General features: G+C 35.1%; 8 protein-coding genes and 1 long non-coding RNA gene across 10 annotated transcripts; 5 read left to right on the top strand and 4 right to left on the bottom strand.

Annotated features, from left to right (window-relative positions):
* Positions 1-11,771: 11,771 nt before the first annotated feature.
* Positions 11,772-19,929, bottom strand: LOC136797964 (DNA topoisomerase 1-like). Its single transcript, XM_067054541.1, has 15 exons — positions 19,868-19,929; positions 19,281-19,358; positions 18,871-18,980; positions 18,473-18,617; positions 18,280-18,369; positions 17,807-17,867; positions 17,424-17,626; positions 17,074-17,303; positions 16,698-16,761; positions 14,379-14,688; positions 14,112-14,212; positions 13,507-13,575; positions 13,034-13,276; positions 12,665-12,841; positions 11,772-12,468 (listed from the first exon to the last, which is right to left on the bottom strand). Exons 1-15 carry the CDS (start codon positions 19,895-19,897, stop codon positions 12,295-12,297), a joined length of 2,085 nt encoding a protein of 694 aa, XP_066910642.1. The 5' UTR covers positions 19,898-19,929; the 3' UTR covers positions 11,772-12,294.
* A 9,937-nt stretch (positions 19,930-29,866) lies between these two features.
* LOC136797962 (radial spoke head 10 homolog B-like) lies at positions 29,867-53,541 on the bottom strand. The gene is made up of 13 exons (XM_067054539.1): positions 53,355-53,541; positions 53,043-53,232; positions 52,181-52,282; positions 51,680-51,802; positions 51,002-51,104; positions 50,413-50,556; positions 48,259-48,449; positions 34,316-34,959; positions 32,152-32,380; positions 31,502-31,735; positions 30,919-31,209; positions 30,572-30,712; positions 29,867-30,244 (listed from the first exon to the last, which is right to left on the bottom strand). Exons 1-13 carry the CDS (start codon positions 53,508-53,510, stop codon positions 29,937-29,939), a joined length of 2,856 nt encoding a protein of 951 aa, XP_066910640.1. The 5' UTR covers positions 53,511-53,541; the 3' UTR covers positions 29,867-29,936.
* LOC136797961 (myb-like protein X) lies at positions 35,465-44,405 on the top strand. Its single transcript, XM_067054538.1, has 6 exons — positions 35,465-35,752; positions 39,225-39,282; positions 39,667-42,191; positions 42,551-42,889; positions 43,273-43,429; positions 44,294-44,405. The coding sequence occupies exons 1-6, from the start codon at positions 35,669-35,671 to the stop codon at positions 44,350-44,352; spliced, it is 3,222 nt and encodes a 1,073-aa protein (XP_066910639.1). The 5' UTR covers positions 35,465-35,668; the 3' UTR covers positions 44,353-44,405.
* LOC136797963 (ryncolin-1-like) lies at positions 45,587-47,791 on the top strand. Its single transcript, XM_067054540.1, has 2 exons — positions 45,587-46,135; positions 46,614-47,791. Exons 1-2 carry the CDS (start codon positions 45,785-45,787, stop codon positions 47,187-47,189), a joined length of 927 nt encoding a protein of 308 aa, XP_066910641.1. The 5' UTR covers positions 45,587-45,784; the 3' UTR covers positions 47,190-47,791.
* A 2,872-nt stretch (positions 53,542-56,413) lies between the features above and the next one.
* LOC136797950 (uncharacterized) lies at positions 56,414-59,167 on the top strand. The gene is made up of 4 exons (XM_067054530.1): positions 56,414-56,606; positions 57,078-57,327; positions 57,557-57,660; positions 58,326-59,167. The coding sequence occupies exons 1-4, from the start codon at positions 56,516-56,518 to the stop codon at positions 58,484-58,486; spliced, it is 606 nt and encodes a 201-aa protein (XP_066910631.1). The 5' UTR covers positions 56,414-56,515; the 3' UTR covers positions 58,487-59,167.
* A 14,721-nt stretch (positions 59,168-73,888) lies between these two features.
* On the bottom strand, positions 73,889-85,420 carry LOC136797960 (transmembrane protein 232-like). Of its 2 annotated transcripts, XM_067054535.1 has the most exons (16): positions 85,114-85,420; positions 82,824-82,854; positions 82,003-82,077; positions 81,743-81,848; positions 80,621-80,684; positions 79,156-79,255; positions 78,926-78,985; positions 78,642-78,687; positions 78,445-78,518; positions 77,804-77,914; positions 77,522-77,688; positions 76,731-76,843; positions 76,186-76,341; positions 74,803-74,978; positions 74,418-74,590; positions 73,889-74,275 (listed from the first exon to the last, which is right to left on the bottom strand). In XM_067054535.1, the coding sequence occupies exons 1-16, from the start codon at positions 85,278-85,280 to the stop codon at positions 74,011-74,013; spliced, it is 1,884 nt and encodes a 627-aa protein (XP_066910636.1). In that variant the 5' UTR covers positions 85,281-85,420; the 3' UTR covers positions 73,889-74,010. The 2 variants fall into 2 exon arrangements, with proteins under 2 accessions (XP_066910636.1, XP_066910637.1); XM_067054536.1 differs by lacking the exon at positions 82,824-82,854 and having other exon boundaries at positions 85,114-85,200.
* A 189-nt stretch (positions 85,421-85,609) lies between these two features.
* LOC136797949 (uncharacterized protein KIAA1143 homolog) lies at positions 85,610-95,119 on the top strand. The gene is made up of 3 exons (XM_067054529.1): positions 85,610-85,787; positions 93,228-93,500; positions 94,578-95,119. Exons 1-3 carry the CDS (start codon positions 85,769-85,771, stop codon positions 94,742-94,744), a joined length of 459 nt encoding a protein of 152 aa, XP_066910630.1. The 5' UTR covers positions 85,610-85,768; the 3' UTR covers positions 94,745-95,119.
* Positions 95,120-95,728: 609 nt separating this feature from the next.
* LOC136797959 (uncharacterized) lies at positions 95,729-108,214 on the top strand. The gene is made up of 4 exons (XR_010845327.1): positions 95,729-95,857; positions 100,292-100,372; positions 102,510-102,611; positions 107,330-108,214. It is a non-coding gene; the product is annotated as an uncharacterized lncRNA (long non-coding RNA).
* Positions 95,871-98,760, bottom strand: LOC136797957 (uncharacterized). Its single transcript, XM_067054534.1, has 3 exons — positions 98,291-98,760; positions 97,691-97,868; positions 95,871-96,465 (listed from the first exon to the last, which is right to left on the bottom strand). Exons 1-3 carry the CDS (start codon positions 98,697-98,699, stop codon positions 95,976-95,978), a joined length of 1,077 nt encoding a protein of 358 aa, XP_066910635.1. The 5' UTR covers positions 98,700-98,760; the 3' UTR covers positions 95,871-95,975.
* Positions 108,215-119,887: the final 11,673 nt, after the last annotated feature.

The following is a 119,887-nucleotide window of genomic DNA, read 5'->3' as shown; positions in this document are numbered from 1 at the left end:
TGCGTGGGTTGCGTGAGTGCGTGGGTCAATATTTTTGCGTGGGTCAATATTCTTGCGTGGGTCATTTTTTTGCATGGGTGCGTGGGTCAAAATATTTTTTGCATGGGTCAAAAATTTTGCGTGGGTCAAATTTTTTGCGTGGGTCATATTTTTTGCGTGGGTCATATTTTTTGCGTGGGTCATTATTTTTTGGCGTGGGTCATATTTTTTGCGTGGGTCATTATTTTTTGCGTGGGTCACTATTTTTTTGGTGATTTTTTAGCTAACTCGATTTTTTTACCAAATTAAAACTTTCAAGTTGTCTTATACAAAAATGTGTTGTGTCTCTACGGAAACTAAACAAAAGCACACTGTTTTTATGTAACGCGTTGTGGTTTATTTTGCATAGCTGCACTTATTTACTATAATATTATACAGAATCAACACACACCCGTCTAATTTTTGTAGACACACTTCAGGATCACACTTTTGAATTTTAGCATGCTATATTTCAGGATTCCAGTGTCATGGAAATAAACCCTATAATTCTAAGCAAAAAAAAATAGATATAATAGAATAATATAAAGTACAGCGTCTTTATTTCGTACAATTTTTTAAATTGGCCTTTAATGTACTTAAATCAAAGAAATTACAAGTGGGGTCGACGAAATAATTGACAACAATTAAATTGTTTAGTAATCGGTTGCCTAATGAATTGTATAACTTTTGTAGAAAAATTTTCAGATTTTGTCGCCATTTGCTTTGTTCTTTAACACTCAAAGGAAACCCAAAAGATTAAAGTGTGCTATAAGAAGCTATAAAAGCTGACATGTTCAGTCAGCGGAATTAAAAAATATAAAGCCACTTGATTGTGTACATTTTTTTGGCCATATTCTTAGGTATATACAAAACGTAACTACAGTATTAATTTTGGACGAAATCTCCCAAAAGGGAAAATTCCACTTATAAAAAGACACTGCCCTGTTGGAAACATTCTTTCCGACCTCGTTTATTGGAACAAATTCACCATATTCAGAAAGTACGGAACTGTACAGCTATGCAAGCAAAATAAACAAAATAAACCAAAACGTGTTATGTAAAACACATCCAACATTTTGGATGTGACCAGTTCGAATTTCAAAATAAGGGAAGGCTTTTTTTCGAATTACAGATAGAATTTTGACCCACGCAAAAATTTTGACTCATGCAAAAAATAATGACCCAAGCAAAAAATAATGACCCACGCAAAAAATAATGACCCACGCAAAAAATATGACCCACGCAAAAAATATTTTGACCCACGCACCCATGCAAAAAAATGACTCACGCAAAAATATTGACCCACGCACCCACGCACCCACGCAATTTAGCAGACTCTTATCAAACTAATCAGTGAACATTGAAACAATGAAACACATAAGACGATAACTGGTCAAAATACAAAAAAAGAAAAGAAAAATGAAAGCATATCTATTGAGAGAAACTATTGAGTACTATTGAAAAAGATTTTTGAAAAAGAAATAAAAAAGCTATTAAACGCTTTTCTTTATAAAAACAACCCACTATCAGAAAAATGCACAGCTCAATAAATAAAGTTTCCAGAAAACTCAAACCATCGCGCTCTAAAGTGACATTTTCTTTGTTTAGAAAAAATAATATTAAAATAATGATTTTGCTAGAACATTGATCTATGCTTATAAATAGTGATTCTTATAGATAAACATGCGTTTTTTGAGGCAACAAAATTTTTTTGCAAAAATCTGCTTGAGCCATCTTTTACCTATGATGTTACCCTACTTTCATACAAAAAATCAGAAAAAATTAATGAACCAATTTTTCACTAAGTCTAAAAACCCTGTTTTTTAGCTGTTTTTTGGCCAAAATTTGCCCCAAAATATTTTTTTTCGAAAATAGGGCTCCGTCACATTTTGGCCACTATTATTTTGCACCTTTGTACCAAAAATCAAAAAATTCCTATGATTCAATCCTCAGAAAAGTTAGTAACAGACGAACGGACGGACGAACACAGGTTAATTTATAGGACCTCCACCCCACCGGGGTAGGTCCAAAAATTGAGTTTTAAATAAGTTGATTAAATTTTAATTCTTTCTTTTTTTCTCCTTTTATTCATTTGAATGTGTAATCTTGAAAATCTAAAATCGGAACTTACAAAGTTCTTAGGCCATCATAGAAGCTTTAAAATTTGTTTTTTGTGTTGATAAATAGGAACATCTTTTGATTGATTTATAGTAAAATGTTTTGATAAGACAAGATCAAACAATTGAATTGGTTATTGCTAATTTAGCAAACTGCTTGATACATCAAAGAAAGGTTAATAGTGAAGAAAAGTATTGTTGGTTGCAACTAAACTTTTAATCCTATTTCAAATCTACCTTCTTCCACAGTACGAACATGAGATAGTTTAGTTTATAAAATAAAAGTCTTGCTTAAGATTCTTAAGATAAGGATTGACACCAACATTTGCATTACCTCCAAAACATTTCAAATAAAAATTTTCTAAAATTTGAGCTCATTCTTTGAGTTGAGTTGATATAGAGAGTATTTGACGTGTAAATACTGAAGTTTTTTAGCAAGCAGTTTTACTGTTTTCAACTTTTATCTTTATTTATTTTTTAGACCTGATGATGATACAAAAGTATCGAAATATATAGTCAAATAAAATAAAAATAAAATGAAGTTACATCGTTGATATTTCACTTCTGATTTCAAATAAAGGTTGCTTTTCATAAATAAGTTTTGGCATCTAAGATGCTTGAATAAAAATGCCTACTTTAATCGGACTAAATTTTGACGTAAAAAATTCGCGAAATTGCTTAGATTTAATTTCGCGAATGAACAGTTCAGAAACTTTTGCATGGATTTAATTTCTCAGAAAGCCTTGAAAATTGTCTTTTTTGCCAAGAACAGATAGCTTGGGACATATATTATTTGCTGGAAATGCGATTTAAAAAAAATGGCATGCATTTAATTTTGCCAATGAGCGTTTCCAAACAATTTCACTAGTTTTAATTTCGCGAAAATGGTGATAATTTGCGAAAATGCAAAATTTTATCTCAAGAAATATAATCAGATTAAAGTATTATAGGACGTTAACTAAACCGTTCTGTAAATAGAGGGCAAAAATTTTCTTTGTTGCTTACAGAACGAATTTATATTTTCTAAAACTCTCCTTTGTAGAGGCTAAAACTGTGTAAACCTCTTTTGAAGATTATATATAAGAAAAACAGCAACAACAATATATATTTGCTGAAAATAAAATAAAACTTGCTGTTTTTCTTATAACTTTATGGAATGGCTGATTTAAACTTAACTCTTTTGAAGAGTTTCTAAGTAAACATTCCAATCAGGGATTTCCCCAGAGACATGATGTTTTAAAGTTTACTTTTTGAATTCAAACAAAAGAGAAAACATTTGAATCAAAACAACAAATGTTTTCCCTCAGCATAATATGAATAATAAGAAGATGCAACAGATCAGAAAGATTTATAGTCTACACAAGACAGCTCCAGGCTTTTAGGTCTTACTCTTGGTCTATAGGCACTGCTATTCACTTTTTAATGGGATTTAACATAATAGAAACTTTATAAACAAAAGAAATTTATAAATAGAGATTTAAAATAAAAGAATGCATAGTTTGCACCCCCCCCTCTTTTTAATAGGGGGGATGCCAACTCTCTGGAGGGCCTTTGTAGGGGGGGTACCGAGATCTGCCGAAAAAACTAGGGGGGATGGGAATATAGGGGGGGATCAAATAAAAAAAGGGGGGGTTTGGAAATTTTGGTCAATTTTCTAATCAAATACAAATTGTCACAGTTTGTGTTTTAAAGTTGGCTCGTGACTATAATACTTCATACTCTTTCTTGTTGATAATTTTGCTGGTAGGTGGGAAAGGGAGTTTCCTTCAAAACGGATTTTCTGTAAAAAAAAAGGGGGGATAAGATTTCATTACAAAAGGGGGGGATGGGTATATAGGGGGGGATGAAATAAACCTAGGGGGGTTCATACCCCTCTGCAAACTATGGAATGTTTAAAACACAGCTGATTGGCTTAGCTTTCAAAACTCTCTATTGTTTCATCAAAACCTCAGTGCGCATGCGATGTATTCAGAGAAATTCAATGTTCAAAACAAAAGCAGTGCTCATATCCCAAAGAGTAGGAGTTTTACGCTCGAAACGAAGGAAGATATGACGTAGCCTAAAAGATTTCCCCTCTTCTTCTATCTCAAAAAAGGTAAACACGTGGAACATTCGAATGTAAAAAGATTCAAAGTCTATTTTCTTTCCTCTAGATTTGGCATGAAGCTCTATATTGGCTTAATTGAACAAAAAGCATCCCAATTGGTCAATGGTTTGTGAAAGGGAAACCCCATGGAACTTTTCAGTTAGGCAAACCATCCAGGATCCTGCCATTCTATCAGACAGCAAAAACTAAATGACACTTGTAAACTTAAGTTTATTACCATTTTCCATCGAAAACAACGAAAAACATTGCTACTTCCCAAAAGCAAAACAAATTATTTTCCAAGATGATGGCGCCCTTTTGGATCTATTGTTAAGGCCATCTAAAATCGTGGACAGAGTTGCAGAAAGACAAAGGTACCCGCTGCTCTTTGAGGGTGGTAATGCCAAAAAACGCCTGAAATGATCTTCCAGCAGACAGAAGGCGAGTTAGCACATCATGCACTCCACTATGCAGCGCTCAACGAAACGGTGTTTCAGTGAATATCAATAGCTAATCATAAGAATATCTTTTATATGTGCTTAACTTCAGTAAACTATGAGTGCTTCATTAAAGATGAAGAAAGAGAGAGATAGAAAATGCGCTAGTTAGGTTTGTTCTATCATTGTTGAAAGTTTGACAGGCTAGCTCTAAAGCTCTAAAACAGCATTTAATAACATGAAAACCAGAATATGATTCTTCAATGGGAACCAAAACAATAAAGTGCACTTACATTCCAACAACTTCCATCAAAATGATCTATCGCAGCTAAGTCTACATTTTTAGCGCGGTTCGAGGATTGAGCCGAGAATGCTTGCAGAACGCCTGCAGAACGCCTGCGAGCTCCCGCGCCGGTGAATAACTTCAAACTGTCAATCATTTTCTCAAGCAAAGAGCAGAGTACGTGAAGCGATTCCATAGTATACAATAGACCTTTTCGCCTTTCATCCATCCGCCATATTGAATTGTATGCAAAAATTAGGGTGGCCAAATTGCCGTGGTGAAATTCCCTTAGAAAGTATGCAAAACATATGCAAAAAGAAAGTATTAATATAAAACTTACATGCATAATTGGCATTATATCAAAGTGTAATTTTGTAGAAGAAAGATTAAATTTGCTTCTTTTGAAAACTAGAAATGATTTAAATTCAATAATCTCTTAGAACAAGCACTTCAAAAAACCATAACATTAGACATAAACTCAAGCTGAAAAATCACCCGCGAAGGTACAAAAATAATCCTTATTCGGCTGACGGTAAATTATTCTCCTGGGAATAGAACCGTCAGACGATCAAATCAAAACATTGATCTGGACCCGCTGAATGTGTGACGTCATAATTACTGCTTTCAATTTGCGTGTTTTGAAAGTTTGATGTGTGTCTCCGTCTTGGTGGAATTTTTTAATGGCAGGAAAACAGAATATGCAATGTCTTTAAGAACAAATTTCTAAAAGGCTATTTTTGTTCTGTAAATATTTCTTTTTGGATTAAGAAATTCCATCTTTTATTGTTCTAATGATTATAATATTTCTTTATAAGATGCTTTGTTGTCTTTTTAATCTTTGTGTAAACTTGCATAGGTTTTGCATATTTTCCAACTAAATCCAACCACGGCTTTTTCGTTCCTCTATTTTTGCATACAATTCAAGATGGCGGATGGAAAGGCGAAAAGGTCTATTATCATTATGCTATACCTTTATTTTCATTCTTAAAAATTTTGCGAAAAAAAGGAAAAATAGAAAAGTTGTATTTTTTACTGCTCTATTCACATTACTGGATTTGAAAGATCTTCTATTATGTGGCATTTTTTTGCAAACTTCAAAAAACTGATTTTTGTTCCGCTTTTGCTGGACTTTAGCTTAAGTGCTTACGTGCAGCATAGCATAGGGTACAAAGTTCAAACTTGCGTTTCCTGTAATTTTTGTATGAAGAGTTAAGTCTATACTGTTTGAGAAAATTCTACCGATGCAAAAATCCAGTCCAGTCAGGGAAATCCCTCAATTGCCAGATTGCAGTATACTGCAATTGCAGTAGTTTTCATTCGTGGTTAGCCTACAAAGGCTTTTAACGGCTACATATAGTGCTGGTCGACAAAGATAAACAAACATCCACTGTAAAAATCGTACGAGAAGAAAGCTTTTCTTTGCTAAAAGAATCTGAATCCAACTGTTAGTAGGTAATAAATATCTATAAAAGCAAGGTCAATTCTAAATTAAAAAACACCATAAACTATGCGTAAAAAGTTATAAAGCTAAAAGTCAGAAAGTGTTCACACCAAGAAATTGTCAGCAGCTTTGTATTAAACAGGGATAGAGGTTTTCTGGGAAAAGATTAGGTTAAAAAAATATGTTACAAAGAAAAGAAATTGATCCAAAGAGAATCTCAGAAAACAAAGCCAATACTAGCAAACAAAACAAAACTCACAAACCTTATCAGGAACCTTACAGTTTATATTAAGTGAATCGACTTGATAATGCAATGGCCACCAACAACCAAAGTTAACTGGTCAGATGCACTCAACATTCAAGAACAGCAAATCACGTCCTTTCGTTTTCTATACTCCAGTGCGGAAGTTCCATACCTTCCGTACCTCTATGGTGGGCAGTTCTTCACTCAAACCCGACCCGCGAATGCGGGGCATCGATGCGTTAATTTCGATTATTGTCACTAATTATTTCATGGATGAGAATCACACGCAGGGCATTCCAAAATGTAATCTCTAACTGTATAAAAAAACAAATATTGCCAAATATTGATTGAAATAATTTTACTTTCAAAATCTCTAAATGATGAAAAGGTCAAGGTCCGTAAATTGAGAGACGTCCCTCAAAGGATATACGCGCATATAAAAGTGTCTTACTGTCCTTTGACCATTGCCATTTTGCTGATCTTGATTTGTTTTGTTTATGAGGTGCCCAATTTAAAAGCTCGTAAATTTTAAAAGATACATAAAGCTAAAAAGCTGCCTGATTACAAATGGGCACATGTGTAGAAAAGTCATGGATACCATTTCAAATACTAAAATGCACTCTTTACGGCTAATTTGCAATCAATAGGACTCTTCAAAATTTTCCGCTAGCCGTTCCCTATAGGGAGTAGAACCTTCCGTCAACTTTGTCAACTCATAGAGTCTGTTGTGTTTGCGTTTAAGGTGTTTTATACGATGGCCCCTAAGGCTCACCACGCACTTCCTGTTCTTATAAAATTTGTGAACTAGAACTGTCTAGGGTCATGGCCCAGAAGGCTCACAAGACACTGCGCACTTCCGAGTTTTTTTGTGACGACACTACGCACTTCTAAAAATATTTTAGAGACGCAAAAGTCCCCTCGAAAGATAGCCGTTCTGGTCAGCAAAATAGATACCGAGTTGTAATAAATGAGTTAATGATAATAGCAAAGAGGCTCGGAAATCCGGAGTTATTTTTCTCGAGTTAAAAAAACCGAGTTACGAAAAAACCAAGTTATGACGTCATTTTTCGGAAATTTTGACGTCATTTTGTACCTTCTATATGACGTCATTCTCAATTTTGTAGGTCGTTTTTTTCCCGTGACTTTAAAATCTCGAGTTATCTCTGATGGTATCTTAACTCATTTAAATTTTCGAATATTTCTCGTTTTTTAACTCGGTTACGTTTCTTTTAATTTCAAGTTTTTCCTTCCTGTAGATTCTCAGATTCTCGAGTTATTTTGGCGTTCACAGCAGAAAACTCAAAACACACCCACACACTTTCTAGTTTTCATGCACTGAGGGTGGTCCAATGCGGAAAATGCTAGCGGCGTGGAGGCAAAAAAAAAAGTGATATTTGTTCACTTTTTAAGCTTCCCCGATTTTGCCACGGGAGGGATTTTGCTGACCAGACTTAAACTCAGAAATTTAACTGTGTAACTCTTGATATGAACACTCGGAAATGTTAACATCATTTTGCGTAACTCGACATTCATTTTAAAGACCGAAAAAAATTTCATCTCGCGGGCCGCTCGCTTGGAAATTTTCCGCCCTGACAAAAAGTCAGAAGTGCGCAGCGTCACTTGAGCCTTCTGGGCCATTGACCCTAGGCAGTTCTAGTTCACAAATTTTATAAGAACTGGAAGTGCGTAAAAACTAGAAGTGCGTGTTTTGACCCCTCTGGGCCATCGTAGTTTTACGACAACAGCTACCCGTCCGAAAAAAATCCCGTCTTCACGTTTGCTCCTTATCTTAGATGAAACTCGTCTTAGACTTATAGCATAATAGTCTAGGAGGGGGTACCCGATTCCGCAATTCCGCCAATTTTTTTCCAAAGTCCAATTTCTGTCAAACCGTCTAAAAATGAATCGAAATTCCGCCATCGAAAATTCCTTAGAAATTCGAGATTTTTGTCAAAAATTCCGCGAATTTTGAATATTTTTTGCCAATTCCGAAATTCCGCAAAACTTTCTGCTAAATTCCGTTTTTCTGCACTAAAATCGTCTAATTTTCCGTCTCCGTCGGAAAACCCAATTTCCGTAATTCCGTCTAAATTTTCGCCTAGTAGGGATGTTTTAGACTTAGGATCAAATTATGTTTATCACATGCTTATTTTTCCGAAAAATCCAGTCTCCAATTTTTCCAAAATCTGTCGTTGCTAAGATGATAGGGAAATAAGAAATGACACAAAGAATTTTCAGGAAGGTTGTGAACAATGGCCGCGCTTGCAGCGACTGCTTTTCTGACACAAAAAACAACAATTGCATAACAACAATTTCTTTTCCATCTATTACAAAAAATTATAATTTTCCACCTACACCTGCCTACACATCTAGCAAGCTCAGTAATAATTAATATGCTAATTTTATTTGTGCCTTTCACCGTCAAACTAGACTATGTTATAGTCTAAGACGAATCACTATCAAAGAAAAAAGCCCAAAGCCGAAGAAAATTCGCAAACGCGGGTTTTTTTTGCCGAAAAGAGTTTACAGTCGGTAGAGTTGCTAGTCTAGTTTCTTCGAAACTCTCCCGCCGATTTTTTTTCCGTATACCGCCATAACGCCATACTGCTATTTTTCCCGCCTTTACTATCACTGTATGTAACGGACGATAACATCGTCTACCGTCAAACATGAGTGGTATCGTCTAATTTAGACAGAGTCTATTTTCCGGCCACTTTTAAAAGAGTCAAAAATGAGGAAAACTACTGGCGCTTTTAAGAAAATCTTTTTCTCATGATGTTGATGTCAAGGAGTCATTGATGATTCTTTTGCATATTGACGGAGCAAAAATCGCAGTCGCGATAAATTAAGAACAGTGCCAAATGCCAAATTGACCAAAATCTTTACACTAGAAAGGGAATAAATTTCTTTTGTAAAGAAGTTTTGGCAAATTCGACGAATTAAATGGGAAATATTTATAGTATTATCAATCTAGTATATATTTTAATATTATAGGTCAATGCACGCTTTTTTTATAAGAATAGTGCACTTTGGATGAGGGTCAAGTATTCTTAAGAAAGTGCCAAAATTGAGGGTGAAATATTCTTACTTTTTTAGACTTGACTTTTTTACAAAACATGAGAAATGATCAATTTGAGAGTGAACATTTGGATTAAAATAACATTTCTTCCTCAAAGCTTCAAGTTATCTCTAACAAAAGGAAGCAGTTTTTTTCTGTTAACCAAATACAAAATGACTGTATTCTTATCAAATTCTGTGAACCCTCCCTAGAGGGTATTCTTACGATTTGTGACCAATTTTCACCCTGATATTCCTATAGAAGATATTCTTATAAAAACCGCCTGATTGCATTGAAATTTCTAGAAGGTACAGTATATGGCCCCCGAAACGGAGACGGCCCCCAAAACGGAGGTCGTCATTAAAATAAAGATTCTGACTTGTAGATTTATCAGAATTAAACGATTTTTGTTTATTTTGAATTTTGAAAGAATGATGGTTATACATAAAAATGAGCATGTTTTTGCTGGTTTGAGACGGATTCAAAATAGTATATTTGCGTCTGAGGGAAATATTTTAACACCAAAATTGGATGAAAATTGCATATAACTCACTCTAGCTCCTTGGATATTGAAAATAAGTTATGAAAATAGGGTATAGGAAAATCTTGAAATATTTCATAAAAATCATAAATTTTACATCTATCGGGTCGTAAATTTAAGGGAAAACAAAAATATGTTCATAGTTTTTCCCCCTATTACCACAAATTATTAAGCCCAGTCACTGGGCTTAATAATTTGACTTTAACTACACCTACGTTTTGGAGGCCACAAACCTCCGTTTTGACAACCAGGGGTATACTGTAAAAATTTTATCAAATAAATTTATGCCCAAAACCCGTCAAACTATTGCTAATAGCTCCTGAAATAATAGAGCTTTTGCCGTGAAATTTTCTGTAAATTCCTAACTTTTATTTAGCTTCAAAATAAAAAAAAATTTGACACCTAAATATTTTCACACCTTGAGCATGATGACATTTCTGACAGTAAGGTGTCACAAAAATTGACACTTTTCCAATACAAAGTTATTTTCATTGTCAAATATATCGTTTAAACCGTAATTTATTGAATATTTAGGATAAAATAAGCATTTTAAACTCAGGCAACTTTTTTCTAAAGCCTTTGTTAGAATACAATAGCTATTTATAAGAACAAAGGAAATTTTCGGTTTTTGCTCACTTTGGGCATGATGAGTGACGTCATCAAAAAATTTTTTTGTCAAAAGTTACCTTACGTCACAAGGATCTTGTGTGCCAAATTTCATCCAAAAAGACCCACTAGATCAAAAGTTAAGGGGTGGTACAGGAAAACCCCCCCCCCCTAGTTCTGAACCGCCCCTAAAAGCCTAGTATGAATCATTGAGTTTCAAGCCGAAGGCTAGAGGTCAATCTCCTTGGTAGGATTTGAAGCCAACAAATCCTACCAAAGTTGCGCGGCCTTGAGCGACCCGCCTGGTTTTTACACAAATAACAGATTGAAACTAAAATTTACCGCTTAATTTCGAAAAATATATCACTCGAGAACAAAGGAATTGCTAGATTCAATCCGTCATCAAAAATACGGCGCATATTTTAAGGCTTCAATTTTTCTTGCCTGAGAAAGGTTAGAGATTGACCTCTAGCCCTTCGGGCTTGAAACTCAATGGTATGAATAGGGTTAAAGATATCTCGAGGAATCGCTAAAATTGCAAACCTCCGTTTCGGGGGCCATTAGAAAAAAGCTACCTATCTTTAAGCGATTGAAAAATATTGTTGAAATTGAAAATTTTGAAAAAGAACTTCTTCTGGGAAATAAAGTAGAGATGTTAAAGTTTTTCATGCAGCAAAAATCTTTGTAAAACCTCTTTTCCTCTAGATTTGAGAGAAATTTTGAATTTGATAGACGTTTTGGGGGCCACATACTGTAATTAATGTTCAAAACATCAACAGTATGTTACTTTATAGAAATTTTACATCGAATGCTTGTTGTGCTGAGAACTGTTCAAGGTGTAAAGAGCATTGAAAATCGTGATTTGGACCAAATATACATTTTAGTATGCATACCGAAAAGAAAATTCAAAATGGAATTCAAGGAAAAGGGACCAGAACAATTTCAACTTTTCATTCATTTTTCTCATTCATTTCTTCATTTTCATAAATTGAGCCTCAAAAAATTCAAAACAAACATTGCAAAACAGGACAATGGATACGGAGTGTAAAATTTATACATAAGGTATTTAAAAAATGTTTTAAAAAATTGTCATTGAAATAAAGCTAATCGTCGAAGCTTTTGTCCAACGAGGTTATTCGAACCAGAACAGAAAAGTCACACTGTTTTTTCGCAAAATGTGGACGGGAAAGCATTTCAAGATTGTCAAGAAGAAGTGACAGAAAGGTTCACATTGCAAATCGATCGCGTAAACGAAGTTCTCGCATGTTTGGAATTACAATAAATGACAAATCGAATCTGCTCACGATAAAATCACAATATACAGCTCATTAAACGAGGACAATATAATAATCCATAGAAAAAGACAAGAAATTTTTGAAAAAATTGAAATAAATTCTTTTAAAATGCTAAAAAGTTAAGTCGTGTTAGGGTTAGAGGAAAGTTTGTAGGAGAAGGGTGTTCATCTAAAATACAAAAGTTTCGTCAGTCATGTCGATGGCCCATTGAAACTTCTCGCGTTGAGTTTTATTGTAAATCTTTTCGATGGGTACGTCATTTTTCTTACACCATGCGATAGAAATTCGAGGATCGAGATAATTCAGTTTAGATGTTCCGAGAGCAATCTCTTTGTTTTCCTCCTGAAATGGGCGAAGAGTTTTATTTAGTTTAACCTTGCTAAAATCTTTTAATATGACTCAGATTATTTTGCATTGGACAAAGATGGAATTACGTTGGTATTAAATCAAATTGGAAAGATAGAAACCTTGATGATGGAAAAGAAGGAACCAACCACGTTGAAAGGTCATGATAATGAATGTTAAACTTAGATCATACCTTATCGGTCATGTTCACTTCAAGTTTAAAATACTGTTCTTCAAGTCGTTCGGCTTGTTTCTTCTTTTTCTCGATCATATTTTTGACTTTTTCGCTTTTGCCTTGGTTATGGTACTCTTTCTTTAGCTCTTTGATCTCCTTTTTCACAGTCTTCATTTGTTTCTTCTTGTCCTTCAGCTGTATAAAGTTATGCAAAGAATATATCAGAAATACCTCAAAGAAAGACGATGGGGTCATTAGGTTTTAGAGTTCCTTTTCAGTCGAAAAATATATCCAAAGTGCATTGTTTTAGAATGTTTTATGAGTTACTTGTATGTATGGAACCAGAATTTTCTTTCATAGTGTCTTACGTTGTATGGTTTCCTTTACCTTAGTAATAAGATTTTCCATTTGTTTATCGAAAGTTTTTGGGGGAGCACGTTGATGGTTACATAAGATAGCCACAGCACGATTGGCACGGTTGTATTGTAAGAACTTGGCCGTCACATTCGCATCAGGTTCAGTAAGTGTATCCAGTTGTTGTTGTAGTGTGTTACTGGCGTTGTATGTCCTGAAAACTTTTGCTGTTAAACCAGGCATCTGCTCACCCAAAAATTTGTTCAAACTACCAGTCTGAAAAGGAAAGAAAAGATTTTTAAGTCGTAAAAGAGTGAAAAGACATGTCCTGATTTTTCATCATTGCAAAATCAAAGACATATACTGAATAAATTATTTTGAACCAGTGTGAACATGGTGCTTCGCATTCGAAAAGTCTTTGGACAAATCTGTAATAAAATAGGAATTGTATTTCCCCTGTAAGATGTACACGTAAAAAAATAAAACATCTTTAGGATTTCACTTACATTAAGTCTGTCGAATAAGTCATCGCCTGGTTGTTTGTTCTGCTTGAAAAGCTCCAGATTTTTGTAGACCTGAAAAAACAAAGATAAACCAAGGTTCTAATCACATTAGATTTTAAGCTTGTACATTTTGATGTTACTTTAATGGGATAAATTTTCGAGGGGATTAAATTTCGCGGATTTGAGTGTCATCTGCGAAATCAAGTCCCGATGGAAATTCGGAAACCTTATCCGCAAAATATTTTGAGAAAAACTCGAAAAATGTCAAATAACTACTTTTAAAATGTTTACTGGCATCAAGGAAGCGCTTATAATGCATATTTTGACAACCAACAAATCCTGTTGATATAATCTCCCTATAGTGCCATCCGCAAAATTTTAAGTCCCTGCAAAAATTTACGACGAGGTCATTTGCAAAATTTAATCCCTGCAAAAAAATTTTCCATTAGAGTACATGGAGTTGATAAGATAGTTTTGTAAACTGCTGTTGTTATAACAGCACTTTACAATGGCAACCATTCCCGCTTATTCCCGCTTATAAATAAGCGGGAATGGTTGCCATTAGAAAAAAGCTAATAACATATATTGAAAACTTATCATCATTTTACCCTCTTTTCAACAGGAACGCTATTAGTATATCTTATGGAATCTTTTCCAAGAAAGTCAAATTCAACCACGTATTCTTCTCCATCTTTTTCCGAATAAAGTTCTGTAAGAAACAAAAAAGATAACTATTATCAGGACAATTTTGTTAACAGTCATGTTTTTCAAACAGACTGGACATAAAAAAACTGGATAAAACAGAGAGATCAAAGTTTTTTTTAAATGTATTGTTCACTATAAGTTGGTAAGAATTTCAAACAACATAGCCTTACTGATATGTTCGACTCTAAGAGAACAACAACCAACGGTATCTGCACTCTCTCCTTCTTCTTTCTCATGACCCGCTCTCAACGCAAGTTTGTCAATGAAGTACATCGCCACGGCTCTTTGTCGTATCCTCATCTCCTTTGATTTCCAGTCTGCTTTGTAATTCTCACGAATCTTGTGGACACATCCCTTCAATTTTCGAGCAGTTTCATACTTTTGCCAATCTTTTTCACCTTTGATACGCGTTGCAGCGTTCAACATTACATATTTGTTACTTCCAGTGATATTTTCAGTCCAGCAAGCCAACCATGTTACCTGAAGCACAATAAATGAAAATGCAAATGATGGAAGAAACATTAAATGATGCCCTTTCAAATTACAAACATTTTCAGGGTGTCTACGAAATATCTTTCACCATTTTCAAAGTTTCCAAGGTTTTTTTGGCAATTTTTTTATATCACCATTCTTGACGAGGTGGGTGAGAAACTATCACTACAATCATGGTCGTAATAATCTAATATTTGAGAAAAAAGGGAAATCCACCGGGAAGTTTTGAAACCACAATCGATTTGTAAGTGCTCTAAAGTAGGTTTGAAGGGTAGAGTTTTAACTCTGAGTTTTAACACTAGACTTAAGACTTAGTACCTTAGGATCTCAGGATCCAAAAGTTCAAAAATAGTCTAATAAGGCTCAGAATATAGCCTGGAAGTCTGCCAACCCCTCCTAAATTGAAATATTCGATTAAGTTAAAGAGATAGCCCAAAATCGACTTTCTCGCCAGAACTTTAAATCTTGAAAAACGTTAAAATAACCGGAATTCTCATTCTATTTCGACCATGATTGTAGCATTTGGTCCATAAAAAATGATTGCGAGCGATGGGAGCAAGAAATTTTTTGGAGCTTTAGCATCAACCAAAACTTCAGTGAGGACCTAACCCAAAAAAAGATAACATACTGTGAAAATCATGCTTTTTTCAAGGTTTCAAGGAATTCAAGGTCACTTAGACACCCTGATTTTTCTTTTTGAAAAGAATGAAAAATATATTTAATGTATCTATAAGAATATTTTTCATATCAAATTTAATGAACACCATGTACAGATAATTATAAGATAAAATAAGATAAGATTATAAAAAAATATTGAGTGTGATTATTTACGTGGGTCCCGTGCCCTCGGGGGTCCCGTGCCCCCCGTGGGTCCAAAAAAAAAACCTGTGGGTAAAAAAAAAACAAACCCGTGGGTCCAAAAAAAAACCCATGGGTTCGAAAAAAAACCCGTGGGTCCAAAAAAGACTCTATGTGTATAGAACCGCGCCGAACAAAAACCTTATGAGTTCTTTAAGTACTTTAGAGTTGTGAGACTTTTCAAGAGAGGCTGTTTTCCTACAAAAGTGTGCACAATCGTAACGTATATCTTTTATTACAAGAGATGTAAATTTCATTAAGGTAAGAAAATATTATTGATTGAATAATTGACTTTATGTAAAAATAGACTATGACAAGCCCACACATTCAATTATTTTTGAGCTTTTTCTTTTTTAAGAGTCTATAGTAGACTCCCGGTTATTCCAGAGGGGGGTAAGAATTTACTTCGAATAACCGGAATAACTGAAAAATTCGTTCTCTGGATCGAAGGAGAATATTGAACTTTTGAAGAAATTGCTTGAAGAGTGCAAATAACCATGAATATTTAAACCTGATTTTTTGAAGAAAAAAAATTTTTCGGACTGTAAAAAAAAAAGCTTGTCACACTCACAGTAGTCAGCAAAAAGGTAAAAATATCTTACACTACAGCATTTCATAAAAAAACCTAATGCAAATGTGCACAGGACTTTATAGAGCCCGGTTTCAATGAAAAGTGGAAACTCTTTGTTTTGTTCATTTCAGTTATCAAGGGGCGCGGAGAAACCAGACAAAGATTCGAATTTCGAACGTTTTTTTTTTTTCGAATTCGATCAGCTCGTCTTGTTGCACTTTAGTGTGTTGGTTTTACTTTTTTGATATTTTTGCAATTACTGTGTGGATTGCCAAACATGGAAAATCGTGAGAGGTAAGATTTTTCGAACACTCAGTCTCCCGCAGACAATATCTAAAACCAACCCGCAGTTTAAAACACACAAGCAAACAATAGAATGTTTCGATACATTTATTTTTCCGGAACCAAACCAACGTTGGATTTTTTTTCGGGGTTTTTTTTGGACCCACAGGATTTCTTTTTTGGACCCACGGGGTTTTTTTTTTTGGACCCACGGGGGCACGAACCCATGAGGGCACGGGACCCACGTAAATAATCACACTCAAAAATATTAAAAATCTGAACTTACAGAGGCATCATGTTGAACTGCTTTCCATTTTTGACCTTCTGGTGGCTGAGGTACTGGGGCAGCTCTGAAATCCAAAGAAGAATGGCAATGATAAATCCATAAAGAACAAAAAAGAAGATGGTTGCCATAGGGATAAGACTTTTCTCCAGTTATCTGACGTACATAGCAGATACCTATTTTATTTACAACCTTACATTCCTTTCAAAGTGCATTTCATTTATTAATTCTATTATCAATATCTTTACTTATGCAGGATTTAAAGTCCTAATGTGTACCAAAAAATCATTTAAGTATAAGATATAACCAGGTTGGGTTGGGTTTAGTTCAGTGAAAACAATCATAGTATAACATAGCCAAAACAGGAAATCATACTTACTTTCCGATATTGATGGAAACTTCTTTTGCTTTGACCCTTTTCTTCAACTTCCCTTGTTTTGGATGATCACCACGTCCACGGAAAAGACCTGGGGGTTCAATGCGGAAGTTACCAACTTTTTGTTTATGCCCGTCCATAATGCACATTCCATATTGTTCAGCAATGGCTGCATTTTCTTCTTTCAAGGCTAACTTTTCTTCCTTTGTTTTGTTCTTTCTGATTTCAGATTGCTGTTGAGAAAATAAATAAATTTAGATAAAGCCAAGCTAATTACAGATGATAATAAAAGTTTACAAGGAACATAAATTTTAGTAGTCTCAAGTCCTTCATTAATAAAATTGTTTACTTACCTCTTTAAAGTAATCACACATTTCTTGGAAATTGCATTTTTCTAATTTCTTGATCTTTTTGCGTTCTTGGTCTGTCATTTCTTTACGCCAATCTTCAAAGAAGTTGTTGTTGAAAATATCTTTTTTTGTGTAGTCATGCTCCAACATTTTGGAATAAAAAGTTGCAACTTCTTCAGCTCCTTCACTGAGTTCCATTAACTCTCCTAAAGGAAAATAATAAATTTTAAAAATTATGAAATGGCAATTTTTCCAAGAAAATTAGCTCTGACCATTAATCTAGTAAGTTTTCAAAGTGGCATTTTAATTTAAGATGCCATTAAGAGGACTTGGCTAAGACAGGAATCTGAATACTGGGAAGACAAACTGCATTTTAAAGTACATACCATCATAGTAAAATTTAACATTCTTTGGTAGCCTTTCATATGCAGGTGGAAAGTATGGTCCCTATAATAGAAACAAACTCAGTGATGTTTTGCTGTTGAAAATTTATTTTGCGGGACAATATTGGAAGATAATTTTTTGTCTCTCTGCAATACTGTTGTAATTCAAAATGCTTCTTTGATGTCAAAGCAGTTTAAAGCAATATGGGAATTTTTTGGATGTTTTTTCAAATTATCTAATGTGAAATTTTAATTGGTTTTAATTTCCCAAATAATCTGCCAAGTCTGATTCCTAAGAGATTTTATTCCCAAGGTGTAGAAAATCTGTTTATAATTCTGGAATAGCTGAATTTTGAGCACATAAAAAACAAACTGATGACAATTTTTACCTCCCTTTATGTCAGGGTACACAGAAGGCCACCATTTATCAGTATAACTTAGAAAGAGGATATGCATAACAAAACACGAAGACTTACATTGTGTTCAAGTGTTTTCCATTTAATTCCTTCAGGATGAGGAGTTTCTTCCCACCAACGCCAAACTTCTTCTTTGACTTCTTCCTTTTTCTGAATAAAGACCAAATTATAAATCAATAATTGAGAAGTTCTTGACATTCCCAGGTATTTAAATGAACAGCCCCATTGAAGCCCCTTAATTAAATGAACTTACCACACGTTTCTTGGGACTTTCTTTTTTGACTTCTTTAGCTTCTTTTTTGACTTTCTTTTTATCCTTCTTTTTCTTCTTTTTTTTTGAGTCTTCAAAATCTTCATCTTCTTCTTTCACTTTTCTTTTTCGAGATTCTTTCTTCACACTAAATTCAAATAACTTTATGTAAGCGACAATAAAGGAGAAAAAGAACCCCTGTGAACCCTTAACCCATCATTAAAGCTTTGAAATATTTATACTATCAGGTAATTAAGGGGGGGTTGGAATAAAAGAGGGAACTTTCAAAAACATTTTCCAAAAAATTAATTAGGGGGGGGGTGAGAGTACTAATAGACAATTTTGTTTTTAATTTGTTAAACTCAGTTTACATTCAAAAATGAAATTGAGATCAATTGTACCTTTGAAGAGGCATATCTTCGTCATCAGACATTTCTTCTTTTTTAACTTCTTTCTTTGCTGATCCATTAGAATGTCCATTTGTTGTAGGAGATTTGGTTGGAGATTTAACCTGGTTTCAAAACATTGTGTACAACATTAAACATTCAGGTGGCTTCTCTTTTATAATATATATCAAATAATATAGAGGAAGCTTCAATATTAAATGCGTACAAAAAAACAAAATTGGAGTTTCAAGTGTAAATTTCATCTTTATCGAATAATTAGCTGTCAAAGCTTTGTTTTTAAATGTTGAAAAAAATAGAATAAATTGTAAAAAAATGGATTATTTGATTTCCCAGGGTCATTTAGAATAGAAACTTAAATATAAAACATATTTGATGACAAAAGAGCAAGTTTTTAAACCACTTACTGGACTTTGTGGTTCTTCTTTCACCTTTTTTGGAATTTTTGGCAAAGTCTTTCCTGGAGACTTCAGTGGACTTTTCGACTGAAAAAATAAATTCATGATTTTCATCTGAAATTTTCACTTTAAATGTTTCATAGAAGGCATTTGTAGAAACAGCATTGTGTAGATTGCAATGTTGTTCAAATAGCTACTCTTCATTCAAATAACATAAATTTTAAATCACCCCTTCTGGGAGAAGGTTTAAGTTTTTTTCAAGTTTCAGATTACCTTAAGGGAACAAATTTTTGCCGGAACTAATATTCACGGAACTAATATTCGCAGCTAACACCAACTTTTTGCTGAAATTCTTTCATTTTCCTTAGGGGTTTTTGTGGTTTTTAGCTAAAACTACATTTTGCGGAACCAATCTTTTTCACGGTAGAGACCCAAAAACACGAAATTAGTTCCCTTAAGGTACCTAAGATGACATCCTCTTAGGTATTTTACAATTAGGGAGTTTCCCTCTAGGCAGAGTTGAATTTTTTTCCAAAGGGGAGAAGTTTGCTACCTAAGAAAGAAGCTATGATAAAAATTATGGTTTAACAACTTACATTGCCTAATAAATCAAGGTCTGCCATCATTTTGAGTTTCTTTTTGTTTGTTTTATTTATTTTTAGCTGGAAATTTTGAGGAAAAGAAACACAATGTAGTAATTTAAGAGAAAGTGTGCTTACTTAAAAAAATCAAGACTTCAAACAATAACATAATACAAAATTATCTTGAGATTTAAGTTGACATTCTAAAAAAGGTCTATCTATCATAATGGACAAAACAGCTTTCAGAGTGATTGTCTCATTATTTCCTGTGCTGCAATTCAAATTTCAGACACTAAGAACTTGACTTTAAAATCACATGCTTTTCTTTTTAAAGGGTAGAGTAATAATAGCTTGTAATAGCATCTTTTTGCATAAACAGTCGCCATGACAACCTTACAATTACTCTTTCTTTTTGTTGGCTTTTGTGATGAAGGATTTTATTGTTAACTGTTATCTCTCTCTATTTTAGAAATTGAATTCAAAATCAAAAGTGGAAAACCCTAAAATGGAGTTTCCCCTCAGAACTCATATGATAATAATAGTATAAAAGGATTATAACGACATGGAGTGGAAAATTACATTTCTTTTATTAGAGACACAAGACACAATTATAGTTGCAACTTCACTTGGGATAACTTTATGAATATAAAGATATATGATATATATATATACCAAGATAATTCAGGAGGCTGGGTTGGGTTACCAGGCCTCCCACTGAAAAATCCTTGACGCGATCTTGCAAAATTTTGTAATCTAAACTTTCCAGATGTTGAACATTTTCCCAACCTTTAGAGCTTTAACGCATTGGATGAAAATTTCTGCATATGAGTGCCAAGCCCACTGCCCCTCAAATCAACCACATTCCTTGTCTAATACAAAGATATAATTTCATGTGGTATTAAACAATTCGCTACTTTAATTCAAAAGGGGCCTAAGTCCAGGTACCCCCCAATTCAAAAGGGGCCTAAGTCCATTTTTATGAAATTTGAGATTTTTAGTTTTTCTCAATCTCTGGCTCATTTGCTCTTTTTTGATGTATATAACAAGTAGTTTTTGAAGTTAAAACGGTTCATAACTTCATACTGAAGCTCTGATAAAAGTGATGTTTAATTCAAAAGAGGCCTAAGTCCATCATCTTTTTACAATTAAGGGCCTAAGTCCATCATCTCTTTACAATAAAGGGCCTAAGTCCACCAAAATAAGTTTGTTATGTTTTAAAGAGGCCTAAGTCCAATTAAATTGCAAATGGGCCTAAGTCCATGCATCCTAAAAAGTTTAATTGAGTTTTTCTTTATCTTACTGAGATTGTCTTTCCTCTTTATCTTAAATCTAGGTGTAAGTGGCTTTATTTTGGTGTGTCGTATGTGCAGGTTTTGAACTTTTAAAGACAGAAATTAACCCTCACACATTTTTCAAAATTCATGTTTAATTCAAAAAAGGCCTAAGTCCACTCTGTAAGATTTACTAAGTTGCACCTAGTACGTACAAAAATATCTACTTTCCAAAAGAATGCCTTTTTATTGAAAAAACAAGTTCAAGCTATGGCTTTCAGAAAACATTTACTTCAAAGCTTTACCATCAAAAATGGTTTCAGAATAAAGGAAAAACTTTAATCGAAATTTGCTCAAAATGACCAAAATGGACTTAGGCCCCTTTTGAATTAAGGCTCACAGGACTTAGGCCCCTTTTGAATTAAGGTAGCGATACAGTATAGCGAAGATATGTTATATCTGTCCTTGTAGGAAAGAAAAGAGTACAGTACTTAATTAAAAAACGTTAGTTACTTATCAGAGCAAGCTAAGAGTATCTGAAATTTGGCAAACTTCTTGGAAAGTCAAGAGAAAAACTTTAAAATAGAGGAGTGTTTAATTCAGCAGTTTATTATGCTGAAAACATTTCATGGACCACACTACATTGCACCTGTGCTATAATTTAATTTCAAGAGCTGACATTTTTCATATGGATATAACTTAATTGGTATTATATTTTGCGGGAAACCTGTTTCGCGTGTATTCGATTTCGTGATTGTCAGTTTTTGAAAATGTTTGCGTGTATTAAAAATTTCACGATTCACTAAATTGGGCATTTTCAAAAAGTGGGAATAAAGCAAGAAAATGACTGATTTTGCTTGAAACAAAACGTATAGGGTGTAAACATACCGAAAATTGTAACAAAACTAATGACAAAAATAGTAAGTAAGTGTAACAAATAAGTGTTTTTGATTCTCGGCCTATTTGGAGATTTTTTTGCGTGTATTTAATTTTGCGATTTTGTATTTTTGAAAAATTTAAACGATACTAAATTTGGCAAAATTTGACCTAAAAATTGCAAAATTAAGTACCAGCAAAAAATAATACCAAGGTATACAAAGTAAGAAATTGTTTTTAACTACCTCTCAACTCTTCAACTTTATTTGGGCAGTATTAGACTAATGCACCTCAACTCCCCTATATTGGGCAGTAGACCCCTTGATGCATCTCAACATTTCTCCAAAACAAAAATTTAATTTCCAACATAAAAAGTTACCTCAGAATTTTCTGCTCATTTTACAGTAGTTCTCTTAGACACAAGACAGGGTAAAAGTTTTCACCAAAATTTGAAATTTCTAAGGCAATTTAATTAAAAACGGCAAAAAAGAGTGGAATTTCCAACACATCTGCAAAAGTATATATGGTGAAGATCAGAGATCTGACCTCAAGGAGAGAAAGTGTTGAAAATACGAAATAAAATAAAGATGAAACATAAAAAGGCACTAATATTTTTATAATTATACGTTTTTTTTCCATTTTTTTGAATTTTTCTAAATATATAAATCAAACCAATCAAACATCCTGTCAAGAAATGAGAATTTTATGCGAAAAAGAACCAACAAACCAATAGACATAAAGTTTAAAAAGCCAAGCAGAAAAACACAAACACCAAAACCCACTCAAAAACCCAACCAATGCAATCTGGAGTCCCTGACTTGCGACAGGTGCAGCGGCTTTAAACATGTTTTATGGACGTCCAACACTCAGCCTCCCCCAGATTGCATAACCCTGAACCGACCCGCAGTCCAAACGGACACTGTCATTTAAATGGTACAAATCATGCACCATGCCAAAAATGGCTTAAAATAAGGTTTTTGTAATAACTTGCCCAAATTACATCAAAAATTAGGGAAAATCTCAGAAAACCTCTATATTAACATTAGAAAGGGTGAAGGATGGTTAAAATCACTCCAGGGGGTTAAATGGCCCAAATATGGCTAATTTGTTGTCCAGACAAAAGGATTGTCCTAAAAAGGGCCATTTAAGCTTAGTCTATACCAAACCTAGTTTAAACTAAAGCTGAATGGTTGTTTTAACTCCTAATAGTAAAAAGGCCCACTTTTTACGTTCTTGGGTCCCAAAATAGGACAATAAAGTTGTCCTTAATTTTACATTAGTTTTAGTATCTAAATTATGAAAGTGGTCAAAACTGAAACTATCAAGTGATCTTTAACACAAAAACACTATGGTTAAACATAAAACCTGTAATGTGAAAAGTAAAATGGGCAGATAAAAGGTCCATTTTTGGACAAATTGTTGTCTTTTAGCTCTTCAAAGAGGAATTTTTTCTTTTATCTTTAGAAGAAAAAGGTAGAGCTATATAAAAAAGAGTGGAACAACTCTCCTAATTTATTACTGTAAGAATATAAACTAAGAAATACTAAATTAGTTTGAATGTAAAAGGGTCCAAAGTTAGACAAAAAATTGTCCTGCAAATGATATCTAAAAGCTCCATAGTCTATCTATTTTTACCGCAACTACAAGACAACATTTTGTCCATTTAATGGCCCGTTTTGACTTATCCCTCATGTTTTTATCATGATTTGAGGTATAATAGTACCAGCTGTAGCTGTTTTAGAGTCAGATATAGGTTAAATGGTCCATATTTAGGACAATTAATTGTCCATACTTTAACTGTTATATTTTACAAAAATGACAATTTATTGTCCTTTTTGGGACCGAATAACCAAAATTTGTTATCTGGACACTAATTGTAAACCATTCATACAGTTTTGTGCAAAATTTTAGCTTTTATATAAGCTAATAGTTTTGGCACTATTTTGGAAAAGATAAAAATGGTTGAATCCCTAGCGTTAGAGCACAAAAAGTGGTTAATTTAAATACATTTGCCTTTAGGACAACAGATTGTCCATCAGAGGGGCCGTTCAACGATTTTCATTTTAATCATCTTATGTTTGAGATATTTAGAGCCTGATCTGAGAGGATCTTGAATGAATTTTTGTTTTAAAGTTGATTTTGATGACAATTAATTGCCCATACTTAGAACATCTAGGACAATTTATTGTCCATTTTTGGACCTTTTTACAAGTTTTTAATTGGAATCTTGTTGTAGGATAAGGTTCTTCATGTGTACCAAATTTCGACTTGATCGGAGCACCCTATCAAGACTTATTGATCTTGGATAACTCATTATCCTTTCAGTTAGGACAATTCATTGTCCTTTTTAGGACCGCAGTTCAAAAGCTTATATCTCTTTAAGTATACCTTTTAAAGTTACGGGACCAGCATGGGTCCGAAAACGGACCTTTTAACTTAACCACAGGTATCAGTGTAGGGCCTAAGTAGACATTTACGAGTCTTTAATTTTCAAAACTAGTCGGGGGTGTAAAGATGGTGCAAAAACAGCTATTTTTTGTACCATTTAAATGACAGTGTCCAAACAAACTAACAAACATAGAAAAATAAACAAAAAATATACATGGATTTAAATCCAAATTTCCAACAACCAAGTGCTGGAAAAAAAATTATTTCAAAGGCTAGAAAAATTTGAAAATGTACGTCCTCCGACGGGGGTAGCACGAAATTCTCTTGAATTGTCCTTTCTCCCAAAATTTAAAAAATTTAAAAACTGCAGATAAAATCACAACGGAGGAAAAGTTTCTTGATTTCCTGGTTTCGCAAAATTTCCCTGGTAAAAATCAGTTTAGATAGGAAAATCTCCTACTGTATTTTCTGGTTTCATAAAAATCAGTTTTACACTGAAAAATATTTTTCTGGTCAGGAAAATTTGGCACTTACCAAGCCCCCCAGCAAAATTTCAATTCACGCAATCATGCAATTTTATTTTACCAAAATCACGCATTCACAAATTTTTTTTTGAAATTTACACAATTTCTATTCACGCATTCAAAATATATATCTTTTAATTTTCACGCATTCACAGAAGTGAGAACGCCCATTCAATCAGGCATTCATGGAAACTGCTTGGCCCCTTAGCAAAAATATTTTTGACTCACAGCATTTTGGTGAGGGAGAGTTGACAGCATGCATTATGATGGTTTGACAGAAATCAGATAATTAATGGAATGGCGAAATTGGGGATCAGCTTGAACCATCCCCCAAAGAGGTCCCATGCTTTCACAAGGAAAAGTTTCTCACACACATGGCAACTTTTTATCACCAGTCACGAGTCAAAAAACAAAAAAGTTCCATAATTCTGACTGTTTTGAATGAAGAAATCAATGATAAACTGGAAATTAGTTGATATAATGTAATAGAATAGATGAAAAAATATAACATATAAAAATAACTATTTGAAGAAAAATTACCACATGTACGGCTTTCAAAGTCAAACTCTAACGAAATTCCAAAATTTGATGAAAATTTTCTAAGTGTTGAAACGCGTTCAAAAACTAAGTCTTTCGTCGTGGAGAAATGACTGTGAAAAGAAAAATGCGTGGAGACTAAGTCCACCTTGAACCTAATACGCATGCTCGTTCCTTTGTTCTTGATAAGTCTACCCCGGGTAGAAAATACCATGGGAAATTTAAAACCGCCCGCGCTGTTTATCTGATATTCCGATGGCGTAATGGCGGCCGCCCACGCTAAGACCTTCCAGAGAGCTTTGATATCAGAGAGGGCAGTAGCCTGGAGATCCATGCTATATGATTTCTTATTCTATATACTGATGGCGAAATATATAGCATGGTATGGGCTGACAGTTTGAATTTTCCATATCCTAATAACGGTTGAAAACACAGCCAATCAAATTCTGTTATTGTTTCACTGGTCACACTTTCTTAGAGAAAGCGCAACTTCCGAAATTTGTTTTTTATTTTAGTAAGTGAGGACAGCGCTAAATTCGAATTTCCCACTGTAATTTTTTTGAGTCCAAAATCGGACTCACAGCTCTGACCCGTCAAGTATTCATCAGATTTAAAAAAATACGCAGACGGGTTCCTGTCTAAGAGGGCAGGGGGTCAGGGTCAGAATTCCTAGTTCCTCGGTCGGCTGAATAGTCATCTTGCTGGCGGAAATAGCGAGTTTATGTACTTGCTCTTTTGAGGACGGTAGAGAGTGACTGAAAGCGATTTGGAAAAACCCGCACTTTTCTGACACCCGCAAAATCGAGGGCGGTAAAAGTGCTGATTTACCGTCGTCCTCAGCTGGTCAGGATCTAGTCAAGTTAGAGCCTTACCGTCTCCGTCACAGAAAAACACACATACATAAACTAGCGGAAAATTGGCCAGTGGAATAGTCATTCGAGTTCATTTTTCTGAGAAGAGCTAAGATTGACATATATTATTAGACTTGAGTGTCTTGGCCTCCCTTTGGTACGACTTGAAACGTCACAACGACACTTAATTAGCAATTATTTTGATGCGCTTGCATCTCTAAGGAACACTTTAACTCTCATTTGTGAATTGAAAGACCGTTATTTGATGGAAAAAAAGATTAAAATGCTACGAAACATTTTTTATAATGAAGGAAGGAAAGTAAACAAGACGACTTGAAGTCGAAAATTTCGCCTAGAATTTAAACTACATAGGAAAAACAAGAAGTAGAGATTGAAGCTAATTTGAAATCTACTTTACATCGAGCCTTGATGAAACAATTTTATAAGAACAACGAGGCTCAAAATCGCTAAAAAAATAAGACCAATTTAAGAACAATTGTTGTTTAATTTTTAAGAACTAATAAAAAAAGGTAATATCACCGTCTATCAAAAGTTATTGATTTGATTCTTATAAAGTATATGCTTATAAGAAAAACGAATATGCTCATATTGTGCGCAATCCCTTGTTTACTTTGTAAGAACTAATTACCGAAAGGTATATTACCGTCTATAAAGAGTTATTGATTTGATTCTTATAAAGTATATGCTTATAAGAAAAATAAATGTGCTCATATTGTGTGCCATCACTTGTTTACTTTGTAAGAACTAATTACCGAAAGGTATATCACCATCTATCAAGAGTTATTGATTTGATTCTTATAAAGAATATGCTTATAGGAAAAATGAACATGCTCATATTGTGCGCCATCTCTTGTTTACTCTGTAAGAACTAATTACCAAAAGGTATATCGCCGTCTATCAAGAGTTATTGATTTGATTCTTATAAAGTATATGCTTATAAGAAATATAAATATGCTCATATTGTGTGCCATCGCTTGTTTACTTAGTAAAAACTAATTACCGAAAGGGATATCACCGTCTATCAAGAGGTGTCGATTTGATTCTTATAAAGTATATGCTTATAAGAAAAATAAATATGCTCATATTGTGTGCCATCCTTTGTTTACTTTGTAAGAACTAATTACCGAAAGGTATATCACCGTCTATCAAGAGTTATTGATTTGATTCTTATAAAGTATATGCTTATAAGAAAAATAAATATGCTCATATTGTGTGCCATTGCTTGTTTACTTAGTAAGAACTAATTACCGAAAGGTATATCACCTTCTAATCAAGAGTTATTGATTTGATTCTTATAAAGTATATGCTTATAAGAAAAATAAATAAGCTCATATTGTGCGCCATCCCTTGTTTACTTTGTAAGAACTAATTACCGAAAGGTATATCACCGTCTATCAAGAGTTATTGATTTGATTCTTATAAAGTAAATGCTTATAAGAAAAATAAGTATGCTCATAGTGTGTGCCATTGCTTGTTTACTTAGTAAGAACTAATTACCGAAAGGTATATCACCGTCTATCAAGAGTTATTGATTTGATTCTTATAAAGTATATGCTTATAAGAAAAATAAATAAGCTCATATTGTGCGCCATCCCTTGTTTACTTTGTAAGAACTAATTACCGAAAGGTATATCACCGTCTATCAAGAGTTATTGATTTGATTCTTATAAAGTATATGCTTATAAGAGAAATAAATATGCTCATATTGTGTGCCATCCTTTGTTTACTTTGTAAGAACTAATTACCGAAAGGTACATTACCGTCTATCAAGAGTTATTGATTTGATTCTTATAAAGTATATGCTTATAAGAAAATAAAGAAAAAATCAAAACTGTGAAGCTAAAGACACAAAGATATATTACGTAATCCAAAGAAAACCCGCGAAAATCGTCCATGGTTATACGAGCGTGTAATTTGTAAATTAAATTTAGTGAGTTCGTCCACCGTATCAAGCACTTTCGTTTTCTAATTTTTTTTCCGACGACACCGCCGCGAAAGGCTATCGTAATACTTTCGCTAGGCGAAATTAACAATAAAGTCATTACTGTGGACACGGCTAGATCATGAGAAATCAATGAAAAGCTGGCTTTTTGTCTATCCAGTGTCTATATTAAATTATATTAAATCCATTAGTGCGCGCGTTGAATACAATCGGGATTTTTCCTCACAGCGTATATTTATATGGTGTAGTACTCATGGTTGAGAAATTCTTGTATTTAGTATAAGTTTATGACTGATTTTACTTAGAGCCTAGGTTAACAAGAGCTAGCATTGACAAGTCTTCCGGCTAACACTTCTTTTCGAGAATTGAAAACGCGTAAAGGCCGTGAGAAATAAAAATATACCAGGTGTCTTAGATATTTCAAAAAATTAAAATATATCACAAAACAATGTACAATCGGTAGGAATAAATTAACAAGGAAAACTATTATTCATACTCTATTGGTATATATTTACAATGAACTGTTGGAAACGAAAAATGAAATGAAATGGAATCTTTTCATTGGTGGGCAGGAAAATGCGCGCTTTTTTATCATAAAAATAAAGCATACCCACAACAAAACGGTGGGAAGTTTATTGCTGACAAGTGTAGCCAGGATGTGCTACTAAAGCTTATTCCAAAAAAAATTGCAGACAACACATTTTGATATATTGCTCCTGAAGGCAAAAAGTGAGAAATAAGAAGTTATACCTCGTTGTTTTTCCATTCAATTCATCATGAATATTCTTTTTAGGGGAAAATCATCCTGAAATATTCTTACGGTATTCTTAGGTTTGGATCCAATCCCAGTCAGATCCAGTCCCAAATCTAGCATGTAATACATACCCTAAGCAAAAATTTAGCATTTATGTTAAAACCTTTTAGCACTCATTGATGGGTAATAATTGGCAATTCAATGGTAAATTGCCAAATTTCATGATGATGGTATTCTTAACATATTCTTAATTTTTTGGCCAATTTCATCATAAATATTCTTATAAACTAAATTCTTATTAAGTGGATGATTTCGAGGTTTAAGTTCTTTTTTTTTAATTCGAAAATTAAGATGAAAACGAATGAGAAATAGGAAGATTTTTTCTACTGGTTCCAAATCTTGTTTCAAAAGTTATGTAAAGGCTTTTAAAGTGGATCCATTTGCCAATTTGTGGCCATTTTTAGCCTATTTTGAAGGGCGGCTTTTTAGTTCAAGAAATGTAAGAAAAATCCGAAAAGATTTGAAAATCAACGAAAGTATAAATTAAAAAATATAAATTCACGATTTTTATTCCAGTTGAAAAAATTATTTGTTTTTTCATCGATGGTTTTTTCTTCATCGACGAATGTTTGAAAAATTCTAAAGCCTTAAATTACTGAGATGATCTTTCCAAGGAATATTACTTTTGGTTATATTTTTTTCCGTTAGGAGTAATGTATCAAAATGTTCGGACCGCCCATTCTTCTGGAACAGACCTCACATATTAGTAGGAACAACTTAGTCCAAAGAGTCTAAAAATGATATACAGAAATCGGGAGCAAACAAAGAATCAGTCTTTCCTCAAGATGCATAAATTGTTGGTGTTTATCTGTTGTTAGTTTTAAAAAGAAAATGCAAAGCCAGGGTTGTTTGGTGTGTCTTTATCGAACCAAGTCGACAGTGCTTCGTACAATTGGAGTGGCATCAGTGAATTTCACCAACAACATCAAAGTTTTCGAATCTTTATCAACTCGTTCCATTTCTTCATCTTTCTTCTCCGTTGAATCCAAACTTCGTTCAAAAGCCGGTTTCAAATAACTTTCGACGAACAAATTTAACTTTGCTGACCACGTGTCGAACTGGTCCAATGAAATGACTTTTGGAATGACAGTGACGTCATTGCTTGTCACGTGACTTGTCATCCCAGCGGTTGAGGTCATGTTTGATTCCGTGGGGCGGATGGTGGCCACTGTCGAGAATAAATTTGACAAAGATAAAAACTTGTTTGTGCATTACGCAATACTAATTTAACAAAAATAGAGCGGATAGTTTCCAGGATACGGTTTCATAAATTTGAAAAATATTCTAATTTCAGATTTTCAAAGCGTTATATCTATACAAATACGTGGAAAATTGCGCAACGAAAAATCCAAGCTCATGAATTTGAACCTTTAAAGAGTCTCCCATCTACGCTTCATTTTGTACCAAATAGAGGAGACCCTGTAAATGGGACACAGCAGTGGTAAGCAAGCGTTTGAGATGTAGATATGACATGAAGAAAAGAAAGTTGATTTACGTGAGAGTTGTTCTTCCATCTTCTTTGGATCATGTTCAATTTTCATTTCTTGGATATCATGAAGAAGCCCAGGATTGGTTGGTTGTACGTGCTCTTCACCACCGTGTTGATGTTGAGCAGTTTCTTGTATGTGTTGCGATACTAAAAAGGTCAACAATATCAACAATATTCATTCATACTAATTCTAAACTAAAAAACTGTAACCTTTCGGGAGGTCTGCAAAGACTAAATGAATTATGTTGCACTGTCTGGAAACTGACAAATTGAAAAAAGAGAGTTTCTTTTTCACATTTGCATGTCAAAAGGTTGTAGAAAGCCCAAACATCAAAATTTTAATATCACCCAACCTTTACGTTTGGCCGAGGGAGAGCTTTTTAACTCAGAGCTTTTCAAGTCATCTAACACATTGGGTCGGGCGGGCACACTAATTTTCTTGTCTTCACGATTTTTCTCTTTACGGCCCAGTTGTGAATTTTCTTTCTCGAGTTTATTGGTGCGATTTTTCTTGTTTTTAGAGATCTTTGTATTAGAGGCGGCTGATTGGATGGTTTTGGAGGTCTGGTGCGAGGACTGGTCGCTGTTGGCTGTACTATGGCCGTCTCCTTTTGAAGTGTCGTGCTCCTTTGAAGCCATGGTATCTGAAAGGAAAATTGTATTGATTGGAAGTGGCTTAAATATTGAACATTACCTACAATCATGGTGCTAATGATCGAGTGCGAAAACAAACCGTTTGGGTAAAAAGGAAACCGAACAAAATATCCCGAGGGTTCTGGAAAATCCAATACATTATTAGAGGAGGAAAATTTTCTCTAAAAAGCTAAAAACCAGGGAGTCAGAATAAAATTTCCATAAAGTTTATTGTTACCAAAATAAAGAGCTATTCAAAAAAGGATTCTCCAAAGTTCTGTTCAAGAGATATTTGAGACAAACCTGTGTCATGTTCAACAATGTCAATGATTGGATTTTCATTCTTCTTTTCAACTCCACCACCAGAGCCGTCCTTTCCATCGTCTGTGGTGATTTTCTCCTTCTCTCTTCCCTCTACAACGTGCTTGTGCTCTTCACCTTTGGGTTGTTGATGTTGATGCAGCAGTTTGGTAGTCACGAAACACGTGGCAACACTCACTATCACTTCCACGAATTCCAAAGGAGAAATTTGAAGTTCTGAAACGAAATTGGTAATTAGTGTTTTTTGTCACCGTCTAGGTTGTCTTTTCTTAAACGGTAAATCGTCAATAACTTTTAACTTTACTGCGAAAAATGACGGAAAAGCCGGGAAAATGTCATTTTGAGGTCATGATAAAAAGCTAAAATAGAAACTATTCATAGAGACATCTGGAGACCAAATGCCTCTGGTATACCACACTCAGAGTAATGACCGACTGGTCAAAGGCGTCTGCGCCTTCATTTCAGTTCATAAATAGCCGAACTGGCTGACCGTGGACCCCGTGAAAACAATCGAAAGACGGTCTAAAAGTCCTAGATTACTGGGCGTAAAATGTCGACTCTATCTATGATGTTTCACAACAGCGATAAACACGTGAAAAGCGATGTTGAAACAACGCAACCATATTACCGACCTAAATTGAAGTATCCCTCTTCGTCTCGGTCCTCCTGGGAGACAATTTCTACCAATTTGGTGGTTGTCAGATCCTTTGAAAGCAATCCTAACTCGTGGAAGATAAAGAGAAGATGACGTTGTTTCAAACTGTACAATTCTTTGTAAGGATGTTTGTGGTTGCCATTGGTGACGTAAATATGGCGGTAATGCTCATACATCTTCATAAAGAAGTCCAAATGTCCCATGACCTAACAACAATGGAAAGTAAGATGTAGGTTAAATAATTAAAAGCATATCTTACTATATTGCTACTCTTGTCTCCCGACTAGACGTCCCCCCGCTAATTGTTAAGAGAAAAAAAATCCACCCCCCCCGCTCTTATTAAGACATCCCGCTAATTAAACTCGAATAATATAATATTATAATACAGTGTATTGGTTCTTAATTTACGTGTTCATTTGTCAAAGTTTCTTTTTTGTTGTTGAAATTGATATCAGTTAAAAAAATTCTGTTTTCAAATTACCCCCCCCCCCTCTTATTCCATCCCCACCGCTTATTAGAATTTAGAAAATTTTCCTACCCCCCTGCTTATTTGGACCCCCCCCGTCTATTCGGGAGACAAGAGTAATACTGAAAAATCGATTTCTTTTGTCTTTGTCAGGAATAACATTAACCCTTCGAGCATCTTGGCCCCCCCCAAAAAAAAAACTGTTTTGATAACTTTTGAAAAATTTATCCAATCAACTTGAAAATTTGCAATGAATTGGCATCTTTGGTGAAAGATTTGGCATCATTCAAGTTATCATTTTTTGAAAATAACGAAAATAGGACCCCACCAGTAACTAACCTTTTTCACTATAACTTTTTTTGCTCAAATTTTGTGAGGCAACTCCATATAACATGTATTTTTGGGGCTGAAGGTTATTTTTTTGCCATCTGCTGTGTATTTTACAGACCGGCCGAAAATTTTCCTTTTTTGCCTAAGTAGCCCTAGGATACTGTATCTAGTGATTGGAAAATGATATTGACTTGAAATTTTGATAAGTGTTAGATGATAGAAGCTTGCAGCCAAAATTTCAGCAAAATCGGACGAGTGAGAGTGGTTATGGTGAAAGTGAGTATTTGAGGTAAAAAACGGACCGGTCTGTAAAATACCAACCACATACGTGACTAAATTGAAACACTGTCCAAAATGGTCAATATCTTTCACTGGTGAAAGTTTCAAGTCAAAAGCTCCAGTAGTTCCTGAGTTCCGGCAGGTGATCAACTTGTGCTTTACAAACCGGTTTGCGAAGCACCAAATACTCATGGGAACGAATTCTTTCTGTTACTAGTCTCTTTAATTTGACAAATCAGCCTTCAGGAAGAAATTTCAGTCAAATCGAACGAGTCAATCAGTCAATACATGATTTTGGTCAAGTTTACATTCTGGTCTGTAAAATACCAACCAGACAGAGGTGGCTGAATTAAAATTTTGTAAATCATCTTCACTTATCCATATCTACTACTGGTCAAAATTTCAAAGGGTTAACAGTTTCTCTTTATGGAGGGCAAGCGAATCTTTTGATATAAGTTTACACCGTGAGAAATTAGGCTCCTCACAAACACTATTTTTGTAAAATCTCAAATCATAAAATCATTAAAAAAATCGAGCAAAATCGGGCAAAAAATATCGGGGGAAAGTGACGAAAATTTTGAGGGGTGACGAAATTTTTCCCCGACATTTTATCACCCGACCAAAACTTGTACCCGATTTTTTCATCCCCGACCAAAACATTTACCTGAAATTTTATACCGCAACCAAAATTCAAATCTAATTTTTTTACACCTTTATTTACCGAAATTAGTGCTTTAAACGTCGAATTACAAAATCCATTTTCGAGCTAGTGAAGGAAACCATTTCTTTTGGACAATTTAGTCAGGTGAAAGTGACGAATTTGAAATTTTGGTGGGGGAAAAGTGACGAAAATGCCTCTAGGCGACGAAATTTTTCCCCGACGAAAAAAAAACCTGACTAAATAAAACTCCGGCATTTTTTCCCCGATAAGGAAACAGTTTCTATTTTTAGAAATTTTGGAAGTAAGTGAATTGACGTGGGATTTTGCTTGAGTTCGCTTTGAGATATCAACAAAAACCTTCAAAACAAAGATAAACAAAGAGGCTGCTTGATAGTAAAGGTATACCTCTTGACACTTCTCCACAGAGACGAAAACAGAACCTTTGACTTCTACCGTCTCTGGAGGGACCAACAAGTTGTTCAAGAAAGCTCGAAAGCAATTTGAAAGAGTGTTGCAGTCTTCATCAAGCTGATCCTTGTATAAGATGTCCGATATGCGGATAGTCGAATGTAGAAAGTCTCGAAAGAAAATTTTCTTGCGGTAGTAGCCCGCATCATTGATCTGTTCACCGATCAACTTCTCTAGTTCGATAACGGAACAGCCCAAACGGTGGATTCCGTAATCTTTCAAAAATCGGAGATATTGCAGCTTGGACATGATGCTGGTTTTGTCAATGGGCATATATTCGCCGATGCAACTGTAAATTTTGTAGAGTTGTTTCAAGTGGCTTGCGTGGCGCAATAACAAACACAAAATATTGTTGACTTCTGTTTGCCGTTGCTCTAAGTCGTAACCGTAGTCCATCAGCATATCACCAATATCGACGTCCAAGAAAACATCCGTGGCTTGAGTGGGAATCCCCATAATAGATTGAGCACGGATGACACCCGGTGAATGGATTGGAATTCCGGAACGGGCAATATCCGGTGTTGCCATACCCGATAAGATGAGATCGGGAAAATCTTGGATGCGATCATCACTGAAAACACCTTGAAAAAAAACGAATGCATTGAATCACAATGTTTTTATATTTTGCCATTCCGCACGAGACTAAATATATTTATTTACGAAAACCTTATGGACCTTTCGAAAACACGTGAAAAGATGAGGAAGATTAGGCGAAGTTATTGTCTGTAAAGAAAAGCACGCGGGATTAAAATAGAGCGCGCAGTTTTAAGCTGTTTATGACAATAGATACAGTAGAAATGAACGCGGCGAAAGTGATGAATTATACGGAATTGAACCTTTTTTGACTTTTCACTTGCCCGCGCGGACAAAAAACAGGACGATTTCACTTTTAAACGGGAATTGTAATGGAGATATCCATTCTAGTGTTTATCTTGGAGTTCGGTGAAAAAAGACTTTTTAACAATGTTAAAAGGTTTGCTATGGCGACAGTTAGGAGTGCGCTTTATTCATTAATTCACTACTCCCTTTCTATCAAATAGCGCGCCAAACAAATAAAAATAGTATTTTGACGTCAAATTTCTTTATAGATGTATTTGACGCCAATAATTAAAAAAAAAAATCTCAAAATATTTATTTGACGTCAATCAGTTCTAAGAAAAACTCAAAACATTTTCGACCTTCAAGGAGCGTAGACGTTTTTAATATCAGCGGATATTTCACATCAATTTCAATCATTTGGAGACGAATTAAACACAACCGACTTGGGGATTGGGTGGTTATAACTTCAACATGAATTTGTGGAGCAGTTTTGCAACGTTGATCGCACTAGCGATCATCCAGAGTCTAATGGTTCATGAAACCATGGCTCTCAAGGTAAATATCTTACATACTTTTATTATCATGTATCTTTTACCGTGAACATAGCTAAGACATACATAATAGCGTTTAAGAAGCTGGGAGAGAACAGGTTAACAAAGTCTTTGTAAAAGTTTCGCTCAATTTCGGTATATCTTTGAGAAACGACTATGTGTTTGAACTTTACTTGATATATTAGTCTTAGATAGACCCTAAATATGTTTTAATATCTTAAGGGGAAAAGGAAGTAGCTTTGTGTTACTTTACAGAAAGGTCTATGGCAGTTCCGAGATACTTTAGAGATAGGTCTATGGCAGTTCCGAGATACTTTAGAGATAGGTCAAGCATACTTCCAAGATACGTTAGGTATTAGTCAGGGGTAGTTCCGAGATAATTTAGGGAAAGGTCAAGTATACTTCCAAGATACTTTGGGATAGGTCAAGGGTATCCGAGATACTTTATAGGGATACGTATAGAGTAGTTCCAAGGTACTTTGGGGATAGGTCAAGGGTAGTTCCAAGGTACTTTGGGGATAGGTCAAGGGTAGTTCCAAGGTACTTTGGGGATAGGTCAAGGGTAGTTCCAAGGTACTTTGGGGATAGGTCAAGGGTAGTTCCAAGGTACTTTGGGGATAGGTCAAGGGTAGTTCCAAGGTACTTTGGGGATAGGTCAAGGGTAGTTCCAAGATACTTTAGAGAGAGGTCAAGGGTAGTTCCAAGATACTTTAGAGATAGGTCAAGGGTAGTTCCAAGATACTTTAGAGATAAGTCTGGAGTAGTTCCAAGATAGTTTAGGTATAGGTCTGGGGTAGTTCCGAGATACTTTAGGTGTATGTCTAGGGCAGTTCCGAGATACTTTAGGTATATGTCTAGGGTAGTTCCGAGATACTTTGGAGATAGGTCAAGGGTAGTTCCGAGATACTTTGGGGATAGGTCAAGGGTAGTTCCGAGATACTTTAAGGATAGGTCAAGGGTAGTTCAGAGATACTTTGGGGATAGGTCAAGGGTAGTTCCGAGATACTTTGGGGATAGGTCTAGGGTAGTTCCATGATAGTTTAGGTATTATGTCTAGGGCAGTTTCGAGATACTTTAGAGATAGGTCAAGCATACTTCCAAGATACGTTAGGTATTAGTCAGGGGTAGTTCCGAGATAATTTAGGGAAAGGTCAAGTATACTTCCAAGATACTTTGGGATAGGTCAAGGGTATCCGAGATACTTTATAGGGATATGTATAGAGTAGTTCCAAGGTACTTTGGGGATAGGTCAAGGGTAGTTCCAAGGTACTTTGGGGATAGGTCAAGGGTAGTTCCAAGGTACTTTGGGGATAGGTCGAGGGTAGTCCCAAGGTACTTTGGGGATATGTCAAGGGTAGTTTCAAGGTACTTTGGGGATAGGTCTGGGGTGGTTCCGAGATACTTTAGGAGCAGTCAAGCATACTTCCGAGATACTTTGATGATAGGTCAGGGGTAGTTCCAAGATACTTTAGAGATAGGTCTGGGGTAGTTCCGAGATACTTTAGGTATAGGTCAAGGGTAGTTCCGAGATACTTTAGGTATAGGTCAAGGGTAGTTCAGAGATACTTTGGGGATAGGTCAAGGGCAGTTCCGAGATACTTTAGTTATAAGTCAAGGGTAGTTCCGAGATACTTTGGGGATAGGTCAAGGGTAGTTCCGAGATACTTTAAGGATAGGTCAAGGGTAGTTCCGAGATACTTTGGGGATAGGTGAAGGGTAGTTCAGAGATACTTTAGAGATAAGTCAAGCATACTTCCAAGATACGTTAGGTATTAGTCAGGGGTAGTTCCGAGATAATTTAGGGAAAGGTCAAGTATACTTCCAAGGTACTTTGGGGATAGGTCAAGGGTACTTCCAAGATACTTTAGAGATAGGTCAAGGGTAGTTCCAAGATACTTTAGAGAGAGGTCAATGGTAGTTCCAAGATACTTTCGACATGGGTCTAGGGTAGTTTCAAGATACTTTAAGAATACATCAAGAGTAGTTCCAAGACACTTTAGAGCTATGTCTTGAGCATTTCCAAGATATTTGACATATAGGTCAAAGGTACTTGCGAGACTCTTAAAAGAGGTGTCAACAATAGTTCTACGATACTTTAGGGCTTTGTTTAGGGCAGTTTCGATATACTTTAGACATAGGTATAGGGAAGTTCCGAGACACTTTAGAGGTAGGTCAAGAGTGGTTCCGAGATACTTTGGGGATATGTCAAGGGTGGTTCCGAGATACTTTAGGGAAAGGTCAAGCATATTCCAAGATACTTTGGGGTATTTCAGGGGTAGTTCATAGATACTCCAGAGATATGTCTAGGGTAGTTCCAAGAAACCTTGGAGATGAGTCTAAGGTAGTTCCAAGATGGTTTAAGTATAGGTGAGGGGTAGTTCTGAGATAGTTTAGGTATAGGTCAGGGGTAGTTCCAAGATACTTTAGGTATAGGTCAGGAGTAGTTCCAAGATACTTTAGGTATAGGTCAGGGGGGGTTCCAAGCTACTTTAGGTATAGGGCAAGGGTAGTTCCGAGATACTTTGGGGAGAGGTCAAGCATACTTCCAAGATACTTTGGTGATAGGTTAAGGGTATTTCCAAGATACTTTAGGTATATGTTTAGGGCAGTTCCGAGATATTTTAGGTATAGGTCAAGGGTAGTTCCGAGATAATTTAGGGAGAGGTCAAGGGTAATTTAGAGATACTTTAAGGATAGGTCAAGGGTAGTTCCGAGATACTTTAGGGATAGGTCAGGGGTAGTTCCAAGATACTTTAGGTATAGGTCAGGGGTAGTTCCGAGATACTTTGGGGATAGGCCTAGGGTAGTTCAAAGATACTTTGGGGATAGGTCAAGCATACTTCCAACATACTTTAGGGATAGGTCAGGGGTAGTTCCAAAATACTTTAGGTATAGGTCAAGGGTAGTTCCAAGGTACTTCGGGGATAGGTGAAGGGTTTTAGGTATATGTTTAGGACAGTTCCGAGATACTTTACGGAAAGGTCAAGCTTAGTTCCGAGATACTTTGGGGATAGGTCAAGGTTAGTTCCTTGATTTTCTAGAGCCAAGTCTAGTGTAGATTCGAGATACTTGAGGGATAGGTCTAGGGTAGCTCCGGGATACTTTCGACATAGGTCAAGCGTAGATTGAAGACACTTTAGGAATAAGTTGAAAGACATTTTAGAGCTATGTCTTGAGCATTTCCAAGATACTTTACATTTAGGTCAGGGGTACTTTCAAGATACTTAAGAGAGGTGTCAAGGGTAGGTAGGTTAGGTAGGTTCTGCAATACTTTAGGGCTTGGTTTAGGGTAGTTCCGATAGTTCCGGGTAGTTATATTTTAAAACTACAGACTTTCTTTATGAAATAGTTTTTTTTCACCCGGCCGGTTTCCCGCTACATTTTTCTATTTTCGCCTTAGGTGTAAATAACTGTGAGATACTATTTTGTTTGATTGAAGTAAAGACAGATCTAGTATTCTTATTTGTTTTTTCTAGAATACATTGGATGACAGGAACTCTTTGGATCAAATGGACCTCGATAATCTCAAAATGAGTAAGTATATTATATTCTACCACCCATTATTGTCCGGCGAAAGAAATACACCGATTTTTCTAAGAACAATATTCATAAGACTAAATAAAACTTCGACAAAGAAGAACGAGCCTTAGATTTCAATTATGATTAAGAAAACCTTAAGTCCTTAAATATGGAAAATATAAGTGTATAAGAACAACTTGATAACATTTATTAAGCATTAAAATTTAGAAATAGGAAAAGCCAATGCTAACTAAATTAAGCTACTGCTACTACTACTTACTAAACTACTTTATCTTGTTCTTGTTAAAATCCCCGCAATTGTAAACAAAGTTTTAAACAAGCCTGAAAGATAGATTGTGCAGACTTTTATTCAAGTTTTATCATTGATTTAACAAACAGGTACATCGAAAGCACCGTTGGCCAAGGATGACCTTCAAATTATTACGGATAATTTAAAAAAGAGGCTTAATCGGCGAAAAAGATTTCGCCGGGCTTCACTTAACTTTGACAAAACAGACGAAAAAAGTCAGCAACCGGACAATCGGACCATGAGTCAAAAATTGTACGACGCTTTCGAGCCAGTTCATCAAAAGTTGGATGATACCAAACAAAAGCTGATTAAGACCAGTAACATGGTCCGACAGAAACTTTTTAATGTGTATCAATATATCCGATCGCATAATAAGAAAGATACTGACGATGATTTCCCGATCGAACAGATGTTGCACGAAGGTTTCACACCTGTTCAAAAGACTATCCAAGACATCACAGAATCGCTCGTTAGCGTCGGTGGTGACTTACGCGATAAAACTTATAATATGTACATGGCATTTGAAAGTGAACTCAAGAGGAAATTAAAGAACACTGCTGGTACAACAGAAAACGGAAAGGAGAACTACCGCAAGGCTAGTCGAGATTATTCTGATTTGCATCGTGAAAAGGTGACTGGTGATGACCATCGGGAGTCTTCAAGTTTCAAAGATGCCAACCCACCTTCTAATTCTCACGAGGATTTAGGCTTCGTAGTTGTCAAAAGGAGTGATCCAAAAGATACTTCAACCCTAACCGGGGATGACGTCATAGGGAGCACAAAGAACCCTTCCACACAGACTAAAACAGCCTCACAACAACAACAAGACATACAGGACGACATTGCCAAGCTGGAAGAAGCTTTAAAGAAATTAAGAGAAAAGAAAAAACAACAAACCACTACATCATTTCAAATGGAACCGGTGCAACCCACCAACCCTACACAGATGATGGACCGAGATTATATAGGAGATATGAATAGAGATCACCAGGTAAATGATCGAATTCAATCAAACTACCATATGAATAAACAAAACCAAGATAACTATGATGGAGAAGAATACTTCGATCGCCATATGAAAAGAGAAGATAGTGACAACTACATGAACCATATGAAAGGAGAAAACTATATGAGTAGCGATGATCGAGATGATATGAACTATATGAACCGTATGAAGAGAGAAGAAGAACAAAATTATATGAATCAAATGAACAGAGATAACCAAATGAATGTCGATGACCACACGAATAGAGAGGACTATATGAATAGAGATATGAATAGAGAATATGGCCATATGGATGAACATAAACACGAAGATGAAGAAAGATACGGTTTCGAAAACGTAGATCACCCTCAACCAACTGAATCCCAAAAGGAACCTAACCTCGAAGATACTAAAAATAAAATTCGTGTTGGTGGTAAACTTACAGCTGAGGAATGGCAACAGGTCTTGGACACCCTCCACAGTAACAATAAAGAAACTATTCGGAAACGACCCGTTAGTGATTCTTCCTTAGATGCTCATGGTATGCATATCTCCGATCGCAGACGTAGTAATTTTCAAAGAAAAACCTATGGCCAAAGACGTCGTGCTGGTGCTCGAAAAGCACCGATGAAATCTAACAACCCATGGGTGGGAAGTGAAGAGAGTGTTCAAACGAACAGTGACGATGCTGAATACCAACATTTTAATTCATTAAGAGAGGAAGCCGTCAAAGACCCTAACATGCCTAAAAAATCAGTCCAAGTTCAACCTTTGTCTGAAAAACATCAACAGTTCCGATCACACGTTCAAGGTCTTGCGGATCCAGTGTCCGATAGTTTGACGTTAGATACTAACGGAAACGTCATTAGTCAAGATGATTATGAAGATTATGATGGTATGAGATACAGAGGTGGATATGGCTTAAGAGACCGAAAGGAACCTAGCCATGAGTGGAAAGAAGAATCACGTCAGGACCAGCTTGATGCCCATAGATTTGCTTTGAGAGAAAACAACATTGATACCCCTGCATCTGGAGGGCGTGCAGTGAGGGATCCTATCACTTCTAATGGAAAAAATATCAAAACTAAACCGACTTCTCACCAACAAAGATTGAATGAGCGAATTTCCAAATTCTATGACCAAGACTCGAAAGAATTTATTCCTCGAGGAACGGAAGAAAGAGGAGCTAACAAGTTCGGATCATCTCGCCCTAAAACACCAAAAACTCAAACACCCCAAGGACTCAGGAACAACAAGGAAGAACCAGGTTCTGACAACAACTTTAAAAAATCGTCGCAAGACTCATCTACGGAAGAGCGAGTAGCGATCGATCAATCCAAACTACCTAATAAAGAATCATCTTACGAGGAACTAGAAAGTTCTGAAAACCGTATCAATGACTTGTCATCATCCGACGGAGAAGTGAACCAGAAGAAGGAAGAAGAAGAAGAAGGAGAAGATCAATTGGAAGATGAGGAGCCGACTGTTAAGACTCCTGGCATCGGATTGAGACATGAACATGAATTGGAGGATGAAGATGACGATCCAAAGAAAGGAGTTGATATCTCGACCGAAGTCGGCGATCTGGAAGAAGAGATTGACGATGAACAAGAAGAAAAAGGAATGAATGTAAGTTGGCTCACTTTTTCTCTTTTTTTGTTTTTGTTTTGTTTTTCACTCATTGAATGAAGGAAGAACTCTGATTTCGATTGTAAATTTTTACGCGGCGGTAACATGCAGGATTGGTGTTCAATTAGCACTGGGATTTAAAAGGTTTGCTGTTAGGCTGTTTGTGAAGAAGAAGATCACTAGCTTTTATTTCTTGAATTTCAAACACAACTTTTGACATTCGAGCTAGAATGGGGACCGAACCCGAGTTGCACGGGAAGTCATTACATTGATGTACTTACAAACGTCATTTAACTTTAGCAAATTCGAAGCCATAACTGCTTTGTCGACATATTAAAAACCTGTTTTTTATGATTTAGGACATGAACATGGACAAATATGAACAAGCATCGGATGTTTTTGATGCTAAACAGCTTGCCGAAATTCAGGCGTTAGCCAAAGAATGGAATATGGTCCGAAAGAAGATGCGAAAGCTCGCACTGAAGAAAAAGAAGAATAAAGGAGGTAACGACAAAAAGAGTCGACCAAAGCCCAAACGAAAGTTGATTGACGGAGGAGATATCAATGAAGATATCAATGAAGAAGAAGAGCTCAAAAAAAAGCAGGAGGAGGAAATCAAAAAAACGGAGAAGAAGAAAAATGAAAAGAAGGAAAATGAAAAGAAGGAAAGTGAAAGCGATAAATCCGAAGACGAAGAGGTTTGTCTTTTTTAATCTTCAAAATGTGATACAAACAAAAAGTAGAACACTACCCTCCCTCTAAAGACCACGTGACCACCCCGTCAATAGGAAAACACCTTTCTCTATTCGAAGTCAACTTTCTCCATCTTTTTAGACCTCCATTCGCCAGTCATCTTCATTATTTTTCATTGCGGATAGGCGATGTGAAATTTGTTATATTTTCCCAACAATTTGGGTCTAAATCTTGAGAGGGAAAATGTTCTTTTTTGTGACTTTACCAGCCTTTTTTGAACCCTTAAAAAAGGTACCATTATCAGTGACTTAACCTTTGGCAGAGCTGTAGGACATCCCTTTTTCTCTTAATAGACCTCTTACGTGACATTTGATCATTATTTTCTCAGGTGTTCGATTACGCGGAGGACAACGCATTAGATTCGTTCAATGATAAAGGGGAGGAGCCACGTGATACTTACATTGATACGACGAAAAGAGATTCGTCAACTCTAGAACAACATTATGATGATTCAGCACCAGACCTCTCTACAGAGGATGAAAAAGGTAACATACTTTTTGCCCACAGTGTTATATCATTCCTTTGTTTCTTCAAGTGACACACCCCTGTGTCTAGGTCACCAGAGAGAATTGAAACTTTCTCACTTCTATGAGTGGAAGTTTCAATTGGTGTTCAGTTCATCATAGACTGCTGAGTGTAGAAAAAGAGGGGGTAATGCCTCCCTGAAGAGCTAAGAATAAGCTCCACCCAAATTTGAAATAGGCAACTGCCAATCGAGAAGAAATGGTACGTCCAACTATCTCATTTTTGACAAGACCAGACTCTTTGTCAGGAATTTTTTAAGCGAAAACAGAATTTTAGCGCTGCCCACCTATTCTTAAGATATTAAAAGTGTCTCAAGCCGCTTTCAAATCTAAGGGATAATTCATTAAGAAATCACTTAAAATGTTAGCTCCCGAGTTAGTCAACTTTGTAATCCCCTGCTGGAGTTAGGAGCTTTAGACCGCCGGGGGGGGAGTGAGGGGTTACAGTCTATAGGTTTGTTGATGATGATTGACCTGGAAAAACATTTCAAGAGTCCGTCCCCTTCAAAGTGGTTTGCTTTAGATTTCCCATAGGCTCGGTTTGTGTGAACGTAGACGAGGGCGATCCGAAGGCTTCTTTTTTCTAGCTGTTTACTCGAAGGTAGGGGGAGGCGCCACCGTTTTATTCAAAACCATGCGAACCGTAGCTGGATGATCTACCTTCATATTACGGCCACTCTTTAGAGGTGAAAGAATGGAAGATTGGCCAGTTCAAACTTTCTCTCGAATAAATGGATAGGATAGGAAGAATAATCTTTTCATTGGAAATATAATGGGGAAAGGTCTTTCGATAATTTAATCATAATTCTTTACTTTTTTCGGTAGAATTGGATTATTTGGAGCGGCTGAACAAAGCAACTCAATCTTTCCGAAGATTCAGATGATCGCCATCTTTTACCTTTTTTTTTTAATTTTTCTATAAATTTATAATATAAAATACCCTTTTTCAAATACTTATACTTTCTTTCTTTATTACTTTGAAATATATTCATAAAAATTTAATATTTAATTGTTTCTAATGCTTTTCTGATTGTTCAAAACATGACATTCATTAAACTTCACGAATAATAATACATGAGCCAACCCCGCCTAACATTTCTTAAAGATTTGAACTCAGAATATGTCTTGTATCGAAATTAATTAATTAATTAGCACTAGTTTTGCAAGAACGCCGCTTAACTCATGTACCAAACACGAATTCGCATTTTAAATGAAAATTTCGGCATCAATATCGTTTTACCTTACTAAATTACTATCTATTCGTTTTCGATTTTTGATGAAATTTGCGAGGATTTCGGGTTAATATTTTGCTTCCTTCCGACGGTATGTTTTTTTACAGACCTGACCTAAATTAATCTTTTGGCCTAGATCAATCCAAATCTTTGCTTTTAGACAACTTTGTTTAGGCTTCTAATCAGATGAGGAGCTGAAACTTTGGGATCATTTAAGTTTTGAATTACAAAAATAGTAATGTAAAGCTTTCACATTTTTTTCTCTATTTTCAACCCTGATAAAGGATAAAGAAGAACTCGTATTTTTTTTATAAGGAACACGTTTATAAGGAACTAGAGGCTGAAAATAGTCTGAGAAATAAGGAATTGTTAAGGGACCGCTCAGGCTATCAAAAAGCAAATAAGGAACTTTAAGGCTGAAGTTATCTAAAAAACTAAAGAGCTCCAGACTGGGAGCAAAGTTAAGGTTCCTTATTAAAAAAACGTGTATATGACAAAATGTAGAGAAAGATCTTGTATCTAATGAATGTCAAAGGGGTGTCATTTCCCTAAAAGAGGCCATTTCCTGAAACACCTGCAGCTTTTAATGTCGATTCGATTGAATGATCCATAGAAAATCCATAGAAAATCCATTGATTGATTCAAATCGCCATAAACCTTATGAAATTGATCATTTTGATTCAAATGTCATATTTGTTTACTTTCTTCACCGAGATGTGAGGAACCCAGAATCAATTTCAAAATACGTGTTGATTGAAACTCTTAAGGATTTTCTAGTTATCAAAAAGGGATGAAACAAACTGATTGAATGTGCAAACAACAAGAGACACATATGGATTCAATTCTCCTGTTCTATTTTTTTATTTCCCAAAACTTCAATGCTATGATATCCTTAGGGTTGAAATGTTTTGACAAGTTTTTTACACCACGCTAGCCTTTGAAGAAGAATATCATCTAAAAAAAGATGACTTAGAAAAACATGTCCCAGTATACAGCGGGGGTAAACTTATACACTTATTGATTTTTCCCTCAAAACATCGAACATAAAGAAGAAAAACAAGAAAGTTTTCACAGGGGCCATGCCATGGCACTGAAAATGGATCCGAAGATACTTGTGCTCTTCTTGGCGCTGATTCAAATCAAAGCGACAAAGACATCACCGGACTACCACCTTTTGTCAAGCAATGGAATGCCACCATCCCACCCATATCAAACAGTGAGAACGCCTTACAAACAACAGTGTATCAGCATGTGTGCAACTTCACCAACCGAATGTCGGTCATTTGCTGTTCAACAAGATGCAGGATGGTTCCGATGCTTACTCTTCGACGTCACCACAAATGTGGAAGATCTGCTCCCTTCAACAGGAATGGAGTATTTCTTGGACATTCAATCGTGTCAAGATTGGTACCGCGTTGGTGCAAGAGTTTCGGGCGTAAGTGACTGCTGTGACAGTTTTTTTTAAATGAAATCTCCATCCTATTTTAGGGAGTCGAAAAAGAAAAACACAGCTCTCGGCCTTCTTCAAGATTACAAGAAAGTGTTTGGATAGTGATCGCGTAGCTCAGTCGGTAGAACATTTGCCTTACAATCCAATGAAAGTGACACCCCCTTCTCACAGACCCACTGGAATCCCTTCCCACTGCAAAAATTGGCAAAAATAAGATCCCTGGTGGAAAACTTTTTCTTTGTCCCCACTGAAAATAATCAAATAAACCAATCCTCACTGTGAGATATTTACTATTCTTCTCATCCCCACTGACTTTAAAACAAAAGAACTGTTTATCGACAAGGAACTTTGTTGCTATCTGAGCATCATAAACCTTTACTGAGAGCAGGCTTCAGCATAGAGAATTAAGGACGGCTTACACAAGGATTAACTGACCAATCTCACACATTTCACAAATTTGTAGGTATACGAAATGAATTTGATGGGGAAGGGTAAAAGACGAGTGAGCTGTAACATGGAGGTTTCTGGAGGAGGGTGGATGGTCATCTTCAGGAAGAACAAAGCGTCGAACGAGAACTTTCAGCGTACGTGGGAGGAATACAGAGAAGGATTTGGAGACATCAACCGTGAATTTCGTATGGGGAACGAACTCATCAACCGTGTCACTAACTCAGGTGCCAAATATTACATCTTCGTTTGGGCAAAGACGTTCGATGGTAACATAACTGTCTCTAAGTATGGATCGTTTTATATCGAGGAAGAATCGAACGATTATCGAATTCATTTCGATGATAAATTACTGGAGGGATTTGCATCATTTGGGGGCGACAACGGCAACAACGATAAAAATGTCAATGGTATGGGGTTTTCGACGCTGGAAATTGATAATGATGGACGGAGTGGAAATTGTGCCGGGAAACACGGGCCGTCGTGGTATAATGATTGCTCCAGATTACACGTGTTTAAGAATAACAAATTGGTATGGCACTCTCCACACAACTACTACCAAATCATGGAATGGATGATTAAAGAAATGTAAAAAAAAAAAGAGAAAAGTATATTCTTGAGAAAGCCACTCGTGACACAATGTTGCTTGATCTGTGAACACGAACAGCCCAAACTCTAGTGTGCAAAGTTGTTATTAACTTAACTTGAAAATGCACCCTACCCACAAAAAATATGTATACATGAGAAGGATCTTACCAACAAGAAAAAAGGACCGATCTCAAAAATTTTAGTTAGTATAGGAAAAAAATCAGTTTTTCTTAGATATTAATTCTGAGGTTGAGCCTTTTGCCTCGATGGCAAGGTAATGGCAAGATACTCGTTTTGCGAAGAGGCACAAAGAGTTCACACTGAGTGTTGTCCTGTGAGAAGCAACGACTGTGTTTGTTGGATCGAGCCTCCACTCCTTGTTCTCATCTCCTCGTTCAGTTCATAGATTGCCGAAGCGGCTGACCGCGCCTCCTGCAACCATTTAATGCATCTCAGAGATCATGATGACAGTAATGAAACAGAACGACTGTCAAATATGAGTAAGATCTTTTCTTTCTACTATCTTAATTAAACATGGAATTCATGATGAAGCAGGGATTGGTGACTGATTTTCAACTTGGTCTTAAAGTCCTGGATTATTGGGTTATCCACGTGAAATGTCGACTATTTCTTGATTTCGAAAGTTGATTAATTGTTGTTAGTTGGTATTAATTAGTATACTATTTAATTATAACTATGTCAGACCAACGTTAAATAAATTGGAAAATAGAAATAAAATAAGCCCAACGAAAGAAAAGATATTCTTTTTGTTATTCGAAAAAAAATAATTTGCACAGAATGTATAAATGCACAATCACAAATGAAGCTCAAAATTTTGGAAAGGCTAAAAATATTAATCAGTATATAAAAGGGTGACGTGTCGTATTTAAAACCGTGTGAGATAGCTGACTGGAAAAATTAAATCCACGCAAAACTTCTAAAATCAGACATTGAACATAATAACACTGTAAATTTTGTAAGTTTTGGTGTTTTCAGGGCTATTTTCAACAAAATTTGGTCGATTCGCAAAATTCGATAGTCAAGAATAAATTCAAGAATAATAGAAGAGGTACCTGAGAATTCGCATCCATTCTTGAAAGTGAATTTTCCATGGCCATGTTTCAGGTTTGACATCCATTCCCCTTCGTATTTTGCACCGCTTGCGTAATGAAACACGCCGTATCCATGTCGTTCTCCGTTCAAAAAATCACCCACGTAATAATTACGTAATGGGTATTGTGTGGACTTCACACGCTTCAAATACCTGAAAAATAAGAAATCAATGTTTAGCGCAATATTTATTTACGGGGCCAGTGAGAAGAAAGCTTTTTTGATTCGAATTTGATAGGTTTATTGAATGTTTTAAATTTGTTTTTAATACGCCATTTCGGAGTTCGCGACGCCATTTTGCAGGCGGAGCAAATCTAATGGCCGTGGAGGGGCAGAGACCGGTGGAGATTCCTTTGTAAACAAAACAGAATCCCCTTTCTAAAAACTATTCTGCAGTTTCTCATTTCTTGGTGGATGGAAAATGGAAAGAGAAGGCTGTCTTTTTGTATTTGTTCACTAAATTACCAAAAAAGTGTTTAATTACTGCTTTATCATTGTCTTTTTACAGTATTATGTACTGGTTAGGCAGGTATAACCTTATTCTCTCATCTCTGTGTGTAACCTTTGCTTGATTTGATTTTTAGAAGCTTCTTATCTTGTGTTGGTTTTGGTAGCAACCTACTAGCTAGCTTTATGCTCCTCTCGGATATATTTTTTATACCTTTTGCTCTATTGGGATATACACAGGCACTGTGGTATTATAGTGGTCATTAATCTTGGTTACTGTACAGCGGCAACTGTCAGACTGTCGATCGGACTGACGAGGTTCGATCCCCACTTGACAAGTGAATGAACCTTTGTCAACCCATGTCATATTGTCATATGTGTATGGACAGTATCAGGACGGTTTCACATTTTCCTATTATTTATTTTAGAGAAAAACAAATGACAGAATGAATGAATTTAGCAGAATTAGCAAACATGGTAGAGAGAAAACAAGTTGTTATCTATTTGGCCTTGCTGATGGTTGATGTTATCTGGTTTGTATAGTAACAAAAGAGGAAGTGTTACAAAGCTTGGCCAATTTTTGAATATAAACTAAATCTTAGACTGTGTGTTGTGAACAATCATCAAGATTTCGTGAATGGGCTATCCGTTGAAAAAAACATATTTTATAGACAGTCAACGGTGAAAAATTATGGATTATGTACGGATAAATTTGCTCTCACAACAGCACAGCTGCTTTAAGACTTTATAAAACAAATGATTGTGGTTTTTTCTTACAGAAATTTACTTCTGAATAGCATTACTCAAACTTATTCTTCCTTTTAGTTGAATTTCAAATATATCATCAAATTTTTTACACCATTGTTCTCCTAATTAATAGATCTTATTTTTATATTTTTTTATTGAGCTAAAAGCAGTATTTAGCAATTCATGTTAAATATATAAAACTCTGTCCATCTAACAAAACAATAACAAACTGATGTATAATTAGCAAAAATGTTCTAATTTCATTTATCATTGCTTTGATGCAGAACAACCTACATCAGAACAATTCTTTAGGAGACTCCTTTTGTTTGATTCCTGTTTTCTTTGATATGATTATATAGAAAGACCCCAGTCACAGCATTGTTTTTTTTATTTTAGATGTGAACAATCAGGCGATGAAGAATGGAGGACTTTTGATAAGCTAAAAAAGAGAAATATTTAGGTTTTGTGTAGTAACATCCATGATAGATTTAGTTCTAAGTGGAAAATTATATTTTGACTGTTTGAGGATGAGTTTCAATCGAATTTTTAAAGGTTTGTTTACTTTTTGTGTAGACACGACGAGGGAGTGATGGAGGAATCACCCTAGGGGGCTTGTTTTGCTCCGTCTCAGTCGGGTACAACTCGATAATAGTCCGAGATCGTAGCTTACGGCTTTCCGAAATGATTCTCTAGTTGAGGCCGACTGCACCCCCGCCATTAGATATGCTCCGCTTACAAAATGGCGTCGTGAACTCCGAAAAGGCGTATGCACGTTCATTGTTCGCTTAAAAACACTTTTTAAACTTCAGTCCAAGCTTATTTTTAATTTGTTCCGAGGTTTAATAGGAATCGTTTTTATAAAAAAAACAAGCAAGAACACGGTTAAAAAACTGAAAATTTCAAGTCAGGTGATGAAGCCTCACCATGTATTTTCACCGTGTCCACACTGTAACCCGTTGAGCCAGACACCAGTGTACTCTTGTCCAAGGTCATACCAACGCATGGTACCCATTCCTTCTCTTATATTGTTCTTCCATTGACCTTGGTAGGTATTCCCATTCCGATATCTTCAAAGAGAAGCAAATAATGAATCAAATCATTTTCAGATATTTGAGCAGTTTAAAACAGTGTGAAAAATACAGATTTCTTGTTGCTCTAATACACAGATTTTGAAATAGATTTATGCGTAGCTTTTGCTTTGATCCCTTTGATCATTGCTCTGAATGAATAAAAAGAGAAATAAGAACATCTTCAACACTGTATGAGTCATTTAGGCTCGTCGCTCACTGTGTATAGTAAATCGTTATATAGTAAATATTCGAGTGTCGTTTTGGATTTAATAAGTACGTGTAACTATTTTTCATTACCAACGTAAAATAAAGAACAAATAAATAAAATAAATAAATAAATTTACTTGATAGTTTTTTTCACGTGCGTAGTTTAATTCTAAACTCGTGTATTTCAAGTTTTTAAAATTTATTTTGACCTCATAAACAACGTGTAAAAACATACCTTCGAGTACCATTGCCTTCCTTTTGGTTGTCTTTCCACTGGCCATCATAATACGATGTACCCATCGCGTCATAATATAAAATACCTTTCCCGTTTCGCTTCCCTAAAACAAAAAGAGATGTGAGTTTTTTTTAGCCTAGAAATCTAAGCGAGTTTGATTTTAAGTCACCAGGATAAATCTGATGGTAAGGTGTAAAGATAATAAATTCCAAAGGTAAATCCGTAAAACGCTATATTTATTGCCTAAGCCGTGTGTCATGTAAATACGGACTTTAGTTAACAAGGCTAAACCTTTTTGAGATTTCGTGAAAAATTGCATGATTTCTGTTTCTTACTTCAACTTTAAGTGAATGCATACTTCCTTATATGAAGCTGATCTTGCAAAAGTAATGGAAAAGACTTAATAGATCCATAAAAAATGCTAAAAATTTACAACATTCTTACGTCGAAACGTTCTAGAAAGAAGTCATCACATTGTTAAATAGAACAATCGAATGGCGTAGCGCGCGTTGTTTTGTTTAAACGATTCGTTTTAAAGGGAGATGGTTCTCCTTAAAGCAATACTTCGAAACAACCAAAAGTAAATAAAGAGCTTTTCTGATTGGTTGAAAAAAGAGAAAATATGTGAACCGCGTGCTATATACTTTTTATCAGTGGAGACTGGTAATTAGTACGCACCTTCCACCCATTGGCCTTTGTATGATTTTGCACCGTCAGCACATTTGAAAATTCCTTGACCATGACGTAATCCTTTTAACGTTTCACCTTCGTAACAACTCCCGTCTGTCCATTTGTAAACACCTAAAGAAATTGCGAAATCATGTATTCGAGATAAATCGAAGGAGATGGTATAAAGCAAAGTTGACATGTCGCCAAAATCGCCTTCCACTTTGCTGGATGACGGTAAAAACACCAAAATACCGTCGTGTATTTTTAGGTGAGCAAAGGCGATGAAGAGCCGTACATCAACTATCAACTTTGGTCTGCGTCGACTTCGCTTACCGTCGCCTTCAATATCTCCCGAAAAATAAACTCGGTGTCAAATTGACTAAAGAATGATAACCAAACCACATTTGTTGAAACATCTGGAAATAAGCTGAATAGTCATCCACTATTGTCCCTATAAATTATATATGGCGATATAATACGTTGATGAATTTTACAGAAACAATTTCTAACCTTTCCCTTTGATTTCATTACAAACAAAATCTCCAGTAAAGATGGTTCCGTTAGGCCACGTCAATGTTCCTTCACCATGCATCTTTCCGTGTTCAAACACACCTTGAAGAGTGAACAGCAAAAAATTAAACAACAAGCTACATGCTGAATGGACCTACCTGAAGATTGATGTAAAGAAAAAAATAACACAAGTCAATTTTTTCGAAAACTGACTTAAGACCATAACCCCCTATTTCACCATGCACGTTTTCCAAAAATGGCCTCAAGTCCACAGAATTCTAATGGGAAAGAGGTGTATTTTGCAATTCAAAAAAAATAAGAAATTAAAATGTTCCATAATATATCAACCATAAACAGCCTTAAGTCCTAAATTTTAGTGCAAATTTTATTTTCTATGAAGCATTGACATAAAATGTGTAGCCTTAAGTCCAACACATCTCAACATTTAAAGTCAATTATCTCAAAATGAAAAAATGGACTTAAGGCTGTCTTGAATTGACACGGTGAAGGAAGAAAATGCTGACTAAAAAACAAGTACATATCACTTTCCAATAATGAAATATTACCCAAGCAAGCTCGGTGCTCGCTTGCTTCTTACTACGATGCATTTAAGCCATCAAAGCGCGAAGCATCGAGTAAGTAAGTATTTGCGAGCGTCGAGCTTGCTTGGCTAATGAATTATCGGACATGGGTTAATTCAAAGGACATCCGAGGTAGTTCCAAAAAGATGGGTCTGCGTATCTTACATCACAAAGAAGGAAGAATTGTGTTTGGAACAATCCTTTTTTAAACATTTGCATGAATTACAAATGAAAAATGAATGCTAAATATCGAAAAAGGTAAAAGAGAACTTTTGACGAACCTTTATAAGTCAGTCCACCTTTCATGATGGCGAAACCTTGGCCGTGATAAAATCCATTCTCATCAATTTCACCTGTGTATTTGGCAACGATAAGAGGTTGAAGGATCGGTTCAGTTTTCATCAAGTCAATGGGAGGCGGAGGGGGTGGTGGTGTTGGTTCACAAATGGGCGTTGGGTCCACTGCTGGCGTCTGAAAAAGAGATCGGGAAAATTGCGCATGTTATCTGTTCATTCCGTAAGAGTTTGTGGGAACGCTATCGCTAGTTACAAAATATTCACAAATGAAACACCTAAGTAAACAAAGATCAATACCTCTTTTTCTTCGACAGCAGATGGAGGAGGGATGACAGGTGATTCCCGCCCTTGCTCCACATCTTTGTGTAAAGGTTCTTTAGCCATGTGTTTAGACTTGCTGTGTCCGATGGTCGGTGAATGACGTTTTTTGCTGTCCGAATGTTGCTTCGTCATTTTGTTTTGTTTATTTTTTTATTTTTGTGATCTTAAAGAAAGTGAAGCAGAAGTGATGAATCAGTTTATTTGGAAGTTCTCTACTAGCACAAAAAATTAAAAAGTTGATTTTTTCTTCATCTTCATTTTCAATTTTTTTCTTCTTTTTTCATTGGTATATACCTTATTACATGAATACTAGCCGGTACCCGGCGTCGCACGCCGGTTTACCTGTTTGCTGAACGCATTTAAAGTCCTTTGAGATGTTGGGAAGGTGGCTTAAACACGATGAAATCAAAATTAAAGGGAAGAATTCTCTTCAAAGTTTGACTCTATCCCTCCCGGGTGACGTATCTTTTAACCATATTTTGAAAAAGATTTTTGTGACAAAAATGATCAGAAAACAGAAAGGGCGTCATTCCCAAATTACACTATATCGGCGACCAGCGACGTCCGAGACATTTTTGTGCTAGATTTTCTTGGTTAACAGCTGTTGAGAACATTTTAATGATAATTAGGGAAAGCATAATTTCAAAGTTGGGTCTGAAAAAAATTTCAAATTGTTTTTCGTCCATTAATAACAAAAATATTTTTTTAACAATGAATTTTTTTGTGAAAAATTTTGAAAGTTCTTTAAAAAGAATTAAGATATAAGCACTTGCTACACCAAAAGTGCTAGTTTTAGTGTTTGGCACCACCCCCAAACCGCAGTTACTACATTGTGTAGTAACTGTTTTCATAACTTCTAAATACAGTACCACCACGGTAGTAAGTGTCATACTGTCTTGTAGTAACTGCGTGCCCCCCCTGCAAGATAAGCGGAGTGAAATAATAGACATGACACGCAATTCGTCAAAAAAAGGCAGCCAGGGGGGAGGGGAGTACTTAGGCAAGAGAAGGGTATGGGTATGGGTATGTGCCGGCCTTAAGGGTGCCTTTTTTGAAACATGGCAGTTTGAAAAATCGGAAAATCAAACTTCAGTCCCACTAAGAATTGGAAAAATAGGAAAATTTCAACTTTTTGCCCCCAGAAAGATAGAAATTTGGTCAAATTAGTTCCAAAAAGTGAATTAAAATTCACACAATTTCCCTTGTTTCTTCTTCTCCTCTTCATTCTGCTAAGGGTCCGAGGGGCAGGGCCGAAAGTCAGCTCGCAACCATAGTCCCCCCCCCCCCCCGGAAGGCAGCTAGGACACGCAGACAAAAAAGCGTGATAGATAGCGCAATTTTATGTTGCTTTTTATAAAATAACTTCGTCATAACTTCAATAATTTTCCAAATTCAACAACGACTTAGTAAAAAAAGTAAGTATATTCATCTGGTGGCTGTCGGCGGAGCCGGGAGTGAGGGAGTCTATCCCCTTTTCTATTTGCGCTAGACCTGGGAGATCGAATACTGAGGTGGAGCGCCACACCTACTCTCAGCTCCCAGCAACTTACCGCCTAGATCAGATTACCCAATCTAAGCTACTCATCCGCTGAGTTGGCGGTGACCGGAGATCGAACCCACAACCTTTAGATTGTAAGACGAATGCTCTACCGACTGAGCTACCCGGTCACGACTTAGATTTACAGCAAACTAATTATCGACATACATGTTTAAAGGTCCCTTTTTACGAAGAAAGAATTCTAGTTTTTACCGCCTTTTGAATGTATTTTTAATGTTGCTGTTGTTCTAACAAACTTGTTATGTGATTCTTGTGTTTTATTTCATATTTTTTCTTTTCTTTAACAGATTCTGTTTAAAAGATTTCTTTTGTTTTGAAAAGAATTCGAATGTCTCAAATCAAATAAGGTCGTTAATTACATTCGAAAACATAAAACAAAAGAAAAGAAAGAAAAAAAAAGAAAAAGTCTAATCTATCAATCAAAACAAAGTCTTTATAAAACGGCGCGAATCTGATTTAACACATTTGTGGAGCAAGAACTAAAAGTTATCTTTTGGAAGAACAAAAACATTGCGTGCGAAAACGAAAGTATAACAGACAGACAAACAAATAAAACGACATACAGAATACCGCTATTAATATATAGATTAGGAGATGTGTAATTTACACGATGGAAAATTTTCGTGTTAATAAAAACCCCGTTAATTTATTAAGACTTACTCTGAAGCTTGAACCTGCTCATTCGTGTAAGTAAATTTGATGTCGTATTAATTTCAAGGCCGTTAAATACTTCCATACTTATATTCATGTACTGAGGTAACATATCAGAATTGAAGCTTTTTGGTAGAAAAATGGCAAGCAATTTAAGAATTAGTACACACTTAAAAAGCGGATCGGCCTCAGTTTACTACCACCGTAGTAAACGTCATTATGTCAGAGATTTTACTACCGACCCCCCCCCCCTGTTCAGATACGTTGCTGGGTCTTGGTTGGATTTCGCATATAATAATAATAATAATGGTATATTTCAATCTCCAAAATTAACATTTGGCTCTTCGGCTGAAAATATGATGTAGTATATGTGTGCAAAGTCTAGAAAAAATATTTATATTTATAAAATTATTATAAATGTAGTTTATGTAGGAACAAGAAATGATGGAATCCAACTGCAAAAGTATCATTTAATAAATTGTACGATTCTAATAAGTTAGTTCTCAGAAACCTTGAAGACCTCTCAAAAGTAATTTAAGAAACCTAGTAACCGAGACGAGATAATTTAAAAGACATAATTTAAAAAGTTAATTAAAAGAAATGTGCTTTGCTAAATTGCTTCCTTTGTTCTGTTTCCCCTTTTTATACTTCCTACATAAAAATGCAACGCTAAGAATATCATATTAGATCATTAGAGACTAAGGAGACATAAGGAGGCATTGGAGGGTTATTGGAATCATATCTTTTTTCATGATCAGTTTGAGACGAAAAGTTAGAGAGGTAGAATCGTTGTGGACTGTTATTAAAGAAAGGTGTCGGACGGTGTTACCAAAAGAAAGTATGATTATTACTAGAAATTTACCAGTAATGCTTCTTAAAAGTAAACTTAAACTTTTCAATTGCAGGTCTATAATTAGTAAAGAAAATCATGGAAACATCTCAACATCAGCCGATATTTATAATCCAACCACAAAGAACAGAAAGAGGAAAAGATGGCAGTCAAATGCTTTGGAAGTTGGGTAAGCATTGAGTGGAAGAAGATTCATTCATAGATGATAGCAATGTTTATATTATTTCGAATAGTAAAAATAGAATTTCAATCTTCTCTCAGAGCAGAAGCTTTTAAACCGAATAGCTATCGGCACATTTTATTTATAACTCTTCAACACAGCGCATAGCACCCTGGCAGCTGGCTGTGTTTGGTCTGATCGCTAATCATTATTGCATACATATCTGGGGGGGGTACTTTGGCAAATGGAGGGTACGGTTATGTGCCGCCCTTAAGGATACCTTTTTTGGACTTCCAAAGTCTACTAAGGATTTGAAAAATCAGAAAATCAAATCTCAGTCCCATTGAAATTGAAATTTGGTAGAATTTAGTCCCAATAAAGGTAGTAAAATTCACAAAATTTTCGGGGCATACATATAACAATACATCTCAATGGGGATCTATCGATAATATAATAATTTAAACGTCGTTTTTCTTTTAGGTGTCATACAGATTGTGATAGGTTGCATATCCATCCTGAGTGGAATCGCAATGGTTTTTTACAGTTTCTTTGGAATTATTGGTGCTGGTATCTGGTCTGGTGCTTGGTTTTTTACCACTGGGATAATTGGAGTTACCTCTGCTAGGAAACCTGCCAATAGATGTTTACATTGGACCAACATGTCTTTCAATATTTTCAGTTCTGTGATGTCCATTGCATTGGCATTCACTTTCCTCTGCTTCGGAATGCTGCAAGTCCTTTTCATATTTTTATTCATCTATAAATACCACTGTGTGCAAAGTCGATTTTTAATTAGCGAGCCTGCCTGGTGATCTTCTCACTGTACAGTCCTTTTTCTCACTCTTTACTTGAAACTTTTTTGTACATACAGTAAGTAGTCTACTAGTGGAGTAGTCAAAAAGAGCAAGACCATGGTACACAAAAAAAATTTAAAACTTATCTAAACTAATCTAAACTAGGTTGAGCAAATCACTGATTGCTTCAGGAGTGTTGATGGTTGCAGAGTTTGGTATTTCTCTGTCAACTTCCATCGTCTGTTGCTCTTCTGGCTGCTCCAGACAGGGTAAGAATCTTCATTTCGAAAGTTAAATCTTTAAGAGTCAGGTTTATGTTTAAATTTTAATCAATTAAACCCCTACTGTACAGAATATATCAAAACCTTTCTGAAAATAATTATTTAAATGTCACATATTATATAAAAACAGATAAAAAGAAAGTTCTTTTTTTAAGAAAGGAAATTCGAACAAAAAACAATGAAATTGACATCCTTAAATAAGATAGTAGAACGTTCGAAAATGTCATAAAAAGAGAGAAAGATTGAATGCAATATAAAATAGGGAAAATGTTTCCTGCTAATTTGTGAACGATAAACCATATATTCAATGTCGAATATCTGCTCATTATTCGTATCCCTCTGTAATTCGAACAGATCGAACTTCCCGATCGAATTCGAATTAGTGACAGTTAACTGTAGCTTGTTACCTTGCACACCAGTAAGTCAACCGTATTTAAAATACAGTGGACTCCCTCTCTAATTCGATCTTCAAGGGAACAAAAATTGTATTCAAATTTGAGAAAGATTCGAATTACAGAGAGTAATTCAAACAACTATAGAAAGTAATTCAAACCACTTTCCAGTGACGAGACCAATATTTTAGTTCGAATGAGAGAGAGAGAGAGAGAGAGAGAGAGAGAGAGTTGACTGTAAGTATTCCTTCTTTTTCAAAGGGAGAATGGTGGAAATAGATCAATGCAGCTACCCTTCCGTACCTGGTCACTGCACAACTGAGATCAATGGATCTCCACAACAAACAACCTCCATCACTGCACTACCTGGCAACCAGGACTCCCAGCCACCACCATATTCTACAAACAGCCCTGAGGTGTAACCATATGATTGTTATGTATAGAAAACATGGGATGGTTAATCATAAACAACGAAATTTTTTATAAAATGAGGGACTGTTAAATTAAAACTCATTCGTAGTTTTCAGATATTCCATTTTCATCAAATATTACTTTGGGTGTACGACTGTGTTCAGAAATTACGGTTCGAAACGTCAACGTCAGAGACAATGAGTAGAAACCAAAAATATGAAACGTCAAAAAAGAAGACGTTACAAAGCAAAATGGATCGATTTTAACAGACAGGCTCCACTATTTTCATAGGAATGAGAACTGCTCCGTTTTCTTGCTTCGAAACGCCGAAAAACTCCGAAATAAATATGAACACTTTCATTCCATAAAACATACCGGGGCGATACTAAACCGTAACGTCTGAACATGATCTAAATTGTCAGCAACAGTTAAAAATGTCAGCATTTTCCTAATTTTCAATCTTGAGAAGAAAAAAAGACAAAACAGAAAATGTTAGCAGTTTTATTCCGTTTTTATTTTACTGGTTCATACTTAAAATTGGACAAAACCTACATTTTCGGGGGAACAAACCTACATTTTCCGGGGAAAAAACCTGTATTTTATAACCCATAATATGCTGTAAAACTATAAACTTAAGATTTTAAGCTCAAAATTTTAAAAATCTCATTTGAAAACTACAGTTTCAATCCAATATCAAAAAAGCTTCAGGAAAAATCACCACAATTTGAAACTTATACTTTAGGGGCCATTGAAAAAATACAACTTAAAAACTTACTCAATCAAAAAACATAATTAAGGATACATGGAAAAATTTTTGGCAAATAAAATAGATGCAATGAAGTTTCAAACACTGCAAATATTTTAGCAAAATATTTCATTATAAAAAACCATGTTCTGGTTATGTACTCTTTTAGCTTTATTGTTAAACTTTCTTTTGATGCGATTTGCATCCTTTTGAGATCACGTTACCATTTTTGACTCTTGATGATTGGTTCATTTTTTAGTCACATGATCAAAAACTATGCAAAATAAATCCATTTACAAACAAATGCTCTAGACTCTTAATAATAGACCTGTGTTTTTATAATGACTATGATTTTAGGAGCCATATACTGTACCCTCTCAAAAGTGTTACTTGTATAAATATCATCATGATGCGACGATAAGGATTTTATTTATCAAAATAGCATCAGTTGATATGATCTTAAAATAAGTTACCCTGGATATCCAGGCGGTAAACTAAGTATGTGTATACTCAGTATTCTAAAAACTTTGGGTTTCCAATAACTTTGAATTAAATTCAGAGGCCGGCATTCTCACTACATAAGTTGCTGTGACAATCAACTATTCAGAAAATCCTATTTTATAGGGATTGCCCAACCTTTTCTTGGTGCACTCCACTAGCTTTCATCAACACATTCCCAATGGCGTTCTTTCACTGGCGCTCATCATGTTATTATAACCAATCTTATCGTTTAAATATTCTGGTCATGTTGGCTAGAGTGCTTACTACAGAGAAAAAGTTCACTTAATGTCTAATGGGACTGAACGCTTTTTGTGCTATCTCTTCGTCATACCTGGCTGGATTTTTATTGTTCATGAAACCCACTGGGACCCCACTGAAAATATTGGCCAAAATCATCCCCAGTGGAAAATTACAATCCACTTCTTGTCCCCACTAAAAAGATCAAAAAGATATCATGCTATTTTTCATCAGCAAATCATCAGCTATAAAAGATAAAGGAATATCAATCCATCTCGAGTTTCATCCCGTTATCTTTTACCCCCACTGGGTGAAAAAATCCTACTGGGACTGAGAAAGGAGTGCATTATCACTGAAAATCCTATAACCGGCTAGTTCGAAACACGGGTCAATGGTCACGGGGTACGGGGTACGGGTCACGGGGTACGGGGTACGGGTCACGGGGCATACAAATTACAGACCGGAAAAAAATATAACGATATCGTGACGTATACTCCATAACACGTACTGCATAACACATATAATAGTACTACTACTAGTATAGTATGTCTGAAACAATTATATACAAATAGTATTATTACGAAAATTTTTAAATGATAATATGTCACCCACAAATTTTGACAAAATGATATTGAATGACAAAAATATTGTCAAAATCATAAAATATAAGGCCTCTGAACCAATTTAAAGCAAAATGTTTTTTCATACTCAATAGGATGCTAATTATGTGACTGGATACAGATTGAAATGTTTTAAAACGATTAAATGCTGCAATATAGTGGTTTTTGAGATATGAGTACTATAACGTCATTTTTATTAAAAATTCATAATGGTAGGTGGAAAATATTGACGCATTTATAAAATACTATCTTTTTTACGTTATTATCTATTAAAATTATATTCATACTCAAGGTGATGGAGGGAATATAATGAGATATGATTTAACAATAGCCGTACTATCATATTCTTGAGAAAGCTCGCTTTTCAGGCGATGGGAATTGTAATATGTATATTACTTACATATAACATATAACATGCATATAGCACTAAAAAATGTATCCCCTGGTAGGTATTATTGATGATATGTAAAGCTTGTTACATGTATGTTATATGTTGCGGTGCTTTCTGGTCTGCGTTGTACACGACGCAAACTTCGAAAGCACGTGGACAGCACGTGGTTAGATTTTGACGTTTTAAATAGTCATACGTGGGATACGTGGATAAAATACCTTCAAATTGATTTTTTCAATAATTTTTAGCGTTTTTAAAACATTTTCTGTGTGAATTACTTTGATCAGAGCTGCCCCGTCACCCCATGCCCCGTGACTCGTGCCCCGTAACCCGTGACCCGTGACCCGGACCCGTGACCCGTGTTTCGAACTAGCCGTCCTATAACAAACAGGAATTATTCATTTTTAAGCTGGTGCAAAATATCTATAAAAATAGTTCCTAGGAGATCACCCTGAAAATTGACGAAACGATAAGAGTATCTTGAGGGTGAGATTTTGCAAGTTGACAAGAATACAGGGTAGTTAAAATGAAAAGGAAGTTTGTCGTCATTGTTACACGTTACTGTATGAAAAATTCAGCATTTTTATTAAACGATTCTCAAAATGTTGCAAATTTGAGCCTTTTTGATTGTTATAAAAAGATTCTGATGAAAGAAATGTTAAAAGTTCTTACACATATAATAATAATCCTCAACTGCTATATGAAAACTAAAGCATTCATCTCAAATACTTTTTACAAGGGAGGGGGTTGCAACACATTTGATGCCTAAGACAGAACAATACTTTTTCATTAACCTAATCAAGGCATCGAATTAAGAAGTATTATCCTTAGGACAATAACGAAAGCCGAAAACTAAACCACTTGTAAAATTAAATTTTTTCCAAGAGGAAGGCGCTACAACACATCAGTTCACTGGAGACATATCCAAAGATCACACACAATTCAATAGAATCAACAAGTTGTTAATCTACAAGATGTGAATTCAAATAATATTGACTTTACCTCAAACTCCACTACTAGAGCCACCAGCTTATTCAACCTTGGAAATGTACCAGAATGGTTTTGAAAACTTCTCTGATTAACTGTCCCCAAATGCTCTTGTTCAGAATGGGTTAACTTATACCCTCTCTTGTAGCAGATAAAGTAAAAAGTATAACTTATGAAGAAATTAATAGTCAGAAGAAACATGGCAATGCTGGCAAAAGAAAACAGAATAGAAAGAATACACGTTTTTTTTTTATAAGGAACCTTAACTTTGCTCTGAGCCTGGAGTTCCTTATTTTTACAGAGAATTTCAGCCTCAAAGTTCCTTATCAAGTTCCTTACTACATAGGGAATTTTGAACTTTTTGCCCCTTGAAAGATCAAAATTTGGTCAAATTAGTCCCAATAAGGTACATTATTTTCAAATCCACTTATTCTCAGCCTGAGCAGTTCCTTAACAATTCCTTATTTTGTGAACCATTTTCAGCCTCGAGTTCCTTATAAACGTGTTCCTTATAAAAAAAAAAACGTGTAGCTGCTTTCCACAGCTTTCCAAAGAGTTTGATAAAAAACCCATAATAATCCATTATTGCTTGCAGATTCAATTTCAGAACAAAAGTTGTAAAAAATGACATCACACAAGCGGTATGGTTTTGTGAACGATAGACATTCCCAGATCTTCTGGCTCAATTGAAGTCGAGAATTCACTTTCCAAAATTTGGCACCAAAATAACTAAATGGCCTAATAATCTAATCTGATATAATTCATTAATTGTAATTTACCAAATTATTTTCAAAGCTTATTTAATAAAGCCATTAAAACATGTTGTGGTATTTGCAAAGAAAAATTCTTTGCAGTTGAAACAAAAGTATTTTAAAATTTGAATCTCTTGGATTCTCCTTGTTCGTTTCTTTACAGATTATGGTAAATAAGTCAAGAAAGATTTTCAACAAGTTTTATATTTTTGTATGATTTTTCTGGGTTTGAAGACATTCAGCTGGAAAATAGGATCGGTCAACAATAGAATCCCCCGCCCAGTTTGCGACAGAATCTTTTTGAACCCAGAAAAGTCATACAAAAAGAAACCTCAGTTTGGATGGAAGCACTCGAAAAAACGGTTTTTTAGAAAAACATACAAAACGGCTACACAGACAAAAAAGCATTGTAAGAAAAAATACTTCAACTGCCATTCATAAAAATACTTGTCCAAGACGATGAGTTGATGTTAGAAAGCGTTTCCATAAAAATCAGCCCGTTACAGTTTCCTTTGTCTAAGATATTGATAAAAAAGTTGATGCAATCGGTTTCGAAATTAGACAGAGTGCAACCACCAAAATCGAAAATAAGAAAAAGAAGACTAACATTACAATCAAAGCATTTGAGCTCAGAAGGAAAATAGGGGACCTTACAGTTACACTATGATCAAAACAATCGGGGGGCATGCCCTCGGTTTTCAACTTTGACAGCTTAAAATAATGCAGAGTTTCTAGCCCCAGTTTGAAATAACAAAAGGAAACCGTTATATTGAATCTCGGAATAGACATAAAAAATTCCCGCCTTTTTATCAAATGAAGACTCTCCATAGACCTCCACTTTCAAAACAAAACAAAAAGAAACTTTAGAAAAAAATTAAGTAGTTCTATTTTATTCCGCGCAGGTTTTTCAATAGAGATGTCACATGACTCAAATCCCGCAGTCTTATTGGACTAGAGAAAGTGAAAGTGAAAAGGCGCAATCTGATTGGATGAAAAAAAGACCGTGGGAACTGGAACTGAAAATAATTCTCATTCTAAAACAAGATGGCAGCGAGAAAAGCACGTCTTTTGCTTTGTACAAAAGGTTGTAAATTCTGGTTGATTTTAAGGTTTTATAATTATTTTATAATTAGTAGAGTCTTCTTCAATGTTTGGGGAAGGTAAGTCTATAAAAGTAATTTGTTTTTCGGTGGAAAAAAGTGTTTAAAAAAGCATTTTTGGTGCTCAAGGTTTATTTTTCTTTGCAAATTTTCGCGTTCCCAAACCAAACGCACGTGTTATAATGATACAATGCTGACAAGTTGACAAAACACATGTGTACATACATTGACAAGTACCCTGAGAGAAGTCTATATCAAAATCTGCAACAAAAACAAAAGTGGTCTCTTCTACTGATTGCTTCCCAGCGCTCCTTGGCAGCTGTTTATCAAATTTCCACCAATGAGGTTGCCACATTTCAATCGGCCCTTCTTTTTGGCACATGTGGCCTCTCTGGACTTCGAGGACTTCTACTTTACTCTGAAGATATTAACATTATCATTGGAATTCTATACAGACAGCCAACAAACCCAAAGCACAAATCAGATGCACCAGAATTCGGAGAGCTTATATCATCAATACTATCAAAGATTGAAACTCTCTATGGTTGCTGTCCTGATCTTTACATTTGCGGTGATTATAACATTCCACATACACTCTCAAACCAACAATGTATACCTACAGTGAACTGTGAAAGATCACTCTTAAAAATTTCAGATGAGTTCAACCTTTCTCAAATTGTAAATAAATCCACACACACCAACTGAAATATTTTAGACTTTCTTTTAACAAACAATACAGACATGATCTTTAACTACCAAACAACACCAATCATAGACTCCGATCACTACAACATTGAGGTTGTTACACATTTATCTTTCAACAAAACTAGAATTACTGATACAGAAAAAATTTTTAACAATGACTTCGACAAATTCAACTTTTACGTAGTAACAAAATAGACTGGGAAAACGTCAATAAAACTTTGGATGATATTGATTGGGAAAATATTATAAAAACTTATGATTCTAACCCTGATGAACAATACAGTGTATTCCTTGAGAAATGCATTGATGTTATCACCAAAAGCAACATTCCTTTACGAAAACCCATAAAGAAAACAATTATTCCACGCGATCGTCGAATTCTTATGCGAAAAAAAAAGAAACTAAAGAAAAGACAGCTCAACAAGAACACAAAGTCAAGATTGATCGATATCGAACTAAAATTACAAAGCAGCTATACCAACGAAAGGTACAACCAAGAGCTAGATGCAATCTCCAAAATCAAAGTGAACCCCAAATTCTTCTACTCTTACGGAAAAAGATTTTCTAAAACCAAACCTAAAGTGGGACCATTATTAGATCCCATCACAAATAAGCTAACAGACAATAACCTTCAGATGGCCTATATACTTCAAGATCAATATAAATCTGTATTCACACCACCAAAATCACAATATGAAAATCCTGATCTCAATCCTTCGCAAGTTACGGAGAAACTTGATTATTTTGACCTCACAGAGGACGACTTTATTAGAGAGATACAAACCCTCTCTTCAAACTCAGCTGCTGGCCCAGATGGCTTTCCAGCTATATTTCCACTCAAAAACAAATCACAGCTTGCAAAACCACTCAGATTGATATGGCAGAACATTCTTGACAAAGGATTCACTCCAAAGATACTGAGAACAAGTTACATCACCCCTATTTTCAAAAAAGGAAATCAAGGATTGGCTGAAAACTATCGCCCTGTCGCTCTTACATCACACGTCACTAAAGTTTTTGAAAAGATTGTAAGAAAAAATTTGCAAGATCATCTGGAAAGAAACAACCTCTACAACAGCAACCAACATGGATTTAGGTCAGGAAGATCCTGCTTAAGCCAACTGCTTGCTCACACTGAACGTCTAATCCACTGTATTGAAAATGGCTACAATGTAGATGTCATCTATCTTGATATCAGTAAAGCATTTGACCATGTTGATTACTCGATACTGCTGCAGAAACTTGAAAGAAATGGCATTTGTGGAAAACTTCTATCCTGGATAAAGTCATTTCTTACAGGGAGAACACAGAGAGTCTCTGTCAACACAACGCTATCCAAAAATGCAGATATCATATCCGGGGTGCCTCAGGGTTCTGTGCTAGGTCCCCTTCTGTTTCTTGTAATGATACAGGATATTGATGAAGATATATACCACGCTGTGCTGTCTTCATTTGCGGATGACACCAGGCTGATGAAAGAACTGGCCAGTCAAAATGATGTCCAACTTCTCCAAAACGATCTCAACTCAGTATACAAATGGTCAGATATCAATAATATGCAACTGAAGGGACTCAAATTCGAACATATGCAATATGGAAAAAATGAAGAGCTGAAACCCTATTCAGTTTATTATTCTGATACTCAAGATCAAATTGAAACAAAAAGCCAAGTCAAAGACCTTGGAGTTACTCTAGATGTAGATATGAGCTACAATCAACACATCAAAAACCAAATCAACAAAGTGAAATCTATCAGCTCTTGGATATTTCGTACTTTCAAGACAAGGGACACTGATGTAATGTTAACCCTTTGGAAGTCACTTGCCATTCCACACCTTGACTACTGCTCTCAACTATGGTCTCCATCAAAGAGATATCTCATTCAAGAACTAGAGCTGCTACAAAAATCATTCCTGAACGGGATCCCCTCGTTGTGGTACTTAAACTATTAGGAAAAATTGAACCAACTAGAAAATCTACAGTCTAGAAAGAAGAAGAGACAGGTACAGAATCATTTACACGTGGTGCATACTAGAAGACATTGCCCCCAATTTCAACTACAATGAGGAGGCAGGCGACGTGCATTCCTACACAAATCAGAGACTGGGTAGAAAATGCAATTTGAAAGCTATAAATGTCAAACACAAAAATATCTGGAGGGATTGTCTCTCACAAGAAGGACCAAGGCTCTTCAATGCTCTGCCAAAATCCCTTAGAAACCTCACAAACTGTACCAAACAAACTTTTGAACAGCATCTTGACCAATTCCTCAGTACACTGCCAGACGAACCGCTGCTTCCTAATTATTTCAACTTCAGGAGAGCTGACTCTAACAGTACAACAGTAATGGTCAATCATCGGGTTCAATGAATTGGATGAGTACCATAAAGTACATAATCAATAAAGAAGTATCACAAAGTAAGTATCAGTGCCTTGCACGACAGGTGGCTGTAAAATCCCACCCTTCATATATATTTGTTTCAATCCGTGATCTGTGGCTTAGGTTTTTCTCATCTTCAATTTACTGAAGAATGCGGGAATTTGACACAAGAGCTAGATTGTCAACAAAGTGCCTTAAAAAAGCATTGAATAAAAGAAGAACTTAAAATCTTATATAGGCAATCTCACATTTTAGACCAAACGAGGACGCGAAATGAAGATATTTGTGATTGCCACCTTATATTTTCATTTTGAAGAATAGCGTGCAAAAAAGTGAAACATAGAATAGAAAAGTTTAATTTTTCATTGCTTTAATCGAAATGGGGGATTTAGAAAGTTTTCTATGTTTAGTTTTTTGCACAAACCCCTGTAACTATGGGAAGGCACCCCATTGCTAAGACGTTGTTGGCTTGAAATCGAAAATGAAACCACTCAAAACAACTGTAAAATCGGCCTCCCCCCCCTACTCGAAATCCCATAATCTTGATATGCGAATGGGAGTTTAACAGTTTAAGTCTATACCATAAGTTGGTCTAATCTCGGCATACGTCTTCTATTCTCGACACCGGATCTGTAAAATAATCAAAACAAACCTTGAATGAAATTCTTCGTATCATTCTTATCGAACAAGTTCATCCATCAAACTAGAAGTTCAGTAAACATTGCAATCCTTTCAATTAAAAAAAACAGCCAAATTATAAGCAGTTTTACACAACACACAAAACTTCTTGTGTCCGTCATTAAAATTTTACAACTTTATTACGCTTCAAGTCACGTGATAAAATAATTTGCGCGCTTAGCCTGGTTTCCCCTACCTTATTTATCAAAAAACACACGCTCTAGGCGCTAAGAGGCTGCACGTCGTGATGGCCAGTATGGCGGTCACATTAAATTCAAAAGGAAACCGGGTTCTTTTTATCATTTTCGGTTCACGGTAAAAAGTTCTGCTAAAAAATTCCTCGCGTGCAAAATGTTGTTTTGATTTATTTAGATATCTTCGTTGAAAGCATGCTAATTAGTTTTTAGTGATTACTATATCGTTATTATTATTATTATTATTATTATTATTATTATTAAAGTTTTCTTTTCATTTCAAATATAAGTAATAACAGTTCACATTTCTCATATAATATTAACAATCTGTCAGTCAGGCACATCATGGCAAATGAACTGGGTATTTTTCACTTGCGATTGGTGGCAAATGCAAAGGGTCGAAAACAAAAGTGATGTAATAGCACTGAATACCCCACGCAATTGAGCCGGGTTGGAAATAGCTTCATTTCAAAGAACTGCAGTACAGTCAAGTATCAATATTTGAGGCATTACGAAAATAGCTACTTTTTGCCGTAATCGCTTTCGTTTTTAACATAAGGTCTTAGCAACGGGTACCCGAGGCATAGTTACGGGGCATTGAGAAAAAACCCTGACATAGAATTTCAAAAAGATTCACGCTATCATATTCTACATTACAAAATACACCTGTTCTATGTTGGGTTTTTTTCTCGGTGTTTTGTAGGCTTAATTATCGTCATGCAAAGTAAATAAAACCCCCTGGAAATCTTTAGGTTTTGATAAGCAAAATACTTACATACTCAGTCAGGGAAATCCCTCAATTGCGGTAGTAAATTTTTACTGCAATTGCAGTATAAACGTCAATTTTACAATTTTCATATACCGCAATTGCAGTACATTCAAGAATCAGAATTCAAGATTCAAGGAAAAAACTGGCAATTTTTGTACATAATTGATCATATCTTTTTAACGCACAGACAAAATATTTTTTCCGTAGATCAGATTCTTTTAATAAAGAAAAGCTTTCTTCTCGTACGATTTTTTATAGTCGATGTTTGTTTATCTTTGTCGACCAGCACTATATGTAGTCGTTATAAGTCTTTGTAGGCTAAACACGAATGAAAACTACCGCAATTGCAGTATACCGCAATTGAGGGATTTCCCTGACTGATACTATTGTTTACTTTTCAGGTATTCATCCAATCAGAATTCACGCTCAGAAACTTTCAACCAATCAAAATTCAACCGTGACGCGGGAAATGATCCAATCAGAATCCCGAAGCTAAAGACTTACAGCCAATCAGAATTTGTTAGCGAGCCGTATTCATCCAATTGGAATCGCGTAACACAAAAGCGAAAGTGAAAGTAAAGGCGGAAATATATTCTTTTTTCGACGTGATTTGCATATATTAGAACAGAAAGAAACACCAATTTGTCAAAGATTTGTTTAAAACCACCTTATTTTTTGTTGAGTATCGCCTGAATTTATCGAAAAAATATGCTTTTCAACATTAATCTTAAAATCTCTTTTATTGTTAAGTATCCCCGGGGCGCTCAACGCCGAAAGAAAAATAAGCGGGCGGAACCGCCCTCGTAGTTTAATCCCGGAATTGAAAAAACCTGGAGAAAACCTTTTCCCTACCATATAATGTAGCTAAGGAATTTTAAAACACGTCATTTAAAGTGAAACAAGATGGCGGAGAAGTAGTGATTGGAGGTTTTTGTAATTAGACAGCATGACAAAGGTTTGTTATATTTTATCATAACAAAGACAAACTCAGGAGGTAAGGTAAATTGCGTTTTGACTGTTTTTAACTGTTTTTCTAATAAAGAAAATCTTCAAACTTGACTTCACTGAACTGCATATATGAAATTTTTTTTCCATTTTAGCCTGAGACGTCCTATCTCATTTACACTGGTGGGTGACGAATACCCCATGCAAATGCTCACCCCGTTCATTTGCCAGGATGTGCCTGACTGTCTGTGACGTGAGAGAGAGAGAGTACAGAATTTAGTGATTGATTGATAACTTTGGCATGTATTTGTTTATGTTTGATTTTTTATTTCGAAGACCAGCCTACGTAGCTATGTCAAGATTAGAAGCAAGACGTAGTATGTCAGTATTAGACGATCCTACGGTACTGTAGGAACTGGACACTAGTATCACTCGCTTTGAAAGTTTTGTATTCTAAGAAGGTTGCACGCTTCAAACAAAAATCAAAGCAAACCACCACGCGGAAGAGTGTGTTCAAAAGTTGTCTCTAAACGTACGTTGGCCGTTGGTTGAAAATAATTTTCACCATAAGTTAAAGTTAAGTGAAAAATTGCATTAAAAAATTTTCACCAACTGGCTAGGGGACTCTAAAAGGGCAGAGGACTGTCTAACTACTGACAGACTATAATATTCATCAAACAACAAACAAAAAAGATAAGAGAGGGGAATCAAAAAAGGGTTATAAATGATAAATGTCTAAATGTCTAAAAGGTGAATAAAAAAGAATAAAAAAAGAAATAAAAAGAAGAATATCATAACAATACCTCGATCCTAAAATGGATAAAAGGATGAAAGGATTTCAAGCATCTGTCAATTAAATTGTAAGAAACTTCCATTGAAAATTGTGCACATGTGAAAAAAAATGTTGATCTTCCACTACAACCGCCTACCATATTTGTTTACATGTTTTGATTATATAGTCTCCGGGCTGAAGACAAAGCCGTGCTCCTTCGAATACGGAACAGTGTCGCCTCGTATCGTTTGGGCGCGGAGTAGTTTTCGAGTTTTTTAGCTTTCCTTGTCTTTTCTGAGGGCGGGAATAATACACTCATTTTGTTTTATAATAAGCTTATACGGGAAAATCGGATCGAGGCCATAGATTTACAAAGCCATCACAGGCAAAAAAGGTGAATATCGGAAAAAATATAGCCTGTTTGTTAGATAGACGAAAACCGCTTTTTTATCGCGATGTAATAAAGACTAGCCGTATTGTATAAGGGTTGCGAAGCGATCGAGACTCCACCTCAATTCGCAAGTTGCTAGCAAAATAAGAGACACTCTAAAAATCCCTCTAATAAATAAAGCCGCTATAGAGATAGGGTCGCAAGCTAAGAGCCTTAATGCCCCAAACACACCACATAATCTACGGAGGCACAACACCCGCCGCCGCCCGCCGCGCATGGCTCTTTTTTTTCCTTCTAGCTATTCTAGTGTAAATGGTGCCTTAATAAAATATATTAGTCGAACGATCGAACATTTTTATTCGAATCATGAATCGTCTGTCGAAATCATCAAAACATAAAAATAAAACAAAAACAAAAATGTACAAAGATGGCTTGTTGGTTCTTGGGCAGTTTTGATTTATTTCTTGACAAATTGACAAATTTGATTACCTTATCATAGAATATCCACTTGGTTTTGCAAGGTAAGTTTCGTTCACTAAAAAAGCACTCCTCCCGCCCGCGCGACTTGCAAAAACCTCTCATTGATTGACCTTATTTGATACTTGATACTTGCTGTTAAAAGTCAAGGGATGATGAAGATCCTTTCTGTCACCGTTCAAACTATTTTTTTCCATTTAACAGCAAAATAAACATTAAAAACCAAAGAACCACTGCTTAGATTGCTTATATGCGTACCGCCCGCGCGGCAATTTGATCAACTTCAGATTTTAAGTCCGTGTTTCGGCTTCCGGTAATTTTGTTGCTGTTCACTGCTAGGGTACACCATTTTAAAACGGCATTTTTCGCAGTCCTAGCTACCAAACCGAGAAAGTTTTCGTGGCTTCAAGCCAAACCATTCAAGGTCATTTTGATAAAATCATCGGTTTGAAGATGTGAATTATATAGCAAATTTTTGCTTGGGATAGAAGTTAAAGGTACGTGCACAGTATAGCAAAACTGCTTCGCTCATAAATTCGCTTCGCAAAAACATTTTGTTTGTGGGATAAGGCACTAGCGAGCACCTCACTAAAAACCGGGATTTTTCATTTCAGTGGCAAAGTGGAATAGACGTTAATTGCGTAAAAAAAACGCGGGTGACGTCTAGTATAGGCTAGGAAGGCACTGGCTAGAAAAAATATTGTTACTAGTTTTCGAAAATCCGCGAAGCTTCTGATTGGTCAATACACATGTTTCCTATTAGCAGATTCATGCAAAAGTCACGAAAAAACGTCGAGTAAACAAACTTTTGATTGGCGGAGGCATGCAAAGATTACCTCGTACTCTGGACATTTTGAAAAATATGCTTGTATGTGCATTATTTCAGCCAATCAGAGACTTTCTCGACGTTTTTCGTGACTTTTTTACAAGAATCTGCTAATAGGAAATACGTGTATTGTTGAAATTCTATTGTAGTGTCACGTGACTTAGGTAGGATTTTTTACCTAACCACGGCATACTTTTCTAAGTAAAAAACATCTACATCTACATCTTGCCCATCGAGCTTTATAAATCTATGGTCGAGGCGGCTCAATATGCTTAGAAAAATCTTTTTCAGCCTTATTTATATGCTTGTGGAATTCGATTTGTTGATTATTTTCTTTGGGTTCGTGAAAATTTCGAATCATTTAAAAACATAACAAATGAAATTATACCAATAATGATGTACTGCAGACTCGCGCGATCAAAAATCATCAAAAGCAAAGTTCAGTCAGAAGTAGACTCTATTTTATATTGAGACAGACTTTAAAACAAGCAACATGCTGAATGGACCTACCTGACGATGAGAATCAGATAAAAATAGGACAAATAGCAAGAGAGTAAGAAAGTGTAGTGGGCGCAGTCCAAAAAAATAGAAAAAACTAATGAAGCAACTTCACACAGTCCAGAAAACCCCATTTTCAGCATTTTTAGGCACATTTTGGCTCAAATTTACCCAAAAAAATATTTTTTTGAAAATCGGGCTTCATCAGAATTTAAATGTTACCATTTTACATCAAAGTGCAAAAAAATTTTACATTATTACAACCAAAAAAAATTTTCCGAAAAAAAACTACTTGAGCCACTTTTTAGAGAACCTTCCACTCTATCTTTATGCAAAAAAAGTCAGAAAAAACTAATGAAGCAATTTCACACAAAATCCAAAAACCCCCATATTTTTTAAGGGACTTTTTGGCCCAAATTTGCCCAAAAGATTATTATTTTTGGAAAATCGGGCTCCTGTCACTTTTTGGGAATCACTATTTTACATCACTGTGCAAAAAATAAAATAAAAACTAATGAGCCAATCCCGAGAAGATCTGACGGACAGACGGACGGACGGACAAACGAACATCGGTTAATTTAAAGGACCTCCACCGACCGGGGTAGGTCCAATAATATAATGTGTGTAATATGATATAAAAGTGGTAGACGTGGCTCTGGGTACGAGATTGACAATTAGCTCTTGTTAAATTTTAGACTTTTCACTGCACTCTAACATGGTCATCCTTAGTTTCCTCGCCATTTAAAGGGAACATAAAATATGAGTGAAAATTATTCAGTAATGTTTCGGGTTTTTGTTTTCAAAATGTTAAATAAACACAATTAATATAATATTTACAACCAAAAAAATATGTCTTGCATTTTTAGAAAGTTTCAAACTTATATATTAGGTAAAAACTAAAAATAAATACTCTTAAGAAACTGGCTCTTGCTATGTACAAAAATATATGTTTTAAATTTAAAGCATTAAAGGGGTCAAAAATCGCATAATATTTCGCAGCAAAAAACTTTCGTGTTTGATTTGTTTTCTTTTTCAAATTATCACTAATTTTTATGAAACAGAAAGCCAAATTCCAGCTTTACAATTTTCACTTACATTAAACTAAATACTTTCCTAAAATTAGTTGGCGCAATTGAACAAAAATTTTTCGGGGAATTTATTCCGCGAAAGTTTTCTCTCTTAAAGCTCTTGTTTTGTCCTAAGGGTAAGGAAAAAACTTAGAGAATTCGCAGTAGCAGGTTTCAGTTTGTTTATAATTATGTTCTTTTCAGTTTAGTGAATAATATGTTGCAACATTCTTTAGATCTGGCCACAAGACCGTCGAAGCAATATTAAAATCATTAAAAGGTAGACGTTAAAAATGCATTCGAGTAATTCAAAATGCATTGCTACATAGAAACAAGTCGTATAATATTTAGATACCAGGGCAATAAATAATTATCTCCTTCTAAGTTGTATGGTGATTGGAGTTATTAGAATTTTGGGTTTAAATGTGTTTCAGAAAGTCTTTTTAAATGACCTTAGTCGCCGCATGATTATAGGACCATCAAAAAGGACCATCTGTTTTTTACTCATACCAAGATTTGTCAGGTTTGTCGAATTTATGGAGAGATATGTCCTGAGGATCTGGCAGCGTAGCGGTGACAGGAAGTTCCAGCGTTTCCTTGATGTCGAGACCCATGTCACGTAAATTGTTTCTGATTTCCATCACCTTTTCTTCCGTTTGATGGTTTTCTGCTCCATACTGATCGCTTGCGATGCATTGCATGTTCAACCACGCCTCTTCTCCCGAAGATGACGACACGTGATCCGTGGACGAACGAGAATTTATCCTAAAAGATTGGTAAGGATGAGATTCATAGCCCGGTCGTTCAAGAAAAATCAATATGGTGTAGCTCATACTATAAACATTCAACTGCATTGCGCATCATCATTTGAGCAATAAAACAAAAACAATAAACATTTTTTACGTACTTTGGTTTAACATTGTGTCTCGGGCTTTCCTTCACGCCCGTTTTATTAGGTAGACACTTTCTTTCTTTTTTGGGTGTTTTTCTTCGTTTATCATTCTCCAGAGGTAAATAAATGATGGAAAGGTTTGTGGAAATCTTCTTCAAGACCAGGTTCTCTAACGATATCGACGATTCCTGGAAAGAAAAGCAGGGAAGATAAGTGGATTCCAACATACTGTATGGTCATCCAAGGTGGTAGGTTAGTAAAATGAGACCCTATTGCACAAGCAATGTGAAAAAAACACAAAGGAAAAGTAACAGGCAATAGCAACTAAAACCAAAGAGCTTTTAAGCTAATAACAATGTAAAGTAAAATCTTGAATGATATTACTGTATAGCGATCCAACCTTTTCCTCTGACTTGTTGATGCAAAGGACCAAGGGATTCTTTTCTTTGTCGCGAAACTTTTCCAATGTTTCCCACAATGCATTTCGAACGGCTTCTTTGAGGGAATCTTTCTTGTAGCGTAGATAAATGTCATGAAGGTATTGGTGTGCTAGGTAACGTACACCACAACTACATTCTATAAGAGAAAAACATTGATTTAAAAATTAAATTTTTTTCTGTTGCTATAAATAGTCATTAATTAGGAACAATGCAGTGAATTCCTTTTTTCACATACTAATGTTAGGTTTACAACATTGAGTTTAAAATATGGCGCGCAAGAAGGCTTTTTAATACTAACTTTCTTTTATAATACTAAATTTTTTTATAATTCCAACTTTCACTTTTATAATACCAACTTTCATTTTTATAATATCAACTTTTTTTATAATACCAACTTTCATTTTTATAATACCAACTTTTTATCATAATAACAGCTTTTTTTATAATATCAATTTTTTTGGTCTCGCTTTGTCAATTTTCTTTTTTCACCATGTAGACGGACCTTTACAGTTCTTCACTGGAAAATCTACATGAGGCACATGGATGTCCTGTGTTGGACTTGACTTGGCTGTTGGCTGCTTGGGTAAAGGTCCAAAGACTGCTGGTAGTTCAGATTATTTTTATCATTTGTGTTGTTTGTTCTCTCTCTGGCTGGTGGATTGATTCTTCAGACCAATCAAATTTTGTTGCAACTTTTGTTTGGTTAGCGGGTTGGTTAGGTATAGATATATGCAATATGTTATATCCATATGGTGTAATCGCGTTAAGACTCTTTCTACACTTGATCGATTATACACGCATAGTAAGCGAGACAAAAATTGGTGTTATTTATAAAAAAAAAGTTGGTACAATAAAAAAAAGTTGGTATTGTAATAAAAAAAGTTGGTATTATAAAAAAAAGTTGGTATTATAGAAGTGAAAGTTGATATTATAAAAAAAAGTTGGTATTCTAAAAAAATGTTGGTATTATAAAAAAAGGTTAGTCTTAAAAATCCTTTTGGCGCGCCATATTAAAACCTTGAAGAGGCTAGAGTTGAAACTGTTGGATGGGAAATGAAGTCACTCTTTCCCCATCCGAAGAGCGTGACCCGCGAGGTATTCATACCAACGCAATATTGAAATTAACTTTCATTGCATATTTCAAAAAATCGAAAACAAGGAAAGCACTAGATTCAATCCGTCATTCCAAAAACGGCACAAATCTTAAGGCTACATATTGTCTTAACTTGTACTAGAGAGCATATTTCTATGACACTCAAACAGTGACAGTGCAAATCAATTCTGCTGTGCTTACACACATCATACCCTACACCGAAGAATTTACTTCTTATATTTTCACTTACTATCATCTCCTGATCTTTGAAGGAAATTTGCTAAACCGTCCTTATTTCGATCACCGAGTAAAGCTTGTGTGATGATGTCCGTGGTCAAACCGTGAAGACCAACATCAGCAAGTGCTCGTAAGTAGAAGAATTGTAGTGTGGTCGACCACGTCATCTCTAGACATAAAAAGATTTCTCCGTAAACTCAATTGTTTATAGGCTAGTATAGTGTCTATTTTTATGGGAAGCGATGAACAATTGGAAGATCTTTAAAATGAAGTGAAACATGCTGATCCGAAAAACTATTGTTAACTCTTCAAGCCTGGCAGAATTGCCTCAATATACTTAGTCCCAGACTTAAAGCTATAACTCCTGATCACTTGATTTAAAATGACAGAAAGAGTATAAAAATACTTTTTCAATGGTACCAAAACCATTGTCTAACCCTCAAGTTACAAGCTCTTATGCCAATTTGAAGTTTTGGATTAAAAAAAAGTTGGAAATCCTCAATTTTTTCAAAAAATGATGTGCGTTAGAAAGGTAATGAGAAACAAGAGATCACACACCTGATTTCTTTCGCAAGATGGCTTGTGGTCCGATAGCCACCAACAAGGAGAGATATTCCATCTTAACTTTCGCACACTCAGAAAGAATGAAAATTGATATCACCACTTCCATCCTGCAAAATAATGAAAAAGACATATACAGTGATCAAAGCATTTTTTTTTTCATCTCAGAAGAAAAAAGAGACTCAACATGACAAGTTAGCCCAGATTTTCAATAATTTGCTGAATTTTTCAAAATTGTAAAGACAGAAAAGTCTCTCTGTATATACTTCGCTGAGATGGTAATCCGACTGAGACGGAAGAACACTTCATATAAATAAAGAAGTACGTTTAATTGAAGAAATTTAATTTATTTGTTATTTATAATAAGCGATGTGGGATGATATTATTTGCCGACTGTGGTAATATCTTGTAAGAGAGTCGAGTCTCTATTGCTTGAACACGCAAGGTTAAAACAAGATTGTTCGAGTTATCTAGTATGGTTTGTATGGTATAGTTCACTGAAGGGACTAGACAACTTGCTCGAGTTAAGGAGACATTCGTTTATGGAGAGTGCGCTGTATAACAACAATTTAGACAGCTTGTGGTTCTGGTGTGATCAATGATAAATATACTTTTTTTTCTATAAGCAAAACGTTTGAAAGCATATGCAGGCTCAGTTTTGGTACTTAAACAATGGCTCTATTGCTTAAGAACAATAGAATGCTCAGCATAATGCGAACCTGATATAGACATCGGGGTAGACATTTGCATATAAGAAAAAACATGTAATTGGCTTTAATTGAACTCACCAGTGTTGATGTTTGGTTGTTATGGTTGAGAAATCAAAACTTTTGATGTCATCCAGTACATGTTTGGAAAGTTTATTTTGACGTGATAAACTTTTCCAAACACACAAAGTGTTCCATAATAAAGTTGAAATGGAATTTTTGCGTGTGTCGTTTCCCTCTTTTGCTGACTGGAAAAATATAAATAAAGAACGATCTATAATTTTCAACACAAAAGAAATGCTGATGTAGGCCCAAGAAATGATAGAAGTATAATAGTTTCATGTATAAGAAAACTTTGTTTACCTCGTTTGGCGGGTGAGAATCATCTGATTTGGGCGCGTTTTGTTCTACTTTCTCTAGATTTGAAATGAAATCTTCGACTTTGTGCGCTGAACTTTTCGATATTTGTGATACCTGTAAAAACAACCAATCATTTTGCAGTAGATGGTTTCGAAAAAAACATCCATCTGAGAGTTCTTTTGCCAGGCACCTTTTCTAGCCTCAATTTAAATCAAGTTAAATTCATTGTTGGAGGAGTTTTTGATGGCGGTCTAGACCGCATAAGTAAGTTAACACACTTTTAACCCCTCTTATTTGAGTAATATAAATTTTCTTAGCATTTCTCGTTTATAATGGACTGAAAGGGTCTCAGACCATGTTCAGACGCTAGGGTTTCGTATCGCTCCGGAATAGTATTTGTTACGGATAGGAAGTGTTCATACTCATTTCGGAACGTTTCAGAGCAAGAAAACGGAGCAGTTCCGTTCCGATGAAAATAGTGGAGCCGAACTGTTTTTTGCTTTATAACGTCTTCTTTTTTGACGTTTTCAATTTTGACGAATTCACACAGTGCTTCGGAGCCGTTTCGTTTCAAAGTGCAAACTAGCGTGTGAACGTGGTCTCAATGAAATGAAAGTTAGAGGGATAATTTTAGAGAAACTTACAATATGATTTGTAGCATTCATGTACATCCAAATAGTCGGTTTCTCTTCATACTGTACAAGCAGCTTCGACAATCCTACGCAAAAGGGAACCAATTTTAAATAATATTATATGCCTAGAAAATAAAATCGTATAGCATGAAAAGAAAGGTTAAAATATTGTCAAATATCGTATTAGTTATGTTACTTTAGAAACTTACCTTTGTTGATTAAGTATAACCCTTCCATCTGATGACTCCCTGGCAGCTAAGATAGAGATAAAGAAATAATGCAAAAGACCGTAAAGAATATTTTACTAACGCATTTTTATGCTGTTGAGAAGAGCTTCCCCGAATACAGTTCCACAATGTAAAATCGAACACTGACTTAAACATTTGTATAACCTTAGACTGTGTTAGAGTTGTTTATTTTCAAATATAGTGGGCATTAAATACGCCGAATTCCTAGAAAAAGCAAAAGATCAGAACTTTCCACTTCCACTAACCTGTTCTAAATCAGATGCCATGTGGTGATAGAATACTCTCACGAAAACATAAAAAGATGTCTAGAAACGAAATAGAAAGTAAAGAAAATTCAAGTTATCCTATAACTGAAGAAAACAAAGACACAAAAATTCAACATTAAAATTTGATGCTTAAAGCATTAAAAATTTATTTTTAGTATAATTCCCAAAGAATTTTTTTAATTATTTTGTAACGTCAAATTAGGACATACCTCAGCTAACAACTCATTTAAACTGTGTTCTTTTGTCGAAATATCAGCACTATCCATTAGTAGAAGGGCTTGTTGAATGGCCAGTGACACGTCAAGAAGACTAAAAGGCGAAGAACAAGTGATACTTTTATGGACCTACCTGGTTATGCATTTAACACATTTATAATTGATATCTACGTGACCATTAATCATTCAGAACACAAATAGTGACAATCTATTAAAATTAGTCGTTTATTTCTTATAAAAAAACGTTAAGAAACCAAAATTTCATGCTCTTGAAATATTCTTTCATATTTAAGACTTCGTGAGCAAAAAAAAAACATCTATCTCATCAAAAAATTGCGTAATTTGGCTAAGAATATTGATGTATGAAAAACCTGCTTGAGCCATCTCTTACCTAATTTCATGCAAAAAATCAGAAAAAAAAATGATCCAATATTTCACAAAGTCCAAAAAACCCTTTTTTCGGCCGTTTTTTAGTTGAAATTTACCCCGAAAATGTTTTTTCCGAAAATCGAGCTCCGTCACATTCAAGAGTTTATAGTTATGCATCTTTGTGCAAAAAATCATAAAGAATGAAAGAGCAGATCTCTCGAGAAAAGCTAATACTTAAGTAATTGATAATGTGCTTATAAAAAAATATCGAATTTGGTCAGTTTTTTTATAGAAACACGTCAAGCAACCAAAATTTCCTGTCTAAACACACATACTCTTCAAAAGTAAGCCCTCGTGAGCAAAAAAAACATCCATCTCATAAAAAAATTGAGTAATTTGACTAAGAACATCGATGTATGCTTATTAATGGTGATTCTTATAGATAAACATGTGTTTTTTGAGCCAACAAAATTTTTTTGCAAATAATCTGCTTGAGCCATCTTTTACCTATGATGGTACCCTATTTTCATGCAAAAAATCAGAAAAAATTAATGATCCAATTTTTCATCAAGTCCAAAAAAACCGTATTTTAGCCGTTTTTTGACCCAAATTTGCCCAAAATTTTTTTCTCGAAAATCGGCCACCACCATTTTGCACCTTTGTATCATAAATCAAAAGATTCCTATGATTCAATCCTGAGAAAAGTTGGTAACAGACGAACGGACGAACGAACAAACACAGGTTAATTTATAGGACCTCCACCGTGGTAGGTCCAAAAATTGAAATAAAAGACCAATATGGTTTCTTCGATTCTTCAAAATGAAAAATACTAGCAATCTGATTGGCTAAAAACGCGTATAATAAGTACTGTATTTCATATTTTACAAGTTAAAATAAAAGCAAGAAAGTTTAATGATAATTTTCAAGTTGACGATAAACCATTTATCACAATATGGAATATATAGTTTTCGCCTAAACGCTCGAAGGATACGACAAAAAATTTGAATCCCATATTGCACTCGGTACCGTGCGATAACTATTACTCCTTTAAATTTCTTGAGAGGACCATGTCAAAGCAAAATGATAATACCTTGGAATGATTTGCTTCGAAAGTGGAGATATAATCATTGAAACTTTCAACAAGTTGAGTGATTCTAAAATGATAGCAAGATAGAATTTCAGCATCATTGACGTTTACTTTGCGGCAAGTACAAAACGCCTACTACCTACTACTTAATACTTACTACCTACTACTTACTACTTACTACCTACTCAGTTTGTATACTTTACAGACCAGAACTCTCCTTCGCTTGTTCGAAATCTCTATTCTAAAAAAATAGGCCATTATCTTGATTTTTCCTTTTTCCTAAACCTACTCCCTCTTTTGACTCTTATTATAAGAACTTTCCTTTTTCCTAAACATACTCCCTCTTATGACTCTTATTATATGACGATAAGAATACACGTAAATGTCTAAAAAAGGCTCTGTAATATAAATAGGGGTGTTATTCAATAGCTGTGTCAATATTTTTATCAAAAATTTCATTTCGTCAATACTTTGACATGGTCAAATTGACACCTCTAAAACAGCTCTTTGTAGTATTTTCCTACTGAAAATTTCTACCTTGCGATATTGAAAGCATCTTATTGAGCACAATAAGAATTTTTGCTACATAAAATGAAGTCTACAAAGGTCATATTTAACGACCCTGTCAATAGTTTGGTTCAAAAGGGTCATTTTGTCAATAAATGTCAAAGACATGTCTTCTTACTTATAGTATTTTAACTTTTTAGATTGATCGATTCTTATAAATAAAACTGACATGAATAAATAAGTGTGCGAAGGCAAAAATATTTTTCTCTTCTACGAAGAAGTGCGTCTGTAAACTTTATAGAAAAAGCGCGGGAAAAAGTCATAAACAAAATAAAAGACAGAAAATATTTTGAAGTATTCAAAGTACGATAAAAGAAGAAGTTTTAACTTTTTTACCACCAAAGTTTCAGATTTTGCTAATTTTAACATGTTAAATATTTTAAAGGTAATTTCAAGCCGTTTTGAGCTATTTTACAGTAGGTAGTAAGTAGTAGGTAGTAAGTATTAAGTAGTAGGTAGTAGGCGTTTTGTACTTGCCGGTTTACTTTGCGTTTATTTTTATATATGAGTTGAAAAGTCACATTTAGGATGCACTACTATAAAGCAATTTAATGGTACCTTCAACAATCCTGCAATGGTTACAGCTGATCAACATGGCAAGCTCTCTCCAACATATCTGCAATGTTTGCACTATATCTTTTTTCTCAATAGACGTTAGTTTGAACTAGAGAGAAAAAGAATACGTTTTTTATAGATTGTCAATAATTGGAAGACATGGTGTTTTAAAAGAAACAGCTAGAAGAATAGCTGAAATACCAACACTAAGTACATTTAAACAGACTTCATTAAACATATAAAATCAAAAACATGATCCTTGCCTTAATTTTCTTTAAAATTTCTTTGGCTACTTTTTCATGATGCATTAGTACTAGCTCCTCCTTTTCGTTTTGAAGCTAAAATGAAAAAATGAAAAGTTAACAGCAAGCAACTAAATTAAGTTAAATTGCCGTCTTGTGCTTGTTCAAAAAATACTCAGAAATGAAATATTATCAATAAAACAAAATTCAATAATATTGAAAAATGAAGATGAATAATGAAGAAGAAAAAAATTCATGTCTTAAAATTAATTGTGCTATCATTGCTAATTCTTTAAACTTGGAGAATCATAACTGTGAAAAAATATTTTTTTAAATTAATTCAATTGAAAGATCTCATAAATCATCACTGATTAACTTTTGAAATCATCAGAAAATGAACAAGAGAACATTTTTTCATAGTAAAATAGACAAAAGCTTTGGATATGAATATTTTTTCAAAGTGACGACATTCTTTAAGATTGTAAATGTTCTTTATAAATATTAATAAAAAAATCATAGCATGATTATACATAATTATTGATTTCTTCTTCACTTCCCATCTTCTTTTCCAATTTTTTTATAGAATTCTTTTTATCTATTTGATACAACATTCCATTCTTGATTATCTTTTCAACAATAACAACTGACAAAAAGTTACAGCATTTTATATCTTGGCTGCAAATTATTGTAAGACAGACTTCAATTAAGTCATTTTCTATAAGGTAGTCCGAGCAAGAAGTACAAATTGTAGAGTCATCCCGAGGGACAGCTTATCAGTAAAAAAAGGATCAAAATTCTTTAACATTTAAAACAGTTTAAAACAAGTATGAAATATGCAATACCTGAAATATTACTTCTTCTAAACTTTCATGGCTATAGGAAGAAAAAAAAAATTCGAATAACCAAGTTTAAGTGGTAATTATCTTAATTTTAAATGAACTTTTAGAAACATAAAGATGATAAACAATAAGTAAGTATCAATAGTTTCTAAAAGTGTCAAGGTCTCAATTTAAGAAAACAGGAAGAATCAGAAACAATCCATTATGGCTGGCAAGAAAAGCTTGCTATGAACCTGTAATGTATAATTTCAACTAGACCAATGAAATTTGGCTAGATTTGGCTCCAGGGAGGGGGGGGGGCACTCAAGGTAAGACCTGCCTTAGGTGGGGCCTTTAAGAGTATGCTTTTCAGGCTTCCCAAAGTGCAGTGTAAGGGTTGAAATGAGAGAGAGTGCAAGGAAGTTCATTACAAAAGTGACAAGAACAAAGCTTTTTGTGACAGAGTTTGGAAAATTCTTTGCCTTAAAATTGACTAATACTTTCAAGAAAATGCACTTCTCCTTAAGGTTTGTTTTCACAAATTTACTAAAATTAGGGTAAATTTTCTCTGGACTCTAGAGGGCTAATTTTGGGGTCACATACACCGATAGAGTACCCCCTCTGTCAAGAGTTGACTTAAAAGTAATTGTACACCCAAAGAAGTTTAAACCATTTAATTTTCTCAAGATATAACAGAAATAATGAGGATGATGATGATCTTAAAAAGCCCAAAAATATATTCATCTTGCCGCCCACACTGCTGTTTTTCATTGATGTTAAAATTTTTTTGAGAAATTGCAAAAAAACTCCTTTTCTGGCTGTACAGTAATGGACTGTTCTGGCAATGTTAAGATCGAGACTTATGTTTTCGATATTGTGGTTGCTTTTAAAAGTATTTTTTGTTACCAGTTAATGCTAAATGTACATATTATTATACTTAAATAGCTTTGTCGCCCCTTTAACTTCAGCATTTTCTTAGCCATGATTGATGGCTGTGATTGTTCTTGATCTGTTCTTTAGGATTTTCCAAAAATTGACACTCCTGTTGATTGAGACATGGGAGTTTTTAATTATTCATTAGGACATTCTAACTAGCAAAATGTCTATTACTAAACATGTTTAAGCAAAGGCACAAAAGCAGCACTTACTCAGGCCATTTTTCATGCCCCTAAGTGTCCGGTTATTGTCCGATAACCTGAACTGCCTCTCCTGAAATAGACCTTTTTTCAAAGAGGCCACCCTGTTGAATAATTATGTAGTCCAGTAGAAAAAAATGATAAAACCATGCATAATTATTACAATATGCATGATACAGTAATTATGCATGGCCCTATCATTGTTTTTATGGCTGGACTACATAATTATTCAACAGGACGTCCTATTTGAAAAAAGGTCTATTACTAAAATATTGCTAAAAATAGCCATTTTTAGTGGAAAAATACTGGAAAAAGTGCCCTTTTGGCCATCAATGGACGCTGTCTTGCCTTTCTAAAATATGGCCTGCTACTATAGGCGCTGTGGTGGTATAGTGGTCATTGACCTTGGTTGCTGCACAGGCAACTGTAGCCTGGAGATCCATGCTATGATTTCTTATTCTATATACTGATGGCGAAATATATAGCATGGTATGGGCTGACAGTTTGAATTTCCCATATCCCAATGACGGTTGAAAACACAGCCAATCAAATCCTGTTATTGTTTCACTGGTCACACTTTCTTAAAGAAAGCGCAAGTTCCGAAATTTGGTTTTTATTTTAGTAAGTGAGGACAGCGCTAAATTCGAATTTCCCGCTGTAATTTTTTTGAGTCCAAAATCGGACTCACAGCTCTGACCCGTCAAGTATTCATCAGATTTAAAAAAAAATACGCAGACGGGTTCCTGTCTAAGGCAACTGAGGTTCGATTCCCACTCGCAGCTGTTCACTTGGCAAGTGAATGAACCTTTGCCCGGGTCAACCCATGCCATGTGAGGGGAATTGGGTAGTCCATGCCATGTGCTGACAGAGCACTCCAATGAAAGCGTCTATAGTTGCGAAAAATAGGCTTACATAGCCATAGATAGGCTTCAAAGCCTCCTGCAACTACTGAACCAATTGAGAAAAAAATGTAGCTTAAAAATTAAGTATCTTTAAGCAATTTAAAAAACCCAGTAGACAAAACAATTGAAATCCTTCCAAAACTCTATTTCATACTGTTTCATATTGTTGACCAAGCAGCAAGCTAGTTTGTTGATTGAAGTGAGAATGGCCGAGCAAATATTTTTTGTATTTATTTTATGAAGGAATCTATAGTTTAGTAAAGTTAAGGGATTTACCTTGTAATCATGCTTGTTTCAGGAGCTGATGATGATCTCGGTATTCGAGAGATAAATCCTGGTATTTTACCAGCCTCTCTTTCTAGAATTCTCTGCTTTATCGACTCTTGATGTGTTCTGGAAATGATTCCAAACTTGTGAATAACTGGGACTTTGGCGATAGGCATTCTGCCGTTACTGTGTCTCTGAAATAATGTTTAAATGTACAGTAAGACTCAAAACTAATGATTTAATTTCTCAAAAAAATTATTTGAAAATAATATTTATTAGAAAGAAAAAGAATATGGACATCTGCCTTCCTTGGAGTTTTTTCATTTTTCGCATGAAAAAAAAAGGACAATCTGAGCGATTTGTTTACGTGTGCCTCGATAACTTATTAATATATTGCACTGTCAGCAAATTTATAAGATAAGCGAGACATAACTCGTGGTTTTTTTTCCCGGGTTAAAAGTTAAAACAAGAGGACGGCATACGACTTTTAAATAAAAGACGTCTTTCTCCAGCTTTCTCACTTCTCTCACTTATCTCAAACGATCGAAAGTCAAGTACAGTTTTACCGGCGTTACTTGACTCAAAGACGTCACTTGATTAGGGAGAGCTTACTGACGTTTTTCTTATTTCTTCGCAAGATCGAAAAGGACAAAAAGACAGAAAGATGGCTTCAGGAGGTGGAGGTACTATTTTCTTTTTATTTTCATATCTATTCATTTCAGTTAGGGGATAAAGGTGAAAGGCTCAAGGAAGGGGCAGCTCAAACACCTAGACAGGGTCTTATTTTTCATCAATGATGGAGGGACAAAATACGCACTACCTTCTGATACAACCCCGCCCCGCCCCGTCCAAAAATAGACTTTCTAGCTAACAAAATTAATTCTGACGTCAATCAGTCTGGAAAATCCTTCTAATTACACGATTAACTTTCACGGGCGGGAACTTGTAAATACACGCTTAGCATATTACGCCCTGCTTGAGGAAGCTTGAATGAAATAGTGGGGTTCAGTGCAGTTTATTTTGAAAACGAATGAAACCAACACGGTCAAACAAGAAACAAAAATTGATTTTTGCATTGGAATCTACGTTGAATTTAGCGTAAAATAGTCCTGGCATTTCCAATTTGTTTCCGGGAAAACTCAAGGAAAATCGTTTGTTTTGAGCTTACACAAACGAAAAGTGCTTTCATTTCTTTTCTCAACTTCACTTCAGTTGAGCTACAATCTCGAGACGATCTCAATCGAACAGAATCAACGATCGAACCAGTCGAACGAAATCGAACGCAATCGAATCTCAATCGAATATTACCGCAATTTTCAGATTCGATTGATATTCGATTGCGTTCGCTTGATGTTTGATTCCGTTCGATTGCGTTCGATCGTCGATTCATTGACCCCCGGCTTGTTCATCGCAGACGGGAAATCGAAAGTAATACACCGTTTAGGAGTCTCGCTATCTTCACGGTACTCCATTGCAGAGGCCGGTAAAAATGGTAGGTAAAAATGCGCACTTTAGTACTGTGAAAGGTTAGAGGAATGTAAACATTGTGAATTTTTTTCTCTCCTTTAAAGAGAATGATTAAGATATTTGAACATGATATCCATGATAATTTTATAAGTCTCTCCTGAACATTTCACAAAAATTCATCAAGAGGAAAAGAAGTTATGATTAAAAGGAGTTCTTTACCTACCGTTTTTCTGCTATGTTTCCTTATGATAACCAGATGTTTACCTACCGTTTTTTTACGAAGGAGAGTGAATTTTCCGTGGTCGCTAAAATCAAAACAATGGAAAATTGGATTGATGTGTGCGCAGTCGACACTCCTAAACGGTGTATTTCATTCAACATGTGATGTTTGAGAGCTTGGATGTTGGGAAGCTGCAAGAATAAAGCCAGACAATCTCAATCAAACGGAATCTACAATCAAACTAGTCGTACCAATCAAATATTACCCAGAATTTTGACGTTCGATTGAGATTCGATTGCGTTCGACAATCTAATTTCAATCGGTCGATTGCGTTTGATCGTTGATTTCGTTCGATTGAGATCGTCTGGCAATCTGAGAATGTCTGTGTGTGTGTGTGTGTCACAAAAACTTTAGGGCAGCCTGGAGACTTCAAAAATGCTTGGATTTGTCTGAAATTTGGCACACTTGTTCCTTGGGTGAATAGCTGGGGGTTTTTATATTTTTCAAAACTTTTGATTTTTGGGGCCTGAAGACGAGTATTTCGCCAAAACGAGGCTAAAACCTTGGGGCAGCCTGGAGACTTAAATTTGGCATACTCATTCTTTTGAAGAATATCTGGGGGTCTACAATTGGGCCTATAAATGATTTGAAGCTACTGAAGTTGAGCTCAGTGTGTTGCGCACGTTCGACTATTCTAATGCTGTATCTTGTAAATGATGTATCTCAATCAAAGCAATGATTATAATACTGATTTTCATTATTTGGAAGCTGAAATTGATAGGTCAAAGTACTCAAAAGTAATACAAAATTTTGGAATTTGATAGCTGTGCAACCATGCGTTTAAAACTAGGCATTTTAAAGCATGCGTGTCTAATTTGGAAAAGCCTGTGTCAATGTTCGATCGAAGAAATACTGTAAGTTTTCACCAATGTCTAAACTTTTGACTATATCTAAAGAATTAGTAAACCTTTTTAAGATCTGTGAAAAGCTCTCTACTCCCAAATAGTTCTAGAATAAACACTGAAAAATCCAAGATAATTGATAAAATATCCAATCTTTAAATAAAGATTGAAGATGAAAAAATAAACCTTAAGCAAAGAAATTGTCTTTAGAAATTGCCTTGCGTCCTCGAAATAACGGTCGGACATCAGACATTGTCTGACCCAATTGCTGAAATGTCCGACCCAAATCGATTCTAGTCGGACATCATGTTCGACCCAATTACTTTCGGTGCCTTCAAAAAATTTGTCAGATGCGTTGTGAAATTTCCAAAAGAAATTATAATTAACATAGAATTAGTAACTTCTTTATTTACACACAAAAACTCCAAAAGTTGCGATCATTAGTGTTAGATATTCATTTTGTGTGATGCTTTTTCTCAACAAATGAAAGCATGCTTCAAGTAAACATCATGGGCTTCTGACCATTAATTGGCATTTTTAGCATGTTTAGCTTCCTTGTGATCAATGTGAAATTCTATCAGAAGCTTGTGTTAGACTTGAAGTGTATAGATTTGGAAGTAAGTGCAGTCCGTCAGGTGTATTTTCATTCAAGTAAAGATTACTCATGATTGTTAATAGAAAAATGCGGTAAGATGAAAAAAGTCGGTAAACACAAAACTGAATTACCATTTAATAGGATAACACCTTTTAAAAGAAAATTGTTAAGAAAGAAAGAAATTGAAGTGGCTTCACACACTTTCGGTTTATTCCTTATGTAAGCTTACAAAAACAAAATAAGGCACCTGCTTTTTTCCTTTTTCACTCAAATAAATCGCGATCGTTTGTTTGATTTTCCTTATAAGGAAATTTAGTATTTCAAGCATTCTTGAGTATTTACATGATCACAATCATGATTTTTGGAGATAGAGCAGGATAGAGGCTTAAATTAATTAATTAAATTCAATTATGCCTAAGATGATTCATTATACTAGCTACGTACAGAAAACTTTTGCTTTTAAGTTGAAAGACGAATGTCCGACCCCACATAAAAATCAATCGGACATGTCCGACCCATTTTACTTTAAAAGCCTTAGGACATGTCCGACCCAAATCAATTTTTGATCGGACAATGTGTCCGACCACCTAAATATTGTTATTTCGAGCACTGTGCGTCCTCAATGGGTCTAAAAAGTGAGTCAGTCAGTTGTAAAAATGAATGAGTGTCTTCTTCTCGTCCGACCTCCATCATTCATTTTTGGAGTGTATTCTTGAAGGAAACAGCCAGCCAGCCAGCCAGCAGCCAAAACAACAGCAGGTTTCAAATTATGACCTTTGAACACTGTGACCTCCGACCCAAAATGGCGCATGTAAGGATAAACAAAGTCAAAATGCTGCGAATGCGCTAGAAATCGCTCGCAAAAAAATCACCAATAATAAAATTTTTGTACGAAGGAAACGTCATTGACAGAAAAGTCCTACAAAAAATTTAGCGACTCACCGACTCAATTCTACTCTATTTTCAAGAGTCAGTCGGACGACGCGAAACAAAGATATTATATATAAGAAACGTCCTTCCACTATTTTATTTTTTTGAAAATGTGAAGTCTTCTATCTTCTTGTCACGTGACAAATAAATTTCCAACATCCAATGAAAATGTGTGATTTGTATCACACGATAGAAAAAAGTCATGTGATAGCAATTTGTAGAATGGCCATTCTGTTATATTTATAGGATACCAAAGAATGTATAAAGATTCAACCAGGGTGTTATATTATTAACTGGAGCTTTGTGAGGATAAGCTTTTAGGGCAATGTTTTTGGTTTTTCTGACGCACATAAGATAGAGGAAACCTACTGAAAGGGGGAAATTAGGGGAACAATTCTATCAAAAGTTATTGGCAAAGAGAGTCACTTTTTGAGGTGGAAATGATGGTTTTTCTTGCATAACTTTTTATTGCAGTACCCCTGTCTTTGACACCCGGTAGTCAAGTACATCAGAAACATACGGGAATGTTTACACATGCACAGGATAAGTTTCCACAAAGCACCAGCAAGAACAAAAGTTGGATTTGCATAGAATGCATCCCCCTGGCTCTTAGGGGGGGGGGGCTAGAACCACCTAAAGTTCTGGCTGGGGGCTCTTTTTCCTAACATCAGGGGGGGGGGGCTATTTGTTTAGGTCTGTTGACTGGGGGCTAACCTAACAACTTTTTCCAAGAACTAAGAAATTTTTCTTTGTACATTTTGGTATTTTGTTTGTGTAATAACGCGGACACTCGATCTGAAAACGACCATACGTTCGGCCCAAAATTTGGCTTCTAAAATCGGACCCTTACAGTGCAGTGAATTTCCATGAAAAATGATACCCTTACAGTGCACTTTTTCAAAATTTTCCAAGAAAATGTGGAATTTTTCCTCTAAAATTGACCAATTTTGTGCCAATTTTACCAAAAAATTGGCCTTTTATCACAATTTCCTACCCTTACAGTGCAGTTCAGTGCAGTTTTGTAATTTCCTACCCTTACAGTGCACTAGCTGAACTATGAGAAACCTACCCTTAATGGCCGAACGTCTGGTAGGCCATTTACCTTGAGTGCCTCCCCCCCGGGTGTAATAATGAAGTCGTACCATTGGCGTTTATTGATTAGAATTTCAAAAGAAGACATTATACATTTGGTATCTCTTTCTCTTGTGTGGACATGCAAAATGAAGACCTTGCATTGTTTGAAATTTTTTCCATTCTAAAATTTTTGTTTTTTGTGTATTTTGGTAGGGGGGCTGTCTATTTCGAATTTTGGTGGGGGCTAAATCTCTGGGGGGGGGGGCTGAACCTTCAGGGGGGGGCTTCAACCCCTCTGCGATCTATGATTTGGCTGAAAATGGCTGAAATTGGACCTTTAATATGATAATTTTTTTTGGGAAAAGCTATGGTAATTCTGTTTGGCTAAATGAAAAGCCTATATATTCCTTGTCAAGATACTTTTTATTTGAGATTGATTGCTTTACCAAACCAAAAGATATTAAAAAGTCTTGACAGGCCATTTTGTCATTTTGGTCAGCTGGACGGATTGACGCATTTCCATTGTTTTGCCTTTTGCCATTTGTTTTATTATATTATTTGTTTTGTTTTATTTCACATTTGTTTTGCCTGAAAGCATGCAATTAGAAGGATTTTCCAGACCATATTAGTGGCAAAACAATGGAGCGTTTGACGTAACTCGCACGGCAAGTTACACACTTGTTAGGATGGGCTTAAAAAATTGTTGGTTTGCCGTCACCCGACCCTAGATTTTGGAGGTGGGTCGGTCGTTTATTTTGGCGATTTATGAAATTTTCGTCCATGGAAGGGTTAACAGTTTGTTTACATTTAGGTAATTTTGAATAAAAAACAGAAGTGCTCGCAGGGAATTTATGATTCTTATGCTTGATACAAACAAGATATGAGTTTTGATTTTTTATTGTTTGACGTTTTTGAAGGAAAAAAAACTTCTTTAAAATGGCAATAAAATTATTTGGGTCGGCAGGTTTCGAGGTAGGGTCGGTCAGGTGACGGCAAACCAACAATTTTTTAAGTCCAGCCTTATTTGTTGATCCCATTAGGCGATAGGTGGTTAGGCGAAAAAGTTTAAAAGGGCGCGCTATCAGTGAAAGTATGATTGATAAACTTGGTGAAGTTATCAAAACAAATTTGTTGTCAAAGAGATTTAACAGTAAGTGAAAATACAGGCCAGATATCAACAGTGCCATGTTTCGACCAATCATCCCAAGTTGACGGTATTTATTATATGCACCACTGGAGAGTCTTCTGAGAACTTTTAAAAATTTTTACCCAATACGTCATTTAATAAACAATAGAAAAAGTGAGGTATTTGGTGGAAAAAAACAACAGAAAAGTTGCATAATTTTGTGAAGTCATTGCAGTGGTGCATATCATGAATAGATAGGTTTCAATGTTTTGATTTTGTACGGGCAGACTGATGTGGACGGGCGCTTGCGCTTGATCATAGGAGGCAAAAAGACTTACAACTTATATGGAGGAGAGTGAATATCAATCAAATTTTTGATAACTACCAGTCATATCATCTTTTCAAAATTTATGAATGGTTAGCCTATATACCTCTGAGAAAACATACTAAAATTTATTTTCAAAAGTCCTACCAGAACCTTTGTGAAAACAAAAATCTGCTTGCCTCCAGCAATGGTCTTTTTGCCTCCAAAAAATCAGGCGGTAAGTCACGTGAGTATAACTACAATGTTTCGATTGTCCAGTGGTAAAATTTTCTCATTAGACACCAGATATACATGCTTCTGGAAGTCAGGTGCCTCAGCAAGGTTGTAAGCCATCACAATCATAAAAATCAGAAAGACTACATTCGGTGACAAAATACTTGGCACAAAAAGGAAATCCACTGTGAAGTTTTGAAACCACAATCGATTTGTAAGTGCTCTAAAGCAGGTTCGAAGGGTAGAGTTTTAACTCTGAGTTTTAACGCTAGACTTAAGACTTCAAAAGTTCAAAAATGGTCCAGTAGGGCTTGAAATATAGCCTAGAAACCAATAAATCCCTCCCAAATCGAAATAATCCATGAAATCAAGTTGAAGGCCTGAAATTGACATTCTCGCTCGAACTTCAATTTTCGAAAAATGGTAAATTAGCCAAAAATGCCACTATATTATGGCACTGATTGTAGATTCAGCAAACAGGTTTTTATAGTCAATTTTCAGGCTAAGGCATCCAGTCCACCCAAAAGCCTGGCAATGAAAACTCTTTTGCTGAATCCTATCAATCAATTGGATATGGCAGAGAAATAATTTTTTGTAGATTTCAGGTTTTTGATAATAATCTACCACATTATAGTCAATTTTTCTTTCTGCTAAAGTTTTTCCTATAGATTTTTTCCTATTTTTCGAATAAGCGTCCTCCTTCTAGGAAGGAACTTGTATAAAAAAAGCTTAAAAAAACGCCCTGGGCCTTTATTTGAAGTAATACTAATAAGGTAATAAACTTTCAGGCACCTCTAATTTTCATGCCTCCAATTTTTACACCTTTAATTTTCGCGCCGCTTGTAAAATAGAATATTCGCGCATCCTTTAATTTTCGCGCATCTTGCAATTTCTGGGATATTTTCTGAGTGTGTTAAACGATTTATATAACGAGTGTGTATTAAGAAAAACTAGATTTTACATCCCAGAGGCATATTTACCATGAATCGAGATCGAGATTTTTTTAAAAGAGCCCTAAGATGAGATTTCTACACGTTAAGAACAATTACTAATTTGCGCACCGAATAGTACGCCAGAATAAGCCTATTTTGCACGCCTTTTATTTAATTGCACATTTATTCTGCGCAAAAATTAATGAAATTAAGGTAGCCAGTAAAATTTGGAGATTCTGCTAAGGACTATGTAAAATTTCATTTTTTTATCTTATCCCTTTTAGAAAAATATTTTGGCATTTTGCAGGAAACTAAAAGTCACATATTTTGTACTAACAGGGAAAGATAAGATTGAATGGGTCAAACAACCAGTTCCAAAATTCATCCAAGATTTCAAACAAAGAACAAACCAAAAGGAAAGTCCAACCGTCGATTCAAAACATCAAAGAAATGAAGATGAGGGAGATGACAAAGAAAGAGATGATGAAACTCCCCTTGTTTGTGTAACTTCGGATATTACAGCAGAAGAAGCAGAATCCTTCATAAAAGAATCTTATGGTGATGACGCAGATGTGAGGATTGAAAATCCTAACAAACGAGGTAACAAAGAAGGTATTGTTAACCTATTCTTTTAGTTTTAGTTGAATATTGTATTGATCATGTGTTGATATGGGAGTATTGATAGCCAATAAGTTAACCTGGCAAAAAGAATTATAAAATAAACTGGCTGAAATGGATTGCTGGATAGCAGAGCAATAATATAACTCAGTGTGAAATTGTCTCATTTGTTTTTTCAATGTTTTTGCAGAAAGGTACATTGAGGGCAAAGTATTCTGAAAGTTGGCTTAAGTAATTTTTCCCGAAATTTTTTTCCCTTGAAATACAGAAATAATAATCAACATACAATATTTAACCCCTGTTTCTTTTTGGACCTACCCCAGTGGGTGGAGGTCCTTTAAATTAACAGATTTCAGTGCAAAATTGTTTTGGTCAAATTCGGGCCAAAAAGTGCCTGAAAATGGGGTTTTTAGGACTGTGAAATTGCTTCATTATTTTTTTTGATTTTATGCATAAAGATGGAGGGCAAGGTTGTCTAAAAAGTGGCTCAAGCTGTTATTTTTTTGGCCTTAAAAATTGGATTTCCTATTTGGGGAAATTCCCTTATGTTTTGGGCAAATTTGGGCCGAAAAGTGCCGGGTTTTTCGGACTTCGAGGAAAATCACGTTTTATCGTCAATTAGATCCAACAAACGCAAAAACCTCAATTTCATTTGAATTCTATTAAAAGTTATAGCCTTTTTTTGTCTCAGCTGCAGATGTTATTGAGACAGACTTTATGTAAATCTTCTGACATAAAAATCGACGATTATAGAACAATGATTCTACCAATTATTCTACAGTACTTCTCTTTTTTCTTTATTTTAAATTTGTAATTCTTTTATATCAATGTCATTCGAGCTCTATGAGAAGCTATTAGGATTTGCAATTGTACTGATAAACGTTTTTTTTTTATAAGAATAACTTCTATAAGAATATCAGGGTGAGATTTCAGAGTTAGAGCAATTGTTAACCTATTGTTTAGAACAATAGAAAAATAAGAATAATGTTCACCCTCAGCCAAAGTACACACTATTCTTATAAAAAAAAGCGTGTAGGTAATTTGAAATTTGTGTTTATCTTATTTCTTTAGATGAGAAAAGTGAATCAAGTGGAGGACAAATGACATTCAAGAAACCAAAGGAGCAAACAGGGCATGATAAAAATGAACCACCAAAGAAAAAGAAAAGTAAAATGAAGAAGGTGAAAAATACAAAGTTGTTATCGTTTGGTGATCAAGATGATGACGAAGAGGAGTGAAAGAAACTTATTTATATGCATTTGCACTTGTAATTAATTAATTAATTAATTGCAAAGCTTTAACCCTCTTTGTACGAGGAGGGGAAGGGGAAGGGGCTTTTCAGAACCACTCAGATACAAATTGTATAAAGCTCCTTTGAAAATAAAGCATAGACGTGAAGTTTTCTGTAAATTCCTAGTTTTTATTAGGCTTTTAGAATAAAATCATTATTTGCATTTTAAACATCTAGTAGAGTTAGTACACGAGATCCTAGCTAATTTAGTCCTCGTTTGAATTTTAAATTGTACATAATCTTTTTTTTTTCTTTTTTTTTAGTAAATAGCTTTTATAAAAAAGTCAATAAATTCTAAAAATGTTGCGGATCTAATGCAGTATTAGAGCTTTTCTAAATGTTTGAAAATGTATTTGCATTCACTCTTGCGGCCGTTTATAGGGAAGAAGTTTTCGCTGGAAGAAATTTTTCGCAGAATTCAATTTCGTGTTTTTTTGAGAAATCTACGAAATTAAATTACATGAAACACAAATATTCTCTGGATTGAAAAAAATCACCTCTAAAATTGATCATCTAAGGGAATAATAGGCCTTTGATATTGTGATCAAAGAATTCTCTCAACCGCGAAACTTCCAAATTTTGAGTTGTGAACGTGAAATTAAATTAAATTAAATTTTGTACCCTTTAAAGTATTCTCATGACTACTCTCTGGTACCTAATAAACGTCCCCCGCTAATTAATTTTTCGAAAATTTTCCACCCGGGACATTGTTATTCCAGCCCAGCCCCGGCTGTTAGATACCCGAGAGTAAAAGATTTACATACACTTAATCGTTTCTCATATTGCCCTACAGTGGTACAAGAATAACTCTAAAATTTAAGGGTCTTAACATTCGAGGGCATAAATAACATAATGCCTGCAAAAAAAATGTTTTTTTTTTTGCTTTCTTTAACTCGTTGATAGTTTTTTTTTCATTTTTTTTTTTCATCTCAGACAAAATTATAAGAAAGAAAAATTCAATATGGTGATACTGGCAAAGAAACAACAAATGGATGAATCAATTTAACATCGTTGAGACCCTGTTTATAGCATGGCATCCTCTCCAATTATTTAGAAAAAGGTAAATAGCTTGATTCGCTTATTTATTAGCTTCTGTATTTGAATTCATAATTACATAATTGCATAATTCCACTAATTGAATATTTGATCAAATACCGCTCGAATACTTAATCTCAACTTCAATTAGTATTTGACTTGTCTGAATTATTTACTAGTTCATAATTGAATGCTTTTCGATTGTTTGTTCTCAAGTCCGGTGTGAAAACATTAGGGTCGTACTCCTGGTCTCGTTTACTGTCTTTTATTCGTTGCCTTCTCAAAAAGAAATACACCACTCCATTAAAAACTCCTCCCAAGTTCGAAAAAGTTGTTCCGAGCTGAAAAACAAATAGAGGCACTTCTTTGACAGTTAGCTGCCAGATTCCATACAGAGCCATTGCCCACCATTGTGTCATGAAGGCCGCCACAAACAAAGACATTGAGCGGGCCGCGCGATGTGAGGCTTTCAGCATCTCGTTGTTTTCATCTCGCTTGAAGCTGAATTCTTCTTTTCGTATGCGGTGATATGTGAGACCGTATAGTGTGATGTTGATGAATAAGATTGTGGACAGGAAAGCTGAACAGATGACCAGGTTCGGGATAACTCCTTTCACGCCGTCGAAGAAACAGCTATAGAGAGAGAATGAAAATAACATTATCTTGCATAATTATGTTGTACAATGCAATGGGATTTTCCTAAATGGATAGCTTCACATGATTTGATAGGCTACACATCAAAAACTGAAGTTCATAAACAATATTTTTGATTCACCCGGTACATCTACTTTGTACCAGAGGTAATTTTTTTCTTGAAATTTTTATTATTCATTTCTTTCAACTTTTAATCAGTTTTAATCAGATACAGTTGAGCAGAGTAGTGAAATCTCGAAATACTTTAAATTCTCCGTAAGGCAGGTTTAAGAGCCATTTGAAGAAAAAAAAATTCAGAATGAAGAAAGTGTGATACCTCACCCTCTTGGATTTTGCTGAAATTGGACCAAATGATCTATCACACAAGAAAAAAAGACCCTGAAAATTTCGCCTTGATATCTCAAGTAGTTTAGAAGATACAAAATTTTGACCTGGAGTGGTTTACTGGGTTTTGGCCACAAAAATAACATTGCTTCAAAAAAGTAGCAAGGTCCATCAGCAGTCAGCTAAAAGTGCTTCCAAACCCAGATTATGCAAAGTTTGAAGCCCTCTACATGAGGTGCTAGAGATTTCTGGGGAAAATTTTGGAGACTCAATTTAGATTTTTTCTGATTCCCTACAAAAAGTTCTTGAAATCCACTGTAAAACAGCATTCCAATGTACTTGAATAAAAATTCATTGGCTTTCAAAATCTGCTCCCCACCAAAGTTCAATGATTTTAGGGGTCAATTTTCGCTTAGTATCTTTAGGACGCTGTATCTTCAAAACTACTTGAGATATCAAGGTGAAATTTTCAGGGTCTTAGTTTCTTGTGTGATAGATCATTTGGTCAAATTTCAGCAAAATCCAAGAGGGTGAGGTGTCACACCCTGAAGACTGTTAGAAAAAATGACTCAAGTGTGCTATCTGTCTGAACAGGAAATAAATCTTAAATAGATGTTTTTATGCAACTGCTGAGTTCTTTGGGTTGTATAAAAGTCTTAAGGTCCAGGGTATCACTCAACGATCTATTAAACAGTAATTAATGTCATGCTGCTAGAATTTCTTTTCTCAACGCTGTATCTTGATTATTGTGGTCATGGGATTTCAAAACATTTACCACCCCAGGGGTTAAGAATAGGAATATGAGCTCAATTAAGTTACAAAAGATAGAGGATCGATCTCTTTTAAATACTGGAGATGATTTATGGAATGATCTACTTACAATATGCCATTTGGACCGAGAGCATTTAACGCTAGACACGTGATACCTCCAATGCAAGGCATTCCGAAAGTCCATATCACCAATCTGTGGTCATATTTACCAAAGTCAATGTTCTTACGAAAGTAGATCAATAAAAACGCATTTATTGCGATCAAGTTGACCATGAAGATTTGTGCACCTGAGAGGAAAATGATCAAACTTTGAATCGCATTTATTTAAAGACTTGAGAAAAAATCATGTCTCATACAGCATAAATGGAGAGCAGTAATCGTCCGATTTCATGAGAGTTTGGGTTAAAGAAATGCAAAAGGTCTGGGACCAGAATAACACTTTTGAATTTGAGAGATTCTTGTTCTTGTTCTAGTAATATATTTGCATATATAATAAGGCAATGAAGCCTAATCTGGCAAAGTCTACGTAAAAATTAAGTTTTAAATGTGCTGTCAGCAATAAAAAAATTACAATATAAGTTAGAAATGTATAAAATATTTGTTTGTTCTACTCGCTCTTATTCGATCTTCAAAGGACCATATGTTTATTCGAATTAGAGAAAGATTCGAAAAATAGAGATTCGAATTAGAGAGAGCTGACAGTACTTACCAATGAATTCGACCAGCATGAAGCCATAAAACCTGCACAATTCAGGTGGCGTCACATGTTTGCGGATCACCATAATGTAAACATGATCAATCAAATGAAATGAATTGAACAGACCATCACAAATACATAAATAAATTACAAAACGTTCTCCTTTGTTCCATTGGTAAAACGAAGTACGTTTAGTTCTTTTCTTATCCTTATATCCACGACACGATAAAAATAAAACAATAACCACAGTTGATAAACTTAAGCTGATGCAAGTCAATGCTGGTATGTGTACCATGTAGAAACTAGTTGTGTTTTCGATACCATACAAAGGGAGGTCGTATCCGTCCCGTGGCGACGGCGTCATTTGATCACGTAAGGTTGACGCAATGGTGGTGGTTATTGAAGAATTTTCTTTGATCATTTTTCATCAATGTTGAAAATGTCCGACATTGGTCATGCCCTATATTTCCCTAAAAGTAAGTAATGACACACTCTTTAAAAATTTCTTTTGATAAGATCTACACTAGCTGAAATATTTTTAATCTGACTGCATAGCCACGAAATGTTATCCACTAATCCAATTTTAAAATGATGGAATATTTGAAACTGGAAAAAGGAAATTTTCCGATTATCCCGAGTTTATACTAATTTAAAAGAGGAGCAGACAGAACACTTTTCTGTCACTGTGATCTTATCTTTGATGAGCATATTGTTAAAGATGAATCCTGAAGGGAAACTTAAAATGTACAGTATTTTTTCTTCCTCTCTCTTTTAAAATGGAACCCAACTGACTGGACACCATATGCGACTAAACTTTTCATTAAGACAGTTAAAACTCAACCCACCCTTTAGTAATCTTACTTGAAATCATTAATCTGTAATTATAAATAGCATATGATAGCGAAGAAACTGTTCAAAAAATTTACCAAGTGTTACTCAAAGCGTGACAAAAGCACAATCAATGATGTTTCTTTCCAATTTTTACAGACTCTGAACTACAATGATATCTCAATTGAAATTTTCATCTAACTACCCTTACATTCAAAGTACTATCTAAAATAATAAATTCCAGCCTTTCGGAAGAATTTCAGTTTTTTTATAGTAAACACAGTGAAAAATTTGAGATATGTAAGACGATATTTTCACCTGTGGAAGAAAATGATCCTACGCTCTCTCTCTCTCTAATTTCTTTCTGGTATTTTTTTTTCAATCACGGTTTCGTTATTTGGAATTTATTATTTTAAGGGATTCAAAAATGAAGAACATTTTCACCATTACAAAAGAACATGTTCCTATTAAGCAAGAGTAACAGTATCCTTTCGGGTTGCCTGCTGGATGGACTATTGAAAAACCGAATTGATTGATGGACTATTTCGTAAAATTTGTGAGGACATTTTTACTGTAAAAAGACTTTTCAACCATTATTATTTCAACAAGCCTTTGAAAGTATTAGAATATTCCGTCTTCTGAGTCAAAGTTCTGATGTTCCATGTAAATGAACATTTTATCCTCGCATTATTATTTAGGAAAGGCCAGACAGCATTTGTTTTTTAAGTGTTCTAAAAATATCGCACGTAGTTGATGAACAAAATATCCCTCTTAAAATATCCCCTTTATATTGAATATCAAAGCTCCCAGACATTCGTAATTAAAGAACTCGGATATTTTAAGAAGGTCCCAGGTCCAAGGTTCTTTTCATTGACTTAAACGAAGGAAAATCACTAAAGACAATTTCAAATAAGAGACGAGAATGTCGTTTTCATTCATGAAGGACGTTTAATACACAGTTTATGCCAAGTTTTTATGAATTCAAGCTATCCACCCGTCAAATTTTAAGATGATATTGAAATGATATTGAACCTAAACATGACTGTCACCAGATATCTATGTTTTGGTTTCCAAGGTGAAATAATTCGAATGTTTGATGCTACCATCAAACTTGTACACCTTTCTTGTCAAAGTGCAATTGAATTTAACATGGACGTGGACTATCTTTTTATCATTCCTTTACAGACCCCCAATGCAATGGAAACGTCACTTATTATCCATCTTGAAATGGTTTTGCGATTACAAATCTGAGCTACAGTAGGGAAGGTAAGAAGATCAATTATCCTTATGCTGGCAAATCAAGCTATCAATATCAAAATGATAAGAAGCAATTAATACACAGATTTAAGAGGTATTAAGTTTGAATGAGCAGAGACGATAATCAGCATAAAAACAAATTGAAAGGATCTAGAATACTCCTTAGAAGGTATTTCCATTTCAAAAAACTAATCCCGAAGGCCACTTATCGTTTTTTTTGACAGACTGAATGTCACTGATATAAGTGGTCCGGTGTACTATGACGACAGACTGTACCATACAACCCCTTCCTGGAGAAAACGAACAGAACATCGTGACCAAGTGTCCAATTGGGGTGTTTTTGTGTCCTTGGAGCAGCTTGGAGCAGTTTTATAAATTTTAATGGGGTATATTATAGTTTATTTTTCTGTGTTTTCATATAAATTTTGAAGACGAAATTTGAAAATTTCAGGGTGGTGATATCCTCTAAGTAGACTGGACTCAGGGCCATCAAAATCATCAGAAAGCAAATTTCAGTAGACTCTAGTCTATGTAAAACGTTACTACATTACATTTTTGTGGTTTGATCTTCTACTATTACGCCAAATTAATTTGTTTGCCACTGAATTACTAATTAGTATGATTTGCATCCTCTTTACAACCTCAATGCTCCTGCCTTCACAACTATATAAACGGTGTAGGGTTTGCACGATTTTAGGGTAAAGGCCCGGGGCACTGACCTTCACGGTCGCCAGGGATGTGTCGCTGGAGTTTGAAAAGTTGACTCTGTCAGATATGAATGTTTAGTATAAATCTTGGACCCTGTTAGAAGGAAAAATTGAAGAAAAAAAATTAATTTCCGGAAAATAATTAACCAAAATAACCAAAAATTGACCCTGTCAAATACACATCTTGAAAAAACTTCGGACCCTGTCAGATATCTTCGAAGCCTAAAAAAGGGACCCTGGCCAGCGGTACGTTCCCGAACCCAATATTGCCTAAGTGCCTCTCCCCAAGGGGTGAAGATAACCATCAAGAAGATGCTTCCCTTGAAATGATTCTGCGGTCAACTTACTTTCACTACCTACCAAGTCCACGGTCAAGAGCCTATGAATAAATAAACACTCAACGAACGTAAAGCCCAATCAATGCATATCAGCTTATACCTTAAATCAACATTATTTGTTCCGATTTATATTCTACTTATCTTGAACATTATTGAAATCATTACAAACGTATTTTAAAAAGTAATCATCGATCGTCTATAAAGGCTATTCAAAATTAATCTTTTGTTTTGATGGTTTTTATAAGAATTATCATTTCATTTGGAGCCAGGAGTCCATTTTTCGCACACTAACTAGGTTGTATTTTTCGGGCGCTCGTATCTGCTATGTTTTTGAACCAACTTTTAGAAGCAGACTCAACAACAGCAACTCAAAACGGTCTTTGTTTTTTGAATCAAAGGAATGATCATTTTCGTGTTTTACGGTATAAAATGTTCTTATAAGATTTTTTATAAGTTTTTATTCTATTACTTACAAAAGCAATGCAACCCAGTGGGGGAATATTCTTCTTTGTTCGTATCAAAGCTACCATCTAATTTCATGTCTTAATCCAGATTAAGTCATTGATCCCTGTCAGATGACAGAGAGAAAGACATTCAAGTGACACTTAATCAGTCCCCTTACGATATTATCTCAGAATACTATCCAAAACATCCTACTTTTCAAAAATGATTCGATGGCTTTATTGTATAATCGCCAGCCTAGTTATGAAATTGCCGTTTTTGGACGTATCCCGGGAGGTCCTATAAATTAACCGATCTTTTCACCCGTTTGTGTGTTACTAGTTTTTCTCGGGATTGACTCATTAGTTTTTCAGAATTTTTTGCACAATGTTGCAAAATGGCAATACCCAAAATGTGACGAAAATATAACTTCTTCATTAGTTTTTTCTGGTTTTTGGCACGAAGACAGAGGGAAAGGTTCTCTAAAGTGGCTGATGTGATTTTTCCAATTTGGAAAGACCGCAAATCACTCCTTAGCTTAAACTAGGAATTCCCAGTAAAGTCCATAAAAACGCAAAATGCCCTAATCAGCAATTTGTATTATTATAGGGATGAGCACATATCTGCAAAATTTTCTCGAAAATACTTATCTTATCTTAGGACTGGTGGCGAAGTTACTGTGAATTTGCCAATTATGATAACACCAGCCGACACTGCTCAACAACGTTTTAGATGTATATATCATTTTCGAAATGTCCAAAGGTAATTTGAATTTGTATGAATACTTAAAATTTCTATCCACACTTGCTAAGTGAATTGCAGCAAAGAGTGGGAATCGAACCCTAATCTCCTGGATGTTGCTTGTTTTTTGGTCAAGTTTTACGCTTCATATACGCATCAAGGAAAAGAAAAAGTTTCTTAATAAACATTGAGTTTCATGTATGAAATAAAGGTCCGAACCAAACGATTTGAATTCGAAATTTTCTTCAACCGAATCGTAGGGGGGGGGGGGTGAATGAAAAAGTACGTACTTACCAGGGAGTATAGCTATTTGTGCACGCTTGCGTACAGGAGGAGGGGGTACTCGGTCTGCGACATTTTAGTGCGTACGTACTATGTGGACGGCCCATCATAGACGATATCGGCTTTACCGAATTCTCCCCGAATGATTACCCATGATGCATTGCGCAAAAAAATTCACGGACGATAACCCAAACCCTAACAATACATCATGGGTAATCATTCGGGGAGGATTCAGAAAGCCAATATCGTCTATTACGTGTTTTGAATATCTTTGTAGGAACATAAGGCTTCGGGGGATGACCAAAATATTAGGAATAAGTTAAGTTTATTACTAGGGAAATTCCTGTTCTTCATTTTTAGGACTTTCCTTGCGATCGGCTTGGTATTTTCTTTTCATCTTTTGCACAATGCAACTTTGGGTGAAACTGCTCAGAAATAGAGTTATTGTTTTTGGTTCCCATTCATATTTCCCGTTCATATTTTTACATAGTGATGGGAAATGGTAATACTCAAAATGTGTAAAGGACAAAATGCCTGAATATCTCAGGGGAAATGAGATAGCCCATTTTCTCCTTACATCCATAACATCGTAAAGTAAGCGTAAAACAATTTTCCTCATGCTTTCAAGCTTACGCATCACTGTATTATGCTGGATTATAGTGGCCTCCCCTTTTAAAAAAAGGGGGTTCTTCTCTTGTCACACAAAATAGTTACATTTCAGGTTGTTACAACATCAACTTTTAATTTAATTTCATTCTGTCTGAGTTGTTTTCGTTTTTCATTGTATTTACGTAGATAACGTGAAAAGAAGCAGCAAAAAGTACAAACATGAAAAAATTCTATTTAGGGGGGAGGGGCAGAGGAATTTTTTCGATTTTCAAGGGGGTACCAACCTACCAGGACACTATGGCTGTTATCTTTCTTTTTTGGACCTACCCCGGTGGGGTGGAGGTCCTATAAATTAACCCGTGTTCGTTAGTTAGTTAGTTCGTTCGTTAGTTACCAACTTTTCTCGAGATTGGCTCATTCAATTTTTCTGATTTTTTGCACAAAGGTGCATTACTATAAACCCTCGAATGTGACGGAGCCCGATTTTCGAAAAAAAAAATTTTCCGGCCGGTAGAACCAGAAATGTCCCGAAAAAAGCGGTTTTTTGAGATTTTCTCGAGATTTTATCATTAGTTTCTTGCGATTTTTTGCACATAGATGGACATTAGTACTGCCGAAAAGGTGTCGAAAACCGTTTGCCGAAAAAAAAATTTTTCCGGTCTGTAGAACCGGAAATGTGCCGGAAATCGTCGTTTTTTCACATTTCCGTCACATTTTTTCAACTTATTTAATTGTTTCTTTACAAAAATGTTCTTTATGATGATGCCCAAAACTTAGCATCGTTTGATTTCCAAAAAAATCATCCTTTGAATCCGGAACTCCTTAAAAATCGCCGGAACAGCCGAAAACCGGCGTAAAACGGTTTTCCTTCATTTTTTCAACTTATACTCGACAGATTTTCATGATTTTTTGCACAATGATGTAAAATGGCAATGCCCAAAATGTGACAGAGCCCAATTTTCGAAAAAGAAATTTTTCCGGCCGCTAGAACCGGAAATGTCCCGAAAAAAGTGGTTTTTTGAGATTTTCTCGAGATTTTCTTATTAGTTTTTTGCGATTTTTTGCACATAGATGCACATTAGTACTGCCAAAAAGGTGTCGAAAACCGTTTGTCGAAAAAAATTTTTTTCCGGTCTGTAGAACCGGAAATGTGCCGGAAATCGTCGTTTTTTCACATTTCCGTCACATTTTTTCAACTTATTTAATTGTTTCTTTACAGAAAAATTTTCTTTATGATGATGCCCAAAACTTAGCATTGTTTGATTTCCAAAAAAATCATCCTTTGAATCCGGAACTCCTTAAAAATCGCCGGAACAGGCGAAAACCGGCGTAAAACGGTTTTCCTTCATTTTTTCAACTTATACTCAACAGATTTTCATGATTTTTCGCACAATGATGTAAAATGGCAATGCCCAAAATTATACATTACTTCCATTAAATTCTAATTATTCGTTTTATAAATAGGTAGGTCCATTAAAGTATTACTTGTTTCGTTTTATTTTCATCATCATTCAGCATGTTTTCGACGAGTCTGTTAAATGACGCGCCTTTAAGTTTTGACGCACCTTCTTACGCGCCTTATTATCGATGTGCCCATAAATTTTTGACGCGCCTTACTTACTTGCCTTATTACCGACGCTCCCTGAGGTTAAGTATCAGTAGATAACTCAGGAAGACGGACGAATTTTTGAAGCCTTCGTTCGCGCTACGGCACTTTTCTACAGGCTAACCCGAAAGCTAGGCAGACATACCCCGGGCAAAAATATCGGATTTGCTCTAAAACGAGAAACTGAAACGTGTTCTAGAGCAAACCTAGACTGGAGTCGTTTATAATGCGTGTAATACCAATACTAATAATAATAATAATAATAATACGGGATTTAGTTTGTTAAACGACTGGAAGAATCCAGTGTTCCAGCCTTATAGATACAGGGGCTAGCTACGCAGAAACTTGCGTAGCGAGAAAACAATTTATCAAGCAATAACAAACTCTCAAAACAAAATCAACTCAAATGAAAAACTTTCAATACACAAATCCACATACATGTTTTTCTCAAGAATTATTTTGAGCGGGAAAAAATTATAATTGCAAATATTGACACTTTTCTTTTGTTTGGAGTTAGTGCACAAAGGTTTCTAGACGACTAAAATTGTTCACTTTATTACTTTTTGCTTTATTTCTACTATGTATGAATTAGTCGTCTAGCTTGCAAACCCGATATTTAACCTATCGCTATTAGTTCTTTTCAAAGCAAGTAAGGGACTGTGCTTAACGGGGAAACAATAATTACAAGGTCTCAAAAGAAGGTTGTCTATTGCTCATTCCGACATTTGAAATTTTCCGGGGGTTTTGTTGGTTGGAATTGATTAACTAACAGTTAGGTAGGGTCAAGGTTGCTAGTAACGGCTTGTCACTGTGCCGGGTGCATACTCGGCGCCTTGGGCCCCGCAGGGTTGCTAGTAACGGCTCGAATTTCAGTCAGGTTAAAAGTCGATGCCGGAATGAGCAATAGACAACCTTCTTTTGAGACCTTGTAATTATTGCTTCCCTGCTTAACGTGGGCATATTTATTTTTCTTATAAGCATCGTCTTTACAAGAAACCAATCAATAACTTTTGATTTGAGGGAATTAGGCTTTCGGTAAGCAGTATTTTCAAAGCAAGTAAGGGACTGTGCTTAACGTGGGCATATTTATTTTTCTTATAAGCATCGTCTTTACAAGAAACCAATCAATAACTTTTGATTTGAGGGGATTAGGCTTTCGGTAAGCAGTATTTTCAAAGCAAGTAAGGAATTGTGTTTAATGTGGGCATATTTATTTTTCTTATAAGCATCGTCTTTATGAGAAACCAATCAATAACTTTTGATTTGAGGGAATTAGGCTTTCGGTAAGCAGTATTTTCAAAGCAAGTAAGGGACTGTGCTTAACGTGGGCATATTTATTTTTCTTATAAGCATCGTCTTTATGAGAAACCAATCAATAACTTTTGATTTGAGGGAATTAGGCTTTCGGTAAGCAGTATTTTCAAAGCAAGTAAGGGACTGTGCTTAACGTGGGCATATTTATTTGTCTTATAAGCATCGTCTTTATAAGAAACCAATCAATAACTTTTGATTTGAGGGAATTAGGCTTTCGGTAAGCAGTATTTTCAAAGCAAGTAAGGGACTGTGCTTAACGTGGGCATATTTATTTTTCTTATAAGCATCGTCTTTATAAGAAACCAATCAATAACTTTTGATTTGAGGGAATTAGGCTTTCGGAAAAGAAAATAACACACTGAGAATTCAACCAGAAAATGAAATATTGATAAAACCATGTGTCATTGAGTCTATAAATAAATTTTTACGGAGTGTTTTTGATAAATATGATAAATGATAAAGAAATAAAATCACTTCTGTCTCATAGAGAATGCTAAAAAATTTGGACTAGAAATCAGAAAAAATGAAATGAACCGCCGTTGTTGTCGTCTTTTTTTCTGAATAATTTTTTGCAGAACATTCGCCTTTCACGTGCCGGGGGCAATAAAAATCACGTCAAAATTTACAAAAATTTAACGTAGTAATACTGTAAGGCACGTCAAAAATTTAGGACGCGTTGATAATATTTCGTATAACATTCGTAAGAGGGCGCGTCAAAATTCAGGCGCGTAAGGCGCGTGGGCGCGTAAGGCGCGTCATTTAACAGATTCGTTTTCGACTACCTTAATCAGGTAGGTCCATTCAGCATGTAGCTTGTTTAGTTTTACATATCACATTTAAGGGACGCTTGACAAACTGGATAATCTTTCGATTTCGTTCAAACTATAAAAAAGTGCATTCTAAAGTTTTAAATGTTATACAATCTTAGGAAAGAGGCTCAAGAGATTCACCCATTCCAACCAAAGAAAAAAAAACGGACGATCGAGAGAAGGGAGCGAAACAAGATAGGGATGTAGCACAGTAACAAGAGGAGCAGCAAAATTGGTATCAAAGACGAGAAGAAGCAACTAAACGAAAACCGAGTTCTGAAAAAACGTTCTATCACGTATTCAACACATACCAGGGAACATAACCAAATCATGCAGCTCAAGTAAAACTGTCAAAGAAAAGATTGGCAGTGGTGCATTTGGGTCTGTTTTTAGAACAACATTCCACTATATGAATATTCAAGTAGCCGTGAAAGAAGATGAAAGCATATGTCCACTCTTTATAAAAGCTAAAGCTATTTCAATACTTTGCTCGAACGATTATAATGAAGCTAATTCAGGACGCAGATAGCATATCATCTCAGTGCATCCTCGAATTGGCAAAAGTTGGTTTCAGTGAAAAATCTCCCAATTGAAAGACTACGCTTGTCAGATTTTAAATGGAATGAATTTTTTACATGACCAACTTCTTTTACAGAACGACATGTACTCCCATAACGTGCTGATTTGAGATGGAAAAGTTGTAAAGGTCATGGATTTCGGTGAAGATATATCATGATATAACATCGTCCCTGGATCAGAACGACGAAAACTTTATAACAAAAATCATAAGCACCTGACATGCGAACTAAGTTACATTCCGGACACTGGCAACAATGCCATCAAAACGGACATTTTCTCTATTGGACACCTATTTTGTTACCTACTTCAAAAACGGAGAATTCAACAATCTTAGCCCAGCGATGAGATGCCTAAGATAAATTTGTATTTTTCATCATGAATTAGATTGCAGTTTTGTAAACATCATTTAGACTAAACTTTTTATACCTACCATATTTTCTTTTTGAACAATAAAAACACAGTTGTGTGTAATACGACGTTTTTCTTTTCTTTTAGGTTTTAATCCCGAATCTTTTCGATTGTTTTAAACAAGGCACAAAAGAGGCACAAATTTGTCAAATACTGTCTCTCAATACAGCAAGGGTAACGGCCCTTTTTACGCCGGCCCTTATTGGCGTTATTTTTAGGCTCGTGGCGCAATAAGGGCCGGTGTAAAAAGGGCCAAGATTTTGCAATTTTTACCTAAAAGCGGCGTTAAAAGTTGACCATTTTTCTCAATTTAAAGGATTTAATTTTTTAATTTTTCTTCATTAGTTCAAAAGTTATGTTCAAAAACCTAAAATATTAATTTTAAAAAATGACAGAAAAAGGCGAAAAACGAGAGTATTAAATTGATTGTAATAAATAGAGGCACAAAACGATTTTATGCATAAGGAAATGTATTCCCATTATGTAAAAAGCACTTATTTACAAGATTATGCATCCCTGTAATCCTGTAAATGCATTCCATCATCTGTGAATCGAGATGAGCTTCAACAGTTCAAACGAAGCATTTTTCTCAAAACTTTCACCTTCTCCACCTTTCTCAACGATGATGCACAAACAGAAAAAATTTGGAAACTCTTGGGAAGATGTAGAAAATTTTGTGGGGTTTGAAGCATTCGGCATTTTGTTTATGCCCAAGGGAAAAACAGAAGTAAAAAAAGACAATGGAGATGAAGAAAACGTAAAGAGTGTCACAAGGAGCAAGACATTGTAATGTTTTGGTAAAAGAGAACTCGTTTCTCTAATACATACTCTCGTTTTCGCCTTTTTTTGACATTTTTTAAAATTGACATTTTAGGTTTTTGAACATAACTTTTGAACTAAGTACTGTTAGATTAAAAAGTAATACATCAAATTTTAAGTTAGGCTTTCCTCTGCTCTGAATGATTCCGAAACAATCTTTGAAAAATCTTTCTGCTACTGCCTGCAATATAAATACAAACATGGTAACTTATTTGTGGCACACCCGGTATATCTAAAACTTCACGAAAATCAATGATTTTCAATGGAATTTTCAACAGTTTAATACTGAAATATGACATTTTAATTTAAATTTTAGTTAATACTTACTCTTTTGAAGCCTGAATATCGATTTTTACAATTTTTGGCCTTATTTACGGCCCTAAATGGCGCAAGCCCAAAATTAGGCTGTGGCGGAATAAGGACCGGCGTAAAAAGGGCCAATAAGGTATCAATACCAATTTTTTGCCCACCCTGTAGTGTCACCCGCGTAATTAAGGGCTCTGACCATAGTCGAAAAATTGATTTTAGTATTTGAACATAAAAGTTATGTTTTAGGTTCTTTGACACATTTAACAAAGAATTGCCTTTATAAATTGCTTTTTAATAAAATCCATTAAGAGTAATTAAGAATATAATTGCAAAAATGACGCTGTGAACTTTAAAAAGACGTCAATGATATGTTGCATTACCTTCTTTTATAAAATGTGCTAAGCTTTAATGGGTAATTAACCGTTTTGTTTCAAAGTTTTTTCAAACTGTCCGCAAACAATTAAACTGTTTTAAATTTTTCGGAAAAATTTTGTAAATTAATGCATCAAAAGTTATGGCTCAAGATTTTGAGACAAATAAGCTTTTAAAAAAATTTTCCGAGAATTATTTTTAGTTCGGTAAAAGTTATACCATCTACTGCAAAAAGATTCGATTGGAATACACCTTTCCCGAGTTTATTTTTTCCAACATGAAAACGAGGCCGAGTAGGACAAACAAAGATTCAAAATGGCCGAACAAGCGAGTAAAGTTTAGGTAAATGTAAACTTTTAGGTGAATAATATTGAAGTAAACATCGAAATAACCTTCGAAATATTTGTAAAATATGCTGAAGTCATACCATGATGTATATATCTCTCAAAGTTCTGCCTTTATTTACTCTCAAAGTGATCGAAATACCAACAGTTAAACGTTAGGGAAAGAGCAAGGTTATGATAATAGAGGCCCCCCCCAGCGGACCCTCAATTCACGCATTCACGCAAATTTTCCTCGAGTTTCACGCAATAACCCGATTCTTCAGGAAATCGGAAAATTTTCGGGAAAAATCGGGGGAACATTGGAAAATCGGGAAAACTGCTGATCGGTTGAAAAAAAGGAAAATTCACGTATTCACGCACAAAATAGCCCAGATTCACGCATTCACACAATCAAAAAGTGAATTTTCACGTTCACGCAAATTTTTTCAATTCACGCATTCACGCTTTTTTTCTCCAATTTTCACGCATTCACACAACCAAAAATGCCCATTCACGCATTCACGCAAACCGCTGGGGGGCATAATAATATCAAGTCAGAGGATGCAAATTCTTTTCGGTCATAATTATAGTATAGTTAGAACGTTCCCTGAACTAAAATTCTTTGAAATAATACAATAAAACATCCTCAATAATATCTTAAGGGTGCACATACACAAAATTTCAAGGGAGATGCAAAGCAACCCCAAGAGAGTATAAAGTGAACAAAAGCCATTCCAAATTATGCCTGGTAAATTTTTGTCTACTACCATACGTATGAGGTCATAGCTCTTCTATTTCTCAACGTTCAAATTGCACTCTACTCATCAAATTCTACAAAAAATATCCCTAAAAAGAAGTTCTACTATATTCACCAGCCAAAGAGACAGTGGGGAATATAGGTGCAAACAGTTTTATTCATCTGCCATTTATCCTTGTAACTTCCTATTGTCATTTGCAGTTGCTAGCTAGTCTTCAAAATAAAGTCGAATGCTATGAGAGGGTTGAAAATTGAAAATTTCTCCCGTCGACGCAAACCATGGTTGCACTTTCTCCGTCAGTAACATTTTCCTCTCTTTCTTAGATGCTTATTCTTAGATGCATCAAAGACATCAGGACCTTTATTTCAGGAAAATAAATATTTATAGCAAAGCCTTAAGCAGAAAGAAGCAACAGGTTTATTATGATGTGTAATTTTGAGCAGATTGGCATTAAAGGAATTATGTGATGTTTAAGCAATATTTTGGAAAAACAGAGTAAACGAGAGCGATTATTTTAGCCATACTAAATTGAAAATTTCTCCCGTCGGCGCAAACCATGGTTGCGCCTCCTCGTTCCCCTTTTGAAAACTATTTACGCTAATTCACAATTAATGCCCATGGGTCCCGTCAACGGGGGACCAGAGGGGGCATGGCCCCTCATGTTTTTACCAAAGAAGCTGCTTGTACTTTTAAAAGATTTCCATTATCTTTACATGAATTCGAATTAATTTCGGGAAATAATTTATCTGGAAAAGTATTGGCGCAAAGATGTTTTTTTTCTTAATAAAAATAAAAGAACACAAACCTTAATAAGATACTTATCATGGGATAGCCGATTCCGCTATTCCACAAATTTTCCCCTGATTTTTTATCAAGTTCACGTTATTTTATAAGAACAAACTATATAAGAACATAAAGCTTCCTTAGGAAAATGAGCAAAAATACTCGCAAAACTGCGAAAACAAGAGCATGTAAAGCTTGGTACTCATTTGTGCAAAAAATTGCGCCTAAGTGCGTTTAGGCTTAACTCAAAAAAGTTAAGAATATCCGATGCCTTCAAATGTATCTATGTGCATGTTCTTATAAGAAAAAACGTATAAGGGTTGATATACAGGAAGCATTTTTGTACATTTCTTTTTTCAGTCCGGTTTTACTAGAAATTGACTGTGTTTTTAAAGCAAATGAGCAAAAATTCTGAATCAATAAAAAAGGTTCCCACGGCAATTACCACTAAAGTGAGGCTTTTCAAACAAGATTTTGTAAACATTTTCTAGGTTTTCATAATACACGTTTTTCTTGTATAAGAACATGAGGCTTCGATCTCTAAAATATCAAGAAAAAGTTAATAACATTTCAAGGATTTGCGGGCTCTGAAATACCCGATTTCTAAGAAAAATGGACAAAATTTCAAAATTAAGAACATATTAAGAATATTTTCAGACTTAAAACAGCCGAAGGCTTCAAAAATATTGGATGTTCTTATAAAAACGTTTAGGATTTATAAGTTGACTAGGGCGAGAGCCGGTAGCGGCCTGGCTTAAATTTCTTGGTGGTTCAAACTATGAAATTGGCGCGCCTGGTATTTTTGTCCTTATTTGCGCCCTCCATCATTAAGTGAAATATTATAAACAATCTTAACTTTTTTTCCTTATCAGTACACAAAATTCCAAACATTAAACATGACTACTTTCTCTTGGACTGGAGACAACTGGATTATCTTTGTAACGCGAGATGTTCTAACTTTACTCTCCATTAAAGATCAATAGCTGAAAGAGGCCTCAAAAATTCTGAAGTTGGGAGGAAGGTTTCTTTATATTTTTGGCGCGGCAGGCAAAAAAATTTGATGTAAGAAAGGTCAAACAGCCTAAAAGATCTTCTAAAACGGAGAAAGTTAGTCAGTATAAGACCACAAAAACCACAGCGAAAACTAACAAGTTTTGATCATTTTGACAATCTCTCATTTTGGGGGTAAGCATTCTCTTTAACCCTTGGTGGATACACAACACTTCTCTTACTTCTGATTCAATATTGATAGAACTTTTGAAAATATTGAAGAAAAAGGATGTAAAAGGGTAAAAAATTAACATTGTACTCATAAAAGGCGCTATAAGATAAACGTGCCGAAGGGCGCCAAATTGCCCAATTAAACATGAACAAAATTTTGGCGCCCCCTTGAAAAGCTCTTTTGGCGCCCCTCTCAGATCTTTCTGGGTGGTGCACTGCACACCCTGCACCCCCTCCCAAGCCGCCACTGGGCGAGACCAATTTAATTTGTTGTTCTACGGCCGCGACCGACCCAGACATTTGCTGCAGACGAAGAAATAATAATATTGACTCATATTTTGATAATGATCGTAGAACAGCAAATTAAATTGGGCTCGTCTAAATCTAAAGGTCTACAGGCCGCAACATTTTTTCTCTCTTTTGTAGAAAAGTTGTTTGCTTAAAGAATTAATTAGCTAACAAAGACATAACAAAGAAATCTAGCGGGTCTTTTGATCAGTGATTTTTCAACACTTTGCAATTTCTTCGTGGGAAAATTTTTTGAAAAATGTTTTTGAAAATACCGATTGTGAGTTTCAATTTTCTTGTTTATTATATTTCTTCGACTATCTTCTGAATATTTTCACGGAGTTTTTCTGTTTTATTCACAAGAAAAGAGCGCGTTGGTATTCATTGTTGAGTAGACATTCAAAGAGTGAGGAGTGAAGAGAGTTTACTTTTTAATTTTTTATTTTCTTCTTGATATGAGCTTGTATGAGGAGAGCCTTGATTTTAAAACTTTATCGATAAAAAATACTTTAATGAAAAAAATAATTCCTGCTTTTAATTATTTTCTTTTGATTGGCGATGTTTCAGTGTCGAAAATCGTCATTTGAATTATCTGCTTAGTTTTCCACTAATTCATGTCTGTAAACTCAGCAAAAGCCTTTTTCTTAAATATTTAAAATTAAGAAATAGTATGATGTGTATCAATTTTAACGATGTTAATCACTTCAGTGTTGAAAATCGTCATTTGAATTATCTGGTTAGTTTTCCACTAATTCATGTCTGTAACCTCAGCAAAAACTTTCTTCTTATATATTTTAAATCATCAAATAATATGATGTGTATCAATTAACGATGTTAATCACTTCAGTGTTGAAAATCGTCATTTGAATTATCTGCTTAGTTTTCCACTATTCATGTCCGTAAACTCAGCAAAAACTTTATTTTTATATGTTTTAAATCTAAAAATAGTATGATGTGTATCAATTAACGATGTCAATCACTTCAGTTTTGAAAATCGTCATTTGAATTATCTGGTTAGTTTTCCACTAATTCATGTCTGTAACCTCAGCAAAAACTTTATTCTTATATATTTTAAATCTAAAAATAGTATGATGTGTATCAATTAACGATGTTAATCACTTCAGTGTTGAAAATCGTCATTTGAATTATCTGGTTAGTTTTCCACTAATTCATGTCTGTAAACTCAGCAAAAACTTTATTATTATATATTTTAAATCTAAAAATAGTACTAATTCATGTCTGTAACCTCATCAAAAACTTTATTCTTATATATTTTAAATCTAAAAATAGTATGATGTGTATCAATTAACGATGTTAATCACTTCAGTGTTGAAAATCGTCATTTGAATTATCTGGTTAGTTTTCCACTAATTCATGTCTGTAAACTCAGCAAAAACTTTATTATTATATATTTTAAATCTAAAAATAGTACGATGTGTATCAATTAACGATGTTAATCACTTCAGTGTTGAAAATCGTCATTTGAATTATCTGGTTAGTTTTCCAATAATCATAGTGCCCCCCCCCCCATTATAAAGGGGGGGATTCTGATTTTGGCCCTATTTTTAAAGTATGGGGGAAAATGAAAAATTTGAAATTTGCTGGGGGGAAATAAAGAGGGGGGGGAACCATAAATTTAGGAAATTTTGACTGGGGGAACTTCACTGATCTCAAGGTCATCTTATTGCAAAACCTGTTTAAGCAATAAAATCAGCCAACCTTTTTAAATAAACTTTTCAATACAATTTCATTTTCCCAGCACTTTCAAGGCTATATTTTCAAGCTTTCCCAAAATTTCAAATTTGATTTAAGGCATTTTTATGTTAACCATATGGGGGAACCGCAAAATCTTCAAATAGCTGGGGAAATTCAAAAAAGAGGGGGGAACCGAAAAATTTTGAAATATGGTGGGGGAAAGAAAAGAGGGGGGAATGGAGAAAAAATTTGATTTTTAGTGGGGGGGGGGAACCAACCCAGGAGGACACTATGATAATTCATGTCTGTAACCTCAGGAAAAACTTTATTCTTATATATTTTAAATCAACAAATAGTACGATGTGTATCAATTAACGATGTTAATCACTTCAGTGTTGAAGATCGTCATTTGAATTATCTGCTTAGTTGTCCACTAATTCAAGTCTGTAACCTCATCAAAAACTTTATTTTTATATATTTTAAATCAAAAAATTAGTTTTCCACTAATTCATGTCTGTAACCTCAGCAAAAACTTTTTTCTTATATATTTTAAATCAAAAAATAGTATGATGTGTATCAATTAACGATGTTAATCACTTCAGTGTTGAAAATCGTCATTTGAATTATCTGCTTAGTTGTCCACTAATTCAAGTCTGTAACCTCAGCAAAAACTTTCTTCTTATATTTTATTTTCTAAGCATCATATCAATATTGTACTCAATATGATGGCTATAAAGATGGTTCCTATAGCAATAATTATAAAAATAGTAGATCATATATTCACCATGACATTTTCTTATATATTTTAAATCAACAAATAATATGATGTGTATCAATTAACGATCGCCAACTCACCAGTTACAAAAGAATTCGTTCCCGTGGCCAGTCGCAGCGTTGGATAAATCATCCCCTCATCCATCCAGCTAGCCTTCCTCCGTGGCCGCGATCCACGATCGATGGGTTATCTCTTCGGTGAATAATAACTGCCGGGGAGTTCGTTTCCTCTTGATGGTAGGAAACAACAGCGCAACGAAGAAAAAGTAGAACATTTTGAAAAACGTGATTGATAAATTATAAAATCAAGTCCTTCTCCTTCAACTTCTCCTTTTCAAGTCCTTTTCCTTCAAGTTCTCCTTTTCAAGTCCTTTTCCTTTGAGCTCTTCTTTCGAAGTCCTCTTCCTTCGAGCTCTTTCTTCCAAGTCCTTGATTTCTTTCCTTTTCTCGCTCATGTTTGCTCGCCCTATTCAGGGGTCTGGGCTCGAGGGCCTAAGCCCCACTCTATTGATTTCTATTCATCTTTCAGTTCATTAATATCGTGTTGGCTCAGTCCCAGTCTCTGCTTGCATTATTCATCAATGATTAGTTTACTAGCTTCACAATAACTTCAGTGTTGAAAATCGTCATTTTATTTATCTGACTTAAATCCACTATTTCATTCAACCCCAACTAGAAACACAACAAAATCTTTATTCTTAATCGTTTTAAGTCAAGAAATAGTATAATTTACATCAATGAACGATGTTAATTGTAATAAAGTAGGGAGGACTTTTTTTGAAGTTCATACTGACAAATCATAATAGCACACATTATCCTAAGCGTCCGAATCACTCAAGTGGAACAATTGGCTCGATTCATGTAAAAGGGTGTTCGCAGGCGTGGAAGTAAAAAAGTGGCTTGCTTTCAGTGTTGAAATCATCATTTAAGTTGTGTGCTAAATTTACCACTATTTTGTATTCATGAAACTAAACAAAAACTTTTTTCATAAATATGTACAATAAGGAAAGATTATAATGTGTATCAATTAATAATTAATCTATAATTAGTTTGTTCAGATATATGCAATAATTCAAAATGTCCTTTTAAAAATTTATTCCCTAATGCATGTGTTCTTGTCCGGATTTTATCCCCGTTCCGTATCAAATATGTAAATTAAAAAATAGTTAAATGTTAAATTTCAAATATTTTTAGTAATTTTCTCAAATTATAATATAAATTTCTGTCTTTCTTCAGGACAAGACACATGGCGTTTGAAGGATCTTTTCTTCAACTCAATTCTCAAAACCATTTCTCAATGCTCAAACGAAACGTTCAAATTAGATTATAGAAATATTAAATCATACTTACACCTTCTTAGTCTCTTTTCTGTATCTCCTCCTTGGTGACAATTTTAATTTTGATTATATATTTCGTGAGAATAAATGTAGACTTGCATTGATCGTTGCTTTCGTTTTTGTCGGTTACCTTGGAGTAACAATTTGAGTTGCAAAATCCGTCAGCAATTTAGAAATTGATCCACCGGGATGCAATAGCAGCAGACGATGTCGTCGCCATCACGCCAAACTCGGCCATAACACCTGGTGGCTAAGACGGATCCATTCCGATCTTCGAAATGTTTAATGTTTAAACACCCAGGACACATCGCAATGTTGGTGGAATGGCATGTGGCACAGGACCACACGGCGTTCCAACGCCCATTAACTGGAACTAAGGTTACTGTACACGGTCGATCCATATCCACACGGCGTTCCAACGCCCATTAACTGGAAGCAGAATCAGCTTTGTGCAAGATCGCTCCATATCCATTGATATCCAAAAAGACAATAAAAAATATATTATCGCCAGAAACACTACATTCTTAGTACATTCACAACGATTGGATTTAACTTTAATTAGCTTCTTCAGATATATAAGATAATTCAAAATGTCGTTATAAAAATCTATTCCCTAATGCATGTGTTCTCGACCCGATTGTATCCCCGTTTCGTTTCAGGGTATGTAAATTAAAAAATTAGTTGAATGTTAATTTTCAAATATTGTTTAGTTGTACCAACTCAAAATTTTCTCAAATCATAATAAAAATTACTATCTCTCTTCAGGAAAAGACACATGCGTGGGAAGGATCTTTCTCTTTTCTTTTTTTTGAAAAAATTCTTCAACTCAATTTTCAAAACCATTTCTCAATGCTCATACGACACGTTCAAATTAGAATATAGAAATGATAAATTATACTTACACCTCTGTCTCTTTTCTGTATCTCTTCCTTTGGACTTCAAAAGCTGTGATTTACTGTAATTATCATAATATTTAGAAGCAATGACCAATCGGTATTGACTTATCGCGTCCGCTTCCGTTACTCCTATACTTTTTGCTAGGAATAGAAACAGTAATTCGTTGACGAACTGTAAATAGGAAACTTGACGTCCTAGTTGTTGTTTCCGTGTTGTCTTCTGTACGTGACTGATACGTTAATATCAATTCCACCAATCATAGATTTTGTCAACATCAGAATGAACAATAGGCAACACACTATCCCATTATCCAAACAAAAGAGAAGTTATTATTTATTCTTCTTTGTTATTTTTATTACCATCTATTCCTGATGCAAGAACCTTTCCTGGAAAAGAACAACAACAAAAGAACAACGAAAATTTCTTCTGAATCTTATCCAGATGAAATCTACTTTGCAAAGAAAGTTGATCAAGATTATTTTATGCCACTAATTCCAATCACTCATATCCAGCATTCACTTTAATTCCTGTTCATTCACAATTAATCATTGGCTTGTTGTAAAAATAACTTCATGGTCGACCCAACAAACTCAGTGACTTTGGTTGTTTATGACCAAGAATTTAAAGGACCGTTACAAAACACCTGTGATTACTAGCTATTTTCACTTTCGTAACTTCTTATTTTAGCTCGATTTTCTCCGAAATTTCTCGAAAACCTAAATACCGTATATCTATACTTTTATCATGATTCCTATATATTTCATTAAATCATTAAATTAATCACCCAACATGACTGTTCCGAGCTCGGGCGCTAAACTATGGTCACGCATCTTCACGCCAGCTTGATCTCTCTCATCTTTATTTTTTATTCGAGACTAAATATTTTTTTTTCATTTCTTTTTAATTATCAACTCATTTTTTACGCATCATCGAGTTAGAAATAAGATCAAACATTTCAACATCTGATTTCAGAGAACCCTCAGGCTAATTCAATTAATAACGACTCGTATTCATTATCATTTGTAACATTTGGTGGACAGTGAGTCCTGGACTTTTTGGTGCTTCTTATATAGCGGTTCGTCTGCCAGACGTGATCTTTCTAAAATTGAATAAAGTTTAATGATGAAGAAGTAAAAAGTGTAGTAATGTAATTAAACTCAAAATAATAATAATAGTATGTAATTGTTGCTTTCCTCATTATAGGATTTGCGAGGTGGCAACCCATTTCAAGAAAGTACTGGCCAATGTAGTGACGGTCGCACAACTTCGGGCTTCGTGGGGAAGCACATCACACGGAAGGGCTCGTAGGATTCGGGGAATTCGAGAATCAATGTGAATCCTATGATGGTCTCAACGACCGGCTGTGGAAGATTGGTCCTAGAGATGGCACTTCGCAGTTCTTGTAACCGCAATGCCAACTCGCCAGTAACCAAGTTTTTCGTTCCCGTGGCAAGACGTAACTTTTGGTACATCACCACCTTATCCATCCAACTGGTTTCATCAGTCCTAAGATGTAAGAGTGAATAAAATCAGAATAAATGGATAATTTATTTCCTTATCTTCATTAATTTATTTGTACCAGAAATTGTTGACAAGTATTTATTAATAAACGAATATAAACAAAATTAATGATTTAAAATTCAATTCTTGGTTTCTTCTCTGCTGGTACTTCTGTTTGAAATTGTTGCTTTTCATGTTTAGTCTATGGATACGTAGTAATGGTACACTAATAGATCTCGATCAACATCAATTCTATTTTTTCAATTAATAAATAACTATCAAATAAGTGTAACATAATTAACATCAAATAAATTAAAGTTTTAGTATCCAATTGAGGGCAGTGAATCCTGTTCCGTCTTTTAGTCTCCTTTCAAGTCCTTTCCTCTGAGTTTTCACTTTCAACACTGCGTTGACTCAATCTCAGTCTCTTCTTGCATTATATTTATCATTGATTACTATTTATCATTATTAACCTCACGTCTCCAACGCTCAACTTTCATATCAGTAATTCATAATAATTCATTCATAATGTACTGGAGCCTATCTAAGGGGATGATCAGACCTCAAAATTGTGTGTTACTGCTCGTTCAAAACTTTCAGACTAGATATTTCTG

This window comes from Clytia hemisphaerica, unplaced genomic scaffold, assembly GCF_902728285.1.
Source record: "Clytia hemisphaerica strain Z4C2 unplaced genomic scaffold, Clytia hemisphaerica genome assembly, whole genome shotgun sequence".
NCBI lineage: Eukaryota > Metazoa > Cnidaria > Hydrozoa > Leptothecata > Clytiidae > Clytia > Clytia hemisphaerica.
The sequence above is the reverse complement of the archived record's forward strand: the minus strand, read 5'-3'. Positions and strand labels throughout refer to the sequence as shown.

Excerpts from the sequence above, each read along its gene's own strand:
- LOC136797964 (XM_067054541.1), bottom strand. The coding sequence starts at position 19,897 with ATGATGGCAGACCTTGATTTATTAGGCAAT. Across the intron at positions 14,689-16,697 it reads CAGTTCAACATGATGCCTCT|GTAACATGGTTGGCTTGCTG; the intron begins GTAAGTTCAGAT and ends ATTGTGCTTCAG. Across the intron at positions 12,469-12,664 it reads AAGTGAACATGACCGATAAG|GAGGAAAACAAAGAGATTGC; the intron begins GTATGATCTAAG and ends CGCCCATTTCAG.
- LOC136797961 (XM_067054538.1), top strand. The coding sequence starts at position 35,669 with ATGAATTTGTGGAGCAGTTTTGCAACGTTGATCGCACTAGCGATCATC. Across the intron at positions 39,283-39,666 it reads CCTCGATAATCTCAAAATGA|GTACATCGAAAGCACCGTTG; the intron begins GTAAGTATATTA and ends TTTAACAAACAG. Across the intron at positions 42,192-42,550 it reads AAGAAGAAAAAGGAATGAAT|GACATGAACATGGACAAATA; the intron begins GTAAGTTGGCTC and ends TTTATGATTTAG.
- LOC136797963 (XM_067054540.1), top strand. The coding sequence starts at position 45,785 with ATGGCACTGAAAATGGATCCGAAGATACTTGTGCTCTTCTTGGCGCTG. Across the intron at positions 46,136-46,613 it reads TTGGTGCAAGAGTTTCGGGC|GTATACGAAATGAATTTGAT; the intron begins GTAAGTGACTGC and ends ACAAATTTGTAG.
- LOC136797962 (XM_067054539.1), bottom strand. The coding sequence starts at position 53,510 with ATGACGAAGCAACATTCGGACAGCAAAAAACGTCATTCACCGACCATC. Across the intron at positions 34,960-48,258 it reads GAATGGATGCGAATTCTCAG|GTGTTTTCAGTGATGATCGC; the intron begins GTACCTCTTCTA and ends TTTTTTTTCAAG. Across the intron at positions 31,736-32,151 it reads AGAGGGATACTTCAATTTAG|AACTTCAAATTTCTCCTTTG; the intron begins GTCGGTAATATG and ends ATTTCGTTTCAG.
- LOC136797950 (XM_067054530.1), top strand. The coding sequence starts at position 56,516 with ATGGAAACATCTCAACATCAGCCGATATTTATAATCCAACCACAAAGA. Across the intron at positions 56,607-57,077 it reads TCAAATGCTTTGGAAGTTGG|GTGTCATACAGATTGTGATA; the intron begins GTAAGCATTGAG and ends TTTTTCTTTTAG. Across the intron at positions 57,661-58,325 it reads TTCTGGCTGCTCCAGACAGG|GGAGAATGGTGGAAATAGAT; the intron begins GTAAGAATCTTC and ends TCTTTTTCAAAG.
- LOC136797960 (XM_067054535.1), bottom strand. The coding sequence starts at position 85,280 with ATGCCTATCGCCAAAGTCCCAGTTATTCACAAGTTTGGAATCATTTCC. Across the intron at positions 82,078-82,823 it reads TAGAAGAAGTAATATTTCAG|CTTCAAAACGAAAAGGAGGA; the intron begins GTATTGCATATT and ends TTTTCATTTTAG. Across the intron at positions 74,276-74,417 it reads AGACACAATGTTAAACCAAA|GATAAATTCTCGTTCGTCCA; the intron begins GTACGTAAAAAA and ends CCAATCTTTTAG.
- LOC136797949 (XM_067054529.1), top strand. Across the intron at positions 93,501-94,577 it reads CAAACGAGGTAACAAAGAAG|ATGAGAAAAGTGAATCAAGT; the intron begins GTATTGTTAACC and ends TTATTTCTTTAG.
- LOC136797957 (XM_067054534.1), bottom strand. The coding sequence starts at position 98,699 with ATGATCAAAGAAAATTCTTCAATAACCACCACCATTGCGTCAACCTTA. Across the intron at positions 97,869-98,290 it reads CATGCTGGTCGAATTCATTG|GTGCACAAATCTTCATGGTC; the intron begins GTAAGTACTGTC and ends TTTTCCTCTCAG. Across the intron at positions 96,466-97,690 it reads CTCGGTCCAAATGGCATATT|CTGTTTCTTCGACGGCGTGA; the intron begins GTAAGTAGATCA and ends CTCTCTCTATAG.